General features: G+C 46.3%; 13 protein-coding genes and 1 pseudogene across 16 annotated transcripts; 10 read left to right on the top strand and 4 right to left on the bottom strand.

Moving 5' to 3' along the window:
- Positions 1–641: 641 nt before the first annotated feature.
- LOC120689712 (catalase isozyme C) lies at positions 642–3,553 on the bottom strand. 2 transcript variants are annotated; one of them, XR_005681397.1, is made up of 6 exons: positions 3,330–3,514; positions 3,155–3,251; positions 1,413–2,625; positions 1,235–1,328; positions 1,017–1,129; positions 642–872 (listed from the first exon to the last, which is right to left on the bottom strand). XR_005681397.1 is itself a non-coding variant. In XM_039972096.1 (5 exons), exons 1-5 carry the CDS (start codon positions 3,342–3,344, stop codon positions 1,070–1,072), a joined length of 1,479 nt encoding a protein of 492 aa, XP_039828030.1. In that variant the 5' UTR covers positions 3,345–3,553; the 3' UTR covers positions 642–1,069. The 2 variants fall into 2 exon arrangements, 1 of the variants encoding a protein (XP_039828030.1); XM_039972096.1 differs by having other exon boundaries at positions 642–1,129; positions 3,330–3,553.
- A 357-nt stretch (positions 3,554–3,910) lies between these two features.
- Positions 3,911–8,553, bottom strand: LOC120688621 (ubiquitin domain-containing protein DSK2a-like). Its single transcript, XM_039970999.1, has 8 exons — positions 8,088–8,553; positions 5,802–6,530; positions 5,509–5,723; positions 5,298–5,411; positions 5,166–5,221; positions 4,979–5,007; positions 4,487–4,570; positions 3,911–4,339 (listed from the first exon to the last, which is right to left on the bottom strand). The coding sequence occupies exons 1-8, from the start codon at positions 8,311–8,313 to the stop codon at positions 4,194–4,196; spliced, it is 1,599 nt and encodes a 532-aa protein (XP_039826933.1). The 5' UTR covers positions 8,314–8,553; the 3' UTR covers positions 3,911–4,193.
- Positions 8,554–10,160: 1,607 nt separating this feature from the next.
- On the top strand, positions 10,161–18,390 carry LOC120690438 (poly(A) polymerase I-like). The gene is made up of 15 exons (XM_039973081.1): positions 10,161–10,412; positions 10,538–10,628; positions 10,987–11,097; positions 12,366–12,463; positions 12,551–12,637; positions 12,714–12,850; positions 12,971–13,043; positions 13,145–13,190; positions 13,274–13,383; positions 13,597–13,704; positions 13,810–13,869; positions 14,275–14,336; positions 14,855–15,167; positions 15,264–16,249; positions 17,956–18,390. Exons 1-14 carry the CDS (start codon positions 10,317–10,319, stop codon positions 15,486–15,488), a joined length of 1,617 nt encoding a protein of 538 aa, XP_039829015.1. The 5' UTR covers positions 10,161–10,316; the 3' UTR covers positions 15,489–16,249; positions 17,956–18,390.
- LOC120690439 (protein THYLAKOID ASSEMBLY 8-like, chloroplastic) lies at positions 15,849–17,854 on the top strand. The gene has a single exon (XM_039973082.1). The coding sequence runs from the start codon at positions 15,899–15,901 to the stop codon at positions 16,277–16,279; it is 381 nt and encodes a 126-aa protein (XP_039829016.1). The 5' UTR covers positions 15,849–15,898; the 3' UTR covers positions 16,280–17,854.
- A 1,220-nt stretch (positions 18,391–19,610) lies between the features above and the next one.
- Positions 19,611–22,940, top strand: LOC120688264 (sorcin-like). 3 transcript variants are annotated; one of them, XM_039970505.1, is made up of 10 exons: positions 19,612–19,807; positions 19,928–19,986; positions 20,120–20,160; positions 20,260–20,291; positions 20,622–20,650; positions 21,027–21,189; positions 21,362–21,418; positions 22,087–22,163; positions 22,410–22,483; positions 22,605–22,940. In XM_039970505.1, exons 1-10 carry the CDS (start codon positions 19,724–19,726, stop codon positions 22,622–22,624), a joined length of 636 nt encoding a protein of 211 aa, XP_039826439.1. In that variant the 5' UTR covers positions 19,612–19,723; the 3' UTR covers positions 22,625–22,940. The 3 variants fall into 3 exon arrangements, 2 of the variants coding, with proteins under 2 accessions (XP_039826439.1, XP_039826440.1); XM_039970506.1 differs by having other exon boundaries at positions 19,613–19,807; positions 21,153–21,189; positions 22,605–22,937; XR_005681013.1 differs by lacking the exon at positions 22,087–22,163 and having other exon boundaries at positions 19,611–19,807; positions 22,605–22,937.
- Positions 22,941–23,923: 983 nt separating this feature from the next.
- On the top strand, positions 23,924–29,512 carry LOC120688263 (thiol-disulfide oxidoreductase LTO1-like). Its single transcript, XM_039970504.1, has 7 exons — positions 23,924–24,132; positions 24,264–24,546; positions 27,571–27,827; positions 27,920–28,032; positions 28,270–28,417; positions 28,661–28,798; positions 29,038–29,512. Exons 1-7 carry the CDS (start codon positions 24,037–24,039, stop codon positions 29,131–29,133), a joined length of 1,131 nt encoding a protein of 376 aa, XP_039826438.1. The 5' UTR covers positions 23,924–24,036; the 3' UTR covers positions 29,134–29,512.
- Positions 29,513–30,136: 624 nt separating this feature from the next.
- Positions 30,137–31,567, top strand: LOC120688634 (annotated as a pseudogene).
- A 202-nt stretch (positions 31,568–31,769) lies between these two features.
- LOC120688633 (probable signal recognition particle 43 kDa protein, chloroplastic) lies at positions 31,770–33,194 on the bottom strand. Its single transcript, XM_039971026.1, has one exon. It carries the CDS (start codon positions 33,114–33,116, stop codon positions 31,959–31,961), a length of 1,158 nt encoding a protein of 385 aa, XP_039826960.1. The 5' UTR covers positions 33,117–33,194; the 3' UTR covers positions 31,770–31,958.
- Positions 33,195–34,800: 1,606 nt separating this feature from the next.
- On the top strand, positions 34,801–38,908 carry LOC120688632 (4-coumarate--CoA ligase-like 4). The gene is made up of 5 exons (XM_039971025.1): positions 34,801–36,166; positions 37,942–38,087; positions 38,203–38,270; positions 38,353–38,455; positions 38,576–38,908. Exons 1-5 carry the CDS (start codon positions 34,960–34,962, stop codon positions 38,687–38,689), a joined length of 1,638 nt encoding a protein of 545 aa, XP_039826959.1. The 5' UTR covers positions 34,801–34,959; the 3' UTR covers positions 38,690–38,908.
- A 24,773-nt stretch (positions 38,909–63,681) lies between these two features.
- On the top strand, positions 63,682–65,578 carry LOC120691816 (expansin-like A1). Its single transcript, XM_039975009.1, has 5 exons — positions 63,682–63,921; positions 64,038–64,147; positions 64,235–64,413; positions 64,651–64,783; positions 64,866–65,578. The coding sequence occupies exons 1-5, from the start codon at positions 63,777–63,779 to the stop codon at positions 65,112–65,114; spliced, it is 816 nt and encodes a 271-aa protein (XP_039830943.1). The 5' UTR covers positions 63,682–63,776; the 3' UTR covers positions 65,115–65,578.
- Positions 65,579–71,991: 6,413 nt separating this feature from the next.
- LOC120689401 lies at positions 71,992–72,975 on the top strand. Its single transcript, XM_039971687.1, has 2 exons — positions 71,992–72,407; positions 72,558–72,975. The coding sequence occupies exons 1-2, from the start codon at positions 71,992–71,994 to the stop codon at positions 72,973–72,975; spliced, it is 834 nt and encodes a 277-aa protein (XP_039827621.1).
- A 17,926-nt stretch (positions 72,976–90,901) lies between these two features.
- Positions 90,902–95,210, top strand: LOC120690823 (serine/threonine-protein kinase BSK1-2-like). The gene is made up of 9 exons (XM_039973656.1): positions 90,902–91,414; positions 91,498–91,633; positions 92,431–92,564; positions 93,007–93,112; positions 93,508–93,593; positions 93,819–94,007; positions 94,210–94,392; positions 94,473–94,586; positions 94,681–95,210. The coding sequence occupies exons 1-9, from the start codon at positions 91,058–91,060 to the stop codon at positions 94,930–94,932; spliced, it is 1,557 nt and encodes a 518-aa protein (XP_039829590.1). The 5' UTR covers positions 90,902–91,057; the 3' UTR covers positions 94,933–95,210.
- Positions 95,211–107,577: 12,367 nt separating this feature from the next.
- LOC120691508 (chitinase 11-like) lies at positions 107,578–108,940 on the top strand. Its single transcript, XM_039974584.1, has 3 exons — positions 107,578–107,924; positions 108,026–108,137; positions 108,248–108,940. Exons 1-3 carry the CDS (start codon positions 107,648–107,650, stop codon positions 108,627–108,629), a joined length of 771 nt encoding a protein of 256 aa, XP_039830518.1. The 5' UTR covers positions 107,578–107,647; the 3' UTR covers positions 108,630–108,940.
- A 2,751-nt stretch (positions 108,941–111,691) lies between these two features.
- Positions 111,692–113,558, bottom strand: LOC120691507 (NAC domain-containing protein 22-like). Its single transcript, XM_039974583.1, has 3 exons — positions 113,296–113,558; positions 112,907–113,205; positions 111,692–112,384 (listed from the first exon to the last, which is right to left on the bottom strand). Exons 1-3 carry the CDS (start codon positions 113,465–113,467, stop codon positions 111,947–111,949), a joined length of 909 nt encoding a protein of 302 aa, XP_039830517.1. The 5' UTR covers positions 113,468–113,558; the 3' UTR covers positions 111,692–111,946.
- Between the last annotated feature and the right edge of the window lie 8,338 nt (positions 113,559–121,896).

Below are 121,896 nucleotides of genomic sequence, written 5' to 3'. Positions count from 1 at the left end.
ACTGGTGGTGCATGGTACAGGCCGGTGGCTGTCAGGGCAGTGCGCTGGTAGTGCCTGCCAAAAACTATTTTTCATTTGCCCTAAAAAAAAGTTCAGTCGAGCTGCTTTCTTTCTAGTGGATTGATCAGTGGAGTGCAGAGAGATGCGCACAAGGATGGTCGCAGCTGCTAGACGCGCCTAGACCATAAAAAACGAACTGGGCTATGGTTCACTGTAGTGTTAGTAACTTAGTACGAGAGAGGAAAAAAATATGCAGAGCTCTGAGCTTGCATGATTAACCCTGTGTCACTCGGAATTTGGGGATTTGCAGTTGCAACTGTTTTTTTTAGGGAAAAAAAACGCAGTTGCAGCTGTTAGATCACTCGTGTGGGCCAACCGTTCGATGAAGGCCTTGTTTTGGGCTACAAAGTTACAGTTAAGCCCATTTAATGGCCCAAGAAGATTTAATTTAGTTTTTTTGCCTATGTCGTGATAGTATGTATGCTACTGTACAGTTTGTACTAAGTACTAACAGATACATTTATTAATTTACTATATGAAATTTATTCTGAATTTAATAAAGGTGCGTTTACAACAATCGCGAATGCAGAAATGTAGTATCATGAGGGAACGTCTCTGCAAGTACAGTTTTTTTAAAAAAAAGAATTTTAGGGTCAAAGTCCCCGTCTTATTGCTTAAGCAAAGACCGTAGGAAAACAGTTTAGAGCACAGGTTTCTCGCAGCACAGCTCCGCTGGCTAGGTGGAAAGCAAAGGAAACTAGTATCTTATTACAGCACCATGCATGGTGCACCAGAACACATCACGCTTCCATTGTTAACAGGCGCGGCTTCCATGAGGCTGCTCCCAAGACCCAAGCCCACCATCCTGGCGTCTGCTTGGCAAGTAGTACAAATTATTACATGATGATGATACAGAAATGTGACGGAACCATATGTCCTCTTACAAAATAGAGACTCAGTATGCATGCTAGAATATTTGTAGCATCAGGTTCGATCGATCTCGCCGATAAGAGGGCCTGGATTCAGTTTCAGGTTGGCTTCCTTTCATGTTTGCTGTCACTGGCTGGTCTTACATGCTCGGCTTGGCGCTGAGACGGCTCGCAAGCTTCTGACCCAGGGTCCTGTCGGCCTGCATCGATCGATCGAACAGGCAGTCAGAAATTCAGATATCTTTTCCTTGAATGGAGATATGTATTTTATTATCCGAAGAAGCTGGTCTTATTAATCATATTACCTGAGACCAGTAGGAGAGCCAGATGCTCCTGATCTCGTGGGTGAGGCGGGGGTCGGACAGCGCATCGATCCATCTCTTGATGAACCGCTCTTGCCTGCAAACATCAGTACAGTCCAGTTCAGATCAAGCACGCATTCATGCAGCTAGTTCATCAGTTCATCAGTAGCAGAGCACGCACCTTGCCGGGTCCATTGCGCGGTACCTCTCCCCGGGCTGCTTGAAGTTGTTCTCCTTCTTGATCACAGTCTTGTCGCGTCGGCCGGCGAGCGGGACGGAGGGGATTGGGTACCTTGGGGCGTTCTTGGCAGCGTCGTACCTGGACGGGAAGTAGTCGACCTCCTCGTCCCGGTGCATGAAGTTCATGAACCCGTCGTAGTGGTTGTTGTGGTGCGCGCACTTGGGCGCGTTGGCCGGGAGCAGCAGGTAGTTCGGCCCCAGGCGGTGGCGCTGCGTGTCGGAGTAGGAGAAGATCCTGGTCTGCAGCAGCTTGTCGTCGGAGTAGTAGATGCCCGGCACGATGATCCCCGGGCAGAAGGCGAGCTGCTCGTTCTCGGTGAAGAAGTTGTCGATGTTGCGGTTGAGCACCATGCGGCCCACAGGCTGCAGCGGCAGGACGTCCTCGGGCCAGGTCTTGGTGACGTCGAGCGGGTCGAAGTCGAAGCGGTCCTCGTGGTCCGGGTCGATGGTCTGGATGTAGAGCTTCCACTCGGGGAAGTTGCCGGCGGCGATGGCGTCGTAGAGGTCCTTGGTGGCGTGGCTGTGGTTGGTTCCCCCCACGGTGACGGCCTCGTCGTCGAGCAGGGACCTGACGCCGCAGGTGGGGCGCCAGTGGAACTTGACGTAGTGCGACTTGCCGGCGCGGTTGACGAGCGTGTAGGTGTTGACGCCGGAGCCGTCCATGTGGCGGTAGTCGGCGGGGATGCCGACGTCGTCGAAGAGGAAGGTGAACATGTGGAGGCTCTCCGGGTGGTGCGAGAAGAAGTCGAGGATGCGCCAGTTCTCCTGGATGTGCGTCTTGGGGTTGGGCTTGAGTGCGTGCACCATGTCCGGGAACTTGATGCCGTCGCGGATGAAGAAGACGGGGAAGTTGTTGCCGACGAGGTCCCAGTTGCCCTCGCGGGTGTAGAACTTGACGGCGAACCCGCGCGGGTCACGCAGGGTCTCGGGGCTCCCGCGCTCGTGGATCACCGTGGAGAAGCGCACGATCACGGGGGTCTGCACGCCGGGGGCGCGCAGGAAGTCGGCGCACGTCAGGTGGGAGATGTCGTGGGTAACCTCGAAGAAGCCCTTGGCGCTGGCGCCGCGGGCGTGCACCACGCGCTCCGGGATGCGCTCGCGGTCGAAGTTGGCCAGCTTCTCAACCAGGTGGTAGTCCTCCAGCAGGATCGGGCCTAGATTATTACGATCATCAAATTACACCAAAGGCTGAGCTACTGTGGCTTTAATTTCTGATTGCTTTGGTTCTGAACTTTTTCTGTTCAGTTCAGCTCATGAAGCCTTTGCTATAGACAGGAAGGTGCCCGAGCTGGTTCTGACTCATCGTTTGGTTCTGAAGAACTTCCGATCAGTTCAGCTCATACTCAATTATCATCTTTTAAGTTGTGCTTTTTTGTTGTTACCCCGCATCTGACGCTTGACTAATAGTCTATTAATGCATCGTAACCCACCATCGTACTCAATCGAACACACCAACAAAGGGCACAGAGCAGCCGGCAAGCATCAGACGATCAGCGCAGCTTCGTCCTGCTGCTGCTGACGCTTTCTAGGAGTAATTAAGAACGGACCATTCAGCTAAACTAATAAGAACACCCGTTGCATGCGGTGCCTATGGCGTGGTAGACAGCACTACTAGTACTCGAGGAGATTGGACACCACAGGCAGAATGCAAACCAAGTAACGGGTAGGAACAGTCGAACAGACCTCGTGGTCCGACGGTGAGGGAGTGGTCGTTGCTCCATACGGGCGCGCCGGAGTTGGTGCTCCAGTGCGGGCCGTTGTGGGCGCTCGACGGCCGGTACTGCACCAACAAAACACCCACCACCGATCAACCACCAGAGAGAGGCAGCAAGCAGAGCAGAGCAGAGACTCGGTCTACCTTGTAGGGGTCCATGGATGGCGGGGGAGCGGAGCTGGGCCGTGCGAGCTACTGCTACTCCTACGTACGCGAGGTCCGCCACACAGCGCCGCCGGCCGGTTATGTTAAGCGAGCGCGAGCGCGAACAAGGAGGCGCAGCGCAGCGGCTTTTGTCGCGCGCCCGAACTTTCCGGGCCTTGCCGCAGCTCCTGGATGGGTGTGGATATGGGCCGCGCCTCATCCACACGCACCCCGGCTCGCCCCCGTGTCCAGAAAAAATAATCGAGTTTGTTGAGCTTGCGGTCGACGGGCGTCAGATAACGTGCCCGGGCGTGTGAACGCGACGGGTAGAGGGCATATTTGCTAGCCTGCTGCCAATAATAATGCCGCTCACACTGAAACAGCCAAACAGGTAGTTCAGGGCCTGTTTGCCCAACTTCAGGCAGCCTCATCTCGCTTTCAACCGACTCTACCAAGCCACAACATGACAAGAAAGAGAGAGGTACAAAAGGAAAAGGGATTTTGATGACAGCTACCCAACAACGACCATCAGTTCTCATTTCTGAAGAATCAGTGCAGTTTCTGGATTCAGCAAACACAAGGTAAGAGGCTACAAGACATCGGCCATGTACATTGCAGTAAGACCCGGTAATTCAATAGTATGTCTGTACAGCAACCCAAGGGTATCAACAACACCAATTTTAACCATGACACCAGAGCCCATGTATATGCAAGGTTCCACTGGTACACGTTTATTCGTCTTAGAACACAGAATCTTGATGCCGCCTCTCAAATCTCACCGGGTGTGAAACCAATGAACCAAACAGGATCTTACAATGCCAACTACAGGTCATATGATGGGCGTACGGTTATTGTCACATTCTATTAACCCAAATTCCCGAGAAGTCGCTCCACGGCGGCATGAACATTTCCTGCGGTGGCGATCAAGGCTCGGAGATTCTCCTGTGTGTCAAAGAAACCCATTTCTTGGAGCTGAGTTAGCTGTGTTGCATACAGTTCTTCTGGAGGTACTGCAAATTTTGATAGTACTTGCTTAATGAGAAAGCTTCAAGAAATCATCCATTAATAAAAAGAAAAATCTTCAAGAGGTCACATTTGGTAGCCCCTGCAGCATTATTTCCTCCAGTAACACATCAGAATATGAAATGCATACTAACCATTAGGGGCATTTGGAACACCTAGGCCACCACCAGCACCAAGCCCGCTGAACATGTTCATCAAGGTGTTGAGGTTGACATTGCCTAGCATTCAAGTTCCACAAATTGTTAAATAAGCAAGGGCATATGTAAATCCACATAGAAAGGCGCCCAACTGTCTAAGAAAGTTTCAAGTCCCCAAGAATGACATAATACTGTATTGGGGTAAAGACTAGGGAACCCATCCCAGTGGAGTCAGATCAGCTCAAAAAATCAGGAAAACCACAGGCTTCTTCCTAGTAGCCACTTGGTCCAGAGGACATTTAATTATTTTCCTATTTTTCACTTAAGATTGCTATCTCATGCTGCAATTTTTACTACCGATATTTAAAATGGCATGGGAAAAGCATGCTCAAAGTGATCTTCTGGTTTATCCATAGAATGTAAAGAAACAACCATCAGTAAGTCCTAACTCCTAATGCAAATGGAAAAGATAAGTTAGACGGTACATACCTGCACCAGTGCCTGATTGTGTACGCTCCCTGAATCAAACAAGAATTCAAAAGGCAGTTGGTGCATAAATCAATACATAGCAATATAAGAACAAATAGGGGGAAAATCCCAATCTCATAGCTTTAGGCTCAATAAACATATTGTATCTTATTTAAAAAGAGCTGGAGATCAAAAGTGAGATGCTTACTGTCCAGCTTGTTGGCCAAGTTGTGACATCAAGGACTGCTGGAATGAAATTAATTGCTGCAAAAAAAAGGACCATTTAGAATTCCACATATTTGCATGACGCACATGTAACTAGAGCACTATAATTGATCACCTGCAATGTTTCAGGAGACGTCAACTGGCGAAGAAATTCTGGATTCTGAAACATTTCTCTCAGTTGAGTATTCGATTCCATCATATTACGTACATTTGGGTTCATATTAAACAACTGCATCGAGGGGGTATCAATACTGTATGCATAAGACCAGACAAGAAACATGCACTTCATCAAATATTGCATAACAAAAGTGCTTGAAGCATCATACCTGATTCATGGACTGAGGATTAGACATAATATTCTGCATCATTTGCATCATAGTTGGGTTTTGCAAAACCTGACTCAAGAAGGAAGCATCAGCGCCACCACCAAGCACACTTCCTAAATCTGCTGAACCCAACCCTCCTAGACCACCTGCTGTAGCAGTCCTTGTGTTGGTGTTGCTAGCAGGAGGAGGCCTTGCTGCTCCTTGGGCAGACCCAGCTGTTGATTTTAAGTCTTAGATAGAACAAAAATACACACAACCACCAACAAGAAAAAGATGGAATATCAAAAATTTACCATTTGAGCCCCAGGGATTCGGAAGTGGATTAGTATTTGGGGCTGGAGACCCTGCTGCAGGGTCTGATGCTGTAGTTGGTGCATTTGCAGCTGGGTCCCTTGTTTGGTTAGTCCCCTGATTTCCTAGAAGAGCTGCAAATGGGTTTGCATTTCGATCACCCTCACCACCCATCGTCGTTGCATTCAGAAAAGGCTCTTGGACAGTTTCATACATGCGACGGAGCATGTTGAAACCTTCTGGAGAAGATTCAATGTTGCTCATGGCTCTATCTGTGTTCCGCATCATCTCCCTCATAAGTTCAGGATTCCTAGCTGCTTCAACAGTCTGGCGCAGGATGCTTGGATCATTGAGGACATGGGCAAGATCTGGATTGCGATCAATGAGCTCACGCATTTGAGGATTGTTCATTATTATATTGCGTATGAGATCAGGATTATTCATTAAATTCTGCATGAGTGGCATATTCATTATTTCCCTCATCAAGTTGGGGTTGTCGGCTAGCTGTTGTTGCATCTGGTCTAATTCTGGGAGGCCAGATGCAAACAAACCCAACCCTCCACTATTAGCAGCCCCTGTAGCACCCAGACCTGGCAACAAGCCACCCAATCCTGCTGCTGGGGAACTGGCAGGAGCAGTAGTGGAAGTTTCTTGGTTAGCTGCAGGTGCAGTTGATGCTAGTGGTGGTGCAGCACCTCGTACCATGTGAATCGTATGATCTGTCTCCACACCTTCAAAAAGGAAAACAATACAAGTTTACAATAGTGAACAAAACCAGAACATTTAATTGCTTATTGAAGTTCCCAAAATCAGGTAAGCTGTTACCAAATCAAAACATTGAACACAATGTCACTCGGACTCGGCCACACAAAGTGTTTACATCATCAAGCTAACCAAACTCAAAAGTCCTGATTTCTAATTTGTGGTAAGTGGGAAATAACATAAAGTTCCTGTGCACATGAATACAAACTTGAATAGGCACAAATAAAAAAAAAAGCCTCCTCCATAAAGTTCCCACAGATTCTCACCTATCAACATTTGATGTTACTTCTACCACAGAACTCTAGTTATGAAGCATAAGCAAGTTTCATGTTTGGCTTGTACTATTCGTCTATTCGACAAGTGACAACATTCTACCTCGGCTTTACCAACTGAGTATGCTCAACATATATCACGGTTGACCTATGATGTTTTAGCTAACAGTCAAACTGTTGGATTGTTGAGCTTCCACAGGCGCATGAATCATTTGGGAATCAAAGATCCAACACAAAGCATCTACACAATCTATTGTGATAGCACAAAAAACAGAACAAGAACAACAACAATAATGTTTGATGTTGTACTACGAGACATTATGAAAAATAGAGAAATTATCTCTGTTATTACAAATGTTGCCACGAAGAGCACAACTAGATATAAAGGTAACATCAAGATAACCCATATAAATATGATCAGGTATTTGCAAGTGCAGATAAAAATAGGTTAAAAAGCTTTGATGGCCATGGATCAAATATGTAAAGCACTGAAGTTCTGTAATACTTTTTATACATATCTTTCTGTTTCATCTAGAGTAATTCTATTTGATATGTTGACATCAAAAGACGACAAAAAGTAACTACTAACACTTACGGCTTACACGTGGATCACAACAATAATGGTTGAAAAGAATCATTTGCTATCAACACAACTAAAATTATTGGCTAGAACTCTAAAATCAAAATGATGAACTTTCCAAATTCCAAGTCACCAGTCACTAAGATGTCATCTTGATGTGAACATCCAGCATGATATGCATAAGTTCTGCACAGCTGCTGATTATAACTCTACTACCCTGAGCATGCAGCAAAACCAATAACTTATACTTGGCATGGTATCGTACACGCAATGCTTGATAGACAACTTGCTAATGTTATGGCTTCAACATACACAGAACTACATTCCAGTCAAGTCCTCAAAGCAGCATTTAGTTCTCTTGTACTGCATCTTTGCTACCGTGAACTAACCATCAACACGGAACCCTCCCTGCGCAATCCTATACGTTGCTCTACCATGGAGCATTCGGTACATACACGTCGCCAAGGAACCAACATCCTCGTTCCTTGACCACCCGGCAACACACATATTAACAGGCATTGCGTCGTCTAACACGCCAGCAGGGGACGGATAATCAGGACTAGAACATCGTAGCTCACGCACAGACCAAAGTAATCAAATCCACCACAGCAAAAATCGGGCCAGATCACGCGGCAAGGCGAGAGCATTCTCAGTAGAGGAGGGGAAGCACGCACCGTAGCTGGCTAGGGTTTGCTCGTCCTTCAAGATCCGGCCCTTGTAGATCAGCCGCTGCTGCGGGGCCGGCACGTCGCAGCTCTCGGCGACGATCGCCTTGAACGCCCCGACGGTGGCGCCCAGGTCGGCCCGCACGGCGAACTTGGAGCCGTTGGTGCACCGGATGTGCAGCGTCGCCTGCGCGGCCGCGTGCTCGCCGCCGGCGTCGGCGTCCCCTCCGCCCATGTCCTAGCCCTAGGCTCGATCCGCCCCGGGGGGACCGCCTCGCGGTCCGATTCGGCTCTCGGAGCGCGCTCTCGCGACGCGGCGGGGGGAGGAGAGGTGGGAGGGGTGGTGGACTCGTGGCTTCGGTCCCCTTCCGCTTCGCTATTTGGAGAGCGCGTGCGCTGAGGGGTCGGCCTCGTGGCGTGGGGGAGGAGGAAGAAGGCAGGCACGCCCAGTCGCCCACACGGGAACGGGAGGAATAATGACTCTGGTGGGGAGGCAAGGGATTTAACGGCGGGCGTAACTGCGCGACAGGGATGGATGGCCGTGATCCCTTGCGTGCGCGGCGAGGGGGCGTCGGCCCCACATGTCAGGACTGAACTGAGCAATAGCGAGTAGTCTTGTTGCCGCTAGCTACCGTCGTCCGTGGAGTCGGACAGAGAGTCCGTAACCGTAAATTGTCTACTCCCTCCGTCCCGTATTATTTGTCGTTGTGGATTCAGCACAGGAAACAAAGAAGACCTATAAAGCAACAATTCACTAGGTCTTTAATGCTCATCCTGCACACACACAAACATGTACGTGTACTATTTGGCTTTATAAACTATCCAAACAATGTTTCGATTGGCTGGAGTTGTGCCTGCTAGTGTGACAGGAAGGGATAAAAACAACTCTGCTGCTGCAGAGCGACAAGCATGTCAGATACCACGGCTATATGAGTATGCCAACGACACATATTAAGTGACAGAGGGAGTAAACTCTAAGGCCTTGTTTAGGTCTTTTGGCTAAATTTTTTGGACACGTAATCTTATTATTTCGGAGTACTAAATAAAATTTATTTACAAATTTTTTTGCAGAGATAGATTGTAAATCGCGAGACGAATTTAATGGGATTAATTAATCCATAATTAATATATAATTAGCAGGTGATTATCGTAGCATATTAAGTAGACTTATTAAATTCGTCTTGCGATTTACATTCCATGCGTATAAAAAATTTTATAAATAAACTTGATTTAATACTCCATATATATATCCAAACATTTAATGTGATACGTCATATATATATCCAAACATTTAATGTGATACGTCTGTCTGCGTTTTGAACACAGAACACTGCACACGGTGTGCTTGTCGCTTGCGGCTTCCTACTCCTGCCTGTGCGTAGTGTTCGGTGTGCATGCTACGGACTCTTGCAGTTGCAGTCTTGCAGCCTCGTTTTCCGTCAGTCGGTTTCATATTTTGGATGCTTTCTTGTAAGCATATCTGATTTCTTACATATCTTAGGTTTATCCTAAATCATATTTGTTCCACTTTGATCAAATTTATAAAAAATTTAACAATATATATACTATCAAATATATTCATTATCAAAATATATATTATGATGAATTCAATGATACAAATTTGGTATTCTAAATGTTATTATATTTTTCCTATAAATTTGATGAAAGTTAGAACAAAGCTTGCGGTAGGTGTGGTTCTATTTTCAAGGTCCATCGAGCCTCAAGCAAATACTTCTTCCGAAACATAGTGCATGCATAAACTAATTTATATAAATACAAATATACCGTATCCAATGGACAAACATATAGTGCAAAAAGGCGAAGCTAGAGCTGCCGAGTGCAAACTTCAGTATACACGTGGCAAATATGAATACTAAAAGTAACAAATAGAAATGCCTACCTGAATTTAATAAATCCCCTAATATGTGTTATCTATCTAGCTAACTAGCTAAGATAAAAGAAAAAGTCGAAACCATGTTATCCATTAGGCCGAAGGCCCCCATCGATGTTGCAATTCCGAAGCAATTGGGCCCAGGCGCCCACTGTTGCGGTGCGGGCCGGGCAGGCTGTTTTGCGGCCTCTTCGGCTCTTCGCTCTCGGCAAAAACCCACGGCGGCGGGTCCAGGCGGCAGCCGCCCAGCAACACCCCCTTCCCTCTTTGGACTGGATGCCTGCTCGGAAGCAGCAGCGCACCAGAGATCCACCCTACCGCGCCGCACCTCCGCCCGCGCCCATGTCATGACGCCGCCGCGACGGAGCGATGACCTGTGGCCCTCGCCCTCTTCCTCGTCTTCGCTCCTCTCCCGCCTGCGCTCCGCGGCCTCCAGTCTCCTGGTCAGTCTCCAAACCCGCCTCTTCCACGCACCTCCTTTCAAGCATTTCGTCGAGCACCTCGCCGGCGGGGCGCTCGATCGAAGCTTTCCCTTTTTTTTTTGGTGACGTCGTCGTGTTGCTGTCAGTCCCGGCAGTACAGCACAGATAAGGGAGGTGAAGGCACTGCTCGGCGGAGTGGTGGCGGCTCTTCCTCCGCGCCTAGGCCAATCAGACCAGGTGATATTTCCATCCCTCTTGATGGGCGCTGCACTGGCTACAGGGAGGCAGGGAGCATATACTTCCGCTCACCTGTCTAAATCGTATTTATATCACTAGCGTCTTTTTGCAATTGTTATTCGTCGCCCTATGCTGGAGAGCTTGTTTCCGATTTATTAGCTATATATACTATCGTGCTCTACTGCTCTTGGTCACATTCAGGCTGGATGGTTTTCACCTACTGAACGGTATAAATTTATTTAGTAGCAATCGCATTTTAAGTAAATTGGTGCATGTAAAGCTTCGTCAACCCAAGGCACTTTTCAATGTTTCCACGCTGGCGTATGCTTGTAAATATCAAAGTTTTCCATCCCTGCAGGATTTGTGGATCCTTCAAAATGGAGACATTTTGACTCGAGGGCTTTTGGCATTAACCTGGATGCTATACCTAAAGATGCATTGTCTGTTCTAAAAAAGCTCAGACGACAAGGTTACTACTATTCTCTTGACCATTTCTTTTTGTGAGTCGGGAGTTTTGATATGTCAGTCTGATAGTCATCCCATGTATATTTTCTTCTTAGTACTTCTTCCATACACTAATGTAAGGCGTGCTGACCTTTCAATATTCAAACTTTGTAACTTACCATATATGAGTTTAGTGATATAGAAGTGGCACAACTGGATTCGCATCCTATGGTTAGAATTTTACTGCTAGCAACAATAATACAATATACATACTCTAGTTCAAAATATAGGTCTATAAAGCAATCCTTCCAATTCTGCATATCTATTATATAAGCTCATCTACAACTTCAACTCACATTTTTACCATTCACCTTGCTATTTTGCCTTTATTTTTATGCAACCTAATCAATTTGTCACACATGCCAACTACCAGCTACCAAATTAAGGCAACATTGATGGGCAACAGAACTTCTACAATATACATTAAATTCCCATGCACAAGTCCAGATGGTCTTAGGCCCCATTTGGATCACCTAGAACTAAAGTTTAGTCCGGACTAAATTTTAGTCCATACCTGTTTGGATCCTAGGATCAAAAATTAGATGGGACACACATAGAAATATAGAAATGCCCTTTTTGCCCATGGATTTTGCTGCTGTATTTGCATGCGCATAATGAGGGTAGTTTGGTCTTTTCACAGTTCGCTGGTTGGCTTTAGTCCAAATTAGGTGGGTTTTGAGGACTAATGGACTAAACTTTAGTTGGGGTGGAACTAAACTTTAGGGGGCCTTATATTTGGAGTGATAGTATTTCAAGAGAAATTTGTAGTCAAAATGTGCAACTTATAAAAAAAAGTGGACAGAGGGATACTATATTACATAGATTATGAAATTAGTGAAATCTGTTAGTATGCTTCTTTTCTATTTATTTCCCCTTCTTCTGTTGTTTAAGTACACAAGCTGAACGGCTCTAACATTTCACAAGGGCAAATAAAAGAAGGGAATTCCGTATTACATGTCCCCGTGATGCATAATGTTACGTCTTATTCTATCACGATTCAGTTGCCATTGCCATTCATTCATGTATATCATTTGATTCGAAATCTAGGGTTGACATGAAAGCAGCAAGAGTTTCAAAATTTGCGGCGAGGTGCTTTTGAAACTCATTTACTCAGTGTCTTCACCTTCTTGATTTTTTGCTGGATTCCTTGTGGGGGCATTAATATTCTTATTTAAATCATAAAACAATGCATATAAGAATGTGTGCAGTATTCAAGGTAAAAGTTTATTGCAGGTTTTGAAGCTTATCTTGCCGGGGGATGTGTGAGAGATTTGCTACTGAAAAGGGCACCTAAAGATTTTGATGTGATTACCACTGCAAGTCTCCGACAGGTTTTGGCCCATTCAAACATCATAACTGTCCTTTTTCCTGAAAGTTTTGATGTCCTTTCTCCATTGTCACACTTCTGTTCTTTACAGATTAAGAAAAATATATTCAGGCGATGTATGATTGTAGGCAGACGCTTTCCAATATGCCTACTTAAAATTAATGACTCAGTAATTGAGGTTTGTTCTTCATAGAAACATCTCATGATTTTTTCTAGCAATGTTCACTTACATTATTTTTCATTTGTTCTAACAGGTCTCAAGCTTTCAAACAGTTGGTAAACATTGGAATAAAAGTAAAGAGGTAGATTGTTTGGAAGAGTTGAATGGCTATGATGATGGGGATATCCTTCGCTGCAAGAATTCTATGAGAAGAGACTTCACAATAAATGGGTAATCCTTGAAACTCAAAAGCAACTCTAGTGCTTCAAATCCTCAAAAGTGCTCTATATTTTTTTGTGTGAGGTATCACAGGAGATATTTCATAACTGTGTTGTAATACTTGTATGGCAGTTTATTCTTTAACCCAATGAACTACAAGATTTATGATTACGTGAATGGAGTAAGGGATATGAGACAAAACAAAGTAATAGTCACTGACCTCCATCTTTATTTAAGCATGGACTCGGCAATGTCCTGGCTTTCTCTTCCTTTTTCCTTTGTCTAATTCCTTAAATGTACAATCAGGTGTGTACAGTGGTTCCTGCTCATATTTCTTTCATGGAAGACCCTGGTAGGTGTTTAAGGAACACTTTTATTGATATTAGCTTATCTCGCCCAGTAAAATTTATATATCAATAATTCAATGTATTTCAGCCAGGATTTTACGTGGCTTGAGAATTGCTGCGCGCCTTGGTTTCCAGTTTTCCAGTGAAACTTCTAATGCGATACACGATCTTTCTTCGTCTATAATTAATATTGACAAGGTTTACTTTCTTAGCTCCCCTTAAAGTAAATTAACAATTGTATGCATTGTTTTAAATAATGGGTTACAACATCTAGCGAGAGCTCTGCTCAGCCGCTATAGCCCGCTATTTAAAATACTGATTGCATGCATATATATATATATATATATATATATATATATATATATATATATATTCTTCTTAGTTCTGCTTTTGGCCTCATCTACTATGTAGGCAAGGTTGACGATGGAAGTGAACTATATGTTGTCTTATGGGGCAGCAGAACCTTCTGTTAGGTTACTTAGAAATTATGGACTACTTGATATTTTACTGCCTTTCCAGGTAATCTTAACAATACAATCCTGTTGCTAAAATAGTATATTCCTTGTCACCACCTTGTCAATTTTCAGCTCACTTATCAATGTTGAATGCCAATTTATGTTTTAGGCAGCATATTTGTCTGATCAGATGAAGGGTAAGACAAGTGACAAAGACTTGATGCTTATGGTGAGTAACTCTGTATTGTTTGATCTTGCTTTAGAATAAACAAGGATTACATTGGCTCATTGTCCACTTTTTCTTATCCTTTGGTCCCTCTGTATATCCATAGAGTGTTACCAATAGTGCAATGCAACCTGAATTGAAGGGCTTATTGTATTTTCCTTGTCCTACTATTTGAATATTCTACTGATTATAAACTTTTATAATGATTTACAGTTTCTGTGCCATCTATCAACAGTATGTTATATATGTTGCTTCAGAATTTACTTCCTATTGATACCCTTTCAGACTTCTGTTACCACATGTATGAGTAAAGGTTATATAGTCGTTCTTCATGTTAGTTATGTGATCTGATACTTGACTTTTAAGATATGGCTTAATATGTTATCTCATTCGACTCCAAATGTGCAGAAACTATTGGCTAATCTTGACAGATTATTCTCTGCAGACCGGCCATGCCACTGCTCTTTGTGGTAAGAAACCTTAAACGCCTTTTTGCTTATTTTTTTACTTCTGTTGTTAGCTATAAATTGTATACTTCTCAGGAAATGATGAGTACTAGGTATGCTAAAATGCTAAGCCAGCTGATTTGGCTTTCACTGAACTGGCTGTTATAGTGGTTCCTTTATGTCTGTAATCTTGCTCATGATTTCTAGTGATGCTAACTTAAGCCATTATTAGGGACTGTTCTAGTAGATTTGGATGTATATAATATAGTCCAGTGGCTGTTCTGACCTCTAACTGGTATCATCACCTCATACTTATATAATCATCAGCGTCTCCTTTATTTCTTGATCACAATATGAAAAATATAGGCATGACCTTGCAGTTGTATCAGACTTTACCCTATGTTTCTGTGGAAAATGCATGTGCACTCTATATTAGGTTACAGTTTTCCCATCGGCCAAAGCACAGCTACAGCTTATTTGTTTCTAAATTGGGATACACTGATATTCTGCACCACATTCAGCATGAGCATGGTATTCTGCAGGATGGCATTGCTGGTATTTCACACTGCACTGGTTATTTCTCCACAAGACACCCTGGTAATAAGAGCTTTTGCTGCACTTCTGTATTTCGGATCATGGGAAAGCGCAATTGAATTTCTGAAAGAAGAAGCTGGTGCCCAAGTTACATTTGTCCCAGAGACACTGGGTCCTTCTCAGGCCAAACTGGATGATCTTATGGAACAAACATCACACCTAGCATCACTAGTCAATTCTTCAGTACTTACATTGACATGTTCTGATGCTCTGGAGCAATCACTAGCCAGATTCGCAGAGCCTCCACAATTTTCGGGAGTAGTAAGTGTTTCTTTAGCATATTTCTCAACCGCCCAACAGCCTGGGCAATTGTTTACTCGTGTCGTCTACGTTATACATAGTGGTGTTTGTTTCCAGGTGATCGCATCCAACAAAGAGAGGAGCAGGCTGCTAAAAATATTTGGGACCTTTGATTCTGACTTGACTTCGCATGATGAGCGAAGATGGTTGCATAAGATCGATTACTGGTCGCTGAAAGATGGGAGTCCTGCCGAGGTCCGGTTTGTTCTCGGAAAAGTGATCCTGGATACTATAAGCGATAAGTCGCTGTGTGAATCTGATGAGGATGCTCTGGTGTTCTGATATAAGTCGGCTGCAGATCTTGCAGATGAAAGCCGTTCCCTGTCCGCATCATTTGTCTTAGTGAAGCAGCACCATAGCAGTCGTCGCTGCTCGCTGTGAAGAAACTAGCCTGTCTCATGTTTTCAGTCAATGCTGCTAAACATATACTACTGGTGTTCAGATTTTGTTGGTGCTGTAGTATGGCAACACCACAAGCCCACCGGCCGCATTATATTGGTGTAGTTAAATTTACCTGGAGAAAATAGTGTGTATTTTTTCTTTAAAAAAAAGGAGAGAATGATGTCTGCTCTCCATTTTTGTTGGGTAAACGTAAACCAATCACCCCGTTCGGCTGGGCTGCAGCCGGCCTGCTGCTGGCTGCTGGCCTGCTGCGGGCCACTGCCAGTCCCAACGGCACCAGTCGGGCCCAAATGTTTTCCCGTCTCCTCCCGCTCCGGCACCGCCATCACCGCCGCTTCCTCCAGACCCTGCCCTGTGCCGCCGCAAAATCCGCCGCCGTGGTGGACCTCCACCACAGTCCATGCTCCACGTCTGCCGCGTCGAGCCCAAGCCTGTCGATATGGCGGCGGAAGAAGGAGATGGGGAAGGAGGGCCTCATGGCGGTGGCGCAGCTCAAGCGGCTCGCGGCGCTTCCCCCGCCCGGGGACCACCCGCGCCTGGAGCAGTTCATGGGCTCGCACGTGTCGCGCCTCCTCCGCACCGATCTACTCGCCGTCCTCGCCGAGCTGCTCCGCCAGGACCACGTCATCCTCTGCAAGAAGGTTTTTCACTCCCAATTCCCATCCCAGTAAAACCTGCGTGTTCTACTGTTTAATTCTACATCCAGCTTTACTATTGTGTGCCGCGTACTCCTATAAGAATGGACTTACTTGAAGGGAACAGCGTGCAAAGTGTCTGCGTGGTTTAAACTTTGATACAAAATGGGGATTTCAGTGCACTTGTTAGGCCGAATCTCAAGTACCTCTTGTGACTTGTGCATTTTCTATTGTCATGCGGACAGGCTGTTTGCATACTGGATATGAAATGGTTGCTCTCATATGATTTTTTCCAAATCAATTTTCGATGTGGGAAGAAGGGGAAAATATGAGTAATAAGATATAGCAGAGGAAATTGGATGTAGGATGTCCTTGGACTAAACGTGGTTTTCTTCTCTATCCTAGTTCTGCATCCCCACTCGGGTCATTGGCTGTGAATTCTTCATCTACATTAGTCGTTAGTGAATATTCCTGTGCATGTCTAGAAAAAGTAGTCGCTGGTTCCTCAAGAATATGCTTATTTTGGAATGCTGGAGTCCTATAAATTTATTTCTCTGACTTGGAGGTCTTACATAAGTTTACTCTGACTTTATCTACTTAACTGATATACATGATGTGGCTTGGTCCTGCTGATAGATGTTAAAACACACTTTTCCGAACCTGCTGATAGATCTCTCCTGTTGACATTCACTATTGTTTTCATAATCTCTGGGATATTTGGTTCTTTATGTTCATTTTTGGAGGGATATATTAGGCTGTTTTACTTGGCGTACCATTTGCCAATCACATGAGTGTTAACGATTTGACATCCATTACCTCAAAACTGAGGTTTTGCCTCTCTTTTTCGTGGTGCATGCTACGATTTACCATCTTTTGCTTTATTAATATTTTTTTTTGCTTTTCAAGTGTTTGTTCTCTTTTGGACCCGGCTGAAAAACCCATATGCTGCTTGAGATGAACTGGACTCATGCCCAATGATCATGAGAGTTGACATTTTTGGTAATTATCTTATTTGAATATAATAAGCAATGCTTTTAGACAAGGCTTCTAACCTAGATTTTTCTCATGAGGCCAAGTCACTAGAGATGAGGCAGGGAAATTTATAAGAGGTAGTTCAGAAAATTATATTGAGTTGATACCCAGTAGACGAACTAAATAACACCTAATCATCTAGTTACCTTTTCTCCTGGTTCGACTATGAGTCCTTGATTTGGACCAAAAGTGACTAGAAAAGCGTGAGATCCTCAATTTCAGTAGAACGGCTAATGAATGTGAATCCTCAGTTTCCCCTTTCTGGGTAGGGACTGCCCAGCTTAGAGTTGGTGTCCCTATGTTGTTATGGCTTTGTAGAGTTGGTGTTTCTGAAGTCCGGTGTTTCCTGGAGCATAGTAGCATTTAATGAACATCAATCAGTTGCATCTGAAGTTTGACAGTCTTCTGGATGATTAAGGCTGTGTTTGGTTTGGGGTGTAAAAAATTTCGCGAAAACTTTTGGCCCTTTGACCACTAATTTAGAGTATTAAATGACATCTAATTACAAAACCACCTCCACAACCCCGTGTAAATCGCGAGACGAATCTAACGAGGCTTTTGACCGCGTGATTAGAGAACGGCCACTGTAGTATCACTGTAGCAAATGATCAATTAATTACCGTACTTAGATTCGTCTCGAAAAGTTACACACATCCCTAAGTGTCGATTTGTTGTTGCAGATATACGGTGTTCTGCGGAAAGAAAACTGGTACCGTCCTGACATGTACTTCTACCGAGACATGCTGTACATGCTAGCAAAGGACAAGAAGGTTGGTGAGACGAGGCAGGTCTGGGAAGATCTCAAGTCTGAAGACGTGCTATTTGATCGGCACACTTACGGCGACATTGCGAGAGCCTTCTGCGATGGTGACTTAATCGATCTGGCGATGGAAATCTACGAAGGCATGAGGAGCTCCCCCGACCCACCTCTATAGCTGTCATTCCGTGTTATCCTGAAAGGGCCGGTCCCGTACCCCGAAATGAGGGAGAAGATAAAGCGGGATTTTCTGGAGCTGTTTCCCGATATGATTGTATATATATGACCCACCAGATGGTTTGTCAGATGTAGATGACGAATTCTATAATGAATATATGCATGCTTATGTTCTTGCTTCGATGCTTCCTGTAGTTGACTTCGTAAGGTCTACTACGAGGTTATAAGCAATAAACCTACCTGACCAACTCTTGGTTCTTCTGGGCATTGTAGCCAAATTAAACTTCCGATTGCCCTGTTTCTTTTGTCAGATCAGGTCAGTTGTAAATTGCATCTGTAGCCAAACCTTCATTCTCTTAGGTTCTCTGGGTGGAACACAACTACACAAGCTTCTCTCTCCCTCTATGTGAATCATGTTTGTTAAGTTCCATCTTGAAAATTTAGTTTTTTTTAGAACTAGTGGAGATGTACGTGCCTGGCACGTATTTAATTTTTTCTTCTATCAATCAACGAGGTCATTTATTTTCTTTCTAAAATGATACATGTCTTTCTTTTCCTTCCATAAAACAATGATGTAATGAAGTGAATTATGGGTAAATGCATGGCCATTTATTTTCTTTCCAAAAATAATACATACCTTTCTTTTCTGTCCAATTAAAATAATGTCGCGAATTATGGTTCCTTCCATAAAACAATAATGCCAATTATTATCCTTCCAAAACAAATAATGGCGCGAATTATGAGTGAATGCATGTGCAAAGGAAAGTAAAGTGTGTGTCAAAGTAAAGTAATATGCGGGTACAAGAGGTTGATAGATGAATATTTGGTGTAAAAAGAATTAGGATTTGGATGGAATCATCTTCATTCTATCAAAAAATGGGTCACCACCCCTTTCGTCAAACCTTTTTGCATGATAAATTGGACCTCCGTGAAGAGTGCGGTGGGTCTAAACTTGGTAAGAAAGAGTTTCAATTGTTTCAACTTTTATAATATAGATATAGATTTAGTAATTTAGTATTCCGTATGCCAATGCGATCTTGCCCAGGATGGATCAAGGGATCAACCCAGGGCCCAAGCCCAAGCTGAGGCACATTCAAGTGTTCTGAAGTTCTGATGTTGCTGCCCTGCAGACAGCACGGCCCGAGGTTCCAGGCCGCATGGTGCTTGGCAAATGTTAAAAGCTATACGTATGACAGTCAATCAAATTATCATATAAGGTGAAATAAAAAAATTAGTTTTTTTCCGAAAAATTGCTTCAGCGACAAATTTAATTTGGATCACACATGTGAACAGGTTGTTGGGCCGATTTTAGGCCCAAAATATAGAATTCTGGGCTGCTGGGCTGCTGCGACAGAATTCTGAGCAGCACCCTGGTGCTTCGGTTGTTGGACATTTCAAAAATAAATTAAATGGTCTATTTGGGAATTAGATGTCTCGTGTTCTTCCTAGAATAATAGGGGAGAGAAACTTGCTTTGACACCCACGCGGCCACGCCGGAGAGTCGGAGGCCGCAGATGGAGAACGCGGTGGTGCTCCGGGAGTGGTTCGACCGCGTGGACGCCAGCCGCACCGGCAACATCACCGCTCCTCAGCTCCAGGTCCGCTTCCAAGTTCCATCCCATCCTCGTCTCCGCAGTTTCTTCCCCCCAATTCTGTTCTATCCCTACCAACTCCCACTTGCTAGAGAGCTGACTGCTAACTAACGAACCGCCCACCAGAGCGCTCTCGCCGTGGGCAACCTTGACTTCCCTCTCTCCGTCGTGCAGCAGATGATAAGGTCACTCTCCTCTCGCCCTTGGTTTTTGCTTTGTTAATTTTTTTTTTTGAGAGAAAACTTCGTTAACTTTTTTTGCTGTTCAATTGTTTGATTGGGTGTTGAATTGAGTATAATTGGACGGGATTCCATGCAGGATGTATGACTTTGATCGGAACGGAACCATGAGCTTCGAAGGTTAGCTCACAATTCTGCATATGTAAATGTAGAGCTGCTTTAATGGAGCTAAATATTAACGTGCTTTGACCTGACACGTTGTATTGCTGCGTTTTTCAGAGTTTCTGGCTCTTAACAAGTTCCTTCAGAAGGTATTTGGGTTCTATATTTGGATCTGCTGCACATTTAGGAATTAACGTTACTAACTGATGCAAGCATTTCATGCAAGTTTGTTGAATGATTCAGGGGTTTATACTGCAATTTTTTCTTTTTGTATAATCAACAATGTGCACATGTCTCGTTTGAAAGTGTAATGGCCTATGAGAATGCTATTTAAGCTTCAGTTTTGAAAAAGAAATGACCTTATATGATGTACAAAGTTATAATTTACAATTTATAGGTATACCTTAGAGTAATGGACTCATTGTATTAGCACTCCCTATTTGACTCTGTTATATCTCCTTGTTGGTTTCAATTTGCAGGTGCAGAGTGTCTTCTTCACCCTAGAAAGGTATTTGTGTTTCATGTGTTATAGAAATAGTGTCATGTCTAGCACAGAAAATGTTGATGTGCTTACTTAAGCATGTGTCATAATATACATTTTCATGAGTTTTAGTGTGCTTCTTAAGAACCTATAACTAATACTTATGTATGTGATATGTTGTAGCTAGGCTAGAAAGATGATAATTCAACATGTTCTTTAAGCTAGAAAACACTACTGTATTTCCTTGTGAAATATGAAGTTTCCTTGGCCATCTCCTCATGACCCCATCCATAACAACCTCCATAAAGTTGCATTCAGCAAAACTCCATCCTTCCATTGCACCTAAGTGCTTTGTTTCAGTTGAAGGTATTTTTATTATCCTCGATGCTGGCTTTTTGTTTAGGAGACAAATGACACATGCTGGACAATTCTCGTTATGCTTATTCTTTTATTTATACCGTAAGGTGAGTGTTTTCATTTACAACGCGTACAGTTTTTGTTGTTTAAGTTTCTTTCTCGTTAACTTCAGGGGTCGTGGATTTCTTAGTCTTGAGGAGGTGTATGAGGTAATATAATAATTTGTTCTGCCTCGATTAGCTAATCTGTGTATCTTCAACAATTTTAGTTCATTATGTTGGTTACACACACCACTTGTCCTACACACCTCTTTTCCTTGTATGAGCAACGTTTCATAGACTTTTCCTTTTTAATTAATAATTGCATCCATCTTCACTACAGGCATTAATCAAACTTGGTTTCTCATTGGATTCACCTGCTTTCTACACAGTTTGTGAGGTAATTCCTGTTCAGTTCTACTGTAAAGTTGGCCCATCTTTGGTAAGCTGCAGGTGCTAAGGGGCTTAGGGCCCTCAGCGTAGGCCAGGTGGATTAGCTGCGCCATTAGGGTGCTGGTTGTGGTCAGATCCTACATTTCTTATCCTTTCTGTAATAGTCTTTTTCTGTTGTTTGTTCTACGGTACCCCATTCTGGTCCAAGGTGGGTGATTGGTTTTTGTATTTGGACCATTTCTCTCTTCTTAATACCAAGATACGCAGCTCTCTTGCGCGTTGGAGAAAAAAAAAGTTGGCCCATGATTATTCATGTCTTGCTTTAGAGAGTCCATCTTAAGCCTGTTTAACTTACAGTCTTGGTAAGAGGAGTTATTTATCCAACTTTATGTTGCTGGACTGTCAGCTTTCTATGGGTGGTTGACAACTGAAGCCAGGGGCATAAAGCTGATGCAGATTTTGCTAGCATGAACCCATAATCTTTACCATTTTATTCACTGTCTCTCAGAAATATATGGATACTGCTACCTTGGCTCCTTCCTCTTTGTTTTGTGCAAGAACATTAATTTCCTACCTACACAGCTTAGACTTCATACAATGTTTTGTTTCCATTCAAGATTTCAAATTTAGTTTTACTGCCTTAAATGCTCAATACCAATACCTTGGCGTCTGCAGAGCTTTGACAAGAGCAAGAAGGGGATGGTTCATTTGGATGAATTTATATCACTTTGCATTTTTGTGCTATCAGCTCGGTATGTACTCCGTGGTGCCTAAAATTCTTCGCCTTCTAGTTATACTGTTTGTGGAAAAGGATTGCTCTATTCTTTCAGTTCGTATAAAATAATCTTATGATTTATATTATTAGTTATTACTTCTCTCTGAATGATGAGTAGTAAATTTTAGGATGCTGTCCATGATTTGCAATTTAAAGCTGTATTTCCCATGTGTTCTGTGGTAAAGTTTTATGGTTTACTAATCTACTTGCTTCATTTCTGTAGTAACTTGTTCAATTCATTCGATACAAGCAAGCAAGGAAGAGTGAGCTTGGATTTTAACCAATTTGTTTACTGCAGTGAGTTCCTAATCCCTGTGTCCTCGTTGCTGCTGCTCTATCTCGCCCTTCACTTCAGATGGCATATATTCCTTGAGCTCATAGAAATTGATACTTTTTGTGTCTCTGCCTCATCCTACAGCGGCGAATTGCAGGATATAACTTCTACTTTACACTTGTACATGGAAACACAGACAAAAATTCTGCAATGTGAAGCGCGAACCTTTCACCAATCAAATCTCAGCATCGGCAGCTGGTTCGTATTGCAATTTGCGAAAGAAGGCTTCTTTCAGTTCGTTGTTTGCGAAACAAGGCTTCTTGCCGCCATTTTGCTTGAATTTCTTCAAGATCGGCTGTTCGGCACTTTGTGTAAAATTTACAATAATCCTGGGATGTATATATAGAATAAGACATGGCAATCTGTAGCTGTATTTGTAGCAATATCAAGTAATCTAGACATACACTCTTTTCCATGTGATTTTCCCTTTCTATGGGGCTCGGTGGGCCAAGTCTGCTGATGACCAAATGATGCCTTTTTTATTTTTATATTTTTTTTAAAAATGTTTTTTACAGAAATATATTTTTAGTTTCACAATTTACAGTTTTATACCCCTACCGCCCGGCAGGGCGCCGGCCGCCCCGCAGACGGGCGGTAGGCCCCCTGCCGCGCCCCGCCGGGCGGTAGGGACCTATATGTAATTAAAATTTGAGTGCTATCGCATGGAGGCCCCTACCGCCCGGTGGAGGGGCGGCAGGCAGGCCGACCTCCCGGCAGGGGGCGGCAGGCTCCCCCCAATATAAAAGCTGAGGCCCCCCACCTGCATTTGCAGCAAATAACATCCATAGAGGGAGAAATGAGAGATTTATTCCATAGGAATCACGAGTAATTCTATAGAAATTACCGTAATGAACTTGAAACGCCACCTTGCTCGATATATTTGGCCATCCAAAGACTTATTTTTAATTAAACCAGTTTTTAAAACCATGGTACGGCTTCAATTATAACCACTAATCCGAACCCTAAGCGGTTACAATTATAAAAAAACACTAATCATAGAATTAAAAATACAAAAAATTTAGAATGACAAAGTCGATAAATATTGGTTTCATGCTGTTCGGATCCAAAATCCGGCAGGGCTTCGCTGTTGCAACTCTCTCCTTCACCCCACGTCTCTCCTTTTTCCCTCTATGTATGTTGTTTGCTGCAAATGCAGGTGTGGGGGGCCTCTGCTTTTATATTGAGGGGAGCCTGCCGCCTTCCTGCCGGGCGGTAGGGGTATAAAACTGTAAATTGTGAAACCAAAAAAATATTTATGTAAAAAATATTTTTAAAAAATAGAAAAATAGAAAAAGCGCACCAAATGATAGCTAACTAGGTAGGACCAGGAAGCCCATTACCAAAATAGGCCCAAGGGTGGAAGGCCCATTTAGCCCCAATACTTGTGCGCCCACGAGACAGTCAAGCGTAGAGACCAGAGAGTCCAGAGTCCAGAGAGCTCTGAGCTTTGCTCTGAGGTAGTGAGGTGGAGCCTGCCTCGCCCCTCCCCCTCACCGGTCACCACTCCCCTCCGCCCATGGCGCCCATCTCTGCAGCCCTCGCCATCTCCTTCCTCCCGTCCCCTAATCGCTTCCCCGTCCCCACTACGGCCTCCTCGTCCTCGCGCATAAAGGTAGAATTCCTTCACCTCCCTCCCCTGTTGGCCTCCCCCTTCCTAGCGTCATCTCCCCCCTCCTCCATGGAGGTCTTTGGTTAGCCAATTCCGCGGCGTTATCCAGTTTCGTGTTCTCCATCTTCGTGCAGAGGACGGCACGCTTCAGATGCTGCGCGGATCCTTCTTCCCAGTCCCAGAAGCAGGATACCGCGGCCGCTCCTCCTACCCTGCCGCCGGAGAAGCCCACAAAAGAGTCCACTTCGTCTCTGCTGGGCATTTCCACGAGCACCTGGTCTGCGGGTGTCGCTGGGCTGGGGTTCCTGGAGACTGGCTACCTCACGTACCTCAAGCTCACGGGATCCGAGGCGTTCTGCCCCATCAGCGGCGGAGGCTGCGGCGACGTCCTCGACAGCGACTACTCCGCCATCTTTGGTAAACTCTTGTAGCTGTTTTTTTAGGGCAATCTCTTTTTTTTTAACAAACCACACAAGATAGTGTGAGTTTCATTGATATAGCAGGAAAATACAAGACAATAGCCCTAGGAGGCCAAAGTCAGGAAAAACAAAAGAAAATAAAATAAAAATAGGACTCGCCCGGTTGGATTGGGCCGTCAACACGGGGAACTCCGCAACTCAATCTCACCCGGTTAGATTGGGACATTAACACGGGGAGAACTCGAAACAACCTTGAGAGGCTTTGACCGGTTGGATTGGGGCATCAATACAGTCAAAACAACTCCACAAGACAACGTTGGCCGGACAAGTCCAAGCCGGAGCGGCAAACCACCTTTTCCTGCAGTTGAAGTCGCCGCCAAGGTGCAGTCCAAAGCCGAAAGAGAAAACCAAGAAAGCAGACAGCCCTGCACCGAACAGGCCACCGCCATGCAGGACCCGACGCCGTAGTGCCGCTGCAACAGTATCCACCGTCCGACAGAGTGGAACCACCGAATCCGGACCTCTCGCTGGCCGCCTCGCAGTCGCCGCCGCGAAAACAAAACACGCGGGGGCCTCGCCTCGCCCGCCGTCGGACCCCTCCTCACTCTCGTCGCCACGCCGAAGACACCAAACGCGGGGGCCTCGCCATGCCCGCCTCAGTACTCCATGTCACGGATCCGTGTAATGTATTTCCATCAGGAAGATGAATAGTGTTGCCCTATTCCAAGATCTTCATCAAACAGCCAAAACGCGCCCGTCGGCCGACAGCAACTCGTTGCACCACACACGCACGTAGCTTCCACCGCTGTGACAGCAAACCAAAGTTGTCGCTTGCGCCATCTTTCGACGATGAACCACGCCGGAGTAACTACAGCATAGCTGAGCCACCCGCCGCAATCCGCTGCAAACCTAGTTGCTCCATGTTGTCGTTGCCGCAAGCGCCGCCCTCAGACGTTGTGCCACGCCGAACTGACAGCCGCTAAGCAGCGCCAGCCGCCGCGGTCCGCTGCAAGCAGCCAAGTCAACAGACAACCCCTGGTCGACACCATAACAGGCAAGACGCCACCGCGTAAGCTTGTCCACCCCCTTGAAGCTCAACCTCCTGCACGTATCCGTGACCACCCTCGGTCGCCGACCTCCCAAGCTGAGTTGGGTCTCAAAGAGCGGCGCCTCCAAGAAGGTTATGACGCCAGTGGCGACGTCGTCGCTCGTCCAGAAGCTGGACGGGGCTTTCGCCCAGAGACCTAAACAGAGGTGGGTGGAGCTCGAAGATGACGCCCCCAACAGGGAGAACGACGCCCGAAAGCGCCGCCGCCACCACCGTCAGCAGGACTGACGGCAAGGACTTTCGTCCAGAGCATCCCAAGCCCAAGCCACTGCGCGCGTCCAGCCCGGAACTGGAACGCACGGGAAAACCCAGCCAGGCGGACCACCGAGGGCGGTGCCAACACCGTGCCACCCCAACGTGCCGCGCCGAAACGAAGCTTTCCAGCTGCAGCCATAGTCACAAAGTTCCTGGGTCGACCGGGTCGAGGAACGGGGTCGAGGGTCGAGGGTCGTCACTTTATAAAATTATGGTACGAAGGGGGTATACATCTATGGAACGATAAATTATTATGTGGGACGCGACCCTGATTCATCGGGGTCGATATCTTCGGGTCGATAAAGACAAAAACTATATATATGCTACTAATGAAGAAACTAATCTGCACAAGCATATAAGAAACATATAAAAGAGTATATTTAGACCATGCTACACGTACTCAGCTCATTGTCTAACAAAAACCACACCAATCCACTGTGCTTAACCTCCTTATCCCAATTAAATCTGCTAGCAATGGGGCTGCGACCCCTTTCAAACCGGGACACGATCCAACCTTGAATGGGACACTGACCCACTTCGACCCCGACCCTCGAATCGGAACGACGTTCCCGGGTCGAGGGACGAGACATCGACCCCGAATCCTGTGACTATGGCTGCAGCTCCTCGCGTCGCCTCGAAGTCATGCACCGCCGTTGGCCTAGACCAAAGAACGCAGTCTCGCGATGAGGACCGCCGCACCTGCTGCTTCCGCGACCGCGGGCCGGACCCACAGTGGACCGCCGGCCGAAGCAGCCCGCCGCGCCAACGCCGGCGGGCTCTTCCTCCTCCTAAGCCGCACCCTCGCGAGTGCACGGCTGTTGCCGGACCCAGGTGCACCCGGCCCTTCACGCGCCGACGGGCCGCCAGAGCAGGTGCTCTAGGCCGTTGCTGCGAGCCCCGCCCCCGCGGATGCAGCGTCGCTGAACCCGGGCTCGCTGCAGTTCACGGTGACGCAGCACACGCCGTCGCGGGAGAGCGCGTCCGAGAACCGCTCCTCGTCACGCGCACGCTCGAACTCGTCACGGCGCGGTCACCGCCGCCGGTTTCCTCGCCATGCGCGAGAGCGCGCCACACAGAGGCCGGGACCAGCAGATCCGGCGGCGCAAGGGCCGGATCCGCCCGCCTCCAGGCCGGATCCGCGCCGACGATGCTCCGGCGCGCCACCAAGTCGAGGCCTGTAGCGCCGTCCCGCCCCGGCGCCCGAGCTCCCCACGGGGCCGATTCGCCCTGCCGTCGCCTTCCTCGCCGGCCGCCGGACTTTCGGTGATGTGCTCAGGCGACGGCGAGGTGGGGGGATGGAGGCGGCGGAGGCTTGAAACAGCGGCGCGGGGGAGCCCCCCGGTCGCCTTGCGGGAGCGACGCGGGGGGAGACTTGACAAGTTTTGACGCCTGCTCGCACTAGGGCAATCTCTTGGCGTAGTTGCTGACCGCTTATTGGTAAATGTAAACTAAAGAGTAGCAATTGGGCCATGAGATTTGGATCGAGATTGTATAAATGATCTCGTTGTGCTTTGCTTATTGTTATGTATACAATGATAACCACATTTTTATTCCAAATAGTTATGGTATTTATTTTCCAAATTAACCATATGGTTTTGCTGACTACATTTGTATAATTTGATAAAATGCATAATGGTTTGGATCTCTTCCATCTAACAGGGATACCCCTTCCCTTAGTTGGTCTGGTGGCATATGGTTTGGCTACAGCACTTTCTCTGCAAGAAAATGGAACTGACTTACTCCCTGGATTTGATGACCTGGATATTCAGTTAACATTGCTTCTAATTGCTACTTCTATGGCGACTGCAAGTGCTTATTTTCTTTACATTCTAAGCACTAAATTTGTTGGAGTATCCTGTTCGTACTGTTTGTTGTCAGCAGCTCTCTCGTTCACTCTACTTTTCATCAGAGTAAAGGTATGTGTTCGCAAAGAAAATAGTGTATTCTTCATTTGAATCTTTAACCATGTAGTCCAGTTAAGTAACCGTGTTCAGTATTGTACTTCCAGGACTTTGGTTTTGAACGTATCAAGAAGTTCGCTGGTATTCAGTTAGCTGTAGCTGTCATTATAGCTCTAGCTTTGACAAACTCATACAGTTCAGCTACTACTCAGTTGAAGGGGTGAGGCTTCTTTATTGATGCCACAGACATTCTTGTATCTGAATTGGTTTTATACTGAATTAATCGTGGTACACCTATGATGAGCATTAGGTGTTTAGTACGTTTGGCTGCAATCACTCATTTGCCTTGCTGCTTTGCTTTATTTTGTTGTTGTTTTCTTTAGTACACTGTGTGAACTTACATATTTCCTTTTTGTTGATACCATTGGAAATGACTTTAAGATTCCATTTTCTGCAGCACAGATGATTTTGTATTAGAACCATATGAAACAGAGATAACAACTGAATCATCCCCATTCGCTATAGCATTGGCTAGACATTTGCACTCTATAGGTGCTAAGATGTATGGAGCATTCTGGTGTTCTCATTGCAATGAACAAAAACAGGTACATGTTCGTTCACCTTGTTGACTCTACCTAACTAAATACCTAATGATTTCACCGCTGTAGAGCATTTTTCTGTTGTGAGGGATTGTAGATATGAATCTTGCTTTGAATACTCCATTCTAGTGTGTGTAATAGATAATCTTGTTTGTTTCTGCACCGACCAAAATTCCAAAAATACAAGTATAAGTGTCTCGAGAAAGTGAGCCAAGAACCACTTTTCAAGCTTACCAAATGTTCATGCAGATGTTTGGTCGTGAAGCTACAAAAATTCTAGACTATGTGGAGTGTTTCCCAAATGGGGCAGGTAAGGGAAAGAAAATGACTTCAGAATGTCAAGCTGCTGGTCTTGAAGGTTTTCCAACATGGTTCATCAATGGAAAGGTAAGGTACTAAGGTAGTTCCCCGCAATTTTGATGTTTGCACGAAGACATTATGTTTTCCTTCCGTAGGTCATTGTCATGTTGACATATAATTTTGTATCTGCAACACCTCTACTTCACGTTTTATATAGAGCAAACTGAACGATGCTGATCTAAGACAAAACACACGTACCAGCACTTACTTTGCCTTCGGATTTAATTATTCTCATTTGTTTACAAGTTGAGTCTGTACCTACTCAGGTTCTCAGCGGTGATCAGGAGCTTGAAGTTCTGGCGGAAGCATCAGGCTTCGTTGCTGAGGGTACAGAACAATCCAAGGAAATAGCACCGAATTGATATAATAAATTTACTATAATCTTGGTGGAGTCTTCAGACATCAATCAATATCCCGAAATATGCACTCGAGCAGTTGCATCCGAAGGTCGCATGGTCTACTTGACAACTAACCATTGTAATTTGTAGCAACTCTGCTTGCTCTGCGAGAAGAGGAAACAAACCACATGTCCAAGGCAGCTTGTTGTACAACCATTTTGTAGTCCTAGTTTGTACTGTAAATGTGTAATCCTTTGAAAACGCGCGCTTTCTCATTTGACGTATATATAAAGTACTATGTAATGCCATTCCCGCTTGTATGAAGTTTAAGTTGACACAACAGTTGGAGCGCCTTTGATAGCCTCTTCGTGTTGATTAATTATGTTAAATGAAATGTTTTGTATTGCTCCTTTTTTTCTTTTCTTTTTTTGAAGTAACAAGTGCTCCTTTTTTTTCTAATAACAAGTAAATTCCTGAACAATCCCTATTTGCTAACCGGTTGGGCAGCCTGTCGTCGTGGTCACTGGCCCTGTTTGGTTTGTTTTATAGGGATTTTAGAATGGAATTTGACCACTAATTACTGGTCCTGTTTGGTTTGTTTTCTAGGGATTTTAGAATGGGGTTTGATCACTAATTACAGTGTCAAATAAAGCTAGTTTATAAAACCAACTTCAGAATCCCTGAAGAATATAATGAGACATTTGACCGTGCGATTAGATGATGATTACTGTAGCACCACTATAGCCAATCATCGATTAATTATCGTCATTAGATTCGTCGCGAAAAGTTACATTCATCCTTAAAAAAAATTTTGCAAATAAATTTCATACGAAATTCTTTTGTTGTAAAACGTGCGTTCTAGGGATACAAGAAACAACGGCCGAACCAAACAGGGACTCTTCCGCCTGGAGCCCTGGACGAACGGCTGGCAGTAACGAGACATGGACACGTGGATCGAACGGGCTGGTTCGAAGAAGAATCCAGAAGGCGCCGCGCAGCGAGACAGAAGAACCCGTGGACACCCCCCTTCGCCTTCGGAAGCCACTGTCGCCACTCGCCAGCCCTCTCGCCAGCCAGCTCCCACCTCGCTCCACCGCGCGCCGCGGCGGAGGCCGCCGCAATGCCGAAGAAGATGGGCGTCAACACCAAGGCGGAGGCGGCCCGCGCGCGGCGCGGCGGAGGGGGAGCGCCGCGACCGAGAGGCGCGCGCCCAGGAGGAGGCCTACTGGCACGCGGCAGAGGGCCCCAAGTCGCGCTCGGCGCGCCGCCGCGAGGAGGACGCCCGCCGCGCCGAGAACCGCCGCCTCGCCGAGCTCGAGCAGCAGCAGCTCGCCGCCGCCGCGCGGCGCCCAGACCGCAAGGCCGCGCGCGTGGGCGGGCCCGCCGTGCCCAAGGTCACCGAGGCCGAGCTGGCGCGCCGCCGCGAGGAAGAGCGGCTCCGCCTGCAGCGCGAGGCCGAGGCAGCCAAGAAGCGGCAGGCGCGCACCGCCGCCGACGAGGAGTACGGGCGCGTCGTGCTCGTCGCCAACACCAACCGGGACGACTCGGTCATCGAGGCGCGATCCGTGGAGGACGCGATTGCTAAAATGACCATCGCTGCCGAGCCCGCGCTCGCGCCGGATCGCCACCCCGAGCGCCGCCTCAGATAGTCCATCAGCTATTCTTGCTTGATCCTGCCAAATTAAGTTTCTCCCTCTTGTAGTTCTCGTACTGGACTTCTGAAAAAAAAAACTTGGCACGTTTATGCAGGCATTTGAAGAAGCAGAGCTTGCCAAGCTCAAGGAAGAGAAACCTGGTCTGACTCTGCATCAGTACAAAGACATGATCTGGAAGCTGCGGAAGAAATCTCCAGACAATCCACTAAACCAGGTACAAGCCTAAATCCAGTGTTCACTGTCACCTCCCTGGATCTCCATTTACCGAAGGTCCTAACCACTGTTTCACAGACTTAAGAAGCGCTTTCACAGTGATTTGAGCTCTGAACTTCTTGTCATATTGGTGTCGCGGGATCGATGCCGTCGTTGATTCGGTTCCTACCAGTGGGAGCTTCACTTGCTTTGATTTATTTTCACCGAATTTTCATCGGGTGTACTAACATACTCTGAATCTTATCTTGGCAGGTTGCTGATTGATTCCCCAAGATTGAGTTCGCACTTCGTAGCTACCTAAAGAGAATTTCCGGTTGATTTTTCATTGTTGCCATCCTGCAATGCATATCAGCGGAGCATTTCGTTTGCTGTAGTCCGGTAAAGTATACTTCAGAGGCCAGACTCCTTTTGTTTATGCAATATGAGTTAGAAACAAAAGAGTTCTGTTAACCGAGAGAGCTGGACTTCAGATGTGCGAGGATGGATTCAAAGAGAGTTGGTTTATTATTTATTCACTAATGGAATGAACATAGAACATTTCTGTATGTAAGAGTTTTGCCTTTCTTTTAAATAATGCTCAGAATTCTTCATTCGTTATCTCTAAAAGGAATTCTTCATTCGTTCTTTGTAGCTGATGAATCTGTAAAGACCTGCACAATGTTGCCATTGTATCTTGGGCATCCTGTTTTGCAGACTAGCAAAACTGATGCCTTCATATGAGACAGGTCTGAGGAACAGATTAGCAAGAGTTCTAATCCGAGGAGAGAATTAAAAAAGTAATCATTTCCGGAGTGGGCAAGGATGAAATCTGCTGAACTACAAATTTCAGTCGAAATACGACTCTCACAAAAATTTGCATCCTGCTACAAAAGCCAAATCGCTATTGATACATGAATCAGGAGAGGACTCAACTCAATCCAAGCATCAGGAGAAGAATGACGGGAGGAATCATACAATTTTCCACCATGGCCACCTTCATGATCATGGTGCAGTGCCGCTGCGATCGCCACCAGCGGATCCTGATTGCCTCTGCTCAAACTCCTGCACGAGCTCGGCGTCCACGTTCTCAGCGGGCTCCCACGTCGCCTCCTCAATGTCCACCCACTTGACAAGATACTCCCATTTCTCCTCCCCGTCCTCCGCCGCCGCCTGCCTCTTGTCAACCACGGCCTCCGCCACGGCGTACTCCAGCCCGGCCTCGAAGTCGCTCACCAGGTCCTCCGCCACCCACGCCGCCTTCACCCACTCCCGCTCGCCGCCGTCGCGCCATTCCACCAGGTACTCGCGCCACTTGCCTTCGCCGCGCCCGTCGATCACCTTCTCCACCTCGGCCCACTCGTACACGGCCTTCTCCAGCTCCTTCTGCGCCGCCTCCAGCCCCTGCCGGAGCTGGAACGCCGCCGGGTTGCCCTTGGGCGTCTTCTCGAGCACCTGTTGGACCAGCTCCAGCGGCGTCCGCCCCTGCCCGTCGGGAGCCTCCGGGTCGGCGCCCAGCTCCAGCAGCGTGCGCACGGCCACGGCGCGGCCGTACCCCACCGCGATGTGCAGCGGCTTTAGGCCGCCGCCGGCGCGCTCCTGGTGGCCCAGGTCCGCCCCGGCCGCGGCGAGCGCGCGCAGGCACTCGTCGGATCCCAGCCCCGCGGCGAAGTGCGTCGCGGTGCGCCCCTGCGCGTCCTCCGCGTCCGGGTCCCGCCGCAGCGTCTCGTCCGCGAGCAGCGCGGCCAGCGCGTCCGCGTCGGCCTTCTTGGCCGCCGTCCACCACGGCGTCTCGTACTCCGCCACGACGTCTGCAGCTATGGCCTCCGCGGGGATCCAGGACGGCTCGTGCCCGTCCTTCCACTCCACGAGATACTCCGTGGCGACGGAGGTGGTGGCCGAGCCGTCCTCCGCGAACACCGGATTCTTGACCGCGCGGCTGGAGACGATGCGGTCCACCTCGCCGTACGCCTCCTCCTCATCGCTTCCCTTGCTTGCTGGCTCCTTCGGCTTCTGGTCCTGGAACACCGCGGCGGCGGTGAGCCGGCGCGCGCGGAGGCGAAGGAGGGAAGGGGAAGCGAGGGACGGCGATGGCGCCCTGTGAGGGTTCGGGTTCGGTGGCTTGAGGCGGGAGAGCGATGGATGTCGTAGAACGGCCTCCATTGTAGTAACCGGCGAGAGGTGGTGATGGTGGATTGGTGGCGCTGGCGCGTGTGGAGGGAACGCGGCCAAGTTTTGGGTCTGGGACTGGGAGGGGGGTCGTGGATAAGGCGATGGGGTTGTGGATCCCCGGGCGGCATCGGCCGCCCAATTTGGATTGGACGGTGCAGATGGCGTGTGGTGCTGTGGTGTCCTTTTCTTTTCGCTCATGGGCCGGAATTATCTAAACACATGCTAAAATTGGGCTCTTGGCCCAAGTAAGGTTTTTTTCTTCGTTTTGGACATTTGTTCAGTTCAGTTCTATTCACTTCAGGTACAGACTGAATGCAGACGGCATTGCCTTTATCTGGTGTTGGATGGTTCAAAAAGAAAAATGATTACCTTTGTGCTATTTTTGGTGTCCTTTCATAGTGAGCGACTATGTACCACCTTTTTCTGCAACAATTAGACAGATGCTATTATTTCGCTGAACGATTTCTCGAACGGTTCAGGAGAGCCTGAATGCGGAAGATATTCTCTTCTTGTCCCAATTGCCAACAAAAAGAAAGGCTCCGATGGCGCTTGGTGGGAAGCTTATCTGAACGATTGACGACGTAGCGGATAACCAAGCATTATATGATGATGACCACATCATACAATTCTTGTGCCCCTTTTTTATACCTGCAACGCTTTCCTCGCTCGACCAAAAAAAAATTCCGACTTTTCACGGGTCACTGGGGTGAGTCCAAGCAGTACTTGGGAGAGAGATGTTGTATTTAGTTGCGAAAAGTGTTTGTGAAAAGTATTGTAGCATTTTTCGTTCGTATGTGATAAATATTGTCTTACTATAGGCTAACTAAGCTCAAAAGATTCGTCTCGCAACGTACATCAAAACTATGCAATTGGTTTTTTTATTTACCTATATTTAGTACTACATGCATGGATCATTTATTATATTTAATGTTTCGATGTGATGAAAAGTTTGGAGGAATTGGGGGAACTAAACACACAGCCAGTTGTCTGAGAAAGACGGCCCAACGTTTGCACCTATGCTAGTAATAATGATCGCCGATTAGCTCGGTTTCCTTAAACTGGGACGGGAATCTGCTGGGAATCATATGCCGGACCCGTGCGGCGTCGGCGATCGGCCGCTCGCCCTGGCCCTGTGCCCCTGCGCACTGGTGACCCGTGCACGCAGCACTGGAGCATGCTCCACGGCCCGAGCCAGATTGCACCGCAGGACAGCAGCTTGCGCCGCATTCACCCCCGACACCGACAGCTGGTGCACACGGACGGGGTGTGGTGTGACCCCGCTCGTCAGTCGGCGCCAGCTTTGCCAACCACTTTGCCTGTGTTTAGTTCCCGTAAAGTTTTCAAACTTTCCATCACATCGAAATCATATCCAAACATTAAATATAGTAAATGACGAATGCATGGAACACTAAATATGAGTAAACAAAACAACTTATTGCACAATTTGGATGTACATTGCGAGATGAATTTTTTAAGTCTAGTTAGCCCATGGTAGGACAATATTTACCACATACAAATAAAAAGTGCTACAGTACTTTTCAGCTTCATTTTTCGCGTCGCATCTAAACACATACTTTCTCGGTATGTTTTTCCGCACATGCCGCACGCTTTCCAGAGGGGGCCCACCCGGCCACCATTTGAACGCGACGGGCCGGCGGCGACGGCATCGCCCGGACGCAGGGCTACTGCGACCAAGCAGAGAGACGCCCGCAGACGCAGCTTGACGCCGCCGCACCAACCACGCGCACGACCAGCACACCAGAGCAGAGGCGGCGCCACCACCCGGTAGAGCCCAAGAGGCAGATCGCGCGCGATCCGATCCCCGCCGATCGCCATGGCCCCGCCGGCCGTGGACCCGCGCAGCGGCTACTGCGCCGCCACGCGCTCCTTCCGCAGCAAGCGCGCGGACGTCCCGCTCCCCGCCGACCGCGACCTCGACGTCGTCACCTTCCTCGCCTCCCGCCGCCACGCGGGGACCGTCGCGCTCGTCGACGCCGCCACGGGCCGCCGGGTCACCTTCGCCGGCCTCTGGCGCGCCGTCGCGGGCGCGGCCACCGCGCTCGCCGCCCCGCCGCTGTCCCTCCGCAAGGGCCAGGCCGCGCTCATCCTCTCCCCGAACTCCGTCCACTTCCCCGTCGCCGCGCTCGCCGCCATGTCCCTCGGCGCCGTGCTCACCACCGCCAACCCGCTCAACACGCCCGCCGAGATCGCGAAGCAGGTCGCCGACGCGCGCCCCGTCCTCGCCTTCGCCACCCGGGACCTCCTCCCCAAGCTCCCCGCCGGCCTCCGCGTCGTGCTCCTCGAGCCCGACCGCCTCCCCTCCGACCCCGCCGCCGTCGTCGCCACCATCGGGGAGATCTCCGCCACCACGCCCGACCCCGCGCGACGCAGGGAGCGCGTCACGCAGGACGACCCGGCCACGCTGCTCTACTCCTCGGGGACCACGGGGCCCAGCAAGGGCGTCGTCGCCACGCACCGGAGCCTCATCTCCATGGTGCAGATCATCATGACGCGATTCCGACTCGAGAGCTCCGACAGGACCGAGGCCTTCCTCTGCACCGTGCCCATGTTCCACGTCTACGGCCTCGTCGCCTTCGCCACGGGGCTGCTCGGCTGCGGCGCCACCATCGTCGTGCTCTCCAAGTACGAGCTCCCCGAGATGCTGCGCGCCATCAACGAGTATGGGGTCACCTACCTGCCGCTCGTCCCGCCCATCCTGGTCGCCATGGTGGCGCACCCCAAGCCGCTGCCGCTCGGCCAGCTGCGCAAGGTGCTCTCCGGCGGGGCGCCGCTGAGCAAGGAGCTCATCGAGGGGTTCAGGGAGAAGTACCCGCAGGTGGAGATCCTGCAGGGGTACGGGCTCACGGAGAGCACGGCCATCGGCGCGTCCACGGACTCTGCAGAGGAGAGCCGCCGCTACGGCACGGCTGGGCTGCTGTCGCCCAACACCGAGGCTAAGATCGTCGACCCGGACACCGGTGAGGCGCTGCCGGTGAACCGCACCGGCGAGCTCTGGATCCGGGGGCCATACGTCATGAAAGGTAACAATGGGAATCACGTACGCGCATTATTTAAGTAGTTTTAATGTCATTCATGGCTTATATTTAATTTGAGATGCCTAGCTAGACATGCCTGTATTTGCATTTGACCAACTCTGAATGTCTTTGATCAGGGCGTGGGGTTAAAATAATAATGAATAAACGTGTTCCAAATTGCGATAAGCATTTGTCCAGAGATAAGCAAGTAGGAGTATAATATTTGTATAGCTTGCAAGAAAACAAATCAGTGTTACAAGTAGCCAAGGCACATCTTTGCAGATCTCGATGCTGACGTCGGGTTTTCTGTATATACGCACATGAAACAACCATGCGACAACATGCGTGATGTCTATTAAAACGTATGAGATTTGCTTCTACCTTAAGCTGCTACAGGTTTCCAATATCGACCGATATTGGTGGAAATTTCCGATATTTCCCTTCTATCCCTAGGGTCCGATATAATTAGATATCAGCCAAATTTTTTCTATTTATCTTGTTTCTAGACAGACGGTCCAAATTCACCCACACGATATCTCACACTTATAATATTTTGTTCTTGTTTTTATTTGATAACAAGTGATGTTATATAGCTTAGAAATAGTTTCAATCAAATTCTACAATTTTTTTCAAAACAATTTGATTTTTTTTTTGAATTTGGTCCGATATTTCCGGTGTATCTTGTCTGTCCAATTTATCTATGCCGATACATTTTTATTTCCGATAACGAAAACCTTCAGTCACTACAGGAGTTGTTAACATTAGTGATCCAATTCATTTTGATGTTCACCAATATGTCAGAAAACTGTGTTAGCTGTCCCGGACTATTGTTGTGTTCAAATCACAATTTCTGGATGCCTTTTGCACAATCTCACCTTTTAAGTAGAGAAAACTGTGCATATTATCGTGTTAGCATGACTTGTGCATATTAGAAAACTGTGTTAGCTGTTCCAGGAAATGAGCTCCAACCATTTTAGTAGAGTACTAGAACATAATATGCACAAGTCAGAGAGTAATGGCATTGTTGTCTTCGTTGTTTAGACAACAAAGTTCCTATGTATTTTACATGAATCTCTCCATTTGCTCATTTTCTTCCAGACCGCTAATTTGTACTGAGGTGGAACTCATCTCACAAATACACAGTCAGTTTATACAGTTAGAACGAGTTGCATGGAATGTGCCCTTCATGTGTGTCAGTAGCATCTAGTCTCACCTGTCAATAAACGGTTATTGACTAGTCCCCAGCAACACGTATGAAAGAGCACCATTTTACTACTGATTATGGTTAATCCTACACTGCAACTTTGCTGGTTATATATCTTGATCTGGACGAGTAATCAGGGTTTGGCTTCCTGAAGAGGCAGAATTGTAAGCAGTAAGCAACACTCAGTTTCTCTCCCAAAACAACAAAATTAACTGAAATATTCATGTGTTCGGGATTGATTGCTATCCTACACGGGTTGCAGGATTTCAAGTTTGACTCTTCTTCTCTCCCAAACATGTGATAGAATGTTCAGCATTTCGGAGCATCAACACTCAGTTGTTAATTTCCATTGATTCAGTTACCAGAATATAGTCTCTCTTTCATTTTAGAACCTTAGCTAGCTAACAGGAGGTGAGGCATGGGAGTCGTTCAAACTTACAATCAGTTATAGGCATGCGTAGTGGCCTCTGCTAGTCTGGTAAAATGGAATGTGCAATCCAAGTCGGTAGATTCCATGTTACTGCTTTCAGAACAGGTTGGTTAATACCTGATGAACATGCAATGCTGATCTTCCCAGGGTACTTCAAGAACACAGAGGCAACACAGTCAACGTTGACACCTGACGGATGGCTCAGGACTGGGGACCTCTGCTACATAGACGAGGATGGGTATCTCTTCGTGGTGGATCGCCTGAAGGAGCTGATCAAGTACAAAGGGTATCAGGTAAGCATCATTGAGGAGTGAGCGCATTCCGATATCTCAGCAGAGATCCTTTTTAGTCTGAAGTTCTGAACTAGTAAGTGTTTCTTGGTATCTGAAATATAACTCGTGTGGACAGGTGCCTCCGGCAGAGTTGGAAGCTCTTTTGCTAACACATCCAGAAATCGCAGATGTCGCTGTTATACCGTAAGTGTCATCGAGATGTCAGCGAACACCCTATTGGCATCTTAACTGTTTCAGGTTCTGAATGGATTGGTGCTTTTGGCAGGTTTCCTGATCGGGAGGTCGGTCAGTTCCCGATGGCCTACGTAGTTAGGAAGAAGGGGAGCTACTTGTCAGATCGCGAGGTGATGGAGTTTGTGGCGAAACAGGTAAGCAATACTGTGACTCATGGATCACCTGATTGATCCAACGAACCGCCATAAATAGGCAGGCATCTGCCTAATTGCCGCAATCTCTCTGATCTGCTGCTGTATACGCAATGTTCACAGGTAGCGCCTTATAAGAAGGTTAGGAAGGTGGCATTTGTTACAGAAATTCCTAAGAACGCGTCCGGCAAGATACTGAGGAAGGATCTCATCAAGCTCGCCACATCAAAATTGTGAGATCTCCACTGGTGTCGAATTTACTGTGTTGGCATCAAGCAGCAGTGAGCTCTGCACTTTCCTATATTGGCGAGTGTTAACTAAGATCCCTTTGAGGCGTTTTGCCTGTGTAAGCTGTTCATGTACAAGGTTATTGCGTTTATAACTAGGGCTGAATAATCAACTTGGTAAATAATTCCGAGTTGTAGTGTTTTATCACAAGATTTTTTTTTCTTTGCATGCACGGATCCTTTTGAGTAGACTCGTAGCTTCCTGATGGCGTCCAGTGGGCCGTGGGCCGCCAAAATGCAGCATTGCAAAGTGGCTAGGCTATGAGCAGCCTACAGTCAAACAAACGTGAAAAATGGACACAGGAGTCCAATCCAACGAACAGCCTCGTTGTTTTGGTGTTACACCTGCTGCAGAATGTCAGCATAGTGATTCTTTAGGGGGGGGGGGGGGGGGGGGGGGTTGTTTATGGGATCTGAACCAAGTTCACAACTTTATCGGGTTTATTCTAGCTGCTGCACGGCGTTACGTGTGTGTACAAGGAATATTTTGCCGGCACGGTGATCCCTTGCTGTTCCATCGACGCCATCACGCAGCGCCGCCGGGATGGGCTCGGCGCATACGGCGCGCACGCCTGCTGCTTCTCTTTTTTTCTCCGATCCGATCTCCGACAGAATAAAGGCGAAACCGACCGCTGGGGGGCGGTTAAACGGGCGTGCAACCAAGCTAGCTCCACGACGTCGAGTCGTCGACGCAGATCATCGATCGTTCGGAGAAAAGGAAGGAGAATGACTCGAGAGAGAGAAAAAAAGCACCCCGGGAGCCAAAGCCGGATTCGACAGGGACCCCCGCGCCCGGAGATCAGAGTTCTGGGACAAAAAGGTTGCGAGGCCGAGGTTTCCAAGCTCGATTTGGGTTTGGCAGATGCGCGCATGTATAAGGGGAGCGTATGCCATGCTGCTACCGCATGCCTCCGCAGAAGTACTGTGCATACGGCCATACGGGCCGGAAATAGTTTGGTTTTGTGAGTGTCACGTGTGAGGCGGGGCCGGCCGGATGGTGCCTCCTTGACTCGTCTGGAAGCCCAGAGGTCAGAAACAACTCAACTCACTGTACCTCAGGAAGCCGCTAGAGCGAGGATCCGGGTATGTGTTTATGCCCATAGGTACGAATGCGGGTCTGTACTTAATCTGGTGGGTAAAATTTCACGGATTTAAAAATATTACACTTGTGTCCGCTTTACGCCTAAACCCGCAACAACAACTAACATGTGGATACAAGCACTTCTAGGATAATTTAGCCATGAACATGTGCTTGTATGTTCTACTAATATGTTGATTTGAATAATGATGATTTTGTTCTATTTGAATTGCTGATATTAGTGTTGTTTGCATAATCATAGCGGGCACACAGCATCCGCGGGTAATGGGTGCGGACATCATTTTTCATCCGTCGCTGATTGCAAATGCGGGTATGGATTTGAGAATTGACTTACGGGTACGGACCTCTTCATACCGTGGGTATTGTGCCCGTTGCCATCCACGGAGAATCTCCAACTCGGCCGTTCCCTCCTAAATCCATATCCATATCCATATCCATATCCATATGGAGGATCATTGATGTCCGGTCCACAGGACGGACCCCAGCAATGGCCGCCCGGGGCCTACGCGGCGACCCTTCCCCGAAAGCACGACGTGTCGTCGGATCACTGCCTGGGAGGTGAAGATTGAAGAAGCCTGCATTAGCCAGCACCAGCAGTACAGCTTGAACTAGAAACGGAGAGAAGGGTGAAGGCGCACGCGACGCGGCCGCTGGGCACGGCACGCGTGCGACGAAGCTTGCGCGCCGCGTGACAAGGTGGCTGGAGCCTGGAGGGCTCTCGGCAAGCGTTGGCGTACGTGAGCGTGCATCGGCCGGCCTGCCGAATAAACTTTTTCCGGCCCTAGAACGAATGAACCGATCAACCTATGCCTGGCGTGCGTGCCGTTGGTCGATCTGGCCGTCAGCCTGTCACCTCGCGCCCCCGTGTCCCGCAGCGTCACGGGCGCCCGCCGCGAGCAGGGACCAGCGACTTCCGCGACGAGGCCGGGCCGGTGACAGCCTGACAGGCTAGCCACATCGAAGCATCGACGGGTGCGATCGAATTCAGAGACCAAGTGGAAGCGGAGGAGTTTGCGAGCCGCGGCGTGTCGTGTCACGCACGGTTCATTCAGAAATAAAAAGGGGCACCGGATCGTCGCCTGTAGCGTCCGGCGTCGTATGCTCGGCATGGAAAATTGCCGGTCGAGCTGGTGTCCGTTTGGGCTATTGCGGTGGTGGAGGATGAGATCACTGGCACGGAGCATACGTGACACTGCCACACTGGAGCTGTGGGTGTGTTTAGATCCGGGGAAAGGTGGTGGAAAAAGTCACATTGGACCCTGCAGTACACTGTAGCATTTTTCGTTTGTTTATGGTAAATATTGTCCTATCATAATCTAACTAGTCTCAAAAAATTCGTCTCGCAACGTACATCAAAACTATGCAATAAGTTTTTTTATTTACCTAAATTTAGTACTCCATGCATGAGTCATTTGCTATATTTAATATTTCGATGTGATTTCGATGTGATGAAAAGTTTGGAAAGTTGGGAGGAGTTTGGGGATCTAAACACACCCTGTGTGTAAGACGCGCAACGATGCTCAAAACAAGACAGTGTGTAGGACATGCTTGGGGGTGGTTTGGTTCCAGGGACTTTTTTTAAGTCCTTGAAACTTTTTAGTATTTAGAAGTATTAAATAAAAGTTTATTATAAAACTAACTGTAGAATCCTGGGGCTAAATTGCGAGACGAATCTAATGAGGTATATTAATCTATGATTAGCGGATGGTTACTGTAGAATCAATGTAGCAAATTATGAATTAATTAGGCTCATTAGATTCGTCTCGCGAAAAAGCACTCAGCTGTCAAAAAACATTTATAAACAGATTTTATTTAATACTATAAAATAGTAAGATTCCTTTTGATGTGATAGGGACTTCTGAAAAAAATTTGGTTCCAAACAAGGCCTTGGTATCTAAACAAAGGGAAGGGACACCCGTCGGCAGCCATGATGCCGCACAAGACTTGTGCTTCATGCCTTCTACATGTATGGAAAAGAAAAGAGAGAAATTCAAATTACATTCTCGAACTATTGCAAAAATCCAATTTTCTTTTTTTTGAAAATTAGGACAGGAGCACTGCTATATCATTTAAGCAAGAGGAGAATGCGAGTGTCTTACATAGTTGTGATTACATAAAAGATGCATGAACTCAATACTCGAAAGAAAATTAACATGGGAAACTAAGATATATCGGGGGCGCCACAGGCCCTGAAGCGCAGCTGCATTTCCTCCTTGATAAGTTGCCGGACAATCTTCGGTTCGGCTGCTTTACCTTCGAAGACTCTTCTATTTCTTTCTTTCCACAAGTTTCATGCCGTGTACATGAGGTAGGCTGCTGCCTGCCTTCTTTCGTTCTTTGTCGGTTGCATGAGAGCATCGCACCACCATTCTTCAATCGTTGCTCCTTGTGTTGGTACTCTGATCATGTCACCTGACCAAGTCCTGATCAACTCCCAAACCTGTATTGCAAAGGGGCAGTGCAAGCACAGGTGCTCCGCCATTTCAAAGTGAAGACTACACAGTCTGCAAACCGGGTTGCAGGGCCAGTTCCTCGCCTGGAGTTTATCCGCAGTCAGCAGCTTTTCTTGTACCAACAACCAGCTAAAAAACTTGTGCTTGCCCTCAGCATGAGCTCGCCAAAGCACACCAGGCTTGAAAGTGCAGTATGTCCCTTTGAACTGTGCTTCATACGCTGATTTTGTAGTGTAAACGCCATCAGCTGTCCACTTCCAAGTGATTTGATCCTCCTCTGTCGTCAAATGAACTCCCTGCACCAAGTCCCACAAAGCAATGAAATCTGCCATCTCCTCTACTGAATTCATCCTCCAAAGGCCTCGGGTCCAACTCTGATTCTCAATTTGCTCTTTTACTGTGAGGTGCTTCCTCCAAGCTAACTTGTACAAACTTGGCGCAATATCCCTTGGTGCCTTGCCTTGCAACCAGCTTGCCTCCCAGAATTTTACTGTGTTACCATTGCCCACTGTCACAACTGTTGAAGCCCTGAATAGTTTCCGGTCCACCTCATTTACTGGCAGGTTTTCTCCAACCCATGGTCGATCAGGCTCCTTCCATTCATACCATAGCCACCTTAATCTGAGTGCTCTACTGAACCTCTCAAGGTCTAGCACTCCCAGCCCCGCCTAGTTTTTTCGGCCTTTGCACCTTTTTCCATTGCACGAGGCAACACCCTCCATTTGCTTGATCAGTTCCCTTCCAAAGAAAAGCTCTTCTTATCTTGTCAATCTGCTTGATGGCCCATTTTTGTGGCTGGAACACCGTGAGGAAGTACATTGGAATGGATGAGAGGACTGCATTCAGGACGGTTAGCCGGCCTGCCCTGTTCAAAAACTTGCCCTTCCAGGCCGGTAATCTTGCTGCCACTTTATCCACTAAAGGTTGGACGTCGACTCTCCTCAACTTCCTTGTATGCAATGGCAATCCCAGGTATGTGCAGGGAAAAGATTTCATTGGGCATTGGAAGCACTCCATGACGTCAGACAGGTTCAATCCGTCACAGCAAATGGGGAACACTGCGCTTTTGTGTATGTTGGTTAGTAAGCCTGATGCTGTACCAAAGCTTGTGAGAATCTGCAGCGTCCCTTGAACATCTTCTTTTACCGGCTTCAAGAAAATAGCTGCATCATCAGCAAATAGACTGAGCCTTAGCCTCGCTACCCTCTGGTTGAGTGGCGTGAGCGCTCCCTCTCTTGTTGCAATATCAAACAAAAAATAGACCATTCAACTGTTGAAACCAGACAAATTTGGTTCTTGGACTCGTTTCCAAGGTGGTTTTGTATTTTTCAAAAAATAAAAATAAAAATTCTAATTACCTTTGAAAAAAATCAAAACTAATTCATTTTGAATCAGAAAAATATGAAAGTAGTCCCAATTTTTTTCTTAAAATGTAAACTATTTATTATTGCTCTATTTCAATCTTAATTATTTAACAACAATAGACATAATTACAAGCAACTAAATATTATGAAAAAAAAATTTGGATCTGAATATCTGAAAAGTATCTTACCAATAGATAGGTTACATTTTTAGAAAATTTTTATACCCATTTTGTACTTTTTTATTTAAAATGAATTACTTATAAATTTTTTAGTTTAGATTTGAATATTTTTAATTCTCACAAAATTTACCCGGTTTCAATAGTTGGATGGTCTTTGTTATCTGATTTTATAGTTAAAAGTTGAAAATCGAACTTTTGTGATAGTTCAAAGGTGTAAAACAGATTTTTCCCAAAAGAAAATTGATCATATCAGATCAGTTCGATTGATGGTTGCATCCGATTTGTCGAGTTGCTGGCTAGCTGGGCGATGCACAGTGCAATGTGCAAAACAATTTGGACATTTTCCAGGCAGTATTAAGGATGAATTTCGTCCAATGCACAAATTTACTGCCAAGTTAAAACTTACCTGAAAAATCCGCATCTTCGCTCTATATATCAGCACGAGCCGTGCGGAAACTCGATGAGAGAGTATCTTGGATTTCTTCTCTTAGATTATAGGACTCATGTGTTAGGTTTGATCTCGGGACGGACTCAGCCCAACGGCAGAGTCCGACTCGATCTCCCCCCTCGCGCTCTGATCGGGGGCGCCCAACCCACTATGGTTGGCGGGCCCCGTCACACTGCGCTATAAAAGAAGGTGGGGGCCGCAGGGGGCACGTACGCCCAAGTTCGCCGTGCTCCCCAAAACCCACCGACAAAACCCTAACCGATCTAGAGGGTGCGCAGCCAGTGACGGGAAGAACGCCACCGGCATCCCTGGAGTCGTCCGCACCGCCGCCGCCGTTGTTTCTGCACCGCCGTTCCCGCCACCATCTGCAACGCCGTCATGCCGGCCTCGACCTCTCTGCACCACTCGTCGCCGCCTTTGAGCGGATCTCCATCAACGAACCCGAGATGGCCGGCTCGAGTTCCTCTGGTGGTGGTGAAGGTCATCTACTCTCATTTTTCTCTGTGTATTAATTGTAGATCTAGGGATCTTGTACTCAGAACAAAGGAAAGATGAAAGAAACCCCTCTCGATTGTGCACTGTGTTGATCCTACAATTCAAACATTGATATCAGTCGCCTACACTAGAATGTAGATCGAGATGGGGACAGAAGGATTCGACAACGAATCGAAAGAAAATGAGATTAGAAACAGCAACTCAGTCACGGATCGAAATAGTTGCAAACCCTAACCCTAGGGGAAAGTGGCGGGGGACTTACAAGGGCCTCCACACCAACTAGTACACCGGCCACCGCTGGGCGCAAAGATCTACAGAGAGCCCGGCTCGCCGGTGCACACAGACAGATCGGGCCGCCGCTCGCCGGGATCCGTTCGCCGGTGTGCGCGGGGGCTCGGGCGCCACAGCAAGGCCGCTCGACGGTGGCGCGCTCGCGCGAGGGCGAGTGCGCACGCCACCAAATGGACCCGCGGCTGCGCCGCCATCTTCCCGGACCACCCATGGCCGCCGCAGTGCGTGAGAGAGAAAGGGGAAGAGAGAAATGGAAATGAATGTAGCGAAAATGGCCTCTCATGCCATATTTCAAAATAATGTTTTGGCGATTGATGACACACACAACACTTGGACTAATATATGTGTTAAGATGATCATTATCAGGCTTATAGATCCAAGGGATGAAAAGATACAAAACCCCGAAGAAATCAGGTTGAAAGGACCAAGACAGAGGTAAATTATACTCACCGGTTAAACCGACGTGAGGCAATTTACACTCACCGGTGCAATGGGCTCAGTGGAGACCAAGTCAGCAGAGTGCACCGGTTGAACCGATGACAGGAAAAATGAAGGCGTCGGTGCAATGGACCCAGAAGCTGAGGCTAGGGTTTAGCACCGGTTAAACCGACGATGCTCAAAATTGAGCGTCGGTGCAGTTGTCCGGAGACTCCATTTTTGGGGGGTTTCTGAGCTTGCAATCACCGGTTAAACCGACGATGATTTCAAGAGCGTCGGTCGATTGATCAAGTAGCCGTTGGAAGACTGTAACGGCTAGAAGAAGGGAAAGTACATACACCGGTTGAACCGGTGTTGACAAAACAGGTGTGTCGGTTTAACCGGCGTTAAGGAGTTTTGTCAGCCTTTTCCCAACGGCTAGTTTGAGGGGTTGGGGCTATATATATATGCCACCCCACGGCTCATTTGAGGTTGCTAGAGTTGCTGAAGCATACTACACTTGAAGAACATCTCCAACCACCATAGAGCTTCATTGTACATCATATAGGCTTAAGCACACTTGTGAGAGTGCTTAGTGATTGTAATATGGATTAGTTCTTTCGAGAGCTTCCTTGAGAAAAGTCTTGCTGCGGCAAGCATCTTGTGTACTCGTCGTGTGACCCTCTGACTTGGTGTGGAGAGGCAACGACACTTTGTGCGGGGAAGGAGACCCCTCTTGGTGAGAAGCTCCGATAGTGAAGACGGTGCCGTTGGTGACGCTTCGAGAGAGACGGTGGCGGTGGCCTTGTCTTGGTGACTTGGGGTCACTTAGCCTTTGCTTGCCGGGAGCCTTGGTGGTGAACGCAAGACGGTGATCAAGCGAAGAGACTTGGCATCACACTTGTTCAAGTTGGACAAGTGGCCGTGGACGTAGGGAGGGACTTGGTGTCCTAATCGAATCACGTTAAATCATGTGTCTTGGTGTCTTCACGGGAGTTTGCATATTCTCTCCCTAATCTCTTTACTTACCATATTATGTTTCCGCATTTACTCTATCTTGCGTGACTTTACTTTTCTAGTTAGTTTGATTAGGATTGGCTATAGGTTGCAAGTCTTTTAGGGGTAAGTAGAGAGTAGCATAGATAAATCTTAGTCATAACTAGCATGTGTAGGACGTGTTAGGTTTATCTTATACAAATAGATTGAGCCCTAGGATAGAAAGTAATTATCGACCCTATTCACCCCCTCCCCCTCTAGGATCGGACACCCCGGTGATCCTTACAATTGGTATCAGAGCTTGGTCTCACACCTCTTACGAGGATAAGCCAATTTCATTGGTAAATTTGTGAGAAAGCTCGTAGGAGACCCGTCGACTTCACCGTCGAGTGAGTATAATGTCCGGGGAAGGGATGAGTACCGATAAGGCTCCGTTTTTCGATGGCACAGGTTTTCCACTATGGAAAGTGCTTATGCAAGCACATCTCCAAGCCCGTGGGCTTGATGTTTGGCGTGTCACCGAATTAGGCTTAAAAAATGAGAATAAGGCCGAGAGACAATATGATGCCATTGCAAAATCAATTCTATTGTCTTCTCTATGTGATAGTGTGTTTAATCGTGTTTTTGCTAATGAAAATGCTCATAAGCTATGGAAGCAAATTATCGAGAATCATGAGGGCACAAAGGATGTTGCCAATCAAAAATATCATATTCTCGGCGATGAGCTTAGTAGCTTTAAGCAACTTCCAAATGAAAATGCTCATGACATGTACTCACGATTAAACACTCTTGTCAATGAAATTAATGCCTTAGGTCTCAATCAAGTTAAAGATGAAGAAATTAACCGCAAGATCCTCCGAAGCCTTTGCAAGCCCGATTATGACATCATCAACACACTCTTGCAAAAAGAAGACTTGGTCAAGCTTACACCCAACCAAGTCATCAATCAAATCATTGCCCATGAATATAGTATGGGGATGACAAAAAAGAAAGAGCAAGAGTCCACCTCTTCTTCAAGCAAAAAGAGTCTCGCCGCCAAGCACTCATGCAAGCATCAACCAAGGCGACAAGACTCATCAAGCTCAAGTGAACAAGAAGAAGAGGATGAGGATGATAGTGATGATGAATCAAGCTCAAGCGATGAAGAATATCCAAGGGCCGTGCTATACCATCACCGCAAGATTGCCGAGCATGTACATAAGCTCTATGAGCTTGGGTACAAAACACTCATTAGAGGGAGTGCGGTTGGGATGGAGAAGATGGCGAAGAAAAAGAACAAATCAAGACCTCAAGCTCTCTCCGCCATCTACAAGCCCAAGAAAAGTGGTGAAAGCTCAATTCACAAGAAAAATTCCAAGAGCTCCACCACCCATCGCCCTCGGAGATTATCACCACCACCCATGTGTCTTATGGCACTAGGTAATAACAATGTAAGGGATGACTCCTCCTCCAATGATGAATCTGATGTTGAAACCGATGAAATTAGTGAGATGATGACACTTCTCCATAATCAACAAGAATATCTCACTAAACAAAATGAAGAAATCAAAACTCTCAAGGCTAAAGAAAAACTTCATGCTTCATTTATCTCAAGATATGAAAACTTGCTAAACAAATTCAATTTGTTAGACAATGAGCATAAAGAACTTAAAATGAAATATGAGAGTCTTGAATCTAAAAGTGAATCATCATCGGATAAATCATTTCCTTGCAATATCCCTTGTGCTATTCCTATTGTCAAGGTAGATGTGTCTACCTCTTGTGATCTAACCCCTTGCAATGAGGATGTGATTGTAGAAACATGTGATGATCTCATTGCTAAGGAAAATGATGAGCTTAAACAAGAGGTAGAAAGGCTAATGGCGGACTTGAGGCGGCTCAAAGGAAAGAACACTCAAGAGAAAGTCCAACCTTCTCAAGATAACACCTCCGCGGGCGTGAAGAAGCTTGAGAAGGGAGAAACCGTGACTTGCTTCAAGTGTTGCAAAGAAGGCCACAAGTCCTACCAATGCAAGGAGAAAGAGGGCAAACCAAAGGGCAAAGAAAATGGCAAGCCCAAGAACTTGAACAAGAGCAAGAAGGGACACAAGAAGGCTAAGGAGATCAAGAAAAACACATCTCCATACTTGAAGGCTTCATACATGTACACCAAGCCCACCCACAAGAACAAGCAAAAGAGCAACCACTACATACTTGAAAAGAAGAAGAATGGCAAGGTGGTAGCTCATGTCATTGGGTGGAGAACATATGGATGAAACCGGTCTATTTGGGTGCACAAGGATATTATTCATACCATGGATGGCTCTCAAAAGGTTTGGGTCCCTAAGACTTAGGCACCTAACAAGTGCGACGGGGAATTTGAAGGCTTGACAAGGTTTGGGATGCATGAGTAGGGATGCATCATGCAAAGTTGAAGTAAAGCCAAGTTATGGATTAAAGATTAGTGACCCAAATTCCCATCCCCTACATATGAGGTAATGAGCAAGGTAAAAGGATGATCTCAATTTATTTGATATCCTTCATGCAACATTGTAGCTCAATGCATCTCTAGGATTGCATGATCTTATCTTTACTATTGGTATCTTTCATTTGACATGACTTCCTAGACTATCATATGGTAGGTTGTTTTAGTACTAACTTCTTATCTAGTGCAACCTACATGGGTGAAAACCGTTGCTTCTCCATGACACATATTTTCGAAAGAAAATACCAAAGTCTACAATTGGTATCAATCCTATTTTTGGTATTCATTTGGTGTCATGTGTTAGCAAGTTGTAGAGTTTGATCCCCATTATGTGAAATACAAGTGCATACATTTGTTTAAAGTGATTCAAACACCATTGCACACATTTAGGGGAGCTAACTCTATAGTTTGTGTTTTTGTGACTAACATGCTTTCAAAGTATTATTTGTTGTAGTCACACTCCCTTAGTCCATTTGGTAATACACTCAATCCTTCGATATCAAGATGATGCACATTGCAATTAACCCTACAATTGGTATCAATTGATCAAGAAAGATTGGACAAGGGAAGAAGACCAAGCCATAACTCCCAAAGGTTAAAGAGATAAATGATATAGGGAGGCATGGCTAGGTAAAACACCTCTCACCAAATTAATTCATTTTGCTACTAATGCTCTTTGTTGCTAGTGGTTATGAAGCTTTTAGGTGTTTGATGACAAAGGGGGAGAAATGTACCCTAAAAGCAAGCAAATAGTTTGGAGTAAATGATGCCATTAGCAAGGGGGAGGAATGGAAAATGCAATGCAAAAGGATGCATGGTGATAGGGGGAGGTACTTAGTCAATGTGGGGGAGAAGTGCAATTTGATGATCCCATGGACTAAGGTACAAAAAAAATTTCATTGCTCATATGGTTCAAACCACACACAAGCCATTGTTCTACAATTGATATCAATTTCAAATATCGGTGGCTTTTAAAATGAGCATTGAAATGTCATCCGAGCAAGCTAAGTAGATTCTAACTTTTCAAATTGGTTTCAATTTCATATTCTTACAATTTATCTTGCTTGCTTTGGTTGTGTTGTCATCAATCACCAAAAAGGGGGGAGATTGTAGCGAAAATGGCCTCTCATGCCATATTTCAATATAATGTTTTGGCGATTGATGACACACACAACACTTGGACTAATATATGTGTTAAGATGATCATTATCAGGCTTATAGGTCCAAGGGATGAAAAGATACAAAACCCTGAAGAAATCAGGTTGAAAGGACCAAGACAGAGGTAAATTGTACTCACTGGTTAAACCGACGTGAGGCAATTTACAGTCACCGGTGCAATGGGCTCAGTGGAGACCAAGTCAGCAGAGTGCACCGGTTGAACCGACGACAGGAAAAATGAAGGTGTCGATGCAATGGACCCAGAAGCTGAGGCTAGGGTTTAGCACCGGTTAAACCGACGATGCTCAAAATTGAGCGTCGGTGCAGTTGTCCGGAGACTCCATTTCTGGGGGGTTTCTGAGCTTGCGCTCACCGGTTAAACCGACGATGATTTCAAGAGCGTCGGTCGATTGATCAAGTAGCCGTTGGAAGACTGTAACGGCTAGAAGAAGGGAAAGTACATGCACCGGTTGAACCGGTGTTGACAAAACAGGTGCGTCGGTTTAACCGGCGTTAAGGAGTTTTGTCAGCCTTTTCCCAACGGCTAGTTTGAGGGGTTGGGGCTATATATATGCCACCCCACGGCTCATTTGAGGTTGCTTGAGTTGTTGAAGCATACTACACTTGAAGAACATCTCCAACCACCATAGAGCTTCATTGTACATCATATAGGCTTAAGCACACTTGTGAGAGTGCTTAGTGCTTGTAATAGTGATTAGTTCTTGCGAGAGCTCCCTTGAGAGAAGTCTTGCTGTGGCAAGCATCTTGTGTACTCGTCGTGTGACCCTCCAACTTGGTGTGGAGAGGCAACGACACTTTGTGCGGGGAAGGAGACCCTTCTTGGTGAGAAGCTCCGATAGTGAAAACGGTGCCGTTGGTGACGCTTCAAGAGAGACGGTGGCGGTGTCCTTGTCTTGGTGACTTGGGGTCACTTAGCATTTGCTTGCCGGGAGCCTTGGTGGCGAACGCAAGACGGTGATCAAGCGAAGAGACTTGACATCACACTTGTTCAAGTTGGACAAGTGGCCGTGGACGTAGGGAGGGACTTAGTGTCCTAACCGAACCACGTTAAATCGTGTGTCTTGGTGTCTTCACGGGAGTTTTCATATTCTCTCCTTTATCCCTTTACTTACCATTTTACGTTTCCGTATTTACTCTATCTTGCGTGACTTTACTTTTCTAGTTAGTTTGATTAGGATTGGCTATAGGTTGCAAGTCTTTTAGGGGTAAGTAGAGAGTAGCATAGATAAACCTTAGTCATAACTAGCATGTGTATGACGTGTTAGGTTTATCTTATGCAAATAGATTGAGCCCTAGGATAGAAAGCGATTAGCGACCCTATTCACCCCCTCCCCCTCTAGGGTCGGACACCCCGGTGATCCTTACAATTGCGCTAGGGTTTGGGAACCGACCGGCTGCCGGTTTTGATCCGCGAAAGAGGGCGAAGGGCCGTCGGATTCGATCCGACGGCCGAGAGCGATCGACGGCTGGCGGGCTAGATTTGGCCCAGGAAGGGCTTGCGCACGGGCCGAATTTCCGGCTCAGGCCCAGGTTGCGGCCTGGGCGCGTGGGCGCTGCGTGCGCTGGCAGGCCGCGCGCCTGCCGGGCCGCCGTGGCAACTGTTCGGCCCAATAGCGAGGGCAATGAATTGAGTCGCGAGCAGGCCGCTATGTTTTTGCGCTGCACGTGCACAGTAGAGAAAAGTCTAAGTTTTATTTATTTCGAAAGCTTTAATCACTAAGTTTTATACAGTTTTTGATCTCTATTCGAATTTGAACCAACGGGATAATTTGTTTAGAGAAAAATAACGTTTTACAGTCATATTGCTTCTGAATAAATGTGTTTTACATGTTTCCGCTGTAAAGATTAAAGTTATTGCTCTTTAATTTATTTCGAACCAACGAGACAATTAAATTTAAGAGCATGTTTAAAGAGTTTACTTGAAAAAGTGAATTATGATATTGTTATTTTCTGACCAATGTTGTTAATAGAAATATTATAATTTTTATATGATTATTTGCTTTTATTTCTATTTCTGCCCAACGGTGACATAGATTTAATTGCATAAACAGTTGTATGTGTTATTTTTTTATCAACGTTGGAATTACTACATGCAATTGTTGTTATTACGTTCTCACTATTTTTTGAAATTTTCAGCGGGGTTGAACTTGATGGGTTTCATCAACCACATCCCCACCCTCAAAGGAGACAACTATGGTGAATGGATCAAGAAGATTGATCTTGCTTTTGTCTGTGGAGAGGTGGATGAGATGATCACCACTCCAAAGCTCATTGAGCCACCGGCTCCAGTGAGAGGGACAACTGACACTGATGTTGAGTGACAGATAAAGGAAAGGGACTATGCTCCCTTAAAGATGTCTTATGATCTGGCAAAGACAAAGTGGAATAATGCAAACAAGAAATGTGTGGCAGTAATAAAGAACACAATTGAGCCTAACATTTTGGGTTCAATTGGAGAGTGTGATTCTGCTGCAGAATACCTTGAAAAGATAAAGAATCAGTTCACTGGTTCTTCAAAGATATATGCCACACGGATGATAGAGCAGTTGGTCACAAAGAGGTACTATGGCGGTGTCAGTACTATAAGGGATCATATAATGGTAATGATCGCCATGAACTCCAAGCTCAAACCACTGGACTTGGATCTAAAGGAAGAGTTTCTTGTTCACCTGGTGTTCGCTTCTTTGCCAAAAGAGTTTGCAACATTTGTTGTAAACTACAACTCGCAACCAGAAATGTGGAACATGAAAAAGGCAATAGCAATGTGTGTGCAAGAAGAAGATAGATTGAAGCGACAGAATGGTGGTTCACTTAATTTTGTGCACAATAAAAAGAAAATGCCCTTTCAAACTGGCTCTTCCTCACAGTCCAAAGACAAAGCTCCTATGCCACATAAGTATTAGCAACAGCGCCCTCCTGCGAAAGATGAGTGCTTCCACTGCCTTGACAAGAGGCATCGTAAAATAGATTGTCCCAGCTACTTAAAGATGATAATGGCAAATAATGGTGAGAATGTAATTTCATTTGTAAATGAATCTCTGTATATATAGTTTTCTAAATCTACTTGGTGGATTGACTCTGGTGCAACTGTGCATGTTGCAAATTCTTTACATGGGTTTCGTTCAACAAGGACTACGCTAAGAAGCGAAAGACACGTTAAAGTTGCGAACGGAGTACAAGCAGAAGTTGAAGCTGTTGGCGATGTCTCCCTCGAGCTAGTTAATGGCTTTATGCTTGTATTAAGAGATGTTTTATTTGTTCCTTCGCTTCAAAAAAACTTGATTAGTGTGTCACGTCTAAACAAAGATGGTTATGGTTGCCATTTTGAAAATGGCAAATGTGAACTATGGTTTGATAATAATTGTGTTGGTGATGCTTTCCTTCACAATGAGCTTTATTTATTATCTATGTGTGATAAAGTACATTCAGTGTGTAATGCAAATGTAAATGTGATAACGTCTTTATCAGTGAATGCGAACAGGAAAAGAAAGAGAACTAAAGTTGAATCGACGAAATTATGGCACTATCGTTTAGGCCATATCTCGAGGGGGGGAATTGAAAGATTAGTAAAGAATGAAATTCTTCCTCCACTAGAGTTCTCTGATCTTGAACAATGCATAGAATGTATTAAAGGAAAGTTTGTAAAGCAAATTAAAAAGGGTGCCAAACGAAGCGCAGAAATTTTAGAGATAATCCACACAGACATTTGTGGTCCTTTTCCTGTGCGTAGTGTGGATGGTTGTGACTCGTTCATAACATTCACAGATGATTACTCCCGTTTTGGATACATTTATCCAATTAAAGAAAGATCAGAGGCATTTGATAAATTTAATATATTCAAAGCTGAAGTTGAAAATCAGCTTGATAAAAGAATTAAAATAGTAAGAACCGATCATGAGGGGGAGTACTACAGTCGGCATACCCCGTATGGACAAGTTCCTGGACCCTTTGCGAGGTTTCTACAGAAAAATGGAATAGTCGTCCAGTATTCCACACCGGGCGAGCCTCAGCAGAATGGAGTAGCTGAAAGGCGTAACCGTACACTGATGGATATGGTGCGCAGTACGATGAATTACTCCACCTTGCCATTGAGTTTGTGGATGGAGGCGTTAAAAACCACCATCCATATTCTCAACAGAGTGCCAAGTAAGTCGGTGCCCAAAACACCGTATGAGCTGTGGACAGGAAGAGTACCCTCACTAAACCATCTGCGTGTGTGGGGGAGTCCGACTGAATCTAAAGTATTTAACCCAAATATTGGAAAACTGGATCCCAAGACAGTGAGCTGCCATTTCATTGGCTATCCAGAAAAGTCAAAAGGTTTTTGTTTCTACTACCCAGACAGACACACAAAATTTGTAGAAACGAGACACGCTGTTTTCCTAGAGGAAGAAATGGTAAGGGGGAGCATGGTAGCTCGAGAAATTGATCTTGAGGAGAAGCGGGTGTGTGTGCCTACTCCGATGATTGAAGAGTCATTTTTTTCTCACTACCTGTTGCTGCTGCACCGATAATACCTGATATTGTGATGCCAGCACCTGCTGCTGCACCGACAATACCTGATATTGTGATGCCAACACCTGTTGTGAGTTGTCCAGCTGTGGCAATAAATAATAATAGGGAACCTGTCTTTCAGGATCTGACAGAACCAATTGCCACAGATGAGGGGGAGCCACAACAACCCCAAGAGGATAATGTGACACAAGTTGAGGTACAAAATGTACCAGAAGTCGAAGCCCCTAGAAGGTCTCAAAGAGAAAGAAGGCCAGCTATTTTTAGTGACTATGAAGTATATGATACAGAAGACATTCATATGGAGGGTGATCCCACTTCATATGAAGAAGCCATGAGAAGTGTTCACTCATCTAAATGGCTAGAAGCTATGGAGGATGTGATGAAATCGATGAATTCCAATGGTGTTTGGGATTTAGAGGATATTCCTAAAGGGGGCCAAAACAGTAGGTTGTAAATGGGTCTACAAGATTAAACGTGACTCCAAAGGGAATGTAGAAAGGTTTAAAGCACGACTCGTGGTAAAGGGTTTTACGCAAAGGGAAGGGATAGATTATAATGAAACCTTTTTTCCAGTTTCGTGTAAAGATTTCTTCAGAATTATAATGGCATTGGTGGCACATTATGACTTAGAGTTATATCAGATGGATGTAAAGACGGCATTCTTTAATGGAGATCTATATGAAAGTATTTACATGGCACAACCAAAAGGTTTTGTCATAGAAGGAAAAGAGCGTATGAGATGTCGCCTAAGAAAATCCATTTATGGATTAAAGCAAGCCTCTAGACAGTGGTATTTAAAGTTTGATGAAACCATAAGGAAATTTTGGTTTAAAGAGAATGATGAGGACAATTGTATTTATGCAAAGTTTAAAAGTGGAAAATTTATTTTCCTTATCCTGTACGTGGATGATATTGTACTTGCTAGCAGTGATGTCGGTCTACTACTGGAGACAAAGAAATTTTTGTCCTCGAATTTCGATATGAAAGATCTTGGTGAAACTTCATTCGTTTTGGGAATTGAAATTCATCGAGATAGAAGAAAGAGGGTATTAGGATTATCACAGAAGGCTTACTTGGAAAAAGTTCTAAAGAAATACAGTATGCATGCTTGTAAGCCTTCATCTGCTCCTATAGTCAAGGGTGATAGATTTGGGAAATTTCAATGTCCCAGGAACCAATATGAGATCGATCAAAAGAAAGCAGTTCCATATGCTTCAGCTGTCGGAAGCCTACAGTATGCTCAAGTGTGTACACGCCCTGACTTGGCATTTGTTACCAGGATACTTGGCAGATATCAAAGTAATTCAGGACAGGCACACTGGATTATGGTAAAGAAAGTTCTGCATTATGTGCAAGGCACAAAAGGCCTCATGCTGACATACAGAAAATCCGATTCTCTGGAGATAGAAGGGTACTCAGATGCGGATTTTGCGGGGGACATCGATGACCGAAAGTCCACGTCCGGTTATGTGTTCACACTCGCAGGGGGAGTTATATTGTGGAAAAGCTCCAAACAAAGTGTCACTGCATCATCAACGATGTACGCGGAATTCGTAGCATGTTATGAGGCCTCGGGGCAGGTAGAATAGTTAAAGAAATTTATACCCGGTTTAAGAGTGGTAGACAGCATTCAAAGACCACTCAAAATGTACTGCGACAATGAACCCGCAGTGTTCTATGCTCACAATAATAAGTCAAGTGGTGCTGCCAAATACATTGACATAAAGTTTTATGTTGTGAAAGAGAAAATCCAGGATCACTCCATTACTTTTGAGCATATAAGCACAAAGAAAATGCTTACAGATCCGCTCAAAAAAGCTTACCACCCAGCGTGTTTAGTGAACACGTAGCCAGCATGGGTTTAAGGGAAAGCCTGTGATTCCTGGACAATATAGAGCCAAAGGTTAAAGAATTATTTCAGAACAGTGAAGTGTATGGTAGCTGTTGAATCTATCGGCAACTGACTGTGACGATGAAGTATGCTCTATGCGCTAATCTGTGATGGAACGAGTAAAGTTAAAAGTGTTAAAGATAAAGTGTAAAGTTGAAAGGAATAGTAGAGATCAAGGGGGGAATGTTAGGTTTGATCTGGGGACGGACTCAGCCCAACGGCAGAGTCCGACTCGGTCTCCCCCCTCGCGCCCTGATCGGGGGCGCCCAACCCACTATGGTTGGCGGGGCCCGTCACACTGCGCTATAAAAGAAGGTGGGGCTGCAGAGGGCACGCACACCCAAGTTTGCCGTGCTCCCCAAAACCCACCGACAAAACCCTAACCGATCTAGAGGGTGCGCAGCCAGTGACGGGAAGAACGCCACCGGCATCCCTGGAGTCGTCCGCACCGCCGCAGCTGTCGTTTCTGCGCCGCCGTTCCCGCCATCGTCCGCGACGCCGTCACGCCGGCCTCGACCTCTCTGCACCACTCGTTGCCGCCTTTGAGCGGATCTCCATCAACGAACCCGAGATAGCCGGCTCAAGCTCCTCTGGTGGTGGTGAAGGTCCTCTACTCTCTTTTTTCTCTTTGTATTAATTGTAGATCTAGGACTTTTGTACTCAGAACAAAGGAAAGATGAAAGAAACCCCACTCGATTGTGCACTGTGTTGATCCTACAATTCTAACATCGTGGATCATGAATGGGCCTTGCTTGATGTCATGCATGCCTGCCATATTGCGATACACTATCAGAATGTAGACTCGGGTATCTATATTCAAGGACAAATAGTGTCTCGATAAAACTAACTAAAACACACGCATGCAACTATACTTTAGCGAAACGATCGTCCGATAACACGTTCATCACATCGGTCAATGGAGTTGTTAGGCTTTGCATCCATGTCAACTGCAACTGTTGAATCATCAACCAATTTCAGTACTACTTCCACCATGATTGTTGGACACCGGAAACATGCCACTATAAGGGTTTCTACAAAGAACAAACCAAACGGTCACTAATATAAAAGAAAAGGAGCTTGCACATACAAAGGCCCTATTTGGGAGGGCTCCGGCTCCTTGCAAAAAGGGTGGAGCCGGAGCTGGAGCAGGTGGAGCTGGGTTTTGTGGCTCCACCGACTCCACCTCCTCGCAGGCAAAGTCATAGTTCCACCTTCTCACATGTTCCAGCAGGAGTCGTCGAAGAAGCCAGAGTTGGAGCCCTGCCAAACAGGCCCAAAGACTGCATTCCTCTTGACTTCCAAACAAAGCTTTCAGAAGTTCCACTTCCATCCTAAACCACCCCCCCCCCCCCCCTTCATTGGCCTCTTAATTACCTACTAGCTATCTGTTAGTCTGCTGCTGCTACATTTCAGAAACACACGAGAAAGGAAAAACCAGCCCCCGGCCCAACAGCTTCAAAATGATTAGATTAGTACGTGATGCATCGCTAAGCACACAGTTAGGTCCTTTAACTTTCTGCGCTGTTTCGGTTATGGCCTACGAAATAAATAAATTAAAACACCACTACGTGATGCGCTCATGCTTGCACAACGGCATTATCCAGAACTGATAGATGTCGCCGTCCCTCATTGGAGGGAGAATATATGGTGCATGCATCATGGCACCCATATCATATCATATGAAATAATGAACGTAACACTGACGAATTTCTTTTTCAAGTTTTGGTGTGGCGTGGCCGGGCAGGTCACCAGTGGTCTTTGCTCCTGCATGCGGCATTGTGTTTTAGTGTGTGGTGTGTGAGAAGCATCAGGCCGGCATGATAAGCCTGATCCTTTCCTGCCGGGAGCTGCCGTTGCTTGCTTCATTCCCCTCCACATCATGCAAAGGCGGCGGCCACTTCCGGTCTATTGCTCTTGCTCCCCATCCATTCAGTCTTATCCCCACACCCCCACTCTGCCTCAGCCCTTGTGTTCATTTCAACTGTCTCTTCCCGGCTTTTCTCTGCACGCACGCCCCTAAATTCTCCCTTTCTGCCGCTCCATTTCCTAGTGCTTCCTACTTTTTCCTATAAATTAGCAGGAGTATATGTCTGTTTGAATGACCAGTTGACCACAGCTTTAGCTGTATACCTATCACATAAATAAGGTGACACCGGTATGCATACAAAATTAGCACTAGGTTAGGCATGCTCGCATTGTGCGTATCTGAAAGCATTCTGCAACAGACCAACGGTACAGTATGATTGTGAAAGTATATTGCAGCAGTACTGTATCTGTATGATTGGTAGTACATGTTTGCAAACATGCATGCTTGAGGCTCAACTGACGATACATGCTACATGCTGTGTCACAGAAGCGAGCCACTTTGATCAGTTGTCCTGTTTGAACATGCTGTTTAATTTCTAGTCCAAACATTGTGCAAGAAGAATCGCCCCTGGCCCCTGCGAAGGCTCCAGCAGTAATTACCAGTCGTCGGTAAACTGAGTAATACTCCATGTGTGTGAACGTCAATCCAACAACAGTCAGCCGGTCAGTCGGATGCAGCGAAACCTGTCAATTCTGCGTCCAAAACTCCAAAGGATGATGCAAGCGATGGCTACCCGGTTCAAAATCTTGTGCCTCAAGTGTCTCTGATATTTCTGCGGCCGTGGATCACTCGAGTGTGAAGCCGCTGATGCTTGGATTGGATGCATCATGCATAGCCGCCTGGTCGGTCGGAGTTGTAAAAGGGGGGGAAAAAGAAAGAAGGCTGTGGCGGCGGCTCCGACGAGCACCCGAGGATAATCTTTTGCCCCCCCACAAAGTAATCAGTCGACGAAGACCGTCTGATGGAGCTGAAGAAAGGGGGGATTGCTAGCAGCACGCCTTCTTCATCACCAACCCCCACCATGGCGGATTTTCAATGCTGCCATCGTGCACGAACGCCAAGACCACACGGCACCGCTGCCTCCTCATCTTGCCATCTTCACACAATTCAAATAATTCTTTTCCTCATTTTGTTTGTGAAGCTGCTTCTTGATTACTGTGCTGATTAGTGGTTTAACAAATGGCGAAAATAGGCAATGATGAAGAACGGACTCGGCAATGGGTGGGCCAGAATTGGAATAAATCCAACGCTCAGCAACAAGGGAAGCTTGGCGACCCACCCTTGCCGATCATTGCTCACAGATAATCCATTTACTTGTATTTTATTGTCCAATATATACTACATTTTCCTGGAGTATATCTGCACATTTATTTATTTATTTATTTATTTATTCAGATATAAGAGTACTATTTACGAAACACTATGATTGGTTTCTTATTTTTACTTCGAGATTGCATCCGAAAACAAATCCATTAGAAAGGCTTTGCTATCGAAGCTGCGAATTGAATCAGTGATGCAGATAGCCATTGCCTCTCATATCCGTTCATTTTCTTAACCAAAATGCTTGTCGTGTCCTTTTCAAGTGAAGCATCACAGTTTCCTTTGTCTTTGAAATTCAAAACCAAATTCCGCATGCAGACAAGAATCGGTACACCACCGAGGGTAGCAAAGATATCATACTAGTATATGTGTACGTATATGTAACCCTCATGTCCTCTTATATTAAATGCTACACATGTTGATGTATGTAAGAAAGGGAAAGAAGACCCCCCTGAATTAACGCCAATGTCTGCACGCCATGGTCTCTTGAGCTAAACCAGGACAGTACCATGTTAACTTTGCGTTGATCAGCGCCATCGAGCCGTGTACCACTGGATACGGAACGAGTACGTAGCAGAAAAACCCTATCGAGCCGCCGTGTACCACCGTCCGGAACGTCATTTAATGGGAAACAGCTGGAGCCCCCTGTGGTATGCCTTCCGTTTGAATTTTGTACCTTTGTGTTACGGCAAGTTTTTGACCAAAAGGTTGTTCTATTGCACATAATCTATCATTAGAATTTCTACTTAAAAATTCTTTTTCGAGTATACTTCTATATTATTAAATAAAATATTTATAAGCAAAGTAATTCTAGTTAAAGTCACGGACAATGCAAAAAATATCGTGGGAAAACAGAGGGAGTGGTACTATATGCAAAATCTTGATGATGGGGAAAAAAGAGAGAGAAAAGTGCAAAATTTGCGCGAATCCAATTCAGCGGTCGACCGCTAGCAGCCATTCCAGCAATCGATCTGTTATCCACTCCCTCCCTCTATCCCGATGGGGACCACCGAGATCCACGTGATTCGGATTTTCTTTTCACACGTCTCTCCCGTCCTCTTTTTATTTCTAATTTCCAATTTCCTGTCTTATCTTTCATCATTTTTTCTTTTTCTTTTTTTCCTGAATTCATCGAAGACGTTATATATAGGTTATATGTATAACTTATCTTTTCGTTTGTAACTCTTAATTTTTTCATAAGTTATACATATATTTATATATGTAACTTATATATAGGAAAAGTTATATATATAAGTTTTTCTTTCTTTGATAAGTTTTGCTTTATTCTGCATGAGTTATATATCCAATATTTTAATAGAAAAGTTGTATATATAATTTTTTTATTTCAATAAATTCTTACTTCTTTTTGCATATTTTTTGGTATATAGTTACCAGTATACCGGAGGTTTCATGGAAGACGGGCACAGACCCCGGGGACCATGCGATGTGAGGACTTTGCGAGAGCTGGAAGGCAATGTTTTATTGGCGCCTGCTAATTAGCGAGCACGCGCCAGGATCGGGACTGGCGAACGATCTCGGACATATATTAAACTTTCCCTTTTCTGTTGCTTTAGGCCATGTTCCCATTCCAGCCTCTTCCGACGATCCGCTTCATTTCGTTTTCCAAGTACAAATGGACATTTGCTTGGGTTTTTTTAACAATTTCTTTCTCCACGATTTTTCTATTTTCAGAAAGTTATAGCTTATATACATGTGTAACTTATTTCTGATAACTATCAAATGATAACTTTTTCAGCATAACTCTCAGATGATAATTTCTCAACATCTTCAACGATATACATAATTTTTACCTATAATTTTTTCCAATCAAACTTTATAAGGTAAGTTTTTAACATAACTTTCACCACACGTACAACTTTTACTCATAACTCGTTCAGCCTACTTACTAAAGGATACTTTTGAACATAACTTTCATGTAAATGTTATCCGAAAAAATTCTCACACAACTTTAATGCATAAGTTCGGCATACGTGTAGAAAATACAACTTCTCGATATAACTTTTTAGCACACTTTGTACAAAATATTTGTCAGAAGAACATCTTGGAAAAACAATATAAAGAAGGTAAATCCAAAGTACTGAAAAAAGAAAAAGAAAGAGAATACTAGGTATCTTGCTAAAGAAAAAAAATACAAAGGAAAATTGTAATTGATGATAGAGTTTGAATACATGCACGATAAGTATACGTACATACACAGCTTGTACAAAGGCTAGTCAACTTCCGACTGGATTTGAGAGAATATAGATGCTCCGTGCGGGAAAAAACGGAAGGGGAAAAAGCAGTTGTAGGAAATCAGTTTACTTGAACGCAATCTAGATATTGATGATGAGATTATTTGGAGATGGACGTCAAATGGGAATTATACAACTAAGAGTGCATATTGCATCCAGTTTGTTGGGCATGCAAGAAGACAATCCATTACCCCAATTTGGAAGGCAAAGACGGAACCAAAATGTAAATTCTTTGCATGGATTCTACTGCACAAAAAGATATTAACAGCAAACAACTTGGAAAAAAGAGGATGACCACATGACCCTTTGTGCAAACTTTGCAACACAACACTAGAGACACCAAAACATCTTTGTAAAGACTGCCCTTTCACTTGTGCAGTTTGGGTTGAGCTGGTTAATTGGCTAAATTTGCACCAACTACCGACCAGCAGTTCGGTGAGTTCTATCTATAGATGGTGGAAGAAATGTCTAGCGATGATCGTGAAAGAGACTAAATCCTTTTTTGACGGACTCATTATTTATTTCTAGTGGAACATTTGGAAGGAGCGCAACAGACGAACGTTCAGGCAGGAACAAAAGACCGTGACAGAGATTACTTATCTAATCAAGGAAGACGTCCAACAGTTTCAACAGGCAGTAGGAGTAGTCAACGGATTCATCCCAACCTCCTAGTGGTTTTCTTTTTCTTTAGTTTTTGTTGTTTTCTCCGAGTGGTGTGTGGTGCGTCTGTTTCGTGTGGAGTCTGTTTCGAGTGGGGTGCGATAATGATGAGTTGGGTGTCTTTGTATTATAAAGTTTTCTTCTTCTTCTAATAAAAATTCGGCAAAACTCTTGCCGTCCTTTCGGGGAAAAAAATCAGTTGTAGGGCACACGCGCGTAGAAGGGCAGCAAATGATTGCACGTAGCCGGATCGATCGCTGCGAGACTTGCTAATGCTCGCTCGCGGGATTGAATTTGCGTCCCAAAAGAGAAAGTCTGGGCTGTCGGGGAATCGATTGTTAGGTTCCGTCCTATCGCGCGCTAATTAGACAGGCCCCAAAATTTGATGGGAAAAAAGAGAGAAAAAGGTGAAGTATCTGCGAAAGCGGGGCTCGAGACTGACGACAGTCATGACTGGTACACTGCTACTCTGTACTTGGTGGAGACAGGGAAATCACGTTTGGTTTGATACATTACCTCCGGCGTGGTGGTCCGCCTTTACACCACCGCCGCCCGTGCCGCGCTGATGCAGAAGACGGCCGGCGTGGAGGTGGAGTCGCTGGCCCTCCGCTCCGTTTTGGCACGGCCTCCTTGCTGCCTGGCGTGATGTAAACCTCGCTCCTACTACTCGTAGCCGTCGTCTAGCCGAGCCTGGTTACGGCTTGCTCCTTCCGGCACCTAGTACACCCTAGTTACGGTTACGGTTACACCATGCTGTGCCCTGGGGGAGCTTCAGGCCCCGTTCAGTTCGCGAAAAGGTGATAAAAAATCACTATAACACATTTCATTGTTACTTGACAAAAATATTCAATCATAAATTAATTAGGTTTAAAAGATTCATCTCGTGCTAATCAGTTAGGTTGTATAATTAGTTATTTTTTTCAATTATATTTAATGCTTCATGCATGTGTCCGAAAATTCGATGCAACGAATATCATAAAAAATTTTTTGGAAAGTGAACGGGGCCTCAGCCTTCAGGGCAGTAGTGGTGGTGTATAAAAGCAGTCGTCAAGCACAAGGAGCCCCCTCCTCTCGCCGCCGACCCGAGCCAACTCCAGCATCGATCGACCGAGCCGACCCACTCTCCGCGGAGGCCCAAGTGGGGGAGATGGCCGTCCCCGTCCCTGTCCGCCTCGCCGCCTCATCCCTCGTGCTCCTCCTCGCCCTGCTAGCACCGCTCCTCGCGTCCGCCTGCGACCGCTGCGTCCACCGCTCCAGGGCCGCCTACTACGCCTCCTCGCTCACCCTCGCCGGTACGCGCCTTCCGCCGGCGCCGATCGCCCGAGCTCGCCATGTTTCCTTTCTTGATCTTATGGTTTCTGCCGGACAGACAACTTGTTCTGATTCTGACCGGAGTTCGATTCTGCAGGCGGCTCCTGCGGGTACGGCGCCGAGGCGGCGGCCATGGGCGGCGGCTTCCTCGCCGCCGCGGGCCCCGCGCTGTACCGGGCCGGCGTCGGCTGCGGCGCATGCTTCCAGGTAACTAACTACTCCTCGATATCCAGGGCCGGGAACGCATCGCCGCAAATAAACCTGTGATTCGATCCCGGCGTGCGTTCTGCGCAGGTCCGGTGCAAGGACAGGAAGCTCTGCGCCGCGGCGGGCGCAAGGGTGGTCGTCACGGACCGCGCCAGGACCAACCGCACCGACCTCGTGCTCAGCAGCCCGGCCTTCGCCGCCATGGCGCGCCACGGCATGGCCGCGCGCCTAGCCAAGTTTCGCACCGTCGACGTCGAGTACAAGAGGTGGGTAATAAAAAGTAAAAAACACTAACCGCGTCATGCGTCTCATACTATCTAGGACCGGAAGAAACGAAGGAAACAGCTGCTGGTAGATTACTGTAGGAGAAGTAATATCCATTTCTTTTCGTGTTGGGATGAAACAAAGGATTTTCTTTTCTTTTCTTTCTTTTCTTTTTGTCTCTGCTTTCTTGAATTAGAAACCGGAGGGCTCAATTTCTGTCAGCGCCGCGCCATGTGCAGGGTACCGTGCGAGTACAATCACCGGAACCTCTCGGTGAGGGTGGAGGAGAAGAGCCGCGCCCCCGGCGAGCTGACCATCAGGTTCCTCTACCAGGGCGGCCAGACCGACATCGTCGCCGTCGACGTCGCGCAGGTAAAACACAAATCAGTGTTCGCTTGACACTTTTTGCTGGATTTGAATCAGAGTTCTGATTCCGGCTGGAACTCGGATGTAGGTTGGTTCGTCCAACTGGAAGTTCATGACGCGCGACTACGGCCCGGCGTGGAGCACCAGCCAGGCGCCGCCGGGGCCGCTGCAGCTCAGGGTGGTGGTGACCGGCGGGTACGACGGCAAGTGGGTCTGGGCCGACCGGGAGGTGCTCCCGCGGCGGTGGCGCGCCGGCGAGGTCTACGACACGGGCGTCCAGATCGCGGACATCGCCCAGGAGGGCTGCTACCCCTGCGACACGCACGAGTGGGAGTGACTGAAACGGTGAAGGCGTGCTCTGCCACCCCCTCAAGACAAGAGCCTCCTCCCTGACGCTGCCTGTTAGGCCGGGCCTTGATCAGAGGACTAGAGATAGACGATTAACAGACAAGACTGACAGAGTGACGTCGATCAGAGCCGGAATCCCTCGGCAACCTTCGCTTCTTCTCCTTGTCCAAGTCTCCCATGTACATGAGCTGCTGATGTGTCGGATAAGTAGTAGTAGCCTAAGCGTCCGGGAGGCCGGAAAAAAAGGAATAATGCCGCCGCCGCCTTCTTGAACGTGAAGCAACAGCTGCTTCCCCATCGGCGATGGGCCAGCCATGGCGGATCAGTGATTTTCATTTCACATGGCTCGTTGCTTCTGGCAGCGTACTTCTCGTATCTCCTTTGTCCCTTGCCTTGTGTGAGCAGTGAGCTGACCTGTGAACATACAGAACAGTTGATGGTCGGTCTGTTGCTTGCGATGCCTGCATTTCTTTACCCTGTTCGTTTCGTTGCAAATGGGTTGGTGCGTTGGACGGCACGAAGTCGTTAACCGTTCCGGGATTCAGTGAGAGCGGAGCAGCACACGGACGACGACGACGACGACCAAGCGAGCGAGCACGGTTGGTGGTCGCGACGGTCGCTGCCACGATGCGCGCCTCAAGTCCACAGTGCGCGGCGTGTGACGACGGTCAGGTCGGCCAGTAGAAGCTCGGTGTACCGGCCGGTGAAAGGGAGATGAGATCATGAAAATCCTGTATTTTTTGTAATCCTGTGTTTTTTGAATCGTGACACATTCACACATGGGAGGGCGTCGCACCGTGCAATCCTCTTGGTAGAAAGGCCTGATGCCTGACTCCTGATGGCACACAAATGTTTTTGCTGGAGGCCAGGGCATTTTTTTAAGATTCCAATCGAATGGTTAGGTGACGTGCCGTACATCAAAGCGTGCAGCATCAATCAATCGATCGGCAGCGTCCTGATTAGCGAGGGTCCGACACTTGTAGCTGCTGCGCAGCGCCATGGGTGTTTTCTTTAAAGTTTTCCTCCTTGACGCCAACCACAAGTACGTTCTGAATGGCCGCGGCGCGGAGCAAAGCCGGACAGAACAAGCGGTGAGCGAGTGAGACACAGGCGCCGGCCCTGTGGCATAATTCGCTGTCCCTTTGTTCCTGCCTGCCATAGGAAATGAGCAGCGTACACTTGGCCTCTTGCTGCCACGTGACCGATCATACGGGTTGTCCCAGTACAAAGAGGAGACTCGAATCTAGTTGTTAGGAGCGATCCAAACGGGAAATTCAAAATTTGATCTGAATGCTATTTTGGATGTTTTAAAACCGCTGCTACCAGCACCTTCTGCTCCCGTCCTTAAACTAGAACATCACATCATGTTTGAGCCTGTCCAAGCCCAGGGTTCGCAGCTCATCACAGGGCGCAATGCAGTTCCGGTTAGGTCATCAGAATGGTTGCGCCGTCTTATAAGTGCACGGAATCTTTGTGTCAATGAGCAGTTAGTTGCAAAGCTACCGGTGCTAAGTTTTTTTTTCTTTAGTGAAAGAGCTGAAGGCAAGTCTTGTGCTACCTGTTCAGAAAATTTGGTCATACCATGCAGACAGAAATTTCATGGGAAAAAACTATACAACTGATCGCCTCCTTGGTAGGTACAGTGTACCAAAACGGGTTCCTCATCTGTTTTAGCTAAGGTCAGAATCAGAGAGTACTGTGCATACCTCTCGGCCTCTTGGTTCTTATCCAACACGCTGGAGCAGGTTGCAACGCGGCTACTAAACGGGCGGAGCAAGTATACATCGGCTTCATGAGCTGATTTATCGTGACATGAGCTGTGCTAGATTGGTGACCAACCTAAACCAACGGTCTCGCCGTTGTGGACTTTCAAATTTCTACCACCTCAGCTTTCTGACACTTATTAGGTGATTGGTTTATGTCATCCTTGTCAATCAGATAGAACTACACAACTAGTACTAATGTCTAATTTTGCAGCCCTTGTTTGTGTTAATCAACCGTCACTCGTGGCTACCTGAGAAAAGTGAGACACATGGTATTTTCTTCTCGAAACATCACCATTTCGCTTGCTAAACGTATGAGATTACGACTTTCTCAAAAAAAAACGCAAAGGTCACCAGGGGCCGAGTGCCTTCTAGCAAATATAGTTTTTTGCCACATCATCCGGCAGCTCTATAGTATTTTGGTTGTCCAGGAGCAACTTTTTCCACATTTTATCTGATGGAGCGGGTTGCTAACATTATTCATGACAGGAGGAGGGAATGCAACGTTACATTTAATTAGTGAGATGATGCTCCAAGAAATGGCTGATATTACTTTCGAAATGATCCGGACGGTGTCATGATTGAGTGAGTCACTAAATGAGTGTTCTCGGAGCTGAAGAAGTTTGGTGGCTACAGTATTAGCAGACCATGAGCGTAAAGCCGGAAAACACCATGTCTCGAAGTAATCCAGTGATTGAGGAAGGAAGGAAGGAAAAGGAAGGAAGGAAGTTACAGCATGGCAATCACAGTCCCCGCAGGCAACTAATGCCTTGTTTAGTTCAGTTTGCATTTTGGTTTTTTGGTTTTTTGAAAGAGAATCTTCAACATTTGAAATATTAAATGTAAATTAATTACAAAATTAATTACAGATCTCGTCTGTAAACTACGAGACGAATCTAATGAGTCTAATTAATCCATCATTAGATCATGTTTACTGTAGCATTACTATAGCAATTTAGTGTCTAATCGCGTCCTAATTAGGCTCATTAGATTCGTCTCGCGATTTACAGTCCATTGTGTAATGCGATTTATTTTTCAACTACATTTAATACACCATACAAGCGATTTATAAAAATTTTATATTTTGGCTTTATGGATCTAAACAAGGCCAAAAAGCATCGCAGCAGATGCAGAGCAAAGCATGTTGTGCACAGGCCTCGTTTAGTTGCCCGTGTAAAGTTGTAAATATTTGCATATTTGAAGTATTAAACATTGACTGATCACAAAACTAATTACAGAACTCGTCTGTAAACTATGAGACAAATCTAATGAGCCTAATTAATTCGTCATTAGAGCATGTGTGTTGTAGCAATTAATATAGCAATTTAGTATCTAATCATAGCCTAATTAGACTCACTAGATTCGTCTCGTAATTTACAAGCAAACTATGCAGTTCATTTTTATTTTGTCTAGATTTAATATTTCATGCATGTAAAATTCTCTTTCGATGTGATAGATTTGGAATTTTGAATTTCGCAACTAAACAAGATTGAATGGCGATGTGCGCGTTGGGGGAAGTTTCAGTCCGTTCAGACTTGAGACGATGTCCAGTCCAGGGCGACAAATGTAATATCGTGGTGAAGTTCAAACTTCAAACATCTCTCAAGTCAATTACCATATATGACGTCATCATTCAATTATATCTTTTTTAGGTGGGCGATATAGTATTGAGCATCGTGACAAGTCATCGCTATACGTGTACTTCAGATGACGTTAGCACATCATCATACCGCTCATCAGCACGCAAGTGAGATGCCCAGACCGGTTGTTTTCCCGCTGCTGCTGCTTTGAGAGCGGCCCTTCTGCATTTCTCCCTCTTTCCTTTCTTTTTTTTTTTGGGGGGTGACGTGACGTGACGTTGCAGTACCACGGCGGGCCGCCGGTAGTGGACCCAAACCTCGGGACTGGGCTGAGTTAGCAGAGTTGGGCCTGTTGTCGATCACGTGAAGGAAAGCCTTTCGTAGGCCTGGTGGGAATCTGTTGGACCTTTTTATTCTCCTCCTGCCTGGGCCGATTATTGACGACAACTCGACGTTGGGCCTGGAGTTTCGGCTCTCAGTCGTATAATTTGACGTCATCTGACAGATCTCTTCTGATTCATCCAAAAAGCAAATAATGCTTGCTTAATAAATAAAAAATCAAAGACAGTTCGAATTATCCCCAAACTGAGGGCATCCATCTAGTTTCGGTGATTGTGGTCTATGATGTTCCAACCATGCTGTAGGCTGTAGCACAACTTCCCCCTTCTGTGTGCTGAATTATATCAGCCTGAAGAACGAACCGGCATGCTAATTCTAATCTCCCTCTCCGTTTGTCATGTTGCACATCATCATTTCTCTTTTTTCTTATATAAGTGCTTCGCCGACGTCGTCCTGTTATTATACAATGCACTATATATAGTAGAGTGACGTTGTTTAGTACGTAGCCATCACATGCTTACACCCGTCGTTAGATTTTCTACGATCTGAACATGCTCACACATCAACATGCTCACACATCATACAAAAGAACAGATTCCGCAACCGTGCTGAAGTTAGCCGACCAAATCGGCGGGCGGTGGCATGCGAGACAAAAACAACGAGGGCACATGCGATCTTCTTGCAGCATGTAGTTTGGACTTGCATTGGACCTCGTTAACTTAAACTGCCAAGGATCCACATCGGAGTTGGGTCTCCGATGACGTGCCCTTTTCATGTGTGAACCTTCGTTTAAAGCCTTTACTTCCATGTCTGAATCCTGAGAGTACGTTCATGCACGGGGCCTGCATGCCGATCGAGCAGGTCGATTTGGTGTCGCTGCGAACGAGAGGATGATACGGTTGGATTTCATGTTGACTGTCCCGAGTTGTTAAATGGCCTACGCCTCCAAACTCCTAGGTTCATACTGGAAACGACTTTATATTATTCGGCTGACTCAATGTTGGACATTGCAAAATTTGCAATTTGTTTTGCTAATATTCTGATGACCGGGGCCGCCAAGCCTCAAGGACTTTTCCATTTCCCCGAGGGGGAATCCTAAATATATATTTTATATGCTAACGCTGCATCAACTGAACTACTGCGCCTCCAAAGTCCAAACACAACTGAATCTTCAGCCAGCCAGACTCGGAAGCCCTATTTTACACGCACAGGCATGTAAAAGACGACGTGCTAGGCACAGCAGCAGCGCGAGCCCATCAGTCCCTAGAGAAGACGGCATGCATCCACATCGTCACACACTCGAGAGTCGATGATCGCCAGCATATATATCGTTGCTCGAAAGCTCGCTCGGATTGACCGCAGCGCGTGTCACCGATGGTTTTGGCACCATCCAACTCTGTCGCCCTTCCAGTGACAGGCTGACAGCGACGAATGCTGCTGGAAGAAGAAGCGGCCAGCGCCCTTCGTCAGTTCCTTCCTCGACGACGATGGCCCCACTCGGAGCAGGTTGAGATCGAGCTTAGAGATGGATGGACTTGTGGATATGATCTTTAATCGGAGTACACAGTTGTCCTCCATTAAACTACATACAACGCCAGTGCACTGCATCTGATCTGATTGTGCGCCCCTGTTTATCATGCCCTTGATTGTCCCTGGTAGGTCACGTCACGGGGGCTCAGAGATTCAGATTTCTTTAGTCCCACGCATCGATGTAGATCGATCTAGCAGTAGCAGCTGCCTATTCGGAGGAGTATCTTGTAGGATTCCCTAAACAAAGGTTATTGGAGTACTTAGTATATATGCTTATAAGATTACCAGGTGGCCGTTGGAGAGTTCAGTTATATTTTGCCCTGGGTCTGCAATAGCATGTGTGCATCGTACTGACGGCGCGCTGCTGCGCTGGTAATAAGATTCTCTTCTGCGCTCTCGTGCAGTTGGAGAGGCTTTTCAGTTAACTGAAAGGCAACAAAAAAAAAAGTGGCAGATTGCGAACTGAACAGGAAATGCAATGGAAACAAAAGCGTACCTGTTTGGTTTCCTGTTTGGCTTTACAGATTGTGACGGGGCACCAAGAATTGAGTGTCGGAGGAGAGAAGAGAACAAGCAATGCACGGTCATCTAGGTCGCGACTTGCTCGCTGGAGGAGCTCCAGAGCCAGAGCCAGGCGTACACAAATAGTACTACCGGTGCGATGACGATGGCGATCTGAATTTGGATCCCAACCGAACAAGAGCACAAGGAACAGTAGGATCGGTTCAGAGATGGGCGCCATGCGACCGCCAATGATTCAGACCCGATAAGAAACCCCACCACCAATTCATGGAGGTCGAGGCCTCGAGGGTATGGCGTCGCAGGCGAGCAGGCTGGCAAGCTCCCAATGATTTGCACGAACCGATCCCTGCCGTACGGCCCCTCCCCCAGAGAGAGACTGGTGGATTGGATGGATGGGCGACGCGCATTGAACGCCCGAGATACAGGATGGATCACCCGTGCCAACCGGCGCCATAGGTCCCGATCGCTCGAGCCGGGGCCTCGACGCGACGTCGTGCGGTGCACCCGTCCGCCAAGGGATGGCGAGGGTGGGCGAGGGGGATCGGGGAGCTCGGCGGGCGGGCGGGCGGGCGGGCGGGTCCGGTGCGCGACGCCGACGCGCGCGGCCATGACGGCATTGAATTGGGCGGGCCGGCGCGCGCCGAGCGGGCGCGGGGCCCCAGGCACCGCCGACTGGGGAGCACGTGTCCGCGCCACAGATGGCGGGCGCCACCAGCCAGGGCGAGCCCACGGACTGGCAAGGGGACCAGGGCTCCATCCACATCCAGGTGGAGTACTGCGCGCACGGGGCCTCCTCGTCCCATCGCCATCGGCACCCTCCCTCCCGCTTCCAGCCGTCTGCCTTCTTCCATAAGCTTCCCTACCAGTTGGTAAAAGAGAAAAAGAAAATCCAACGTGCCCACTCCGCCAGTCAGCTTGCACCATACACTCCGCTCATGGCAGTGGCAGGGGCAGGGGCAGGGGCGGCCAACCCACCCGTGCGGGCTCTACCAATCATGCGCGCTACCCTTCCTATATAACCGCGCCCATCCAAGTTGCCACACACCATCACCAAGGCCGGCGCCAAGTCAAACACCAAGCTACAACCCATACCGTTGCAAGCCGAACCTCGCCGGAAAGCAAATCAGACCAAATGGCAGTGGGATTCCGCCGGCGGCTCACCGCGCTCGGCGTCCCCAAGGCCGCCTTGCTCCGCCGCACGCGGCACAAGAAGCTCTCTTACTCCCGCGTCCGCTCCAACAGCCTGCCCGGCCGCTTCCACCCCGTCGTCGCGGGCCTGCACGAGTCGGCCAACGCGCTCATCGCCTGGGCGGAGGAGCCGGCGCAGGCCAGCCCGGCGTGGCTCGGCGACGGGGTGGCGCACCTGGGCCGCCTCCTCGCGGGGCTCACCGACCTGCTCCACCACCCGCAGGCGCAGGACCCGCTCCAGCGCCGGAGCAAGACGGCGCCGTGGACCGAGCGCCTCCTGGACGACCTCCTCCTCCTGGCCGACGCGCACGGCTGCTTCCGCGAGGCGCTCCTGGCGCTCAAGCAGCTCCTCGCCGAGGCGCACGCCGCGCTCCGCCGCCGCGACGCCGCGCGCCTCGCCGCCGCGCTCCGCGCCAGGCGCCGGTCGGACCGCGACCTCGCCCACCTTGCCTCCACGCTGCGCTGCATCGCCCACCGTTCCACGTTCGCCGCGGCGACGTCCGACTCCAGCGAGGCCGCGGTGGCCGAGGCCGTAGCCGCCGCCACGTGCGCCGCGGCGGCCGCGTCCGCCGCCATCCTCGCCGGGCTCGCTTCCGCCTCCACCTCGTCGTCCTCGCGCGCAATGCCGTCCCCGCTGGCGGTCTCTCCGGCGAAGGTGGCTGCCGTGCCGGTGTGGTGGGTGGCCGACCTCCTTCGGTGGCGGCGGCGTACGGTGGCCGTCGCCGCAAGCGAATCCGGACCCGGTGCAAAAGAGGTGCCTCTTGAGGAGTGCTGCAACGAGGAGGAGGAGGAGAGGCAGGCGGCCATGGAACGGCTGCGGAGGCTGGAGGAGTGCGTCGTGGCGGCAGAGGACGGCTGCGAGCAGGTGTACCGGGCGCTCGTTAACGCGAGGGTGTCGCTGCTCAACGTGCTCACGCCGTGCTTTTGATCCGTTCGGCGGTGTTTTTGGAGGGAAAATTGCCTTCAAAATTACGGAGTAGCACTCAAGACCACAACCTAAAGTAGTAGAGTGATGTTACCAATTCTTTTTTGGTAGATCGTGTGCAAAATGTAAATGATGTATAGCAATGTTCTGAAATAGAATGAAAATGTAAGTAGGAGACTATTCAGATAAAATCTACTAGCTCATAACTGCAACTTCTCTTCAAAATGTCAAAAAAAAAGGTGTCACGACAATGTTCAAACTCTTGTATCAGACAAGTTACTCTGTCGTCTGTCTCTAAAAAAGTTCATGTAAAATTCAGGCAGCCCATACAATGAGTTCATGTAAAAAAAGAATACAATTCTACGGTTTTTTAGTCTGACCAGTGTGGAACACAAACGACTTAGGTGGTTAGTAACCATGAGAGCTCAATTAGGTCCAGCATCAAAGTTACTCCGTTGTCTGCTGCATCTTAGTAAAAAAAAGTTACTATGTTATTTGTTTCTTATAAGAAAACGTTCATGTAAAATTCAGATATTTAAACTTTGGTCATCCAACGCATAGCAGCACGATGTCACAAGACTCATGCTCGCAAGCTCTTGGCCTGCTTGCGATGTAGTAGCACCAGTACAAACCAACACAACAAGAGACATGTTTCATCTGTTGGCTATGAGCGCACATTCATATACACGTCAAGGTTAACTATGGTCTTAGTTGTTAATTTACATGTGAATCTAAGCGGCTAAGTTTTAAATGGCCGTTGGTCTACATGATTCTAGATGGCAGGTTATTCTGATCACTGCTTCCAATTGAACTTGTGCACTAACGAGTCCCATTGCAATGAGCATGTGCACCCTCTTCTTTCTATTCACATGCATTTCCAATCATGAAGTGGACCTTTGTTAAATCACGTAGGTCATTAGGCCGGTCCGGCATCACATGGAATTTTAGTCAAGGAGTTAATGTTGCGTTGGGATGGTCCAACAATCTTTGATTCTGAGTTGATCTTTGTGTTTTTTGTATTATATTGAGGCATGTTTAATACTACTTAAATAAAGATTACTTCATGTGCGCCATGTCTAAAATTGTATCTTCAGCAGTGTTATCGGTGTTGTGCTTTAATTCGGATGTAAATCCAGTTTCTTGCTCTGCATTTCATTAGGAACTGTATATTCCCTTTTTTTTTTCTATGGTGCTCTGTATTTGGATGCAAATTATGGCTCATGTCAGATGTTGTTGTGCTTCGTATTTATGCCTCATGAATACTGAAGGGGTAATTGTTGCTGTTGATGTGGCCAGAGATGTGAAGCTGTCATCGGAGAAGTGGATCTCCCCGTTTAGTTCCAAAAATCAAAATTCCAAAAAAAAATCCGTCAAGACTTAAATCTAGACGAAATAAAAAACGCATTGCGACTGCTGCCCGTAAATCGCGAGACGAATCTAATGAACCTAATTAGGCCGTAATCAGACGCTAAATTGCTACAGTAATGCTACAATAAACAATCTCTAATGATGGATTAATTAGGCTAGTTACATTCGTCTCGCGATTTACAGACGAGTTCTGTAATTTATTTTGTGATTAATCTATGTTTAGTACTTCAAACATAGAAAGATGCCTTTTCAAAAACTTTACGGAGCGCAACTAAACACGGCCTGATTACAAAGATCATTGGCTGTGTTTAGTTCCCAAAAAACTCCCCCCCAATTCCAAACTTTCCATCACATCGACATCACATCGAAACATTAAATATAGCAAATGACGCATGCATGGAGCATTAAATGTAGGTAAATAAAAAAATTAATTGCATAGTTTTGATGTACACGACGAGACGAATCTTTTGAGCCTAGTTAGGTCATGGTAGGACAACAATTACCACAAACAAACGAAAAGTGCTACAGTATGCTACAGTGTCCGATGTGACTTTTCACACCCCCTTTTCCCTCCATCTAAGCCCGTGTTTGGTTGCAAAATACCAAATTCCAAAAAAAATTTCCGGCACCTGCATGGAGACTTAAATCTAGACGAAATAAAAAACACATTGCGACTGCTGTCTATAAATGGCGAGACGAATCTAATAAACCTAATTATGCTGTAATTAGATGCTAAATTGCTATATTAATGCTACAGTAAATAACCTCTAATGACGGATTACTTAGTCTCATTAGATTCGTCTCGCGATTTACAGACGAGTTATGTAATTATTTTTGTGATTAGTCTATGTTTAGTAATTTAAATGTAGAAAGATGTCTTTTCAAAAATTTTACAACGCGCAACCAAACGCGCAACCAAACGGGGTCTAAACACAGCCATTGTTGTTCCACGTTCATGCCTTACATGTTGGTGTTTGCTTACAATGATGAGAAGGGCTTTCCCACTGCCTTCAGCTGGCAAGAGTTAATGAGAGTGCTGTCATTTTTTTTCTTTCTTTCCCTGGTCATTCCAATAGTTTTCACTTTACTTGCACGCTAAGGGCTAATACCAATTCGTACTCTTTATCCATATGGCCGATTCTATGGGTCAAACGCTTGAAAATCGCATGACATTGTGGTTTTTTACCATGTGCAGCAGCCTGTTTTATGTGTGCACAAAGCAAAGTAAAATTAATACCGTTTTCGTTTCCAATGGATCAGCGTTCCTATCCCTAATATTTGCTGAATTCTAAAGAAATGTGTGTAACACAGGAACATTTTGTAGAGATTAGATTTTTTGATTCGAAAAACAGCCGCTGAATTTATGGAATCCTGATTTGATTTTCCTTTGGTATTCAGAACTTCAGATCGCATTCTCTGCGCAGGACTCTACCTGATCACTACCTAGTACTAACTGCAACACATAATGGGATTAATGGCTGGACTTCACCGCAAAAGTTCCGAAGTTAAGGCCACTTTTGGAAGAGGGCAGCGGTGCTTGCAATTCCTTTCAGCCTCTCTCGACTTTCTTTTTAGGGAACTTGGTCAGGTTAGTCATTTCTTTCGAGTTCTCCGATTAAAAATCTCTCTGCTATTGCTAGGAGTATTTCAGTCAGGCCAGGAGGAGGCTCGTATTGAGTGAGGGAGATGGGCTGCGCAGCCCAAACTCGGTACGGCCCACGAGGTCCTAGCGTCTTTAACTGGTGAGGGATAATTGTCGTGCTTTTTCCTTATGGGCCACAGTGAGCTGGGCCTAAAATCCCATCCGCCGCCGGGCGGGACATACCGCCGATACCGGGGCCTGCGATCAGAAGCCCAGACTAGACGAGACGACACGGGCGGCAGACAAACCGGACCAACACTTCCCGTACGTAGCGTTGTGGCTCGAGGATGAGACGAGATATGACACGGGAACCTGACACGTCCCCTCGACGACGTGGGACGCAAACGCTACGGTGGCTGGCTGGCTCGCCTCAATCAGGCTGCCCACACGTACACTTGTCGGTGAATAATGCGTCAGACCTTTGGACCCTTTTCCGCGTGCCACATCGTACTTTCCCAATGTTGCCACCCGTACCAGCATGTTCGCTGGAATTATAGATCCATCTGTCATTAGGGTTGCCTTTTGATATTACAATCTCTTCCTTTTCCTTTTTTCCCCTTCCAAATCCTTTTCCTTTTTTTAGGACAAAAAGTCATTTGCCGAAGCGGAGAAGCCCGCTTTGGAGGTAGTACGACGTCTCTGGGCCTCATTTGGAGTTAGTACGATGTTGCAAAGCTCGAAGTTGTGGGTGGGCCGAAGCGGAGAAGCGAAGCGAAGCGGGAGGAGGACAGCAAGCAGCAGTTGTACGGCACGGTACAGACCGTCGGAAAACATGGCGCTGCAGCACAGTGCAGTCCTGCTGTGGTCACCGGTCACATCAATCCCAGTGGTGTTCTTGGGTCCTCCTCGCACTCCGTACGTCGCACTCCGTACGTACTTCATGCGTGTCAAAATAATTATAGTTTTAGAATTTAAAATTTATCCCAAAATAAATATAGTTTTCATTGTCCAATACAACTCTATCTTTATTTCTCTCCTCCTTCATCCCTCTTTGTTTCATGTGCACTCTCTATTTTTTACTCTTCCTTAATTCTCGTGCCCAACTTCTAAAATTATACATATTTTGAGACGGAGAGAGTAGGTGAGACCAAGAGTAATGAGGAGGGCTTTAAGCTCCTTCTATGTTATCTAGAGATACCACTTGAAAATATATACTACTATAATTTGTTTTTTAGATGGTATCTTGTGGAGTATAGAAAATTAAGTTTTTATATACAAAAATAATGAAAGCTCACGAAATGCATGCGCAAGAGACAGGTTCAGCTTAAAATCGACTTTTGTGCTTTGTTTTTCTTGTGCTTTGTTTTTTATGCTAAAAGCGTCTCTTACGCAAGAGCTCATGGTATTCCCTCACTTTATTTCTCTCTCATTCATGTAGAATTATTGTTGACATGAACGAACTAATAAATTTTTATTATACCTGCTCTGAGTGCCGGGTTCGGGGCATCTTGCTTTGCTTGGATGTGTGTGGCCGTGGCCGCCGATGCCTTGTGCCACGCACAGAGCCTGGGCGGCGTACGTGGAACTTGCGTACGGACCGAGAGCGAGCGAGAGCAGAGCACGCGCTGATGGTGGAAAATGGGAGGGAAGAAAGGGCGTGGCGGCGGCTGGGCCTTGTCGATCAGCGAATCCCGCGTAGACGAGCACCTTTCCGGCCGCTTTGGCTTTCCGGGATGGCACCTGCAGCAGGTGTGCTTGTGTGGTGCGGTGCGGTTCGGTACATGTCCTTGTCCGGCCTGCTCTTATCGATCAGGTCAGGTGTGATTTATTTGTCATCGTGCTTAATCAATGACTCGATCGGATTTGGAGCCGCTAATAACCGCGTGCATGCTTTATTTTCTACCAATGATCAATCATTCGGATTCAGTAGCCGGCTTTAGTGCGTGGAATTTTGATGAGAAAAGAAAAGCGATGCAAGGAAAAAGATATGTCCCAACTCCTTTTTTCTCCTTCAAGGCAGCAATGCGTAGGAGAGCTGTGCATCAATATATTAAGAAGAAGAACAACAACAAAGAGAGGTAAAGAACCCCTGATGCGTCTCCACTCTCAAAATCTGAACTCGCGCGTCTCCTGTCCCTCTCCCTCGCAGCCTGCGATAATAGATAGTCGGCAGCAATGTGTGGTGCAACACGAATCAGGTGCCGTCGCAAGTACGCTCCGTCATCGATTGCTCTAGCTACAATGTCGGCACACGTACGATTAGAAAGAGAGGTGTACTGCAGTAGGAGCTTGTTAACATCGTCCGGTGTGTCCAGTGTCCGCCACTAAGTACTATAACCTTTATATATTTTTTCCTTATTCAGAACACCTTCACTTTTAGGAGACTTGATACTCCCTCCGTCTTAAAATAATTGCAACTATATATTTCAAAATTTGTTCCACAAAAAATGCTAACTTTGATCTTTCTACCACAAAAGACAAAACAATTTCTGGAATATTCTACAAAAGACAACTAACTGTTAGAAATTTAGGCAATTTCGGATACAATTTAATTCCAAAATTAAATGTATAAACTAGCAATATTTCTATGACTTTAAGGAGTAAAATAAAACATGTGAACATGTTTATACTTATCACACATATAAGCATAAACAATATAAATAACCAAAGTTTCAGGGAGTACCCTGAAGCGGGGCCGTTGCCGGAGGCATTGGCTGCGTCGTTACCAACTGGAGTAGACATCTACTCGGTTGGCCTCAGTCGAAATAGTCGAACTAAATCGGTGCAGGAAGAAGTTCGCAGTGCAGTCCCGCGAACGGTCACCAAGATGTAGTTGACGTAGTCGTTCGGCCACCAGAATGTAGTCGACGTAGTCGTTCGGCTCGTCCACCAGGAAGTAGTCGTTCAATCGGGCAAAGCCTTAGTATTTTTGAGCAGTCACGCTAAAGCGTTACCCAAAAACCTGATTGCCCGCCTATCCCGTGCAGGATCTCAAGGCGAGCAAGGTTTCGGAGGCCTGCTCACGCTAATTCTGTGCGCGCAGAAATTAGCGTTGGGGAACTCAGTTGTTGCAACTGGAGAGGGAGAAAAGAGGAGCCGAGTTGCCTCAGTGCTCTGGTGCAGGATGGATGAGGGGAATGGCACTCCTTATATAGTGACTCAGGTGCTCAGGATCGTTGAACCTGGACACCATCAGAGTCATTTAGGTGATGCGGTTATGGCCATTAATTACAGATTTAATTGCACGTTTAATCGCATGATTAATTGCTGTCAACGGCAAAATAGCCATCACATCGCACCGCGCCACGCCGAACCGCACCGCACCGCACCGCACCTGCACGTCACGTCCGGCCGCGCATGCGCATGCGCACGCGCACGCGCACGCGCACGCGCACCGCCCGTCCGGCCGGCCGCGCCGCGCCTCGCCTCGGCCACGGCCACGGCCACGGCCCGGCCCGGCCCGGCTCGGCGAGGCGAGCGAGCGCGCGCACGTGTGTGGTTCACCGTCCTTCTCTTACCGGCTTCACAAGTGGTGTACACGAAGTCCACCTTTTAAGTCGGTTGAGATCCTCCTCAATTCCCGGTACGGAATTAAGCATTGATTCCCTAGCATTAATAGTGGGCTTTAAATTCTTTTAATGCTTTAGAATAAATGGGCCAAGCCCATTACTCCAACAATCCCCACCAAGAAATTCAAGCCACACTAGAAATACCCTCATTCCCTCATTGATATACCAGTATTCGACAGAGACTGTTAAGTTGAACTTCCATCTAGGACAAAGGCTACACTTATTCACAACTGTACAATGGACTATGCCTTGAATTGCCAGTTGTGTGCAAACAAGTTTGACCAGAGCCCTACACTGGTACTAGGCTGCAAAAGCATCCCCGCGGTTTGGAGCTTATAAGTCATACTCCAGGCCCTTCATGAGTTTCTAGAGAATACCCAATTCTCATAGACCATGACCAGTGGTCAAACTCATATAGGTGTGTTCCTTTCAGATGTTCTGTAGGACAACATCTTTGTTTCAAGAAAACAACTCATTTGTTTAAAAGAAACCACCTGGCACACATTAAGGTATAGACCAACCTGCCATACAGATTAGAAGAGAAATGCACCTTATACACGGAATGAGCCCTTTTCACAAAGGTTCTCTTCTCACAGTCAGACTTTAGTTTGTTTCACCATCCTAATTCACGGGATCTCCGATCACATAGGACAGGTTTCCACTATAGAATGACTCACGTGGGTCTCAAGCCCAATTCCATAGATGCATTGTCTATCACATTTCGTGAAAGACCCTTTGTAAACTGATCTGCCAGATTTTTAGCCGTCTGAACATAGTCCAGGGCTATAACTCCGGAGTTTCTCAATTTTCTGACAGATTTCAACCGCCTTTTCACATGTCAAGATGACTTCATGTTATCCTTTGAACTATTCACCTTGACAATTACCGTTTGATTGTCACAGTTCATTAGGATTGCCGGTAACGGTTTTTCAACTATCGGCAAGTCCATAAGGAGCTCACGAAGCCACTCAGCCTCAACAGTGGCGGTATCTAATGCTGTGAGTTCTGCTTCCATAGTTGACCTCGTTAAGATGGTCTGCTTGCAAGACTTCCAGGAAACAGCTCCACCACCAAGTGTAAACACATATCCACTTGTGGCCTTTATCTCATCAGCATCAGAAATCCAATTTGAATCACTATACCCTTCTAGTATCCTTGGGTACCCGGTGTAGTGAATTCCATAGTTCATTGTCCCCTTCAGATAGCGCATTACTCTTTCAAGAGCCTTCCAATGATCATCTCCCGGGTTTGAAACAAACCGGCTCAGTTTGCTTACAGCAAACGAGATGTCAGGTCTTGTAGCGCTCGCTAAATACATTAATGAACCAATGATCTGAGAATATCTCAGCTGATCTCGCATTATCCTTTTGTTCTTTCTAATAATTAAACTGGCATCATATGGTGTTGAGACAGGTTTATAGTCGCTATAACCAAAGCGACTTAACACCTTCTCCACATAGTGAGACTGTGTAAGAATCACCCCACCATTGATCTCTTTTACCAGTTTTATATTAAGGATAACATCAGCTTCTCCCAGATCCTTCATCTCAAAATTTTGAGATAAAAACTCTTTGACTTCCTTAATCACATTAAGGCTAGTGCCAAAGATCAGTATGTCATCCACATACAAGCACAAAATCACTCATTCAGCCCCACCATAGCGATAGTACACACATCTGTCAGCTTCGTTCACAACAAAGCCGGCAGAGGTCAAAGTTCTATCAAACTTTTCATGCCACTGCTTAGGCGCTTGCTTGAGACCATATAAAGATTTTAACAACTTACAAACCATTCCTTCTTGACCCTTTGATACAAACCCATCCGGCTGATCCATATAGATCTCCTCTTCTAACTCTCCATTGAGGAAAACCGTCTTAACGTCCATCTGATGAACGAGAAGACCATAAGAGGCTGCCAAGGAAAGTAACACTCGAATTGTGGTCAATCGGGCAACTGGTGAATAAGTGTCAAAGAAATCTTCTCCTTCTTTTTGGGTATAACCCTTGGCCACAAGCCTAGCCTTGTACTTTTCAATAGTACCATCTGACCTAAGCTTTTTCTTGAATACCCACTTGCATCCAACCGGTTTACATCCATAAGGACGTTCAACGACCTCCCAGGTTCCATTAGACATGATAGAAGAATCAATCTCACTCCTTACTGCTTCCTTCCAATAGTCAGCATCTGGAGATGAATATGCCTCTTCAATGGTTCTGGGTGTATCATCTATGAGGTATACAATGAAATCATCACCAAAAGACTTTACAGTCCTTTGTCTCTTGCTCTTTCTCGGAGCATCATTGTTATCCTCCTCAGGATTTTCTACAAGTGTATGTTCATTGTGTTCTATCGGCTCAGCAGAGCCATCATCCTCGATGAACTCTTGCCTAGATGAACTTGTTTCATCTCTCATGGGAAAAATGTTTTCAAAAAATGTAGCATCTCTGGACTCCATTATAGTACCAACATGCATGTCAGGTACTCCAGATTTCACTATTAAAAATCTATATCCAACGCTGTGAATAGCATAACCTAGAAAGATACAATCCACAGTTTTAGGTCCAAACTTACGTTTCTTGGTTATTGGCACACTCACTTTTGCCAAACAACCCCATGTACGTAAGTATGACAGTGTTGGCCTTTTCTTCTCCCATTCCTCGAATGGAGTTATCTCTTTATTCTTTGTAGGAACACGGTTTAGGACATGACATGCAGTCAATATAGCCTCACCCCACCATTCCTTGGAAAGTCCCGCTGTATCTAACATGGCGTTAACCAAATCCGTTAGAGTGCGGTTCTTTCTTTCGGCAACCCCATTTGACTGAGGTGAATAGGGAGGCGTCCTCTCATGAATAATACCATGTTCCTCGCAGAATAAAGTAAATAAATTTGAGAAATACTCGCCACCACGATCTGACCTAACTCTTTTGATCTTTCTCTCAAGTTGGTTTTCTACTTCAGCTTTATAGATTTTAAAGTAGTGTAAAGCTTCATCTTTTGACTTCAACAAATAGATGTAACAAAATCTAGTACTATCATCAATCAAAGTCATGAAATATTTTTTACCACCTTTTGTCAACACTCCATTCATTTCGCACAAATCGGAATGAATTAATTCTAAGGGTGCCAAGCTCCTTGCCTCCGCGGTCTTACGAGGCTTACGAGTTTGTTTTGATTCAACACATACATGACACTTAGAATTTTTGACAAAAGTGAACTTTGGAATTAAGCTCAAATTAGCTAAGCACATCATACAACCAAAATTAACGTGACAAAGCCTCGAATGCCAAACATTTGTTTCATCAACGTTAATAACATTGTATGCAATTTTATTACAAACATCTGACAAAGAAAGACGGAACAAGCCTCCGCTTTCATAACCTTTTCCAACAAAAGTACCAAACTTAGACAAGATACATTTATTGGACTCAAAGACTAATTTGAAACCATCTCTACACAGTAGAGAGCCGCTGACTAAATTCTTCTTGATGGTGGGGACATGCTGCACGTTCTTCAGCTGCACGGTCTTCCCCGAAGTAAACTTCAGATTTACCGTACCAACACCAAGAACACGCGCATGTGATCCGTTCCCCATCAGCAAGGAGGAAGTCCCGCCGGTCTGGTAAGAAGAGAACAAAGAAGCATCAGCACAAACATGAATATTAGCACCAGTGTCAACCCACCACTCGGGTGAACCAAAGACTGAAAGAACAGTAGGTAATAAATTACCGTACCCCGAAGTTCCTCCAGGCTCGCTAATAACCATGTTGGCGGAGTCGTTGCCTTTGCGGTTCGGACACTTTGCAGCAAAGTGATCCGTACTAGCGCACACATAGCAAGCTCCCGTCTTCTTCTTCTTCTTAAAAGTGGTTGTCTTCTTAGTCTTTGGTTGGTTCTGCGGTGGCTTTTTCTTGTTCTTGTGGGAGTTGTTCTTCTGAACAAGATTGGCACTTGAAGCACCAACAACTCCTTTCCCACGTATGTCCTTTGCTCTCGCCTTCTCCTCAACATCAAGAGTCCCTATGAGTCCATCTATTGTGAACTCCTGTCTCTTGTGTTTTAGAGAAGTAGCAAAGTCCCTCCAAGAAGGTGGCAGCTTAGAGATTATACCTCCAGCCACAAACTTATTGGGTAACACACATGGGGACTCTTTGCTGCAATTTTTGAGATCTTTTGCCAGAGTATGTATTTCATGAGCCTGTTCCACTACAGAACGGTCTTCGACCATCCTGTACTCAAGGAACTGCTCCATGATATACAACTCACTCCCGGCGTCAGATACTCCATATTGAGCCTCAAGAGCATCCCACAATGCTTTGCCAGTTGGCAGCCGGATATAAGAATCCACCAGGTTATCACCGAGAACACTAATGATCAAGCCTCGAAAGAGGATATCAGCCTCATCGAACGCACTCCCTTCCTCTGGAGAGAATTGTTCAGGCTTACCCTCTTTCACATGGATCACTCTCGATAGTGTTAACCACAGTATAAGCCGCTCTTGCCAATGTTTGTAATTTGAACCATCAAAAGGTGGTGGTTTGATTGATGCAGCAAAGCTAGATACCGAAAGCCTATTAACACAATCAGGTTTTTGGATTGTTAGAAATTTAGGCAATTTCGGACACAATTTAATTCCAAAATTAAATGTATAAACTAGCAATATTTCTATGACTTTAAGGAGTAAAATAAAACATGTGAACATGTTTATACTTATCACACATATAAGCATAAACAATATAAATAACCAAAGTTTCAGGGAGTACCCTGAAGCGGGGCCGTTGCCGGAGGCATTGGCTGCGCTGTTACCAACTGGAGTAGACATCTACTCGGTTGGCCTCAGTCGAAGTAGTCGAACTAAATCGGTGCAGGAAGAAGTTCGCAGTGCAGTCCCGCGAACGGTCACCAAGATGTAGTTGACGTAGTCGTTCGGCCACCAGAATGTAGTCGACGTAGTCGTTCGGCTCGTCCACCAGGAAGTAGTCGTTCAATCGGGCAAAGCCTTAGTATTTTTGAGTAGTCACGCTAAAGCGTTACCCAAAAACCTGATTGCCCGCCTATCCCGTGCAGGATCTCAAGGCGAGCAAGGTTTCGGAGGCCTGCTCACGCTAATTCTGTGCGCGCAGAAATTAGCGTTGGGGAACTCAGTTGTTGCAACTGGAGAGGGAGAAGAGAGGAGCCGAGTTGCCTCAGTGCTCTGGTGCAGGATGGCCGGCCGCGCCGCGCCTCGCCTCGGCCACGGCCCGGCCCGGCCCGGCGAGGCGAGCGAGCGCGCGCGTGTGGTTCACCGTCCTTCTCTTACCGGCTTCACAAGTGGTGTACACGAAGTCCACCTTTTAAGTCGGTTGAGATCCTCCTCAATTCCCGGTACGGAATTAAGCATTGATTCTCTAGCATTAATAGTGGGCTTTAAATTCTTTTAATGCTTTAGAATAAATGGGCCAAGCCCATTACTCCAACACTAACATCTCATCTACTCATCACAAAAGACAAAGGGTATTTTCGAAATTTACAAATAGCATTGGTTTGCGCGCTCAATCCTAGAATTGCATTTATTTTGAAACGGAGGGAGTACATCTTAGATTCTTCGTAACATGTTCCTCTCACTTTTTAACATTGGATTTTGGACCTTTTATTCAACGGCTCTTAGAATTTCCAAAATCCGTAAAATCTCTCTCACTTTAATCATCATCGTCAGACTTTGTTGATGTCCCTCACGTCAGCTGCCACCGATGTTCGTCGGAGCTTTCCGAGCAAGTTAATTAGCGCGCCCACTTGTGTGGAAAGTTGGAGCACATCTCTAGATCAGATTAAGATCGATCGATGTTGTCGTGGCAGATGTATGTATAGTATTTCACACGTTCCTTTTGATTTTATTTCTTCACGATTCAGATCATCAGTGCTAAAAGACAGGACACAGAGCATCGCGCAAGCTGGACAATCAGGTACTCAATAATATGATTGTTAAGGGAAGCAGCAAGTAGATGGAGGAGGTAATTCACTATCTCCGAAAAGAGGTAATAGGAGTACCCGGCCGTATAGAAGAAAAGAAAAACTCAAGCATGAAAGACAAGAATGTGCCGCCACGAATCAGCACGTGCTACAGCTTACCACAAGGAGTAAGCAAGCTACCCCTCTAGCTCTAGTCCACCACTACCCCTAAATAAAATCAACATGCACTACGGGAGCCAGGGCGTTTGCCGTGTGCCTGAGGCACACGGCAAAGTCTATTTTGCACACGGCAAAGTGTTCACGGCATCCAAACGTCGGCAAAGAGCCACTTTGCCGTGTGTTTTTTCTCGGGCACTCGGCAAAGACTTTGCCTTGTGTTAGAGCGACACTCGGTAAACAATTTTCCAAAAAAATAAAAAAAACACCGGCAACTGCTGCAGCGGCATTGCCGGCCACCACAACCATGCTGCCGGCCGCCGTGACCACCACCACGTCGGCCAGCCAGGAGAGGAGGCACCGCCACCCGTGGCCGCGCCACCGCCTCCCGTGAGCGCCCCCACCGGCCGCCGTTCGGGGCCGGGCCACCGTCTCCCGCCGACGCCCCCGCCGGCCGGGGCCGGGCCGCCGCCTCCCGAGGCCGCACCACCGCCCCTTGAGGCCATTGTCACGCCGCTGGACTGTCGCCGGAGGGAGAGATCGAGGCCACGCCGGGGAGGGAGCTTGAGCCGCGCCTGGGAGGGAGCTCGAGGTCGCATCGGGGAGGGAGCTCGCGGCCACGCGGGGGAGGGACCTCGAGGCCGCGCCGCCGGAGGGAGCTCGAGGCTGATACACCGCCGTCGGGGTAGAGGAGGCCGCCGTAGATCCCGCCGTCCGGCCTTGAGCTCCCTCCGGCGTCCATGTGTCGCCACCGCCGTCTGGGCTTGGACGGGAGGGCAGGGAGGAAGGCAGCGGAGGTAGGGAGGAGGAGGAGGAGAGAGGGAGGCGGCGGCGACAGAGGGAGAGGGAGGAGGCGGCGGGCAGGGGTCGGGGGAGGGAGGCGGCATGGGATGGGGTGAGGGGTTTTAATATAGGTAGGGTTGCGAGCTGGCCGACGACGGGTTTAATGGGCTGGATTTCCCCTTTTGCCGTCTGCCACCCGATCCGGCCCACGGCAAAGGGTGGAACCTTTGCCATGTGCCCCGATCCGGCCCACGGCAAAGGGCCGGAGCGGGCGGCGACGGCCCAGCACGGCGGTCGGTGGGGGCGGCGGCACGACACGACGCGGCGGGGAGCGGTGGCGGCACACCACGGCGCCCGAGCGGCGGCCCGGTAGGGACGTACCACTTTGCCGTGTGCCTCGATCCGGCCCACAGCAAAGTTTTTGCCGTGTGTTATGTCCTGTGCACACGGCAAACAATTTCAAATTTTTGAATTCAATTTTAGAAATGTTTTCTTTTCAATTTTTTCCTTCAATCGCTTTGGTATTCTATTTCATGTTTCAAACTTTATCACATTTTCTCATTACATTGCTAAAATGATTAAACAATTCATGTTTTATTTTAATATTGTTATTATTTCATGTGTTTGAAACAAATATTTGATTGCAAAAAAATTAATAAATATACCAGTTATTCGAAAATTAACCAAAATTTGGCATTAAAGAACTTATGTTGTTTTCGGCAAACACAAAAAGTTCTAAAGTCAATGGCTAATTTGTTTGTAACCTTTTGTCCAAATGTAAATGACTCCTCCTCAACTCTACGGGTCTTATCTGGACATGTTTCGATTTGTAACATGTGTACATCAAAACTTTTGCAAAACGTTCCCAAAATTTTACCACCATCTCCATGCATGAAATCATGATACCATGACAAATTTCATGATTTTCTGAATTCGTTTGCTATTAATAGAATTTTCAAACAATTCATTCAAACTGTTCTAAGCATGGTCCGCGAGCAAGATGTTCGAAATCTACTTCTATTTCATGCTTATGTCATCAAATTAAACTCCATAACATGAAGATCATTTTTCTATCCATTATACTCCACTATTCAAAACACTTCAAGTTGAACCCTAAAAACTCGATTAATGAAATTAAATGACTAAATATAGCTAAAATAACTAAAAATATAATAGATTTTAACAAGGAGTACAATACACTGTATATGCATAGAAGAAAAAATTGGGAGTGTTGTGTCTACTTTTTTTTTGCACAATTTTGCCGTGTGCCAGAGGTTTGCCGTGTGCAATATAGCAGGCACACGGCAAACAGGGGCTCTTTGCCGTGTGTTGTGCCTTTGACGTGTGTTTTTTGGGCGGACACACGGCAAATAAAATTATTGCCGTGAGTTGAACCTTTGCCGTGTGCTGTTTCTTCTGGCACACGGCAAAGGTCCGGTTTGCCGTGTGCCCGAACCCCTGTCGTTGTTACACTGTTACGGCAGCCAAGTAGGCACTATAAACTATGAGACCACTTGCATGGAAAGCCATCCAAGCATCTGTGGCAGACCTAACCTAATCTTCCGCCACCTCAGGCTTACTACTATTGTTTAACCTTAACCTTGGCTGTCACCTGCCTCAGTGCACGTGAGCACGGCCAGTGGAATTCATCAATCTCTTCGAGGGAAGAGGAGAAACCTTTTGGTGGCTCTAGGTCTAGGGCACACCAGGAGGCAGACGGTGGAGAATTGGAGAGAAGCAGATCGCCAGGAGGTGACGATTTGTTAATGGAGTTCGTGCGTGCTCTTGGAGTCTGGCCAGAGGGCAAGCAGCAGTGGCAGCCTGGCTGGCGGTAACATAAAAGCTGCTCCTGCCTCGCTAAAATAAACGCGTCCGTATCGCCACTGCTAGTGGCCTGGGCGCGTGCAGTACGTGACACCGGCGACATGGTGGCGTACGTTGTCCGTCTGCGTGCCAGGTCAGCCGCGCTCATTGAAAATTGGGCCGACCTGTCCTGCATCGGTGGATGCTTGCCGCCCTGGCTGCACCCTTGTAGTTGCCCCAGTGGTGTGGTGACCCCCATTGTTTTAGGTGGAAAACAGCCGATCAGCACGAGCTTCAGAATTCAGATTTCTTTCTGAAAGTTCAATCAGAACATTTTCCGGCACTGGCCTAATGCCTGAGCCAAGAAAAGAAACGGTCTCTTCCTTCAGTCAGATTTGTGCCGGCGCAGTTCACTCTTCAGTTTATCAGTTACCCGCGACAGTGTGGAAACCGAAACGCGAAACCTGGTCACGGTTTGCTTCTGGTCTGCTGCTGCGTACACAAAGGTTCAAACCGAATTAAGCCAGCTGCGGAGCCATTGCCTTGCCGTGGCGGCAGACCGGCGGTGACTGACCTGACCGGGTCAGCAGGTCAAGCGAGGTCACCCGGGAGACTCGAGGAATTGAACTGTTCCGGACACGCGGTTGACTCGTTAAACAAATCGCCCTCATTCTTGTGCAAGTGGGACACCGAATTGCCTACTACTTTCTGCTGCGTGTGGATCGTGGAATTCAAAAATCTCTAGTTCAGGTGCAGGTGTTTTCATAGCTTGGGGTCAGGGTTCTCAAGACTCGAGAGCTAGCTAGCTGTCTTGCTGTCTTGCTGTTCAGACTCCTTCCTCGGACCCATCAGTCTTTGCTGATCTGATTTGAAACGGTTCCTCGATTTACTATAGCATTTTTAGTTTGGGGGAAAAGCAAAATAAAAGTAGCTGTGTTATATCCTACCAAACATTTCAACATTTTGCTCAGGCATATAGAAAAGAAAAGAAAAGAAAAGAAAATCATTCTGTCTGCTACAGATATTCCAGTGCTTTTCAGGCTATGCTCTCCACTTCTAGCAGGTATTTACATCCATTCAAGCTTTTCTAGCAGGTTTTTACTCAGTGCTTCGTTTACACAATTCAGTTGCAGAGCCCATGGTAACCGTTCTTTTGACCGGGCAAAAAAAAAAGAGATACTGTAAAACGTTTCGCTTTAAACTCCTACTAAACATTTCGCTGAAACATACAGTAGCAGAGGAAATCACTCTGTCAGCAACAGCCGTTTCCCTGCTTCAGGCGACGCCCTTCAGTTTTAGCAGGCATTCACAGCAATCGAATCTTTTTTTCTTAGCAGCTTTTTACCAATTATGCACTGCAGTTGCACAACTCACAGCAACCGCTCCTCTGACCCGGAAAAAGGGCTATGGGTGTTTTTTTTCATTTTCACCGAAAGAGGAAAAAAACAGCTAAAAATGCCGCGGCGCCCGTTGCCGAACGGACGTCCGTTTCGTGCCGGGGTCGGGCAAGCCGCCATGTCTACGGCGACGGCCGTGTCCTTGCGCGGTGACCCTGGCACCGCGGCGACACGGTCGCCGGATGCGCGGGGGCGCTGCCGCTGACGGCGGCCTCGGAGGCGCACGGCACCTCCAGCCAGCCAGCCGCCCAGGGCCCCGGATGGCTGGCTCCGGCAGCCTGACGCGTAATTCGGGCAGACAGTTTTGCGTGGCGCGCTCGGCTCGTTCCCTATCCGTCCACGACGTCCCAACCGGCGTACGGCGTGTTTTTTTTTTTTTTTTGCTTTGGAACCCGTCAATCGGTACTGCTAGTATGGTACAGTACGAAAACACCCAAAGAAACCGTTGACCCCAGCAGGGTGCGAGCGAGCACGATCCAATTGCTCATAGAGTACTGAACATAGTACTCCTACTCAACAGTCAACACAAAAATGGGAAATTCTCTTATCCTTGCAAACTAATACACACATCAGTGTTGAATGTTTCTTTCCAAATGTAGGCGATATCTCTAGCCAATCGCTGCCAAGACGGCCCCAAGATTACAGGCACTGGAGCAGGAGAAAAAAAAGGAACAAAAGTGGATAACCTTTAGAAAGCAAAGCCAGGAGCATTTCGAATAATCTATATGAAATGTTGCAACTTCAGCTATCTAACTGGATCTGATGCTACACGTGTAATCACACCGATCCAAATTTTGACCGCTACTATTGACGTTGCTCCTAGTAACCGTATTAGACCGTTAGAATTATATATATATATATAGACACACATCACATAGCATCTAAATTGGGTAACCTAACTTTACACATAACCGAATTCACTTTTGCACGTACTTGGATTCAGATAAAGTATTGCATAGCATGCGTGTGGTGACGATCGTGTCGTAATATCCTCCGTTACTATTAACACTCTTATTTGTTCCTTTAAGTAACGTATGTGAACTATTACATTTTAAATTATCCATACGACGTAGGATCTAAGCTGGATAGTATGATCCATTCAATATTTCAATCTAACGGAACTGTAACATTTGCCATGTACCTTCGCTTTAAGTTTCAAATTGCGCCCCACTCGTCAAATACAAACCTTCTTTGTCATTTTTAACACTATATTTATTGTTTGTTAAGTATGAATTTCGAGAGTTGAAACTTGTTGAGACTCAAGAGTAAGATCGCCCTCGTACAAAGGCAGAGGCGAGGCGAGGCGACCAACCCCCAAAGCCAGCCAGAACAAAACCACCACCACCTCCTCTTTCTCCTCTCGCCCCTGCTCCGCTACTCGGGCAAGCCAAGCCAGGGGAACCGGAACCCAACCCCCCACACACCGCAGGCGAGCCCACGCAGACGCGGCCGCGGCTCAAGCCACCCCGTGGGCTCCGATGGGCTGCTGCCGCTCCTCGCTGCGGACGGGGACGCTCCCGGTGAAGAAGCCGCCGGGGAGGGCGGCGGGGGCGCTCCCCCCGCACCGCCCCTCCCTCTCGCTGAACCAGCACCAGGCGCGGCCGCCCTCCGCGGCGCGCGCGGGCGCCGCCGGCCGCGAGGTGCCGGCGGTCAAGGAGTTCTCGCTGGAGGAGCTGCGCGCCGCCACGGGAGGCTTCGCGCCGGAGAACATCGTCTCCGAGAGCGGCGACAAGGCGCCGAATTTCGTGTACAAGGGCCGCCTCGAGGCCAGCCGCCGCGCGATCGCCGTCAAGAAGTTCACCAAGATGGCCTGGCCCGATGCCAAGCAGTTCGCGGTACGTCTAGGGGCGGGCTCGGGCTCGATTACCCCGATTCGGGGTGGAATTCGCTGCAATAAAAGCCCTGTTTTTGCTCGCAGGAGGAGGCCAAGGGGGTCGGCAAGCTTCGACACTGCCGGATGGCCAACCTGATCGGCTACTGCTGCGACGGGGACGAGCGCCTGCTCGTCGCCGAGTTCATGCCCAACGACACGCTCGCCAAGCACCTCTTCCACTGTACGTTTGCTCGACCATTGGTCCATTTCTCTCATAGGTCGCTTTCTGGATTTCTGGTTCGCTGTGGATATTTCGCTGACCATTTTCGGCAAATACAGCCTGCGATGATTTTTGTCTTCGTCTGATTCGATCTCTGATTAGTGTGGAAGTTGGCAAAAAAGACGAATCGGCGTGCTCTGAGCAACCGCTGGCGCTTAGCAGCCTCCCGCATTTGGTGTACCGAACGAATGATTGGGCTAGCCTTCGTCATATCCGATTCCTATCCGGCTGTTGCTGGCAGGGTCGTTGTGCGAATCCCTTGAAACCGATAAGGAGTTCAGGACACAGGCTGCATTAAACACGTGTTATAATTCATTGCTGCAGCATTGGCCATTGGTCTGTGCTTAGATGTTCTATTCGTTGTTTTGGTCTTTTGGATGGATGGGTGGATGACTATAATTCGCTCAGAGGATTTCAGCGTGGACGTCTTTTAATAAATAAATAAATAAATAAATAAAACAGTCTTGGATGTATATTGTTACAGGAAAACATAGGAATTACGAATGCAATTGATGTGTGCTCTGGAATGCGTATTTCAAATTAAGAAGTTGATGCATGAACTAGATGTTTGGATCCACATGACTTGTGTTTTATGAACAGCCTGTCCCTAGGGTCTGTCCCTAGGGTGTATGGGTAAGATTTGGGTTTTTGTCAGTAAAGGTTACAAGTGATGATGAATTTCTAGGGAAATTAAACATTGAGGGTGTTGTGCAGTTTCCTCTTTTGTTAATCTTGATATTCCTTTTACCCTTTTTCAGGGGAAAACCAGACACTTGAATGGGCTATGCGTCTAAGAGTTGCATACTACATCGCTGAAGCACTGGAGTATTGCAGCTCTGAGGGAAGGCCTTTGTATCACGATCTAAATTCATACAGGGTTCTCTTTGATGAGGTAAGAAACTAATTCTTTCTGTTTTTTTTTATCCTAAAGGCCTATATTTTTTTTTTTTTTGGAAAATTGCCAATTCACTATAATATCATGAAGATGTGGAAACGAGGATAATTTATTTTTGGTAAATATCTCTGCTAGAACTGCAAGTATTGCTGGGTTCCTCTGGGAATGGTCTCTTAGGAGTCCATTGAGCTTTTACCCTATGCATGGATGCTTTCTCCGCTTCATCTGAAATTGGAAGTGGAGGGATCTGTTGCCATCTGTACTCCAACTCTAGGGGTTGGAAGGAAATACATTATCAAAATAGAAATGTCAACTCTTTGTCATGAGTTCTCTAAAAAAATTTATATTGATCTGAAAATTGATTAGGAATCTTATCAGTAATGCATTTTTGGATGCTGTCCATCGCATGTTAAAGGGTGTTGCATGTTTCTTTTTGCAGAATGGTGATCCTCGTCTTTCATGCTTTGGCCTCATGAAAAACAGCAGGGACGGGAAAAGTTATAGCACAAATCTTGCATACACACCTCCAGAATATTTAAGAAATGGTAATATGATCGTATCTGTATTTAGGGCCAAAATTTTCTTCTTTTGTTTGCTTTTTTAGGGCATTTAGAAATGATATACTTGTACATGGTAACTACTAGCAATAGGATGGGTAAAACTTTCACACTGATTGGATCAATGGAACACTGCAAATTGCTAGAAGATAAAATAGCAGACAAGCTGGTTTCAGATTTTTGCCCCTCAAGACAAAATAATCCGTCTTGTTGATTCACCAAATGCTTTATGTAAGCACCTATTGGTAGTTGACTGAAAACACATGTGGTGTGATTAGGATCAAAATCAACTGGATATAGTATTGAAATAGAAAGAAACTGAAGTGAAATCATTTTAGAGGTATATTTCTAACTTTTTGTTGCGCTAACCGGTGCTTCTTCAGGAAGAGTTACATCGGAAAGTATCATATACAGTTATGGCACTATACTTCTGGATCTCCTCAGTGGGAAACGTATACCTCCTTCCCGTGTAAGTTTTATTGTTAATTGCTATTTACTTCCTTGCTGCACTATCTTACTTTTCCACTTTCTGAAAATACCTTTGTATTCAATACTATTATGTGCATATCTCCTTTTTGTAACTGCCACCAAGTGTGTCATGTGAGAGAACATATTTTTTTCGAACGTAACTTGGTAATAGAGTTGTTAGGTTGGCCTGCTTAAACCATTGACAGTTGAGCTTTATTGCACTCAGGCTTGTGAGATGATAAAAGGCAACAATCTCCAAGTACTGATGGACTCACATTTGGAGGGAAACTACCCAACAGAAGAAGCGACCACAATGGTTGATCTGGTCTCTCAGTGCTTACAGTATGAACCTAGGGATCGCCCCAACACCAAAAAGTTGGTTTCTGTTCTCGAGCCCATGCAAATAAAATCAGAGGTAACCATTATGCTTTTATCCTTTCAAAAAATGATTCACATTATATACCATGCATCCTATGATTCCTATGTGCTCTAGCATTGATTGTTTGCTTTATTGTGATGTGATTCATGGCTTCCACGCAACTGTTATCTTATGGTAACAAGGCATTTTCTGTGCTTTTTTATGACTGCTACATTTCTATTTTCCAAATTGCAAACAGGTACCATCCTATGAGATGCTTGGCATTCCAAAGCATGAAGAAGAAGAAGAGCCTCCCACTCCCCCTCCGCAGCCACAGCACCCTCTTTCTCCCATGGGTGAGGCCTGTTCTAGGATGGATTTGACGGCTATCCATCAGATTCTAGTGAATACACATTACAGGGATGATGAAGGGACTAATGAGGTAAGTGTCAGAGCTTTTCTGTTGCTGTCTGCTGACCTTTCTTCGGAGTATTATCTAAGAAAATGGTACCTTTATTGCAGCTGTCGTTCCAGGAATGGACACAGCAGATGAGGGACATGTTGGAGGCTAGGAAACGTGGAGACTTTGCTTTTCGTGATAAAGATTTCAAGGCAGCCATAGACTGTTATACACAAGTAGCACATCTTTCTTACATCAGGAACACTTTTATGTTCTAATAGATTGCTAGAATGCAGCAAATTCATTCCGCTACCTGTCTTCGTATTGCAGTTTGTTGATGTGGGGACGATGGTATCACCAACAGTGTTCGCGAGGCGGAGCCTGTGCCACCTCATGTCCGACCAGCCTGATGCCGCCCTCCGTGATGCAATGCAGGCGCAATGCGTGTACCCTGATTGGCCCACCGCGTTCTACATGCAGGCCGTCGCCCTCTCGAAGCTGAACATGCAGAGCGACGCCATGGACATGCTGAATGAGGCTTCGCAGCTCGAAGAGAAGCGGCAGAAGAACACCAAACCTTGAAAGTCCAGTCAGCTCGGCGTCCCTCCTCCGGCTCCATAGGTGGTTTATGTTGAGACATGCTACTCGGTGCTTCCTAAAAGTTGTGGTTAGCTCCTGTTCCCTGGGTTTGGGGATGTAATTGGATGGATGGTGTGCTGTAGAGTTAGTCCTGTGATTGTTAATACCCGGTTTGGCATTTCTCTGCTGCATTTTTTTGGGCCCGTGTACATCTTACATTGACAAGAATCGAAACAGGCGGAATGCAAAGGGGATTTACTTGTGGTCGCTGAACCTAGAAATTGCTTGTGCTCCCGTTGGCTTGTTGGTTGATCTTGTATATCGTGCTGAGTTGCTGACGAACCTTGTGCTGATTGTTCAGACGTGGAGAAGAACATCAGCATTTCGACAGAGTGAAGTTCTCTGCTATTTCTATGACAGTCAACGCAACAACTTTGGAGGCTCCGGCCCTGGCCCAGGCAGCCAGCATGTCTCTCGGCGTCCCGTCGCTGACTTGCGAGTCCCCTTGCCATCTACTACAGCGCCGCCGGTCTGCCAGTGCCAGCTGAGCAGATGGTGATCGGGCCAGGGGTCACGGGCAACTCTCGGTAACCGCGGCAATTAGAGTGTGTGCGCTTGTGTGCAAGAGAGCTGGATCTGTCTGCCGATTTATTGTGTATCCAGGGACGCAGCTAGCACTTGTTTCCGGATGCCGCCGTCGTGTGCACAGCGCCCCCGCCGTGATGGCGGACCGCGCAACGTGGCGAGGCGACCTCGTGAAAAGTTGACCACCGACACCGTCTACTGGGCTGGAGACCTGTAGTGGCCCCAGTCAGGACAGGTCTGGTGCTGGGGTCGAAGAAGGAAGGAAGTAGCTGTGCTGTGGCCCAACTCAAGTGTGCCAGCCCAGATTGGGCCACCAACGGACCAAGGTTATCGGCCCATAATCAGACCGATGGATCGGCGCTTTTTTCTTTTTTATATTTTTAAAAAACAAAAATTTCAAAAATATATGTCCGTTTTGAAATATTTTAAAAATACCCCTGGTTGCCCCCATAGGGCGACTGGCCTTAAGTGTAATTTTTTTTCTTCAAATTCGCATTGAGGTCCCTGGAAAAAAAAAAGCCCTGTCGCCCCCCTGGGGCGACAGGCCCTATATATGCCGCCATTCCCTTTGTCATTTGAGCCTGCCATATGCCGCCATTTCCTTTGTCATTTGAGCCTAAAAATTCAGGAAAAAAGAGAGGGGTGAGAAGAAGAAAAACGGCGAAGCTCTGCCGAATTGCGTACTTTTTGAAATGGTGGAAGGGCACTGCTACTGGGTCACGTATGTCTGGGCAAAGAATGCCACATTTGGGAAACCCGTGATCGCCGTGCTGAGCAGTGGCAACCTGTGATTTCGTACTCGCAGCTAGATACACTATGGTTCCTATTTTGAGCTATTCGAGCGTGTAGTCGTCATCATCGTCGGCAGGATCTCGGCTGCTAACTCCTACCGCACCTAACTTGTCCTTTATTAAATTACGGGAAAAAATCGCAAGAACTTCCCTTATTTCACGAGCATTATGGAACCCACAAACATAATAAGTTCACATCAATAGTATGAATAGAAACAAATGACAAGTAAACTAGCACAATCATAAACATCGGATACAAATAAGCGGTCCACAGCTATCTCATTACAAATAAACATCAGAGATACAAACATCAGATATATCTAACCACCCCTATGGCGTCGGAACCTCTTAGCCCTCTGCTGGGCACGGACATGGCCCTCGGAGTAGGTGAGAACATCCGGAGACCTCACCTGTCACTCAGGACGCGCAAGGGGCTGCGGTGTCTGCTGCTGAGAGATCCCAAGTGGTGCTCCTCCTAGCTGTGAATACCCCAAGACATCGGGGGCACCTTGCGCGGCAGGCTCTTCTGGACTCAAGCTGTCGAAGTCGTCTAAGGTGAAGGTCTCGTTATCTGGTCGAAAGGAGGAAGAAGAAGGTCCGGCGCCCGCATGTGGGTAGAATCCTACGCAAAAAATGTGGATGTTAGCGTACGCTCGTATATTTTGTCATGACATGTAGAAACCGAAATACGAAACATAAACTAACCTGTGTAGACCGGTATCTGTGGCCCCGGTACCATCCCTGGATACGGTCCGCCAACTGGTGTTGTCCCTCTAAATATTCCAGTATGGCCGAACGCAGTAGCTGGATCGTATCCTGTATGTGATATTAGTAAATATGTAGGAACACTTGATGTAATTTTAAAGAGATATGTACGTTACCTGCACTTGGGAAGAACTGCGACGTCGGCCCGTGCACGGTCGACAGACACGGGAACGACGACGAGGCCTGAGACGACCCGTGGTTGTCTTCGTACTGCACACGGCTTCCGAAGTTGTGCACTACCTGACGCAACTGATCACGCTGCCTCGACCATGCCTCTGTCTGCTCAAACTGGGTCATTGGGGATCCGACACGTACCCTCGTCAAGTAAGTCGAGCAGTCCGTCTCCATCATGTTGCAAAGGCGAAGCTGCATCAATTCAGTAAAGGTACAGTTACAAACACATGAATTATCTTATGAATATGATTATATATATATGCAAATATGATCAAGAGACTCACCGCGCCAGCTAGTGACTCCACGTGGTGCCGGGCATAGCCATCCTGAGGCCTCGCCTGGTGTGGCTGCGGGTGAGTGTCAACAAAAACCAGATGAGCCCGAGTCCGGGGTAAGTACCAGGTGAGGTAAGCCCTAAAGGAGCTGTCTGTGTGTGGTCCTGTTGGATGGACCAAGTGCTCGCCTGCCTGTTCCCATTGGTCCACCCACGGCTGGATTTTGGTGAGCCAATCATCAGAGCACGGCAAGCCACTCCTAGACAATCTACAAAGTGGACCACGAAGAATCGTTAGATTCGACACGAATGTATGAGCCAAGTTCATTCATAATTACCTGTGGTCCTGGTGACTGACACGCTCCAACGCGGTGGGCACCGGAAACTCCTGGCGCTGCCCAAACTGTCTCCTGACTCTCTAGAGGCAATATGCCTCAACCGCGATGTCATAAACCAGGACGGCGGAAGTAACCCACAGGCTCGCATTCGCGGAGCAGTGCGAAGACAGACCTGCTGGTGCACGGGTAGCCACAACCTCTGGGCTGTAAGGCTCCCAGACAACGTCCTCGGGCGTCAGCATGTCGAGCTCTAAAACAAACTCAGGATATGCGCGTCTAACCTGCGCATGCGCCCAGGACCTCTGCATTCGGAATAAGTAACATTAAAAGTGCGCTAATGCATCATGTAACAATGAATAACAAAATTAGATGTATAAGAACGTACCTGACGCCAGATCCAGATAGTTCCCATAGTGGGCCTCTCGTCCTCCTCTTCGCCGTACATGCCCCCGTGGTAAGGCTCGTGGCTGACCATGGGCCGACCAACGGCTAGCCTCTCGTACGACCAAAGCTGTAGCAGTAGTGGGCACCCTGCCAAGATAGCGTTCCCATGTGTCTTCATGCAGCCGTCGCAGAGTCCACGGTAAGTGACTGCAAGTACCGCCTCACCCCAGCCGTCTTAGTGGCTGGATCAGGAATAAACATTTTATTCTCATTATCCTGAGTGAAAGGCCCCACAATTCCAATCCCGTATACCTCATGTCCCCAGGTGGATACAGCTGCTTCCTTGCTGAAGTACGGTGAAACAAATACTCTTGGCTGCAACGCAGACTCTGCACATGCCGCAATGAGATGGGAGCATGGCAAATGCAATAACTTAGGCTTTATGCAGGAGCAGAAGGCTTTGCCATCAACTGTAATCAAACTCTCCTGTACCACCCTATCTCTACGGATACCACGACCAGTTCTATCCTTGCATAGAACCTCAAATCTATGCTCCATTGTACCTGTCGATATGATGCGGTGCAGTTTGGCCTTTTCAATCTTCTCTTGCATATATTGTGTCACTCTTTTGCAAAACCGAATTTGGGGGTTGCTGATGTTTATGCTTGCAGCCGTGTAACGCTCTCTGAAATACTTCATGCACCCATACATGATGAACTCAACAATTCCCACAAGAGGAAAGTCACGACAAGAACGCATAACCATATTGAAACACTCTGCATAGTTCGTTGTCTGAATACCATACCGTATTCTGTTGGTATCATAAAGGAATGACCATTTCTCTACCTCGAATCCAGTGTGAAAATGGCTTCTCAATTGAATCCCTAGCCTCTGCAGCCTGACTCGTGCCTGCTCCTGATACCCTTACCTTCACTAGCTCTGCAGTCAACTGATCAAGCATCTGCCATAATGCATTGAATTTTCTCTGTTGATTTTGGGTGCACAACCTCTTAAACAGATTCTTAAGATCCTTGTTTTTGAAGTGCTCATAGAAGTTTGCACCCATATGCCTAATGCACCACCTGTTTTGGACATCGGGCCACAATGGAGGCGTTGTCGCAGTTCCATGTTGCAATTTCAGTATTGATTGCAGGATACTGTTAGAAGCGACGGCGAACAAAACGATGAAAAATAGAAAGATCAAACCGCAGAAAGACACGAAGATTTAACGTGGAAAACCCCTCCAATGCGAAGGGTAAAAACCACGGGCGCCAGCCAGCAAGAACTTCACTATATCGGGTGTTTGTGTACAACGCCTAGCGGCGGCTTACAAGAGGAATAATAGGATTGATATTCTCCGGTGAAGCCTATGGGTTAGATATATAGGAGAGTCACGTGGTCTCCTCAACTTCTACTAGCAATGTGGGATTAAAAGTTTGCACCACATGGGCCTTAATGGGCCAAGCTCAAATTCCAACACTCTCCCATCAGAATTTGGATCACAATATAACATACTCCACCTTGAGACAAATTCCTTCTTGTAGCATATCAAAATCATCACCTGAACACAACAAAGAACAGAACTTCTGGCGCCAAATAGCCTCTTGGGCTAAACTGTCAAACCAACTAAGCTTGAGCAAAGCTCAAACTTAGCTACAGGAACTGGTTTAGTCATCATATCAGCTGGATTATCATGAGTACTGATCTTGCATACCTTCAATTTACCTTGTGAAATAACATCACGAACATAATGGTACTTGACATCAATATGCTTTGTTCTTTCATGAAACATCTGATCTTTAGTGAGGCAAATAGCACTTTGACTGTCACAGAATAGATCAATGCAAGAACCAACTCCACACAACTCAGTAAACAAACCTTTCAGCCAAACTGCTTCCTTGCACGCTTCAGCAATAGCCATATATTCTGCTTCTGTGGTAGACATAGCAACAACAGGCTGCAAAGTAGCCTTCCAACTCACAGCACAACTGCCAACAGTGAACACATAATCTGTGAGTGACCTGCGCCTATCCAAATCAGCAGCATAATCTGAATCCACATAAACAATGAGTCCCTGATCAGTTCTCCCAAACTTCAAACAAGAATCTGCTGTTCCTCTGAGGTACCTGAAAATCCACTGAACTGCCTTCCAGTGTTCTTTACCAGGATTAGACATGTATCTGCTAACCAAACTCATAGCATATGATAAATCTGGGTGAGAGCAAACCATGGCATACATCAAAGAACCAACAGCACTAGAATATGGGACTTTTGACATGTATTCAACATCCTCCTCAGAACTAGGGCACTGAGCAGCTGACAATTTAAAGTGAGGTGCAATAGGAGTACTAACTGGCTTTGAATCATGCATATTGAAACGCTGAAGAACCTTGTTAATGTAATTATGCTGACTAAGAAATAATAAACCAGATTTTCTGTCTCTAGTAATCTCCATACCTAGAATTTTTTTAGCAACACCAAGATCCTTCATATCAAATTCACTACTCAACAATTTCTTTACTGTAGTGATTTCTTTTCTGCTCTTGGCAGCAATAAGCATGTCATCAACATATAACAGCAAGTATATAGGTGATTCCTCAACAATCTTAATGTAAACACAGCTATCATATTCAGATCTTTTAAAACCATGTAACAACATAAATGAATCAAACCTCTTATACCACTGACGAGGAGACTGTTTCAAACCATACAAGGATTTCTTTAATTTGCAAACATAATTCTCTTTGCTTGGCACTATGAATCCTTCTGGCTGATCCATGTAAATTTCCTCCTCAAGCTCTCCATGTAAAAATGCAGTCTTCACATCTAACTGCTCAAGCTCAAGATCATGCATAGCAACAATACTAAAGAAAGTCCGAATTGAGCTATGCTTCACAACTGGAGAGAACACATCATTATAGTCAACACCAGGAATCTGACTGAAACCTTTTGCAACTAACCTTGCCTTAAATCTTGGAGGCTCACTAGAAGACAAACCCTCCTTTCTCTTGAAGACCCATTTGCAGCGAACAGTCTTCTTTTTCTCAGGCAAGCTTACAATCTCCCATGTGCCATTCTTCTCAAGAGACTGCATCTCCTCATGCATAGCTGAGATCCACTTCTCCTTATCAACTGAATCAATGGCTTCAGAATATGTTGCTGGCTCACTAGCATCCTCCACCTGTTCAGCACAACTCAAAGCATAATAAGTCAGATTACACTCCTCAATTAAACGGTTTGGAGGTCCATAACTCCTCTTTGATCTGCGAAGAGCAATAGGTAAATCTACATCCTCCTCATGCTGCAAATCAGACTGTGAAACTGGAGGTGAGTGCTGAACAGTATCAGGAACACTATCTGAAACATCATTACCAACAACTTCATTTTCCTGGTCATCCATAAGCTCCACCTGCACACTAACTTGTGACTGCAATTTCTCAACTAAAGCATCATCTGTGGACAAACTGTCAATAAACATCACAGATTCATTGAAAACAACACTTCTGCTCATAAAAGTCTTTCTAGTTTCAGGATTCCACAATTTATATCCTTTGACTCCCGAACCATAACCAAGAAACAGACATTTAATAGCTCTAGGCTCTAATTTTCCATTATCAACATGAGCATAAGCAGTGCAGCCAAAAACTCTCAAGTGTGAATAATCTGCAGGTGTACCAGACCATACCTCAATAGGAGTCTTCTTGTTGAGTGGAATAGAAGGCGATCTGTTGATCAAATAACATGCTGTATTAGCAGCCTCAGCCCAAAAACGCTTGTTCATATGGGCATTGGACAGCATGCAACGAGCCTTTGAGATGATAGTCCTGTTCATACGCTCGGCCACACCATTCTGCTGAGGAGTGTATGGTATGGTGTGATGCCTAACAATGCCTTCTTTTCTGCAATAATCATCAAAAGCATCCGAACAGAACTCTCCACCATTATCAGTTCGAAGCACCTTGACCTTCTTCTCAGTTTGCCTTTCTATCATAACTTTCCATTCTATAAAAGCAGCAAAAGTATCATCTTTGCTTTTCAGAAAATAAGGCCAGACTCTTCTAGAGTAATCATCAATAATGATAAGCATATAACGAGCACCACCATATGAAGGCTTACGTGAAGGACCCCACAAATCAGCATGAACATAATCAAGTGTACCTTTTGTGGTATGAACAGAGGTATTGAATTTGACCCTCTTATGCTTACCAAATACACAATGCTCACAGAACTTCTTGCCACTCAGAATGCAGCCATCCAGCAGGTTTCTCTTCATCAATTCTGCCATACCGAGTTCACTCATGTGTCCAAGACGCATATGCCAAAGGTCAGTCTTACTAGGTTCAGCATTAGCAACATTAGCAGCAGAAACAGAACCATGCAAAGTACAACCTCTGAGAACATATAAATTTGAAGGATTGAGATCACCCAGCAAACATACAAGAGAACCTTTAGATACCTTCACAACTCCACCTGAACCGGTATATTTGAGTCCTTTTTTATCAAGTGTGCTCAACGAGATCAGATTTCTTTTCATCCCTGGTATGTGCCTTACATTCTTCAGTATGCGAATCATGCCATCATGGGTCTTGATCTGAACAGAGCCAATGCCAATAATCTCACACGGGTTATCATCTCCCATGCGCACAAAATCACCGTTCTGCAAAGACTCATAGGAACTGAACCAATCTCTATTAGTGCAGATATGAAAAGAACATGCAGAATCAAGAATCCACTCATCATGACCAGCAACACAACCAGCAAAGACAACCAAACAATCTGACTCAGAGTTTTCACCAGCAGAGGCAACACTAGCCTTACCATTAGATTTATTTTTCTTCTTCTCCTTATTCTGCAATTTCCAGCAATCCTCAATCATATGAGATTTCTTCTTGCAATACTTACAGAATTTCTTCTTGGGACCTTTGGACTGGGAGCGGCCTCTACCGTCATTGCTCTTGCCACGATCGTTGTTATCACTTGAGGATCTTTGCTCTGATCTGCCTCTGACACGCAAAGCGTCGCCCCTAGAGGACGAGCCATCTGTCTGCACCATGCCTTTCATCTTCTCCTTAGACTGGAGTGCCTCACAAACTTCCGCAAGGGTTAGTTCATCACGGCTTAATAGTATGGTGTCACGGAAACTTGCATAAGAACTTGGCAAAGAGCATAATAAAAGAAGACCTAAGTCCTCATCTTCATACTTAACCTCCATCGACCCTAGGTCAGCAACGATCTCCTTGAAGACAGATAGGTGACCCATCACCGAATCACCCTCCTGCATCTTAAGCGTGTACAGCTTCAACTTCATATGCAATTTACTGGTAAGATCCTTCGACATGCAGATCGATTCCAGTTTTAGCCACAATTCTGCAGCAGTCTTTTCCTGCAGCACTTCTTGTAGAATATCATTAGATAGATGAAGCTGAATAAGAGAAAGAGCCTTACGGTCCTTGCGCTTCTTCTCATCGGTCCACTCATCCTTCTTTTTCTTCCCGAATTTTTCCAGCGCCTCATCAAGATCATTGGTTTGCGCCAGAATAGCTCTCATCTTGACTTGCCACAGCGAGAACCTTGTCTTGTAGTCCAACATCGGTAGATCATACTTCATCGACGCCATCACGAAACCCAAACTTGAAACCACGGCTCTGGTACCACTTGTTAGAAGCGACGGCGAACAAAACGATGAAAAATAGAAAGATCAAACCGCAGAAAGACACGAAGATTTAACGTGGAAAACCCCTCCAATGCGAAGGGTAAAAACCACGGGCGCCAGCCAGCAAGAACTTCACTATATCAGGTGTTTGTGTACAACGCCTAGCGGCGGCTTACAAGAGGAATAATAGGATTGATATTCTCCGGTGAAGCCTATGGGTTAGATATATAGGAGAGTCACGTGGTCTCCTCAACTTCTACTAGCAATGTGGGATTAAAAGTTTGCACCACATGGGCCTTAATGGGCCAAGCCCAAATTCCAACACTCTCCCATCAGAATTTGGATCACAATATAACAGATACCTGCATGCCTATCACTAATAAGGCACACATCTGGGCGTGCAGCAACAACATGAATCTTCACTCGTTCAAGGAACCAATACCAACTGTCTATGTTCTCATTCTCAACAAATGCAAATGCGAGCGGAACTATTTGGTTGTTGCAATCTACACCGATTGCGGTGAGTATCTGATCTTTATACCTTCCAGTCAAAAATGTGCCATCAATACAGATCACCGGAAGAAAAAACTGAAATGCTCTAACACAAGCACCTATGCAAAAGAAGGCTCGTTGCATAATTCTTTGTCCCCCTAGTCACGGCTGGTACGAGGTATGTGTCATAAAAGCTTCCAGGATTTCTAGCAGCAACCTGGGATAACATACGAGGTAGGTTATTATATGAAGCCTCGTATGTGCCGAACCGCATCTCCAACACCCTTTGTTTAGCCCTCCATGCCTTCAAATAACTGATGGTGTACTGGTAAGTCTGCTCAATGTATCGAACAATCATTTTTGGCTCATAATTAAGGTTGTCCATAATAAACCCATACATTTGCTTTGCAACAAAGTCGCATGATATATTGCGATGCGAGGGAAGAACTTCTGACAGCAAACAAGTGTGCTCTGTGACAATGGAACATTTCCAGTTGGACTTCCATTTTCCCTTGAATGCATGTACTCGCCATGGACATCCATCATTCATACACTTCACCTCATATTCTTTACTGCCAGGCTTTACGACTCTGAATTCTCGTTTCAATGATATTGCCCATAGTCTCACAGCATCTTTTACGGCTTCAATGTTTGGATATGTTGCACCTTGCACTACCTCATTCCCTCTGTACTCCCACTCCTGATTTCGTACATCTTCTGCGACATGACTGCCAAAACCATGCTCCTTCCACTCTTTTGGCAATGAGTACTGCTCGTCATCAGATGAGCCCTCATATTCTTCCATCTCTATTGCGGTTTGGTCTTCTGCCTCCATCTCGTCCACAATGCTATGTATCATCTCTCCCTCATCAGCAAGGCCCTGTGGTCCCATGTTTTGATTCCCTGTCTCTTCTGACTCATCTCGCTCAACATAATTGGTCTCTCTTTGAATACTCGGAGTTTCTTGATCTGCACAATATTGGATTTCATTTTGTGTCTTCTCCCGGATTTGAACAAGAATGGCCAGAGGCCACCCACGCTTTAGAGCTGCTTGCATGTACTTCTGCCAGTCATCAGTGCTGTGTATCATCATCAATTCCCATAATTCACTTTCTACCTCCCAATTAACAAGAGACTGGACAGTGATCACATGTGTCAACGGATCAACATGGAACCCACGCTGCAGCCACTTACATATGGAACCAAAACTCCTTTCCAGAGGTTTATCCATGCCGCTAGATGTGCGCTTAAAGGCAGAAAGATCTACTCCATTTGGCTCATACATAACATTGTATTCACCATAAAATACTTGAAACTGCATCTTGCTCGACATATCTGTATATCACATAATACTTATCGAGTTATACTCTTTACTTCACTACCTTATTCAATAATCCGTAAAAACTAAGTATGAAATTCAACTACAACGTATAAGTATTCATAACTACGTGATGACACTCAAATTCTATACTGCATATGCCAAATTCTATTCTAAATCATAATTAATTTATAAACACGTCTCTAATAGTACTGCAATTGTAATAATAAATGCGTAGAACTAATTTTCTAAACTAATTTACTACTACGTAACTACAATCTAAAGTATCATTAAACTCCTACTTAAATGGTTTTACTATAGCACTAATTAAATTAAATTACTCACCCCTACTTAAATTACTCATACTTAAATACGTAGTACTTAAATATAACAATATATAAACTAAATGTACTAACCTGCAGATCACAAGTGCTGAATTCGGCAGGGCTTCGCCGCTTTCCTTCTCCTCACTCCTCTCTTTTTTTCTGGATTTTTGGTGGAATTTTCGGGCTCAAATGAGGAGGAAATGAGAGGGTTGAAGCTTATATAGGGGGCCATACCCCGGTCGCCCGAGGGGGGGGGGCGACAGGCCCCCCTGCCGCGCCCGTGGGCTGGGCCCAGCGGTCGCCCGAGGGGGGGGCGACAGGCCCCCCTGTCGCCCGTTGGGGGGGGCGACAGGCCCCCTTTTTTCAGGGACCTCGTTGCAAATTTAAAGAAAAAAAATTATAATTAGGGCCTGTCGCTCTTTGGGAGGACGACCGGGGGATATTTTTGAAATATTTCAAAACGGACATATATTTTTGAAATTTTTATTTTTTAAAAAATATAAAAAAAGAAAAAAGCGCGATGGATCGTGTAAATTTCTGCAGAAGAGCGCATGCACACGGGTCTGCTGACCAAAGAATAAGAAGATCCGAGTATTCAGGAGGAAGCTAGACCAGAAACTGGAATTCTTCTCGCTTTGGCAGCTAGTATCCCCAGATGGCAAGTGCTGCAGCTATTTTCCAACGCAAGCTGGCACGAGCCGCAGAATTCCACGGCATCCTTGTTGTCTCGGTGCTAGAGGCGGCGAGACAAGACAATGGTGGCCGTGCTCCAAGAAGAAAACAGGTGGGAGGTGGCGTCCTGGGAGCTGCCACATTAGGCCTTGTTCGGTTCAATCCCTCCAGTTCTCCTCCAATCCCTGATATCCCCTTCAATCGCCTTCAGTCCCCTCCAAACCGAACCAGCCTTACAGATAAGACGCCGAGACTCTGAGTGAGTCCTGGTGACAAAATTCTATCAGAATACTTAATCTTTTGTTTGGTGCACTTCATTCTTATAACAAAATCTACATCAGGCAACATTTTTCTTCGGCTGTGTTTGGTTCTAAAATTTCTCTCTCCAAACTTCACTATTCACCTATCACATCAAATCTTTTACCTCATGCATGGAGTATTAAATGTAGTTAAATAAAAAAACTAATTACGTAGTTTTGATGTACACGACGAGACGAATCTTTTGAGCATAGTTAGGTCATGATAGGACAACAATTACCACAAATAAACGAAAAGTGCTACAGTGTGCTACAGTATTCGATGCGACTCTTTTTACCACTATTTTACGGATCTAAACACACAGCCTTGGATCCAAAAGGGGAAAAATCGCCGATCCGATCCATCCATTATTGCAAAGTAGGCGCGCCATCGTCAGCAGCGCAGCGTGTTGACCCCAAGTCGACGACGTACGGAACGCAGACCGTGCCGTGGCCTGACCGTATCCTTGCCCTGGAAACTACCTACCGTCTACCGAGGCCCGAGGGTTAGTGGTAACCGGATTGTGACCCGAGTGAGCTTTGCTCGATGGCTCTGCCCTATAAAAGCCCGCGGTGCCCAGGCGGCAGTGGCACACCACCGGCCGGCCAGCCTCCGCATCCTAGCCTTGTGATCGCTCGAGCGGCGAACCATGAGGAATCAGGTCTTCGCGGTGCTGGCCCTCGCCGGCGCCGCGCTGCTCGCCGCGGCCGGCGGCGCCAGCGGGCAGCAGAGCATCATCACGCGGCAGGTGTTCGAGAGCATGCTCAGCCACCGCGGCGACAGCGGCTGCCAGGGCGCCTTCTACACCTACGACGCCTTCACCCAGGCCGCGGCCAGGTTCCCCGCCTTCGGCACCACCGGCGACGACCGGACACGCCGGCGGGAGCTCGCCGCCTTCTTCGGCCAGACCTCACATGAAACCACCGGTAGGGTACCCTTCGCGCGCGGCTAATTAACCTTTTCTTATTCGATTAAGCTTTGCCACATCAATGACGACGCGCGCTCTGTGCGATGATCCCGCCGGTAGGTGGATGGTCAACTGCTCCGGGCGGACCGTTCGCCTGGGGATACTGCCGCGTGGAAGAACAGAGTCAGACGGACCCACCCTACTACGGACGTGGACCCATACAACTCACTCAGTAAGATGGATTCATCTTTAATCTTCCATCACCTGGTAGCTAATCTTCCATCACCTAGTAGCTAATCTCGCTCACCTCACCTGCACTGCAATTAACGACGTTGGCAACAGCAAATACAACTACGAGCAGGCCGGTCGGGCGTTGAATCTGGACCTGGTGGGCAACCCTGACCTGGTGTCGCGCAACCCCGTGGTGGCCTTCGAGACGGCGCTCTGGTTCTGGATGACGCCGCAGGCGGCGAAGCCGTCGTGCCACGACGTGATCACCGGCCGCTGGGCGCCCGGCGCCGACGACCGCCGCGCGGGGAGGCTCCCCGGCTACGGCCTCCTCACCAACATCATCAACGGCGGGCTCGAGTGCGGCAAGGGCCAGCCGACCGACGGCGACAACGACCGGGTCGGGTTCTACAGGAGGTACTGCAAGATGCTCGGAGTGGCGGAAGGTGGCAACCTGTCCTGCGAGAACCAGACGCCGTACGCACCCGCCGGCTAATTAAATATCGCAACTGAAATATATAAGCAGTGCTAATAATAATAATAATAATAATAATAATAATAATAATAATAACAGCCACCGCACCACCACTGCGCCTGGTTACATTATAGTAGTACTTGCTTATGACTACGCTTGCTATATATAGCCTTCACATGTACGAGTGATGTTAGTTGGAATAAAGCTAGCAATGCAAGCAAAGGCAACATTTTGTATGATGCTTATGTGTACTTCAGTCCCGTCTTTTTTCCGAGATGGTATGGAGTATACATGTCGCATATCTACGTGCATCCTTAATTCATCTCGAGATATACTACCTTCGTCTAAAATTATAATTTATTTTAACTTTTTAGATACATATATGTGCTACGCACCTGCATCTACACTATGTGCAGATACGTAACAAAAACTATCTATCTGTAAAAAAATCAAAATGAATTGTAATTGGGACTGATGAAGTAGATGCATTGCGTTCAACTCTCTCAGCCCCGAATAAATCGCTACCACTAGTGCTATCTCTATACATTAGAGTTTTTTTAGATACCTCTATACACTAGGAATAATTAGCAATGGGGGATAGGACCAACATCAACGGCGGTGGGCTATTGGGGTGGGGAATCTCAACTGGGCCAATAATAAACCAACATCAACGGCGGTGGGCTAATTGGGCTGGGGCGATAAAAATCCAAGGTTAGCCAGCTAATCACACAAATAGATCGAGGACTTTTCCGGGGCTCGCTCGAATTTTTTTTTCTAACAGGAGCGAAGATGGGCGAGTGAAACTTCAAGTTTTTGTGGGGCCCGATATCCTGAATAGCGAATGGGACCTCGACAAGTGCATGTGCCAACCCTGTAACTGAGACTTGAAAAGGCTCTGCTCTGTAGAGTAGCGGCGCGGCGCGACAAGATGTCTGCAACTAGTATAATCTTGTGGCCTTCTCACATGCGTACCCCTAGCCGATCAACGAGCTGACCACGAGTCAACGCAAAAGGCTCACCGTAACCTTACCATCGCCCAGTACGATCTCATTGCATGGCGCAAAATATCTGCAACTCATCCGTGCTGACCGCCACGGTGCGTGGTAGCCAGACGGTGACCTGACCAGTACCTCGATCGCTCGGCACGACACGGCCGAAACCCGAATGGCAGGGTGAGCATCAAGCGAGAAGCCACGCCGAGGAAGGCTTCCAAGTCGTGCACGGGCACACATTTTGATACACATTTGTTTGTGAAAAACTTGACAGCTATTAAAGAAAGTATAGATTTTCTGACCACACAAAATATGTTTCAGCACTTCTGCACTTGGAAAATGTGAGCCAAGTGCCACAGACCTAATGTATCATCCTGGGCCACAACTTGGAAATGGGCCATGTTGAAGGCCCAGAGAACGTTTCGATTTCTGGAACCCGATGGGCTCATTCCTTGAAAGTTCATTCAACAACAGCGTTGACGGGTTAAAAAGAATCTTTTCCTAAAGCGGATTTGGAAATCCAAGTGTTGCCAGTAACGTCAAGTTCTTGTTTTTTTTTTTGCACTGTGATGTGGATATTAAATGCAAGGGAACTACTTAATTGGAAACTTTTAATTCCGGTCGCGCGTGTAAAGTTTTTGAAACATAATCTTCGCACATTTGTAGTATTAAATATAAACTAATTAGAAAACTAATTACAAAACTTGTCTGTAAACTACGAGATGAATTTGTTAAGACTAATTAATATGTTATTAGCACATGTTTACTATAGCTTTGTTGTAGCAATTTATTATTTAATCATAACCTAATTAGGCTCATTAGATTTATCTCATAATTTACAAACAAACTATGTAATTAGATTTTTATTTTGTCTATATTTAATACTCCATGCATGTGCCGCAAGATAGTTTTGGAATTTTGAATTTCGCATCTAAACACGGCCTTCATGTAGAACCAATTTATAATTGTGGTTTTTGAACAGAGAACGCCAAGGAAAGTAGGGAACATTTCATTTTTAGTTGTGCTTTCAGACAAAGACACTGGATAAAGTTTGGTATATCTTGGAAACTGGGATATTAACCAAAATTTCTTTGATAATCTGGATTCGTGTTAGAAGCCATGACTATTTTTTACAACGATTTTAGAAGGACCTATCAGTCATATAAGAAGCCTACATGTGGAATCTTACTATTACTAATTGGAGGCTCATTTGAAGTCTCCACATGAAGCCACCTATGATTCTAGGTGGACACTCTAAAAAAATAGAGAAATCCTATAATTCTCACAAAAATCAAAAACATCTAGCCATTAATCTAACAACTCTAATTATAATAGCCATCAGATCTGTTATCTTCCCTTATAAATTACCCACATCTGCCATTATGAAAATAGACTAAAGTAACCCCCTAAACATGTATTTAAATTACCCGCCTATGCCATTATAAAAAAAACTAAAGTAACCCCCTAATTTTCGTATAAATTACCCACCTATGCCATTATAATACAAATAGCCCCCTAAATTTGTATATAAATTATCCAATTATATCATTATTAAAAGTTAAATTACTCTGAAATCTGAATTTAAGTTATATTAGAAGTTAAATTACTTCTACATCTGAATTTAAATTATATAATTATAATAAAATATTAAAGTATCAATATAAAAATCTAAATTACAATTTCTATCATTACTAATATTATTGTTTATATAAAGTACTACCCACGATGTGTCACCATGTATTTATATATATGATGGAAGAGATAAGACTACCAATTCACAAACAAATAGTTCAACTAAATATATATATCGAATACATGTGGAGGTGGGATGCAAAATAAAATCTATTGTAACTAAATAATGATAAATATATATTTTGGAGTATGTGTTAGAATATTTAATTGATGAAAAAGAGCGTGAGATATGTAATTATAAGTATTGATCTAATTTTTATATTAATTTTAATTAGTCCGTGCGGGAGCACGGGTTGATAGGAGTATTATCGACCCAAGGCGATATCGAGCATCCATCTTGGATAACGATTTTTTACAAAGAAGTACCATCCAAATGTAAGCATGATCATGATTGCAGAATGCAGAGAACACTTCTCTAAGTTAAATTTATTGCGACTCCAGCCATGTCAAACACATTACATACCAAAAGGCACCGAAAATGATTGATCGCATCTAAAACTACTATTCAGTTTCAGTATGTACAATCGAATTCACATCTAAGCTAGCATCACGCTTGCAGCTCGCCCTTTGCAAGCTGAACTGGAAACCCGTTTTGACGACGTGAGTAGGTACTAGGTTGGGACACTTCCTTCACCTGCTTCCAGTATTGTCCCTTCAAGAGAGCAGATGCGCCAAGGGAGACAAGAAAAACTGGTCCTGCCATGGGCTGCGTAGCTGGGACAGGTCCTGCATCCAGTCCAGCACTCCATGGTTCGCTGGCACCTGGAGGCTGGGCAGGTCGGCGTGCCTCACCGCCGGGGGCTGCACGACGGCCAGGTCCACTTCCTGCTTGGCTTCCATGGGTGGGCTGTAGCTGTCGCCCGATGGCGCCGACGAGGACGAGGAGGGGAACAGGAAGCTGTCGTGGGCGTCGTCAGACGACAGGTAGTCGTCGCCGGCGGAGGCCGCGGCCTGGACCTGGGGTGCCCTGGCCGTGTTCATGTAGTACTGCGCGTTGCTGCGCCTCTGCATCTCCTCCATGGCAGACGCTCTCTGTTCCAGCTCCTTCAGTGGGGTGGCTTTCCTGTAGATCTTGCATAGCACCATGTCCTCCTGCAAAGGCGTCAGACATTCGTCAATTCTCTACCATAATTACATTCGCATGGAGGAAAGGTTAATGAATGCTATGGCCTAGCAGAGTTAGGGTACAAAATTTCCATGCAGTTTAAAGGAAAGCTGAGTCAACTCGTAAGTCAACCCTGTCAATTTTCACATGTCTAGCCGCGTGGCGTGCGCATGGGATGTCTACATCAGTGTTAACTGATGCCAAAAGTGATGAAGAGAGAAATAAAGCAATATAAATCAGATATATCAGGCAAAGAAGCCGATCAGCACTTCGCCTCCCCCAGTCTGGGTTAATGTTTGAAACCGCACACTGAATTGGTAATTTCATCATACCAAAAGTCCAAAACCAGTGAAAGGCAGTTATAAAATTCAGTAAACGTTTCATACTCGACATGATCTTTCTTTCATCTTTACCAGTGAAAGGCAGAAAAAAAAGTTCAGTAAACGTTTTCATACTCGACATGATCTTTCTTTCAGTAAATGTTTGAACCTCGACGGAGCATTCATTACCTTGGGAGGCGGCGGTGCTCGTGCTCCGCAGCCGGCGCCGGCGCCGGCGTCGGGGAGGCGGTACTCGTTCATGACCCAATCCGTCTTGGTGCCCCGCGGGGCGCGCCCCTGGTAGAAGACGAGCGTCTTCTTGAGCCCGATCACCCGCTTCGCGTCGGCGCTGCTCCGGATGGCCCTGTCCGACCCCGTGGCCTTCCAGAACCCGCGCTCCGTCGTCCGGTTCGGTCGCCCGCCGCTGCCGGCCTTCCGGTCCCGCGGCACGAAGAAGTACCACTCCCTCTCCCCGATCTTCGCCATCGCTGCACAGAGAACAACGCCACGGCCGATCAGATCACAAACCAATCGCATCGACCATCACATGCATCCCGTCTTGATGATCCTGGACATACCAGGAAGGTCCCAGGGGTCGTGGCGGTAGATGTTGAGCGTGCCGATGATGTCGAAGTGGAGCTTCTTGCCGTGGACCATGCGGTCCAGGTAGAAGTCGAGGAGCTCCTCCTCGGTGGGGTGGAACCGGAAGCCCGGGAGGTCCTGCTCCACTTCCATGGGCACCCCAGCCATTGCCACCGGTGTTCTGCCTCTCAAGTGTTCGTTCTCTCCGACTGCTCTGCTTGCTTCGCCTTGCACCGGTCGATGGATGGATGAGGGTGCCGGTAGCGGCCGCTGGCTTATATAGCGAGGGTGGTGAAGGAGCCACGCGGTTTCCTGGCAGTACGCCTTTGCTCAACAGCAGAATGAGTTTGGCGGCTCGACAGCAGCAATAATTTTACTGTATTGTGCAGAAACCTTTTATTTTATTAGAGGTGTGTGCTTGGACTCTGCAGACCTGTTAAGTCACAAAACTTGACCCTTTTCTTCGTCTAAAAAATGTAATCTCTTCTGCTTGCGATTGAATATTAGCGGTGGCGAGCGTCCAGTTTGGAACGCCTACCTCTGGCATTAAGATTCATCTTGATGATGGTTAGAAGATGACTACTTGGAATGCCTGACTATTTTGATAAAAAAATATGCTTACCATTTAGTTTGTAGGGTTCACCAAATTATTTATTTCTCATAGACTGAAAATGATAAATTGCGCTATAATAATGAATAAACTAAGATAAGTTTGGTGTTTGTGCTAGACAGTGACGTTCATCATTTTGCTTTTGCTTTTCCTCTTTGGTTTAATTCATTATTATTATTTGTCAAACTCCTTTTTACACATGTTTAATATCGATCAGGCTGCAGCTCGGTTGGTGGACCAGGATAAAAGGCGTTGATCGCCCTAGGTTGGTAAGCCAATCAACATCTTGGATCATGGCCAACATTCTCGCTTTTAAGTTTTAATCTCCTGACATGGTGTTGCATCTAGTATGGAAACTCTTAATATGTGAAATTATATTCATAAAACTTGGGCTGAAGGAATTCGCATAATAACTCATAAACCCAAAGCAGCTCTATCACGGCCAAAAAAACGATTGATTTGATACTTCTCCAAAGGGTGATTGCTTCCTGTAATTGAATTCCACATTGTTCAGCCTCTCGAAATGTATGACTGGACTTGCCTTGTAACTTATCTGGAGTCCACATCAACGGAATATTAGACTTAATAGTATAAGCTCGTTGGATTGAGATGGCTATTATTTTCAATATTGAAGATGTCAATATCAAGTACATGCATGCCACTTTGAATAACAAAGTGTTATGTGTATGCATGCTTCTTATTTTTCTCTTTTGAGGTGCTGCAATACCCGTACTCCCGTTCCTGTAGCTGCAAAGCTATTTGAAACATTCTCTTCCTGCAATCACAATTTTTTTTCTCTGAAAGGCGGAGTTGTATGTGTGCTAGGTATCACTTTCTTTACTAAAAAGCGGACACTGGATGAGATCTTGGACTCATGGTGATTAATTCATCTAGAAAAACAGCTTGAGTCTTGCTAATTTTTTTTTATTCTAAAGTGATTCTGTGTGTCGTTTGCTTCATAGCTTCATCAAACCCAGGAATCTGGCTCATGGAGCGTAATGTACCCCGAGTATGATCGAGTTGGGCCGCTGTCCTTAATTACCACTAAATTACTATCCCCATTCATTGCCCTACTGGTCTAATTTATTTTTCAAAGGTACGAGTCGCAGTCCACATTAACACAAGATTTTGACGTCTAGAATACTTTTCGTTGTGATGACCTAAAACAACCACCAAGATTATCTGCCGATCAGGCAGTCCCAATTTGAATTTGAACTAACGAATGGTGTGCAATGCTTCTGGTTGTTTTTTGGTGGTTTACCAACGACTTGGTAGTCTTTCGACATCCTGAGATGAAAATTTTTGAATGCGAGTATTTTGGGAAAACGTACTATGCCCATGCTATACCGTTTCCTGCAAAATTCCTTCATAGTCATGTGAACCGCTGGTTCCTAAACTGCAAGCTGGGTAAACATCTCTCTTCACACTCTTGTTTTTATAGTACTGTAATACAGTGAAAACTGAAATCAGAATAGAAACTGACGTCGGTCTGAAGTAGTAATGTAAAATACAAGGGAGGCATATCCGGTGCAATCACCCAACTGGTGAAAGCACCGTGAAAGCAAACTAAAAAGGTCTTCAAAAAATTCTGAAAAAAATCATGAATGTACATCTCGGTCTACCCCATCTACATATAAATTTCCACGATCAAATTCATCTTACACTTGCAGTTACAAAAAAGACAAATTTTCTGACAATCATTAACGTTCAAATGCAGCCCAAATTTGTCTTTTTTGTAACTGTTAGAGTAAGATGAATTTGATCATGAAATTTTATATGTAGATGGGGTAGACCGAGATGTACATTCATGATTTTTTTCAGAATTTTTTGAAGACCTTTTTAGTTTGCTTTCACGGTGCTTTCACCAGTTGGGTGATTGCACCGGATATGCCTCGAAATACAAGTACCTATTCACACTCCTGCTTCTCTGCCTCTTTAAAAACCGTCTTTTTTATGAGAATCTTTAATAACCTTCTTACTATGCAGTGAATTCAAGGGTCATAAGTTGCTTGAAAATCAACAGCTCCACCACACCATCGAGTAGACATGCTCTAGGTCATCTTGACCGACTTTGAACGCGGACTGCTTGTCCACCTGAAAGAGACTGCTCTGACGACCTGAAGGAACTCTAGATTGCCCCCCAACCAATCATCAAGAATCGACGGGCCAAATCCTGCGCTGTGTAGCGTGTGAACTGAACACCACAGGTCGACGAAGTCGCATGCAAAACAGAGTCAGATTCTGGTGTAGGTTCACACACACTGCTCTGCAACAGCAACCTTTGAGTGTTCGGCGAATGCTGAGACGACCGGGGAAGTCACGCGTCCGAAGCAAAAAAACGAAAGGCGCTACCACAAGCTGTCATCTCTGCATGCATGGCTGGCTGGAATTGCTTGTGCCTGCCGTTTGAATTCAAACGCAGTTCCTTCCTTGGCTGAACGCGCGGACTGATTCGCCGTCACTCGTTTGCGAGGCCGGACGACGCGAATTAACAGGGCACTGCATGTTGATTCCTTCTCCGACAGGGCTCTGAACTGAACGCGACTACGCGAGCTTGCTTTTTCTGCAGTTTGGCATGGAAAATACGGTGCCTGGTTGGCTGGTTTGGCGCCACTCTGCGTATTTTTGCTCTTCCGGTTGAAAAAAAAACTGTTGCGCAGGTCCATCATCCAGCCGATAAACAGTGACGGGCAACACTGTTTCGTCCTGCGGACTCGTTCAACCGTGCATACGAACAAAACGGGGGCCCTGAATTTTCCATGCACGCAGCCGGAACTGTGCCAAGCCGGGGGGCATGTAGACCGGTTCTTCAGGCACACTGATCTGAATCCGATCACGCTTCTGACCTGCACCCATGGCGTATCAGCGATCGCGGCAGTGTCCCCACTACACCACTGTGTTTTCCACTTTTCTTGGCTTGGGGTGTGTTTAGTTGGTGGAAAAAAATTGGATTTTGATACTGTAGCACATTTCATTGTTACTTGACAAATAATATCTAATTATGAACTAATTAGATTTAAAAAATTCAACTCATGCTAATCGGTTAGATTGTGTAATTAGTTATTTTTTCAAGTGCATTTAATGCTCTATGTATGTATCCGAAAATTCGATGCGGCAGATACTGTGCAAATTTTTTTGAAACTAAACATGACCTGTTGGTTGTTGCCCTCTTGCATAGCGATTGGAGGGGGGGCCTTTGCCGCCATGGCGCGACCGGAGACCTCGGCGTGGACTACGGCACCACACCGCGTGGAGCAGGTCGCCCTCACGCAGTGCCTGCCAGGCACAGCTCGTCTCTGCTCTCTGCTCATTGTGGGCACGTATGATTTTCCTCTGCATCGATCACGCCCTCCGATTTGGGGAACAGACAATGGCCATAGACTTGCCGGTCAAGTCAACTGAGGACTCACTCAAACCCCGGGTCGTCCACCCGGAAGACCTCTCCACGACTCTACTCTGCCCCAGCAAGCATCCGTGGCAACTTGCAGCGAAATCCCAAAAGTTTATTTGCTCCAACAACTCGACAGCATGTTCGGCAGGTGTCCGCCACTGAGAAGCACATCACACACTTACTAGGCCCCTTGTTTGTTTCGTTAGCACAACTTGCGCTAAAAAAGAATTTTGTATGTATAAAATATAAATAAAATTTATTTGCAAAATTTTTTCACAGATGAGTATAATTTTTCGAGATGAATCTAATGACTTAAGTTCCACCATGATTGGCTATATTAATGCTACATTAATCATTCTCTAATCATGCAGTCAAAGACCTCATTAAATTCGTCTCGTAAAGTAGCGCATGAGTTATGGAGTTAGTTTCGTAAACTGATTTTATTTAATATTTTTAATTAATAATTAAAATTATCTACAGTAGCTTGTGCTACTCAACCAAACAGGGCCAAACTGACATGTGGGCACTGCAGCTGGTGCGAGGCTGCGAGCAACGTCTCGCGCAGTGCAGGTTCACCGGAGTTTCACATGTGGGCACTGGGCACTGCAATTGGTCCCTCGCCTTTTGAACATTCTGAAAGCTGCAAGGACGACAGTACTGGTACGACGAGACCGAGCAACGGGATTTTCAGTTATGGGAAGAATCGGCTCTGGACATGACAACGCTTCTACTAGACTACTACTCGTATTTTATTTTTTTTAAAGGCTACTACTCGTACAAGCTAGTGAGACAACTGATGCTGATAGTACGTACTTGGCTACATAGTCAGCAAACAGCACGCAGCGGGAATCAAGCGTCTGTTTAGTTCATTTTGCAAAAAAAATTTGCAAAGGAATTTTGGTCATTTGAAATACTAAATGAAATCTATTTGTAAATTTTTTTGCATAGATGGGTTGTAAATCGCGAGACGAATCTAATGATGCTAATTAATCTATGTTTAATAAATAATTAGCGAATGATTACTGTAGCATCATTGTTGCAAATCATGGATTAAGTAGGCTCATTAGATTCGTCTCGCGATTTACAGCCCATCCATGAAAAAGTTTTGTAAATAGACTTCATTTAGTGCTTCAAATTAGCAAAATTCCGTTGCATAATAATGCGTTTACGGTGTTTTTGCGTTTACATGTAAAGAACTAAACAGGGCCCAAATCATCCTGCTGTGCTGCGTCCCGGAGGAGATATCAGATATGCATTGTAACACCCGGATACTCCGGCCATTGGCCCGGAGACTCCGGGCATGGAGTTACTACTTTCATAATTTGGTCATCTGGACCCACAACCATTTAAATAAAATATATCACTCTCTCTCTCTCACTCACTTTCACTCTCTCCTGCGATCTCTCTCTCCTCCTCACTCTCTCCACGAGCTCTCCCTCTCTCTTTGGCCCTAAACTCCAAATCCTTCCCTCCCAATCCATTTCCACGGCCAAAGAAGCTCAAATCGACGTGGGGAATCATCTTCTCCAGGTATTCCACCTTGAGATGGTTTCATTTTCGAGTTTTTCTTGCAATGGAAGCCCCCTCAAGGTACCTAAGCTAGGGCTAAATGGATTGATCATTCTAGGATGTTTTAAACGATTTCTTTTGGGTCAATCATCTTCTTATGAGTCACTCTACTAGGGTCTAGGAAGGTTTGGATTTTTGTGGGTTGGTTTTGTCACAATCGAAATTTCAGTTTTTGGGGCGAAAATGCTGTCAAGCCCGGAGACTCCGGGTATAAGCCCGGAAACTCCGGGTTTTGAAGACTCCGGGCGAAACTCCGGGTATAGGCTCGGAAACTCCGGGTTTTGGGACACTCCGGGCGAAACTCCGGGTATAGGCCCGGAAACTCCGGATTTTCGGAATCCGGATACTCCGGGTATGAGTCCGGAAATTCCGGGTTTTAATAGAACTGTTGGGTGTAGAATTGGGTAAATTTGGGGTAAATTTGTAGTGTTTCTACTTGGGCATTTTAAGGATTGTTGTTGCATATCGTATTTGCATACATTCTCATATCATTGCATACGTGTAGACGTTGTCGCCGAGGGATCCGTATACGCAGTGGTTGCGGAGCCACAGGAGCCGCAGGGGCCAGCCCCGCAGGAGGAGGTTCGCGGGGAGTCGGCCCAAGGCCCCACTCACCCCAGTGTTGAGCAGCAGGCGCAAGGCAAGCCCCGGTGCATGTCCTATTATTTTAAATGATGATTCACTATGTATATGTTTTATCTATTACTTGTGCATTACGTATTAGGGAATTGATTGAAACCCTAGTTGCATAATCCCTAGGTTTACCTTGGGTTTACTAGTAAGTCTAGGTCGATAGCGGTGCTAGGCTGAAAGAGTCCGGTAGAAGTCGAGTGGCTTCGTGTCACTCGCGAGACACAGGAAACTTTAGAAGCCGAGTAATTGCCGGTTACTCGCGAGATACATTACTATCTTTATACTTTAGTATTGCTGGATTGGATTGTAATGGATATGGTGATATGAGACCGGGCGGGGATGATGGATAGGTATGGCAGCAGGACAGGGTTCCTGGGTGTCTTAGCCCCGTCTGTGTCGATTAAGGACCGGTGGATGTGGCAGTGCTGATCGGGGATTGAATTGTACTAACCGCATGCCGGGAGTAGGAGGTAGTCGAAACCGGTAAGCCGAGTACTGCCTTGCTTCGAAAGTACAGGAACCCGCACCCAACTCCTGGGGCGAGTCGAGTAGTCACGGAGAATTGGGATGCATATGTTTACTTTTGGTGGTCTCACGTTGAGCTCGACTGACCATATGTCGTTGGGCTGGTTCCTGTAGTTCGAGGCGGGGAGGGGAATGGTTGGCATGTATAGTCCGACGGGGCAAATACGTGCCGTGTTGGTTAGGTCCACCTTGCAAGGTTAAATCGGATCGATTCGCCGTGTCTCGCGGATATGAGGGCCTTGATCTCTTTGTCACACCGTAGCAAATGAGATAGAATATTAGAAACATAGAAATGGATACTATTCTGAATCTTAATTGTATGCCTCAACTTGGGTGTTTAGATAGGCAAACATTAGTAAAAGTCCATCTATCAAAAATTTGTGGCTAAAACATGGAAAGTAAGGATACACCTCTAGTTGCTTTTTTTCTGCAAAACAAACCACCATCCAAAGGCCGTGCATGTCTAGATATGTGGGCTAAGTTATACCCACTGGTCGGGTAAGCCTTGCTGAGTATTAGAATACTCAGGGTTTGTTGCCACCATTATTATTTCAGGACCCCAGGACGTCGACTTCTGCCCCTGTTGCGTCAAGTTCATCCGCCGGGATGCAGAGGGGTGGCAGGTCGTGGAGCGAGACCCTTAGGTTAGGGGTTTGTCGGGTTGCACACTCGAGGGCGGAGTGTTCAGCCCATCTATTTTGTTGATACCGGTCTGGTGGACCGGTCTGACCGGTGTTGTTAGGCTGAGAGTGGGCAGCAGTGTAGGGTAGTTGTTTTAGTGAAGTTTCTTTCAAATTTAACTTTAGACCTCCAGTTGCAAGTTCATGAGGGTTCCAACTTATGTAAATTAAATTTTGTATTTGAAACTCGGTTTGTAAACTTAAAGTTCTATCACGCGTCTTTGTATAATTTCAAGTATTTTGTGTCATGCTTGTACCATCTGAGCCCACCTTCGCGTGGGACTACCGGTGTTGTTTCGATCGGGCCGTGGGTTGAGAAGGGATCGCCAAATTAAGCCGTTAAGCTAATGCGCCCGATGTGTTCAAATGACGGCCATTACGCTTAATTAGAGTTTTAATTTGGCGGTTCCGTCACAGCTGGTATCAGAGCCGAAACGCATCGGGGGTGGTACGAGCATGACTAATTTTAAGATATTACAAACTAAAAATGGAATTCTGACTTAGGATGAATGTAGTTTAGTATTATGGGTGGGAGTAGTCGTGGTAAGCCCTATATAACTATGTTAGAGGAGTAGCTAGATGTTTAGTTTTGGTTGAGAGGGTACCGTAGGACTATCGTGCATTATGCATCATGTCATTCATTGTTTTAAAAATTTCTGCATCTTAAGTTTTGGGGGTGTTGTAAACACGACATGAAGATCCGGATATTCCGGATATAGTTCCGGATATTCCGGGTAGGGGGTGTCCGGATATTCCGGGTATTATTCCGGATACTCCGGATTTGGGTGCAAAAGTTTTTCGGCTTTTTGATTTAATTTATGCTTTCTGCATTCTTCCATGGTTGATTATTTTGGGTAAACCAGATATTGTGACTAAATCAAACATGGGTGAATGCAGAATGGCAGCACCTCCAAACCCTCCTGATTTGGCTCAGGCCATTGCGGCCATGCTCACCGGACGAGACGAGCAAACGGCGCTCCTCCGAGAGATCGTGCAGCAGGGCAGAGTGCCGCGGCCTGACCAACACCCCCAACCACCTATTCCTGGATATGAGCAGTTTCTGGGTACTTAGCCCCCGCTTTTTCATAAAGCGGATGAGCCCTTGGAGGCGGATAGTTGGCTCCGGACCATCGAGTCCAAGTTCACCCTGCACCCCTACAATGACAACGACAAGGCAGGATTTGCAGCT

The sequence above is a fragment of the Panicum virgatum genome, chromosome 9N, assembly GCF_016808335.1.
Source record: "Panicum virgatum strain AP13 chromosome 9N, P.virgatum_v5, whole genome shotgun sequence".
Lineage (NCBI taxonomy): Eukaryota > Viridiplantae > Streptophyta > Magnoliopsida > Poales > Poaceae > Panicum > Panicum virgatum.
Note: the sequence above shows the minus strand (reverse complement) of the source record. Positions and strands in the feature narration are given on the sequence as shown.

Coding starts and splice junctions, on each gene's coding strand:
- LOC120688633 (XM_039971026.1), bottom strand. CDS start 33,116: ATGGAGGCCGTTCTACGACATCCATCGCTCTCCCGCCTCAAGCCACCG.
- LOC120688264 (XM_039970505.1), top strand. CDS start 19,724: ATGGAGAACGCGGTGGTGCTCCGGGAGTGGTTCGACCGCGTGGACGCC. Junction 20,161..20,259: donor CGGAACCATGAGCTTCGAAG/GTTAGCTCACAA, acceptor TGCGTTTTTCAG/AGTTTCTGGCTCTTAACAAG. Junction 22,484..22,604: donor TAACCAATTTGTTTACTGCA/GTGAGTTCCTAA, acceptor CTCATCCTACAG/CGGCGAATTGCAGGATATAA.
- LOC120688263 (XM_039970504.1), top strand. CDS start 24,037: ATGGCGCCCATCTCTGCAGCCCTCGCCATCTCCTTCCTCCCGTCCCCT. Junction 27,828..27,919: donor TACTTTTCATCAGAGTAAAG/GTATGTGTTCGC, acceptor TTGTACTTCCAG/GACTTTGGTTTTGAACGTAT. Junction 28,033..28,269: donor GCTACTACTCAGTTGAAGGG/GTGAGGCTTCTT, acceptor CATTTTCTGCAG/CACAGATGATTTTGTATTAG.
- LOC120690438 (XM_039973081.1), top strand. CDS start 10,317: ATGACGCCGCCGCGACGGAGCGATGACCTGTGGCCCTCGCCCTCTTCC. Junction 10,629..10,986: donor GCCTAGGCCAATCAGACCAG/GTGATATTTCCA, acceptor CCATCCCTGCAG/GATTTGTGGATCCTTCAAAA. Junction 13,705..13,809: donor ATATTTTACTGCCTTTCCAG/GTAATCTTAACA, acceptor TTTATGTTTTAG/GCAGCATATTTGTCTGATCA.
- LOC120691508 (XM_039974584.1), top strand. CDS start 107,648: ATGAGGAATCAGGTCTTCGCGGTGCTGGCCCTCGCCGGCGCCGCGCTG. Junction 107,925..108,025: donor GACCTCACATGAAACCACCG/GTAGGGTACCCT, acceptor TCCCGCCGGTAG/GTGGATGGTCAACTGCTCCG. Junction 108,138..108,247: donor GGACCCATACAACTCACTCA/GTAAGATGGATT, acceptor CGTTGGCAACAG/CAAATACAACTACGAGCAGG.
- LOC120689401 (XM_039971687.1), top strand. CDS start 71,992: ATGGCAGTGGGATTCCGCCGGCGGCTCACCGCGCTCGGCGTCCCCAAG. Junction 72,408..72,557: donor AAGCAGCTCCTCGCCGAGGC/GCACGCCGCGCT, acceptor GTCCGACTCCAG/CGAGGCCGCGGTGGCCGAGG.
- LOC120691507 (XM_039974583.1), bottom strand. CDS start 113,467: ATGGCTGGGGTGCCCATGGAAGTGGAGCAGGACCTCCCGGGCTTCCGG. Junction 113,206..113,295: donor CGACCCCTGGGACCTTCCTG/GTATGTCCAGGA, acceptor TTCTCTGTGCAG/CGATGGCGAAGATCGGGGAG. Junction 112,385..112,906: donor GAGCACCGCCGCCTCCCAAG/GTAATGAATGCT, acceptor ACGCCTTTGCAG/GAGGACATGGTGCTATGCAA.
- LOC120690823 (XM_039973656.1), top strand. CDS start 91,058: ATGGGCTGCTGCCGCTCCTCGCTGCGGACGGGGACGCTCCCGGTGAAG. Junction 92,565..93,006: donor ACAGGGTTCTCTTTGATGAG/GTAAGAAACTAA, acceptor TTCTTTTTGCAG/AATGGTGATCCTCGTCTTTC. Junction 94,008..94,209: donor CCATGCAAATAAAATCAGAG/GTAACCATTATG, acceptor AATTGCAAACAG/GTACCATCCTATGAGATGCT.
- LOC120689712 (XM_039972096.1), bottom strand. Junction 2,626..3,154: donor CCTCACCGTCGGACCACGAG/GTCTGTTCGACT, acceptor GTAATAATCTAG/GCCCGATCCTGCTGGAGGAC. Junction 1,130..1,234: donor GGCTCTCCTACTGGTCTCAG/GTAATATGATTA, acceptor CGATCGATGCAG/GCCGACAGGACCCTGGGTCA.
- LOC120691816 (XM_039975009.1), top strand. CDS start 63,777: ATGGCCGTCCCCGTCCCTGTCCGCCTCGCCGCCTCATCCCTCGTGCTC. Junction 64,414..64,650: donor GTCGACGTCGAGTACAAGAG/GTGGGTAATAAA, acceptor CGCCATGTGCAG/GGTACCGTGCGAGTACAATC. Junction 64,784..64,865: donor TCGCCGTCGACGTCGCGCAG/GTAAAACACAAA, acceptor ACTCGGATGTAG/GTTGGTTCGTCCAACTGGAA.
- LOC120688632 (XM_039971025.1), top strand. CDS start 34,960: ATGGCCCCGCCGGCCGTGGACCCGCGCAGCGGCTACTGCGCCGCCACG. Junction 38,271..38,352: donor GCAGATGTCGCTGTTATACC/GTAAGTGTCATC, acceptor TGCTTTTGGCAG/GTTTCCTGATCGGGAGGTCG. Junction 38,456..38,575: donor TGGAGTTTGTGGCGAAACAG/GTAAGCAATACT, acceptor CAATGTTCACAG/GTAGCGCCTTATAAGAAGGT.
- LOC120690439 (XM_039973082.1), top strand. CDS start 15,899: ATGTTTTCCCGTCTCCTCCCGCTCCGGCACCGCCATCACCGCCGCTTC.
- LOC120688621 (XM_039970999.1), bottom strand. CDS start 8,313: ATGGGCGGAGGGGACGCCGACGCCGGCGGCGAGCACGCGGCCGCGCAG. Junction 5,724..5,801: donor GAATCCCTGGGGCTCAAATG/GTAAATTTTTGA, acceptor TAAAATCAACAG/CTGGGTCTGCCCAAGGAGCA. Junction 5,412..5,508: donor ATCCTCAGTCCATGAATCAG/GTATGATGCTTC, acceptor CCCTCGATGCAG/TTGTTTAATATGAACCCAAA.